The sequence below is a fragment of the Asterias amurensis genome, chromosome 6 (genome assembly GCF_032118995.1).
Source record: "Asterias amurensis chromosome 6, ASM3211899v1".
Classification (NCBI taxonomy): domain Eukaryota; kingdom Metazoa; phylum Echinodermata; class Asteroidea; order Forcipulatida; family Asteriidae; genus Asterias; species Asterias amurensis.
In genome coordinates this window covers 23142248-23264143 of record NC_092653.1, presented here as the reverse complement: position 1 = coordinate 23264143, position 121896 = coordinate 23142248, and the positions used below count along the sequence as shown (strand labels likewise).

Below are 121896 nucleotides of genomic sequence, written 5' to 3'. Positions count from 1 at the left end.
GCATTACGGATTTTAGTAAACACATGTCATGACACGGCGAAACGTGCGGAAACAAGGTTTGTCCCGTTATTTTCTCCCGACTCCGATGACCGATTGAGTCTAAATTTTCACAGGTTTGTTATTTTTTATATAAGATAAACGAATGGCTTCAAAGGCAGTGGACACTATTGGTAATTACTCAAAATTATTATTATCACCAAACCTTTCTTGATTACGAGTAATTGGGAGAGGTTGATAGTATAAAACATTGTGAGAAACAGCTCCCTCTGAAGTGACAGAGTTTTCGAGAAAAAGTAATTTTCCAAGAATTTAATTTCGAGACCTCAGATTTAGAATTTGAGGTCCGAAATCAAGCATCTGAAACACACAACTTTGTGTGACCACGGTGCGACAAGGGTTTTTTTGATGACCGATTGAGTTCAAATTTACACAGGTTTGTTGTTTTATTTTATGCATAGTTGAGATACACCAACTTGTGAAGACTAGTTTTTGACAATAACCAATAGTGTCCAGTGTACTTAAACATTTTTTAATTTTAAATTTTTAGACACTTTACAAACTGGTCACTAAATTGGTAAATGAAGGTAATTATCAAAATTTGTCAATTCCACATCTCAAACATGGTCAGTGTTGCTTTAAAATGATTGACAGTCACGACAGTAGTCATGTCTTGAATATAAGTGCACTCTAGGCTATGAAATAGACATGTAGTTTGATATTTTGACTGAAAATTTAATTTTTAAACTCTTTTTTCTTTGAAGCACAAACTTTCAATTCTGTTTTACAGAAAACCATGCAGCCTCCTGGTTATCTCCACTTTTGTTCAAGGGTTACAATCCTGGTATAACAACTGGCAAAGAAATTGCGATCATAGTGTACTACAGTATCGAGTTACCATGGTCTTTATCAATACTATGAAAAGGTTTAATTTTGTTCAGGAAAGGACAACAATTTTAACATCACTACATTTGGTCAAGTTTTATCTTTTGAAACAGGCATTTCAAAGAGTAAAACAATCAAACTAATTTGAAAGCTGTAATAGAGTACATGTACCAAATAATCACATGAATCATACTTTTGTTCTTTTATGCACTAAAAATAAAGAGGATAAAACGTGCGTGATACTAGCCTGCATAATGCATTAATGCAATGTAGCAATATGGCTAATAATACTTGGCTAATATAAGTTAAAGCAACTAAAATCAATGCAACAAAGAATAATAATTTAGAAAATAATCCCCCTAATAATTATAATAATAATAATAATAATAATAATAATAATAAAAACAGCACATTGGACAAAAATCCAGCCAGGGTTACTGAAATTTATTCAGGGCTTGTAAAAATTCAGGGTTACCTGGCCTCAACAAGTTGTTAATTATTGTAATATTATCATAGTCTTAGACCCTGGCTTTCAATTCAAGTATAGAAATAGTATGAGGGTCTTCACTGACAAAACAATTTAAGTTTGTTTTATTTTAGCTAATAGGGATGATAATAACAACCTTCCCTTCAGATAGTTAATGGTTTTGAATGGTATCTTTATATCCCAAAAAGAGATCACAAACAGTACACACTAAAACAAATGATCCGAGCGAGTTCAGTTGAACGGCTGTAGTTAAGTACTAAAACCGAATGGTTAAACTCAAAATAATTTTTGAGATAAAAAATATTAAAACGATGTCACGAAAATAATGTTCGTTTCAGTTTTAGCATGTGAAAACGTATTTTCCAGTCAGCTATATCGACTCAACCAATTGATATTTCAAACGAGAGTGTGCAAAAACCACATAGCAGTAGCCTCACCGTCACACACCATGTCCCTCCACGTTGTTGCGCTGCATGTGGTTGCACTCTGCTCCCGGGATTTAAAAATTCCCAAACCCAAAACAGGAGAGCAAATTTTCACATTATGCAGTCTTTTGAAATTTAACAAAATTAGCCTAACAGATACTATAAGTTATTAACTTACCCTCTCGAGGTAGCAAACGGGTATAATACGCTTCAAAAATGTTATTTTCTTTCCTCAAACTGTGAAGTAGTGGAGCTCCCTCCCATTTCGGTGTCCGCCATGTTTTTGAAAAGGGCGGTGATGCGCAGGCGCAAAAAAAAGGAGAGGGAAAAAATAGTCTGGTTCCCAGACCCCAAAATCTCCGACTAGGCTCTGTCAACAAGAGACATCAAGGAATCTTTGGTCAGGGAACCAGACTAGGGAAAAAAGAGAGAAAAAAAACGTTGGTCGGAGTAGGTCACGTGTTTTTCTCCGTATCAACTTATACTGAAACGATATCATCATAGAACAATATTCTTACTGTCCAAATTACATGATAATAGTTTCTTTTTAATTTAATAAAAATCGTATTGAGTAAAGTTGTAGAATACAATTTGTTGGCGACAATTCTGAAAACAGCACTACTGTGATAGTCTTTTGAAGTGGACCTGAGCGTAAAAAGGACATACCAGAGGGGGAGAAATTAAATTGTGCCTACGGGGGTAAGTGTGTGTTTTTAAGTGTGTCATAATTATCAATTGTATTAGCTCACAACGGCACCCCTAAACGTTTCTAACCATTTCACTCGAAGTAAACATTTCACTCGAAGTAATGGAAAAAGATGTCATCCCCAAAATTTGAGTTACTGGTGGTAAACGATTCTAAGTTAACCCGCAAACTGATGACTATTAAAACCGTTCCGGTTTTTCGGCGATATTTCAAAAACGATACCACATTTTAGTAAATTTCAAGAGTGTTTCGATTGTAAATATCCACATTATTTATAGGAGATTAAAACAACGGTTCCAAGCCAAGGTTTATTCCACCTTTATGTCAGTATGAGATATGAGTCAAAGGGCTACTAAAGGAGTTTAAAGGCCCCGGATACTATTGGTAATTACTCAAAACAATTGTAAGCATATACAAACGACTTACTTGGTACGAGAAATGGAGGGCCGGTGACAGTATACAAATATTGTGAAAACCGGCTACAATTGAAGTAATGTGGTTTTTGAGAAAGAGGCAATTTCTCATTCAAATAATATAAGACCTCAGCTGAAGCTTCTAAAGTACACAAAGTGATGAAAGTGTGTTTTTCTATCATTATTCTCCTGCAAATTCGATGACCAATTGAGCCTAGATATTCACAGGTTTGTTATTTTATACATGCTGGGATACACTAAGTAAGAATAACTGGTCTTTGAAAATTACTAAACGTGTCCAGTGCCTGTAAGTCTAACTCACCAATCGTTTATTTACATGAAAAGGGTGCAATCCCTCTTCTCATGTCGTCAGTATCACTGTCAGTGTTAAACACCCCAACCCTTAACCACCTAACAAAAACAAATGACAAGCCTTCAAACACTTGAAAATACAATGAAAACATATTTTGCATTTTTTTTTAATCAGTCATTGCAAAATGAAAAATATAAAACTGCATTCAGATTCATGTACCCTTGTGAGCCGTTATCATTTATAAATTAAAACAAAATCATATTTTGTTCAACTCAAAATTAATAATACTTTTCTCTCTTAATAAACCTGAACAGAAATTCGAGAGATAAACCATTAAATTATTGTTTTGAAAAACCAACAAAGTTAATATTTACAGGACTTCGCCTCATTAGCCTGGACTCATGTGAGTCCAACTTTAAGGAGCTGTAAAGCAAACAAAATATTGCTTAATTGACTTTATTCATTTGATGATCTAAAGGGAACAAATACTTGGGATCACATGGCATTTTAGCCCGTAGCAGCAGTGTTTTTAGCAGGGCTCAATGTCATACTGCTTGTAAGCAAGAAAGAAAATGCTTAGCACAGAAAAAGCTTGCTTAGCAGAAATATTCTACCAGCTTACTATGTAAAGGAAACTGGTTCATTGTTCAGAGTGAATTTTCCTGACAAATTGAATGTTGTGCTGAAGGGAGTGCATACATTGGTTCTTACATTATGGAAGCAAGACTTAAATTAAATAAAATCAAAATTAATACATCTTTATGTACTGAAATGTGTAATGACAATTTCATCAAATGCAGCTTTGATTTTTAAAAAGTTTCTTATAGAAGTCAAACATCTGTTTTTTCTTTTTTGTATTGCAGACATTTTTAGTCATGGTGACTGCAACTTATGATGCATAAAAGACTTAAATTTCATTATGATAGAAATAACTTCCCATAATTTAAAAATCACAGGAAGCAGAAAAACATAAATTATCCAAACTTTCCTTCTACAATTGTTGACTGATATTTTTGTATAACTACTCCCTCTTTGTATGTAATTATTTGCTCATGTTCCCTCGCAGTATTGCAAAACCAAAACTTTGAACCAATTTTCCAAGGTGAGATTTTGGTATTGATCATGAAAATTGACATTTCAGAATGTTATTGTGTACCTACAACCAAGTCCCCCTTCATTTAAAAAAAGGAAATTTATTTTGTTTTCTTTAATATGAAGCGCCTCTTTTTCTAGCGTAAAGATTAGAACTACTTAAAATTGCGCGGTATATTTTGAGCACTCAGAAAGGACTATTTTCAGAAAATCATTTAAAAGGCAGATACCCACGTCAATTTATAAAACATTAGTCCATTAGGCGATAATGTAATGGAGAAATACACATGTACAGATTGGACCAGAAGGAGACCCTTTTTTAGACTTACCCTTGATTTCATTTTTTTGCGAGGGCAATAAAATTGAAAAATTATTAAGTTTTATTGGAAACTTTGAAAGAGGCACCAAGGCCAAAAACAATGCAACCGGGGCCATGACCCCTATGGCATCCATGCAGTTCCAAGACTGCTCTGTGGTGCATTAACTAACCAAAATAAACTCAAGGTGCTGATATTAAAAAAGTAACAAACATCAAGCAAACATAACTGAATTCATAAGACCAAAATTGGGCCCCACCAACCCTAGTAAAAGATGTAGGTTCTTAGGGAAATTTTTACCAAGAAGGAACTATTCCTGACTGTCCATTACTAAAAGAAGATCTGGATTGTGAAGTAAATCTCTTATCGCAACACATAAGTAAGTCACCCTCGCATTTTGTCTGCAATAAATACAAACACAGCTCACATACTATATGACAATCTTGCATAAGACTGCATGTCATTTTGTTAAAATTTTAAACAATTTGATATCCGATACAATTTCAAAGACAATGTCCAGTAATAAATCTGTGTGCTTTCACATTAAAGCCGCACAAATTACCGCAAGAAACAAATAACTGTACACAGGCCTCTTTCTGTACAAAATACACAATAATCTTTAAATTACTATATAGCTTCATATAATTTTTTCCTCAAACATGTAGGTGCCTTTTCCCCCTTTTCCTCTGTCTTTCAAAATGGACACTATTTACACAGATTTTGTTTCACTTTAAATGCTTTACAAAAGTACTGTAGGACCACAGAAGTTTTTTATAAGAAAAATCTTTAACTGGCTAGTTTTTTTAACCTCACATTGAGCTTCAAAATCACAAAACTTTCACACTCATAAATATTTTCATCAATTTAAAGTGGTGACATTAGTTTTTAATTTGATATATAGATTTTGGGTACGACATTGGTGTTACAACTGATTAACTCTGAAAGCTCATGTCAAAAAACAGAAGATGTGCCATTAGAATTTAATTCAATTAAAACCAGAGACTACCGGTGGTACTGTAGTAGCTGAAAATTGTTCTCGTGGTGTGGCTGGGTCAGCATCCCATTCCAAGCCCCCATTTATTAATTCATCATTTCTCGGAACTTCTGTTTCAAAAAATGGTTATGCATCAAAACATTTATAAATATCGAAACAAAACCTGAAAAACATGGCTTTGTGCTTGGCTTGTTTCTCAACTTGCAATTAAACAGGCCAGATGTGAATCTCTCCTTGTACATGTAAGGGCGAGGCAGTTTTTAACTGGCAAAGGGCAAGTCAAATTTGTACTTGAGCTTTTTGAAAGGCACCAAGGCAACGCCCAGGGGCATTGAGGCAAAGTGAAGTAAACGCCTGCAATTCATAATGCATCCGGTCTTATTGGAACAAGTCAAGGCAGTTAATCCTTCGGACATAGCATTTCTATGACCATGCGGAATGCATAGCATTTCAAAGGGCACCAAGGCAATACCACAAGGCATGTAGGCAATTGCCCCATCTTATATAGCAGTTAATCCTTAGTACAGGGCACCTCTGTGACTATGAGGGAAGTTCTAACTTCTACTGGAGCATTTCAAATGGCACCAAGGCAATTGCATAAGGCATGAGGAAATTGCCCCATGAATTATCAGTCCTGGTTACATTCATGTTCCAAAAAACACCAGTGTCGTACCTCTACTTTTTGTGTCCATGTGAAATTAAAATAGCAATACTTTGGGTTTCAAATACACTTTACAGACTTTTATTTTTCACAGAATTTTTGTTTCTGTTTTCAGCACACACATACACACACAAATTTACAATCAGATATTGTATAATAACCAACCCCATAAAACAACTTTACAATTTTGTTACATTTTTTTGCAAGACCTTCAGCTTCCAGTAATATGAACAAACATGGAAGCATTAAAAATTGTATTTGACATGGATAAAGCACCAGAATACTCTGAAGCAAAGAGGACATGAATGCAGTTATTGAACAGACCAATCTATTAGGCTTCACCCCTCAAAGAATTGACCAAGCACAACTATGAACATGCGGCCAAAAGCTCGACCAAAATCACTCATGTTCAATCCCATAATGTACATTTATTGTGTTTTAGCCATTGAAATTGCTAACATTAGGTATTTTGTGTAAGCGATGGGGCAGAATAAGACTTGTGTGTCATACACGGTGCCCATGCAAGATAGAGAGTTCCTATGTTCAGCATGGCTCTATGGATTGGTCTCATTCAACATGGGGCAAGGCCACTTTTCCCAAGTAAAAAAACAGGGCACTTCCATTGGAAACATGTAGAAGATTTTTGTCAATCTTTGCATACTTTTCACTGGGACAGTAAGAGGCTGTCCGAAAAATGTTGTATCAAAGTTTTACTACTGCATACAGTAGTAATTCTGAATACAGTGCAGTTTGTTGTCTCCGGTTTGTTGCCTCTTAAATGTTTGAAGTAGCCAAGAAGTTTTTTACTCACGGTGACGCCATTTTGTTTCTTCCAATACACAAGTCTATGGAAATTGGACTGAGACATGTGTCTAAAATAGACTGGTACCCGTGGTGTGATCAGGAATTTCAAAATGATCTCTGTTGTATGCTCGGAAGGTCAGCTCAGTAGGTTTGCTCGTCATCACAATTTTCCGTCCAATGCCCAAATACTGAAAATAAACGAAAAATATTGTTTAAGTTCCATAGCCAGTTATAATATTTTCTTGAACAAGGAAAGTAGTTCATCAGATGCAAAGCAGATGAGGTAGTTGTTTCTACAAAAAATCTCCCTCCGTCTCACATTTCAGAATCTTCTCAAACATTTCTGTAAGATTAATTGTACAGGTTATTTTCTTTTGTTCCTCTGAGCGCTTAAAGACTTCCTTTTGGAGATCTAAGGTGCTGTATAAGAGCAGTTGTTATTATTGTTATAATTATTATTAATATATTCACCTTCACATATATCGCAGTAAGCTCGCTCCTCGTGCCTGGAGCCATGGTACTGGGTCGGTGGAGGACTATCCGAACTGGACTGTAGAGGGCAGTCTTCCGTATCGTGAAGGTCAAACACATCGCAGATATCACAGAACAGACGAGGTGGCGGCATCCGATTGGTTAACTCAAGACTGGATTAGATAAGTAAAAAGGATAATGAATTGTACATGATGTGTGTGACCAATCAGCAAATCTGAGGATATTAATATGCTCAGAGCGTTTGAGCATTTTTCTGTTTTCTTCATTTTACTCTGAAACTGGAAAAAAACACAAACCTGAGGTACGGTCTAAATAAATAGTACGTGCACAGTCGCAATCACAGGTATCAAAAGAATGAACAATAGATAATTATTGAGTAACTCTTTGCAAATTTGTGTTTGACTAGCCTGATTGACAAGTCATTTAACGTTTGTCTGCGTTCTGACTCTCTCCAAGATTCTCGCAAAACTGGAGATGTAGTGGCAAGACTGCTGCCCCCGCCCCCTGGCTAGACCTTTGCTCTTTCTTCTGACTAGCATTTGGGAAGCCCAGAGTCTTGCGAGAGAGCAGTGATCTTGCGAGAGCTAACAACTGAGTTTATTACGCTATCACAACATTACAACTTGTCTACAAGTCTAGTAATTGAACAAGAAAAGTACTTTTTATTCATCATTGACACAGCATTGACACAGCAAATTTTAATTGATTGATAAATAACATTGGAACTGCTATGATTATGGCTGTGCACATTAATCATATAACAATGGTTCATAGATATGATAGACTTGCACAGCCTATTGTCTTTTGAGGGTTACTACTGTACTTACTCCATATCATCAAGCGACATGTCGTTATGGGCTCCGTTCATTCCTCCTTCCTCCATGATCTCAACTCTTGCTCTTAGCTCATCGTTCTTCCGCTGGAGGTCGACAATCACCGAGTTCAGAAAAGTGACCTAGAGGAAAGTATGATTGGAAGGCTTGTTCACACCAGTTTTAAAATCTGTTTTAAGTATCCTGACTTGATCATCAAAGGTATGCAACTGCAGTTTTAAGAAACGAGGAAAAATTCCAGGCGCAAAAAGATTTGGAGGGTGTGTGTATAGGAGGGTATACTCTGTGTACACATAGGACAGAGTAGAGAGGTATATTTAAGAGGAGTACAAGAGGTATTCAATGATATAGAGGGAGGCAGAAGGGATACATCTGAATGAGGGGGGAGGAAGGGTTAAGGAAGAGGTATAGAAGGTGTACAGGTTTAAGAAGGCGTAACAGGTGGTTTTACGAGGGGGTACAAGTGGGTTAAGAAAGGGGTACAGAAGCGGTAAAAGTGGGTTTAGGAAGGGATACAGAAGAGGTATCTGTGGGTTTAGGAAGGGGTTCAGAAGCGGTAAAGGTGGGTTAAGGAAGGGGTTCAGAAGAGGTACACGTGGGTTAGGAAGGGGTTCAGAAAATACATACCTGTCCTTCTGCCATTTCTCTTTCCTCTTGAAGCTTGTCTAGTAATGGGTCACCTAAAAAAGGAAATGCAAATATGCTTCAGCCAAAATTTCAAGCAATTTTCACACAGAAATCCAAGCACTTTTCATTGCATTTGTTCTAGGATTCTGGCCCCAAAATTACAACAGGTTTGCTCACATGTACATTTGTTTAAACTTGAAAGCTTATAAAAAATCTGAGTCTTTACTTACCGTCTACATCAACGTCCACATCTCTGGAGATTTGTTGAGCAGCTTGGAGTGCTTGCTGCTCAGCTTGCTGAAGGGCAAAGCGTAGATCCTTAGTCTGATCCTCAAGGCTGATCTTCTCTTCTTCTAACCTCTCCACAGACGACTTGTAGCTCCCTAGTAGAGTCAATTCTCCCCTTAGACTTGATATCTGGTGAAAAGGTACATTTATGTACATTATTTACAACGAGAACAATATATATCAGGCATGCAACTGCAGCTTCACCAAAAAGAAGAAAAATTACAAAATTTCAATGATTTTGTATAGTATTTTATAGTATTTTGTATAGTATATTAAAAAAGAAGAAATCAGCTGATCCAAGGAAAAGTTGCATGCCTGATATATGTACATCATGTGTTAACCCAAACCATCCCAATCCCATCAGAATACAACAGCATGTTAAGTTTGATACTGTCCATACTTTAGCATCCTAAAGAGGAATAGTTTAGTCTGATTTACTATAAAAGATGAGAAAACAACATGAAAAATAATTACTTCTTATTTTTATTTCCGCAATCTTAAAATGCCTGATATGAGCCTGTAATGGTCAAGTGCACTGAACTAAAGTTGTGGTTGGTTGTGGGTTCCAATCCAGGTCATAACACTAAGGTCAACAGGTTTGTTATATGGTATGTTTACTACAAATTTGAGAATTGACTTATGCAATCACTCTTCCAAAAAACCAATGACGCAATTAATTGTAGCCTTTTAGATTTCAGCTGATATCCTTATTGTTTGACCATTTCTGCTAGTTGATTCTTGAGAGATTTCTAAAAGCTTACCTCCACACTCTGCTGCTGTATCTCCTTTTCCTTTTCAACGACTAATGAAGTGGTCACATCCAGTGTGTTCTGAACTGAATCCCGTTCGGCCTCGTAACCCGTAGTCTCTGCCTCCAGCCTGTGTTTCCCAAAAAAATAATAAATTGCAATGTAGACATATAGCAAATGTTTTCCTATTGTCTGGTAATATTTCTAAGAAGCCGAAGAGGTGCTATACCACTTGTTCAGAAAACAAGATATTTATTTATTTCACAAAATCTACTTACTGAAACTAAGATGTCAACTTACCAGTATTTAATATCACCAAGAAAACTTACAGGAAGTCAATTTTTTAGTTTCAGTAAAGCATCTTTGCAAGATAAATTATCAAAGTAAGTCAAAACATTTGGTTCTGCACAAGCTCACACGGAGATAATTGTCATGTACATGAACACAGTGTTCCTGAAAACCTTTCATTTACTATTACCTACATGTTAAATACACTGTATCTTCATCATGCTACATGTATGTTTGAAATCCTACTGCTAACAAGAATAAAATACTAATCTGCCTAAGAGCTATAAAAAATACATATTAGTCAACAACCTCAACTTTACCAGGAGCATAAAAGGATCATAAACTGTATTAAACAATTAAAAAGTCTTCATGATATCAGCTCCTGTTGCTCTGAGTGTGGTGCTAGTATAGTAAAACTGTAAGTGGTGATAAATTTGATTAAAGCAAATCTACAATGAGAATGGGACATACCTTTCTTTCAACTCCTGCAGTTCTTTACTTGCTTTGGCAAAATCGGCTTCCAACTGGAAAACAACAAAACACAGGCTCAATGATAGAGGCAGGGGACACTATTTGTAGCTACTCAAAATAGTGATTAGCATAAAACCTTACTTGGTAACGAGTAATGGGGAGATGGTGGTAGTATAAAACATTGTGAGAAAAGGCTCACTCTGAAGTAATGTAGTTTTCGAGAAAGAAGTTATTTTCCACGAATTTGATTTTGAGACTTCAGAATTAGATCTTGAGGTCTCGAAATCAACCATCTGAAAGCACAGCACACAAGAGTTTTTTTTTCTTGCATTATTATCTCGCAACTTTGACGACCAATATTGAGCTCAAATTTTCACAGGTTTGTTATTTTATGCATATTATGAGATACATGTACTCAAAGTCAGAAGACTGGCCTTTGACAATTACCCATAGTGTCCGGTGTCTATTAAGTCATGAAAAAAATGAATACATTTGGGGAAGAATAAAGAAAGATTTACTAAAGCAGGACTTGAACCTGCAACCTCCGGATTAACATTCGCTCAAGTACCTCTTGTTTGGCTTGGCTGGTCTTCATCAATTCTGCTACTGATTCTTTAAGTTTGGCTGCCTCAGCTTCTAGCTGGTCTGCTTTGTGTTGTCTGGCATCAGACTCACATCTTGCTTCAGCTCTAATAATGGGTGAATAAAAAAAAACAGCCAAACAGTTTAATAATAGAAATGTATAATGTGCCTTCAGACCAGGGGCCTTTCTCAAACCTCGGCTTGGATTTCGGCTCCAGTTTCCATCTGCTGATGTCCAAACCACCATGTGCCATACACGCTGCTCCAAAATAACAGCTTATTTTCTTCACCAGGCTGACTTTAAAAGTCTGAAATTTCTCATCCCTGACAAGTGTCATGAACAGGATTAGAACCCACACTCTCATGAGTTAGTCATCAAAATTGAATTCCATGCACCAGACCACTCAGCCACAACAGACCACAAACGCACAATAAAAACTATAAACAACTCATCGATAAATGAAATCAGAACAAAATTTGTAACAACTCACAGCTGCGCCTGCAAGGATCCCATATTGCTCTGACCCTCTTCTGTAGCCTGTTTAACCGTCTCCATCTGCTGCTTGTACACATCCACCTGTCGCCTTAAGCCTTCTACCTCTCCTTCCAAAGCCACCCTCTGCACCTCCGCTTCCTGCGCTTGCCTCTCCGCCTCCTGCGCTTGCCTCTCGGCAGAAGCCTTCAACTCAAGGATCGTATCCTTCTCCTTGGTGACGTTGCTCTTCTCTTCCGAGATGGCTTCCTTTTCTTTGAGGAGACTTTCTCGTTCCAAGACAGCCTGTTGGCTTTCCTGAAGAGCTGTTTCCTTCTCTTTCTTGATGATGTCTTGCTCTTGGAGCAGGACCTCCTTTTCTTGGAGGGCAGTTTGTTTCTCAAGGGAGAGGACTTCTTTTTCTTTTGTTAGCTTGTCAAGGGATATTCTCAGCACCTCTAACTCTTTGCTGGTCTGGTTTCACAAAAGACAAATAGTAGTCATAATAATCACAACTATACATGTGTTGTGTAATGCACTTGAAAGAACCTATTGCACTTAGTGTAAAGAGAAGGGGTTCACCTAAGTGTCTCTGGTCTGATCGGCGGCATATTGTACCACAGCACATTGTGAATCATTACATGGTGCTACAAAGCATATAACGTAACTGGTCTCTTCTTTAAAACGTGCCTTGTGGCAAAAAAATACTGAGAGCTTTGATACAGCCCTAGGTGTGATAAAGCGTTATACAAGAATGAAGTAATAATGTTATTTACTTTTATAGTGCCAAAAACTTGAGAATAACGTCTGAAAGTGCTCAGAAGAACTGATTTTGATTTTGACTGGACATGGTAGTTCGTTCATACCTGTTGTTTTAGGTCATTCCCTTGTGAATGAGAGTCGTCAAGTTGCTTCTGAAGTTGTGCTTTCTCAGACTCTAACCTGGCTTTCTCTGATGAAATTTCTTCTAGGCTCTGGTTTGCCGTCTCTCTGCAGAATGAAACATAACGAAACTGATGATTGTATACAAATTTAAGATTACAAACGATTTCATAAAATGCACCAGGATTTGTTCTCGTTCGCGAAATTAAAGAATGGTCTTTGGTCAAACTTTGGATTTTAGCCACGACCAATACTTTGCCATGGTACGGTGGAATCTTGGATTCACCTCCAACATAGTTATATGATGATCAACAATGATGATCTCTCATAGTCCTTGTTTGTCAAAGGTCTGGAATCAGGGACTACACTATAACCACTGGAACAAGGGATGTACAGGTATCGCTCATGAATTCCTGTTCCATTTGTTTCTTTTTTTCTGGGGGTAACAAAGCATATTACTGAGGATGCTATGCGATAGAATATCATGAACCAACATGAACGACCAAACCAAAAGACTTCATCTGGAGTCAAGTGTATTCTGCGTGCAGGGTTTTTCTCTTTGTGGGAAGTGTGTATCATTTGATATCTGAGATAAAAAATCATATCCCCTCAATAAATGTGATCCTGTGGCTGATGCTTCCCAGGTTGTATTGTAAACTTGGGTGTGATCCCTGGCTACACGTTACTTAACGGTTGTACATGTATAGCTTGTACATGTACATGACTGCCACAAAGATTTTTGACAAACAGGGACCGCCAACACGGGGCTAGGTAATAGCTCGGTTGGGCAGAGCGAGAGCACATTTCCAGAGGATGTTTGTTCAAATCCCACTCTAGTCAACTTTTCTTTGTTCAATCCCATATCAAAAATGTTTTCAAGACTTTCTTAAACCTCTACTCACAATTGACTCCTCATCTCTTTCAACCCCTCGTCACTCTCCTTGGTTGTCTCGGCATTTTGTTGCAGCTGCTCCTGATATTTCTTCTCACCGTCCTGTCTCACCATCTCGATCTCTGACACTTTACTCTCCAGCTTCATCTGGGATTCCTGGGCCTGAGCCAAGGCCTCCGTCCTCTCCCTCAGAGCCGTGTCTCGCTCCTGGGTGATCTTCTCTAGACTGGACCTGGCGTCTTGTAGAGCCAGTTGTTGCTGTGGTTCAATTACATTTTACAAATTAAGCCAGGTAAACAGAGTCTCGCTAAAAGCCAACAAATTAAAATATATTCCGCAGGTTATCAGCTACAGGGATGGGACCTGGCATCATGACACCAGTCATAATGAATTTAGTTAAAAACCTTAAAATCATCAGAACATAGAAAGATTGGTTGATTATAAAGGAGAGTTTGCAGCTCTGACTATAGAAAATGCTCAAGTTTTGCCAAAGCAGTTCTAAAACAGTAATCCCGTACCTCAGTAGCTGAAAATCCCTCTTTATCCATCTGTTCCTGTAGCTGCTTGTATTTCCCTGAGGTCTCATCGTGTCGTAGAGTCAGCTCAGCCTTGGCTAGAAGCAACTGCTGCTTCTCAGTTAACGTCTGATCCAGCTCCTCTCTTAGTTTGTCCTTCTCTTTGTTTGTCTGTGCTAGAGTGGACTCTGCCTGCGTCTTCTCTGTCTGTAACGGAGAAAGACAAAGCAGGACAGAATGTAAATGTCAAGTGAGAAGTCTTAAAAGCCCTATGCACACTACTCTATTCCCCGAGGAATAACGGACAGCCCTTTAACACTTGTAACGCTTTCCCCCTGATCTATCCCCGCATATGGGCAATACCCCGGGGAATATCCACCCCTGCTCTGGAGTAGAGGTAAGCAGTACCCTAATAGGGTGTTCTCAAAATTTGCTTCCAGAACCCTATGGAATAGGCACCTACATGTAGGCAGAGACGTGTGAAAGTACATTGTACACTGCAGTCCCTTTAAGATACCCCACTGTTTACATGTGATATGGGCCCAATTTCATAAAGCCTTTAAGCACAACAATTTGACTAGCATGAAATTTCTTCCTTGAAAAAAACAGGATTACCAACCAAATTGCCACATGATTTTCAGGATAAGCAAACAACAGCTGAATACCAGTATCAAGCAATATGCAACAAATGGAAATTTGGTTGGTAATCCTGTTTTTATCAAGGAAGAAATTTCATGCTTAGCAAATTTGTGTGCTTACAGGCTTTGTGAAATTGGGCCCTGGGTCAAAATTCATAGAGCTGCTTACGCAGAAGAAAATATTGCCTACCAATGTTCTGCTTTGCAGAAATGAGAAAGATACCAGTCACAAGCTGTACACATAACATATTAGTTTGGCCGGTAACCTTAGTAAGCATAATTTTGTTGTGCTTAGCTACCTTTTGTGCTTAATCAGCTCTGTAAAATTGGGCCCAGGCATGACAGAGTAATCAGGGTCCATCAGTTTAAGTTGCCATAATGGTGTTGAATTTTGTTAGTGTAAGGAATGATACCAATAAGTCGTTCTACCCTTAGTTTATATTGACGCATTATAAATGTTTTCTGATTAATTAATTGATTGTGTCTACATACACAAGGATAACTCACCGTTAACTTCTCCACCCTGTGCTCCAACTCCTTCAGCGAACGGTTCAGACTCTCCTCCTCCGACCTGAGCTTCTCCGTCACCTCCTTCTGTTTCTCCGCCTGACCTTTGACCTCAGAGAGAGCCTCGACATGGGTCGCGGTCAACGCCTCCACCTCCGCCTTGTGTGTCTCTAGGAGTTGGGTGACCTTGGCAGTCGAGGTCGCCAAGTTCGCTTGCTGGGTGGTGGTGAGGGCAAGAGAAAACAGATGAGGGAGAGTGGGCCAAGTGCAACTCAAAAACAAAATGATGAAGGAAAGATGAAGGAAAACACAGACAAGGGGAAGCAGGCAAGATGGAAAGAAGAGGAGGAGGTTTGGAAGTTGGAGATTGGGTTCCATAACATGTAGATTAATTAGTTTTGGGAATTTTATGATTTGGATGTGTTTATGATTTGGATTTGTATATGAATGAAGCAAATGACGGATAGTCATACTGGTAATTAAGTTCATGATTTTTGTTTATGATTGTCAACATCATACATGTAAATGGTATACTATTTATAAACATGGTCTGATTTGTAGCTTTCCTGATGAAGTAAATTTACACAAAGGCAAACACACTTGGTCCAAAACACTAAGAATAAATTTGAATTAGCTATTTGTAGGTTCAAGAAAGTTTTCATTTAGTGTATTGTAAAAAAACACAATAAATTTGGTAAGTTGTATTAGTAGCTTCAGAAACTTGAAAGAGGAAATTTGTCAAGTTTCTGAATGTGTTTGACAACGTTTACAAACAAACATTTCAATTAAACGATAGCTGGCAAGTCTGTCTCATTTTACTCGTGAAGGAAAGCTTCAGAGTGGAAATAAAGTGGAATGAGGAATAATAAGTGAGGAATGTGAACCTACTTGGCCATATTTTGGTCAACAAGTTTGAAAATGCATAAAACTTTTCTCAGATTGAATTATTTTTAAATTAATTTATCTAAAACCATCCTCATTAAAAGGAAGCTGTTTCCTAAAATGTTACACATTATCAACAGTTACACCGCTTCTTACCAAGTAATTTTTACAGGTATGGTTATTATTTTTTGGAATACATGTAGTTACTTAAGGTATACTCTCCTATTAAGACATTGTATAGGTTAGCACCTTTAATTGAAAAATAACAATAAAACAGCCTTTTTTGTGCACAACCACAGCAATTAACTCTTATACTAATTACTTCCACTGAATGGAAGAATATGTACATTAAAAATTGCACGTTAACTTCTGGTGTTTTGAATTAATTAGTTTTTAAAGCCAAGCAGTTATTGCTGTATATTTTTTTCAGGTTAGTTTGATTAACATAAGTCAAATAGCATATTTTGTACACAACGTAAGTCTTTGTCAAGAATTTTAAAAATTAAATTAAATTAACCACAAGGCAGCTTCTTAAGCAGTTCATTTTTTATATCCTTTGGATAGACCACAATAAAACAGACAATTAAGGTACATACTGAATTAAACATTGTTGGAGTGGAGGAATGTGTTGGCTAATAGGGCAGGATTACATGTTGTTACATACATGTACTAGGCACCTGTGTTCGGCTTGCCCAAGCAATGACTTGCCCAAGGCACCAGTTTTCTTTGAGCCCATGGCACAGACACCAATGTTCTGTAGGCATGTACAGTGTACTGGTGTTCTACACAGTGGGCATGTACTGGTGTTCTGTAGGTATGCACAAGTGTTCTGTCAGCCCAAGGGACAAGGCGGCCCTGAGCATGGCAGCAGTGCACTGGGTTCGAGCCCCTGCGTTCGGCTTGCCCAAGCAGTACATGTAGGTCAAGGCACCAGTATTCCATAAGCCCATGGGCCCATGGCACATACACCAATGTTCTGTAAGCATGTACTGGTGTTCTATACAGTAGGCATGAACTGGTGTTCTGTAGGCATGCACAAGTGTTCTGTCAGCCCAAGGGACAAGGTTGCCCCGAGCATGGCAGCAGTGCACTGGGTTCGGCACCTGTGTTCGGCTTGCCCAGTCAGTAGGTCAAGGCACTGGTATTCTGTGAGCCCAAGGCACAGACACCAATGTTCTGTAGGCAGAAACCAATGTTCTGTTGCCATGTACTAGTGTTATGTACATGTAGGCATATGTACCAGCGTACTGTATAGGCCCAACGAACAATCCCACCCAAGGCATCAGTATTCTGTAGGCCTAGGGCACAGACACTGAAAGAGTTCTGTACGCATACACAAGTGCTCTATAGGCTCATGGAACAAGGTGGCCCTAAGCATGGCATCAGTACACTGTAGGATCTAGGCAGATGTGTTCTGTAGGCTTAGAGAATAAGTAAACCAAAAAGGCACCAATCTTCCATAGCCCCTATTTTATAGTGCCTTTAAATGCTTAATTTTTGTCTGTACAGCAGTATGCAGTATGTTTTGTACTAGTCTGAAATTTACCCCAAAGTCCAGAGATACATGTACGTATGTAAGTTTGAATTTGAAACAAATTTTTCTTGTGCGAAGAAATGTCCAACCAGTGTTTTGACAAACTAGACAGAGCGAGGATGTCGTCGCTTCGCTTTCATGCACAAAACCAATGGGTGCAGCGCTAACCAGTTCAATTGGCCCCATTTTTTCATACATTGAAGGCACTGTGCCTTTTGTATAATCTGGTCCTCACTATACCATCCCCTGAACTATTTTAGCCCTATAATGGACAATCAAAAAACATATTGCACTAATACCGGCAGCGAGACTTCTGGCACATTAAAGTAACACTCCCAACTATAACAAACAAAATATATGAATTTAGAAAACTAAATTTCTTTTTAATAAACTATGATTTGACTTGGTCAATTCTACTACAAAGGTATTGCACTTTAATACGGAGGAATGCTAGCATGAAGTGGCATTGGTCCCAAGATGAAAAACAACTTAATACAAAAATAAAATGGCGGAAGGAAAGCGGTACAAAACTAAAAACAAATGAGGAGCAAAATTAAATATAAAAATAATATACAAGTTGGCAAGGAAAGGGGATAGGGAGGTTCACAGCGTCACCTAGGAAGAGAAAATGAAGGGTTTCGATTGTTTTATAGGCATCATTTTAAAATCTAGTTAACAATATTTGATTAACGATCTGCTGAATGCATTTATCACAGTAAAACTGATCTTAATTAATTGGGCACTTATTGCAAATAAATATTTGTATACATGTACATGCAAAGTATTTGACACAAGAAAAAAAGTAGCGATGAATAACAGAATATGTGTGTGTGATAGCTGGTGGAGGGGCAGAACTAGCATGCCTTGTTGTTGGAATTTTTTCCTTGGTTCCTGCATTCTTTGAGTTCAATTGAAGTTGATACTAAGTCAAGATTACAAAACAAGAAACACAAAGTATTTTTTGGTGGAGGGCAGCAGCCGATTTCACGAAACTTTACGCAGCTGCATAAGTCCACTTGCGCAACGTTTATGGAGCAACTTGCGCCTTAAGCGTTGCGCAAGTGGACTTACGCAGTTGCGTAAAGTTTCGTTAAATCGGCCCCAGGACTGACATGCCTTTGATCTTTAAATAGTTCCTTGCTATATTTTGACTGGATCGAAGATGATTCTAAATCAACATTAATGGGTCTGTATTCGTTTAATAATGACTCTGAAAATTAAAGGCCATATAAACTTACTTGGTAACGGCAGCTTTGGACAGTATAATGCATTTTGAGAAAATGTTTCACTTCAGAGTACTGAGAGTACTCTTAGAGGTGAAATGATGATGATCAAAACAATGGAAAAATCTAAGGTGTGTATGCGCTGTCAAAAGGATGTACCAATGCATAAAGACATTGGTTATGAACTCTAGGTCATTGCAAAAGGACAAATGTATTTTGATGCAACTTCCCAGGCTTCAAAATTTAGTGTAAGACAATGCTTCAGTTCTTAATCAGAAATATAAGAGGCTTTGAGTAACTATGCACATAAAAATAATGACAGATGAGCATTCTTCGAGGCCTTCCTTTTCAATCCCATGGATTAACGGAAACGATGTGGCTTACAGGCTAGTCCCCAGGGGAAATCTAAGATAAGTCATGTAATGAGTCAGTCATAAAGCCAAGTGAAACCCCTCTTAATCTATGAGTATTAGTGTTTCCTCATACAGAAGTGAGGTGTGTTGAAACGCTTGGACTCTACAATACAGGAGAGACAGAAGGTACTGTAATTCATGCCTTGAATCTCCCTTTTTGGGTTATTATGTAGTTCCAGAATGCAGACCTTTGTACTTTTGCCGCAAAACTATGTAATATGTATGTGTGTAAGAATGGACAAGCTGTCTGTGATGTTTATCATTGTATTTCGTTCAACTGGAGTTAAGTCCAAGTGTTCCCAGGATTTCCAGCATACAAGTACCGTGACAGATTACCAGCTGTGGCTTATGACCGTGGTTTTGCGATTTACGTTGAATGGAAATACATTTTTTTCCCACGCGAACAACAAACCAAGATGCCTATATTTCTGAGGAAATTTGGAGATGGGGTGGAGACCAGCAAGTGCATGAAACTATCTTTGTTAATAGATCATAGGAGTTCAGTACAGATATCTGAAAGTTTGAAGAGGGAAGTGTTCTCATGCCAGCATGTACAGGTTAGTGGGAGGCATCATGCTAGTAGGTGCAAGTTAGTGAGTAATTAAGCACTGATGATTGAACTATTTAAGGGTGGCAATTATAATTTCAAATCAACCCAAAAAATGGGAGGGTTTTGCAATGATGTTCTGAAAGATATGAACGTGTATGGGAACAAACAAACAAGTAACTACATGTATGTAATTAGACACCCAAGGTCTGTGATAAATAATTGAGCTGGTAAGCATAATTTTGTTGTGCCTTGCTTATAAGGCCCAGAAGTATTTAACAAAAAACCCAAAGTATTTCTTTCTTCTTAACTATTTGCTGAAGTTTTCCGAAAGTAATTTGAGTCAGCAAGCTTTAGTGTAAGTAGATTTCTAGTGCGTGTTTGGAAAAACTTGTTCGATTGTAGACTACTGGCTCAACAATAAAATTTCTGGACATGCCAGTAGTCTGGCGATGTTTTAACCACAGGTTCACAAGTCAAATGTCAACAGTGATGTTCTTACTCTTCAGGCACATAACACATGCATACAAGTTGAAGAGTCAAAATGCATCAAAATGTACAATGTACAGGGGGCCATGATATCATGATATCACAATTAAATTTGTTTTTGGTTCATCATTTTTCACAAATGTAGCTCACACTCCGATACTAATGTTGGGCTACAATTTAGGTGAACATTTTTAAAGTTCACTTAAGTTTTAAACGTGAAAATGAAGATAAGTAGTAAAAGATTGTATAGTTAAAACTTCTATGGTGGCCATTTTTTGCACTAAAACCATTTGCAAAAAGATTTGCCAATTTATTTGTGCGACTATTTTCTGCTCAGTAAGTGCCCATCAGATAAAAATAATTTAAATCTTAAAGTACATGTTTAAAGTAAAACCACTGTCCCCAAGTTGTGACATAATGACCTGGCACCCGTTTTGAACCTGCAAGGGCACTTTCAATTTTTTTTTGAGGGTATGGTTTGAAAGCGCCCTCCTGTGGTCAAAAATATGCAACATCTTTCAACATACAAGATTCATGAACAAAATGGCCCTGGGCAGCTAGTCATCGCTTACCAGAGTGCTTATCTCCAGCAGATATCTGTCCATTTCCTGCTGATGCCTCTCGGCGGCCATCTTGGAATCCTTCCCAGCCAATTCGCTGCTCTGGTTTAGCGTGTCCTTAAGCTTGGCTACCGATTGGTTGGCATCGGAGAGCTCCGCTAGTAACTCTTCCACACGTCTGGAAAGTGGTTTAAGGGGTTTGGATCAAACTCAAATTACATGCAAACAAAATTGAGGAAGGTGCTACAAGAGTCTTAAAAAAGACTTTTATCTTCAAGGAAACTCAATTACTCAATTCTGAGTGGTCAACCAAAAGCAACAAGAGGTGTGATATAAACCTACATAACAACCTGTGTATTGCGCAATTCTAACTCTGGGTATTGCGCCATTTAAAACCAAGTATACATAAAAGATATACAGCTGTTCCACCATCCCATTTGCTTTAATCGGCGCAACAAGTTTGCTTGAAGATAAATTCATTATCATAAACGCACTCCTGGAAAACAGAAAATTTTGTCTGGACCCAAGAGTATCAACGAGTTATCTTTAATTATCTCATTTTTTGTTTAGTTTATTTACGAGAAACTTGAATCCCAATAACATTTTAGACCTCTCCATTTAGACCTCTCCATTTGAGAAAAAGAAAACTATTGCCATGGCTTTATAGTGACTAGAGTCATCAGGCTGGTTCTCGAGCTCATTGTCATGATTGTGCAAGACTAATGCAGCAAACCAATGCAAGGCATATCAAGAAGATAGGATGCAAGTCTTACCTTTCCTTGGTTCTTAGCTGCTCATTGAGGTTTACCAGCTGCTCTGAGCTATCCCCAGAGCTCTTCATCATATGAGCTATGTCTCCCTCCTAAAACACACATAGTGAGGACCGGAAAAACAATGATAGATAACATTGTACATTGTAAGCTGATGAGAATGTAACGTTCCATAACTAAAAGGCTCCATTAAAGAAAGAGGCTTAAATAATGCATCCTTTTTGTCTGGCAACTCACGCCTGTTATCTCCATGTTATTCCTTTTCCAAACAGTGGACTTAATTCATAACTTGGATCATGCACAAACCAGTTGGGCTGCTGACTACCCCAGGCAGATTCACTGCTCATCCATTAAGTAGTTCAATGTAAACACACCAAAAACAAAATATATATATTTGTTTATCTAATACACAGAGAGCAAAAGAAAACAAGTTTCCTCACCAATTTTTGTTTATCTTGTACTAGTTGATTACATCTGTCCTCACTTGCTTTATATTTCCGTTCTAAATCTGTAATAAAGATAGGAACAAAAACTCATAAAGTAAATGTAACGTTTTCAACTCAAATTCATAATAGTAAACCCTATCGCCCCAATAACAACCAAGTTGACCAATGTCTGGTCATATGCGAGTGCCATATACATGTACTGTGACAAACCAATGCCCATACCCCTTCATCCCTTGTACAATGAAACATCACAATCTCACTTTCAAACGTATAAATTAATTGTATCATCCAGTCACCAGGTATTTTCTTTTCATATCCCGTATACTTATCGCCCTGGAACAGTTTTAAATGTTTCAATGTTTTTACTGCATGCAAGCTGTTGTTTCAATACTAAGATAAAGAACTGAGACGAGCAGCGATTGAAAGACACCAGGTGAGGGCGGCAACTCCAGGAGTGCGCCACCATTACAACCTGAGGACGAGGCGGCCACGGACGCAAGTTTATGCCAAATGATAATGAAGCTTTTAAATTATCCTTTTTGAGATATGGGCCCAATTTCATAAAGGCTGTAAGCACAACAATTTTCTTAGCATGAAACTTCTTCCTAAATAAAAACAGGATTATCAACCAAAATTCCAACTGTTGAATATTGCTTGTTACTGGTATTCAGCTATTGTTTGCCTATCCTGAAAATCACGAGGAATTTTGGTTGGTAATCCTGATTTCATCAAGGAAGAAATTTCATGCTAAGCAAACTTTTGTGCTTACAGCCTTTATGAAATTGGGCCCTGGTAATTGAATTGAGCTGCATTTGGGTCGCCGGTTCAAGTCACGCTCTAGCCGGTTTTCCTTTTTCAACCCCCAAATTGAAAGAATTTCTTCTTAGGATTTCTGACTCACCTGCACATGTATTCTTTAATTCCTGGACTGAGGACGCTAAATTGTTGTAGGAAGACTCTTGCTCGGACAGCTTCTTTTTTAAATCTACAAATCAAGAGAAACAAAATCACACATTAACTTCACATGAGAAGAAGTAACTATTTCTGGTACTTGTTGTGGATACAGCCATGTGGATATCTCTTTCAGAGTGTTGGCTCTGAGAAGATCTGTTGGTCATGTTGGTTTGTCATTGACATTTCAAAAAGTGTATTCTGCTGGTCTTTAATGTTTTGAAATCAGGTTTCCTTAAATTAATTTCATTTCATTTATTCTGGTTGTGAAGCAGAAGTACTCAGAACTTAATCAAGTTCAGATTTAGATGTGGGAGGAAAACCCCAGAGAATTATTCCTGAGGAAAACCCACACAGTCAGGTAAGGACTGAAACCCAATTCACACTGTGCCCAGACGGGATTTGAACCAGAATCAGAGAGGTGTAAAGTGAGGAAAGATACCACACCGCCAACCCTACCAAGTTGGCTAAGTGGTTTCTTACCCTGCCATTCACCTCTGTGGATATCAATTCAAATGCAACTTCAAACCAGGGCTTCAATGTACATTGTACGATGCTGAGTATGTCAGTTTTGCACCTTTTGAATTTTCCTGCCCAGTCTGTAGCTGAATATTTCTTTATTGTTTGCTCTTCATCCTGCTATTATTGCTGGTAATATTGTGCTTTTGGATGTGTAGTTCATAAAACAATTTGTTTATAATAAATGACAAATAATTAAAAAGCAGCTGATTCCCTAGACCTCACCCTCTACTGTACTTGCTGACTGTTGTTGTTTTAAGAGACGCTCTTGTATTTGTTCTTTCTGCAAATAAATAATATATAAAGCTTATTGTAAAAACATTTGAATTGAAGCAGTCTAGAGGCCAAAACAAATTCAAATTTTAATACATTATGATTAAAATGCTACTACATCTGTATTAACAAGTTTCAAATGTTTTCATAAAACATAATATATAAAATATGACCCAACTCCTTCATCTGTACTTCCTATTCTTACCATCTGAGCCAGCTCCTCCTCCTGCACCTTCTTATCTTTGTTCATGGATGCGATCCTCTCCTGCATTCCGGCAATCTCCAGGTCTCTCTGGGTCAGCATCCCCTCCCGTTGTTTCTGTACTAGCTTGTTGTACTCCTGCTGGGCAACCAGTTCCAGGGCACTCTGTTTCTCCTTCTGGAGGAAGTCAATTTGCTCCTGGTACGTTGCTGACTCCGCCTCTAGCTCCGCTATCTTGAAATCTTTCTCCTCAAAGTTAACCTAGAAAAACACAACAACGGTACATTTTAACCCATCGTATGAAAACATAACTTAAAATATTACTACCCCAGTTGATTGAGCCTTAAAGGACTGGGCAATTGTCAAAGACCAGTATTTTCTCTTTGTGTATCTAAACATAAGTGGAAAGGACTCAATTGGTCATCGAAGTTGCAAGAGAAATATGACAAAAAAAACACCCTTGTTGGACAAATTTGTGTGCCTTCAGATGCACATAAGAGGGAGCCGTTTCTCACAATGTTTTATGCTACCGAAGCTTTCCATTGCTCGTTGCCAAGTAAGTTTTCGCTTGAGTAATTACCAATAGCGTCCAGTGTCTAAGCAATTGGAGGTTTGACAGGAATATGATGTGGATTGACTGACCTGTAAGGTATCCACCTCCCCCTGTAGTTTGGACGCTCTCTGATTCTCCTCTACTAATCTCTCCTTCAAGGTTCGGACTCTCGCCGACTCCTCTTGCTGCTCCGCCTATAATCGGAAATAAAATTCAGTATTCTTTATTCACAACATGCCTTGAATTTACACAAACATATTAAACCCTCACTGTTTAAGTGTATGTTTAGTCTTTTGGGGTTGAACAAAGAAACATTAACAAGAGGAGAATTTGAACCAAAGACCTCTGGTTTCACATGCCGGGGCTCTACCAATTGAGCTATCTATCTAGCCCAATGTTGGTGGTCTCCCTATTTTGTCAACATCTTTGTTTGGGGTGCCAGTTAGAAGCCAAACAACCCTTAGCTGATGTGTAGCCAGGGATCACACCAAATTTTGTGATACAACCTGGGAAGCAGCAGTCAGGGGACCACTTTAAAACCTAAAAAAAGGAATGCGCCTTTCTTATTTCAAATATGAAGTTATAAACCACATTGGAAGCTGACTGGGTATGTTTCAGTTTTCCCAGGTTTAAACATCCAACACTGTTCGTAAAAGATTTCTTGAAAAGACCAACAAACATTGTAAGCACATTTATAAAAATTAAGGCAATTTAATGGTACTTTAAATGTTTTAATTTTTCTCCATTTGGTAACCAGTCGAATAGCCACTCGATAGAATACATTGTACAAAGCTTCATGACCTAACATTCACACTCTCTGATATTCTACAATACATAAAAAAAGGCCAGTGAGGTGAAACGTCCTCCATCATCCCCATTCAAAACCAGTTCCACTCATTATAGACACACATCTATATTATTTTTAACTTTTAAGATTGATCGACCCATTCCCTATGGCAAAGTAATTCCTTCTTCACCACAGCATAACAGATGGCCAATAGATAACATTACAAGTAGAAAGTCGTATGCAGTTTTTATTCCCCTAATCCCAGATGACTTTCTATGTGTTGTTTTGATATGTCAACTATTTCAGGAATATTGACTGGTATTTCAAATATCTTTCTAAATTCAATGGTGGCAATGTCAATATTTGTGACTGGCTTTGGCAACAACACAAAACTTTGACCCAATTTTCTAAAGTTATATTTTTGAATTAGTTTGCAGAAACACCATACATCTACTAGGTGTAGATTGCGTTTTTTGAGAATTTGTCTTGCTTTATATTCTACTACAGCAGAGTACATTTTTCAGAACTAAGAAGACTTCTCTGCTACTTCGGAGTAATTTTCAGAATTTGGGAGACTTTTCATTCTCATCTGAAAAGAACTGTCCTGCTTAATAACTGCTGCTACCTAGGCGAAAAGTAGGAAATCTGCCTGGACAACTTCTTTCACTTACATGTAGAGGATCAAGGGGTCTACTCATTATTCACTGCACAACTGCGGAGTGAGGTCTTAATTGGTATGAACATTCGACTAGCCTTCTGTAGAGACTTTTATTTATCATGAAAATTATCAGTATTGTCATCAGGGTTCACCATTTTTATAACAACAGTCGTAGCAGTAGCATTTGCCGACAATTCAAATATGGCCTAAGCATTGGAGTGGAAGAGAGTCATCTGTTTTTGCATCTCATCTAATAAACCACAGACTATTCCAGGCATAATTCCCAAAGCTCTCATTATCAGATTACAATTTGCATTCAATCATTTAGTGTACTTTAATGGACCACTTGCATGTCAAACTGCATGTAAATGGTGTATACCAGGGCCCAGTTATATGGCTCTGCGTGAACTTCTGTGCTTATGCCGAACGTATTTTACGGGTTAGCAGGGAATTTTGGCTTGTGCGCATGCGTACTCCATGTTGCTAAATATATGGTGCACTCATACCAGATTGTGCATCACCTTTCATGTAGTTGGTGAGGTACTTTATCACCAAAATGCATACAACTGTGAGGATGTTGGTTGGTCAAGATATCTGCTATTGATTGTAAGAATGTGGGGTTAAGGGTTCGAATCCCACCAGAGTAGAATGTGGACTTTTTTACCACATGCCTCAGTTAGCAAGGGGTATACAGTGCTTAACACACATCGTTGTCAGGGTAAAACCGAGATAACATTCTTTACCACAAACACATACACCTTGCGCCAAAACCAGGCCCCAATTTCATAGAGCTGCTTGACGGCCATTTTAGTGCTTACTGTATGAGTTTCATTTCAAGACTGCATAAACGTAAGCACATGAAAAGGCATGCTAACCACTGACATAAATACCTATAGACCGACAGCAGGGGGCGCTAGAGTAAAATTTTGGATTTTCTCAAACCATGGGCGGAAGTTAACGCCTGTGATGCGTACCCTCCGATGCTTACTGCACGAAAATGAATGACGTCACAATGAAAATTCATGGTGAAGGTCGACTAACCTATGAAATACACTAACACAATTTTTCTGCTACGATAAGCACAAAAATTTGCTTACCGATAGGCAGCACTATGAAATTGGGCCCAGGGGCACTAGAGACCACGTCTCTCGTTGCCTCCACGTAATGCATGGCCTCCAAAACCACAGTGCATACATTGTAATACTAAATAGTCAGACAGTAGGAAGGGATACTTGATTGACCAATTACAATGTAATACAAGATATTTTTGATCTCACCTTGAGGTCTGTGGAGTTGATGTTTGCCTCTTCTAACCGAAACTGAAGGTCTTCCAACTTCCTAAATCACATGAAAAAAACATCAAACGATAAACTACATGTATGACTCTAGCAATGTGTTAACATGGTTGAATACGAATACACTGTATGGCCGTTTACCTAACAAAGGTTTCAACTTTCGCTTTAGTTTACATTAAGTTTTTAGGGCTTCAAACAAAGTTCTACCTTAATTGTTTCAACGATCACACGCATGCATATTGGCGTGATATCCCAACATAGGACTTTACCGAGTATCAGCGTAAAAACTTTGTGGAAGTAATGTATGTAGAAATTCTCCTGAGCAGATTTAACCACAGTATGTCTCCAATGAAACTAAAAACACGTCTCGTCCTATGTTGTGAGTGGAGAACAATGCACTGACTGAAATTGTTCTTGGCCGAACATTTGTATTTGTATGAAAAAAATTGTATCCTGTGGTCATGATTAAAAATACAGAGTGCTAATATCAAAACAAGTTGCTAATCTGAATAGACACTAAGTGTTTTAAGTACTTTTGTTTATTACGTTTGTGCACTTATTGTATTTCCTGTTACACTTCCATCCGAGTTCAGCCCCATTTTATGGCACTGCTTGCCACTGAATTGATCAACTACAGCATCCCACAGGGTTCCGTCCACAGGCCTCATGTGTTAATTCAAGGGTTATAAAAGCATCCTGCTTTTGCATCCCTAAATTGGCATTCAGTTACTTTCAAAACAGTTCTGGAATTACACAGGAACCAAGGAGCCCATGGCCTCTGCTGCCCCTGATCTTGGCATTGGTGCCCCTTCATAGATTACCATAGATGGAAGTGACGTGTGAATTTCTTTTTGGCCTTGCCCTCTCACAAATGAAATTCCAGGCCTGCCAAAGCACACAATTGTATAAGTAAACTGATTGTACAACTTCGCATGGCCTTGAAAGTGAAAATGATTGTTTAAATTGAAGTCTTTCCTGGTGCTCCCACTGATCTTGTGTCTGGTACTGGCAGATCAGTCAAGTGCACTGGACTCTAGCTTTGGTGTTTGTGATCAGCACAGTGTGGGTTTGAGTCCCAGTCTTGACAGTTGTGTCCTCAAGCAAGAAACTTAACCATAACAGGCCTGGCATTTCATCTTTCAGAAGGCAGGGCGATAATCATTTAGAAAAGGGCATCTTGATTAGACAATCTTAAAGACAGTGGACACGATTGGTAATTGTCAAAGACCAGTCTTCTCACTTGCTGTATCTCAAAATATGCATAAAATAACAAACCTGTGAAAATTTGAGCTCAATCGGTCGTCGAAGTTGCGAGATAATAATGAAAGAAAAAACACCCTTGTCACACAAAGTGGTGTGCGTTCAGGTGATTGATTTTGAGACCTCAAATTCTAAATCTGAGGTCTCCAAATCAAATTTGTGGAAAATCACTTCTTTCTCGACAACTACTCCACTTCAGAGGGAGCTGTTTCTCACAATGTTTTATACTACCAACCTCTCCCCAATATTTGTTACCAAGTAAGGTTTTATGCTACTAAACATGTTGAGTAATTACCAATAGTGTCCACTGCCTTTAAAGTCAATTGGAAACTTCTGAAGGGGCACCAAGTCCAAGACCAGGGGCAACGAAGGCCATGGCCTGCGTGGGATCTGTGTAATTCAAGGCCTGCATTACATACATGTATATTGCAACCTTCAGATGGGACATCGAACCATAAGTCTCTGCAGTATGAGGTCTCACATTAGCATTGAAACAAATATAATGACAAAACGGAAGTCACTGAAGGGTTCAGACTTTATTTGGGTGCCGTCAGCCAGATGTCACAGTTGAAGTGGGACCCACATCCTGAACCATCATGAACAGGATGTTCCAAAAACAGAGCCACCATTCAACTGCTATTTATATGAGTGAAACACACATCGAGGGGATTTTTGGGGAAGGATGAATGCTTAAGCACCCACAGGGTTCGAATTTGGAGTGAAAATTCACAAAACCGCAGAAATTGTAGCTCAAAATCTTTACAGGACCGGGATTTTAATTACAAGACCAGCAGCCGATTTCACAAAACGCTAGGATTAATCAAAGCCCGTCCTAACTTAGGATGGGTTCAATGCGTCCCGACATCTATGGATACCAAACGTTAACTTGCCTACATGTTTTAGTCCTACATGTAAGATTAATCCCAAGTTAGGAAGCGTTTGGTAAAATCAACGACAGATTAAATATGAAAAGAGACAAGAATAGTATTTTAAGAATCATTTCACCTTGAAGTAATGTGGTTAAAATGGAAGAAGATATAAGTTTTTGTCTTCCAAGATTGTGTATTCCAATTAAGGAATCCTGTGTAGACATACATGTTAACCCCTCTGGATTTTGGGCGAAATTTTAAAAATGTTACGACCTTTTGAAACGAAAGTTTCACAGGCTAGTTTTATTGCTTAACATGTACTTATCAATCCAACAGATTCAAAACCAGTAAGTATGTATATGAGACTTCAGACTCTGAACTAACCTCCTCTCTTCCTCAAGTTGCTGTAGTAGCTCCACTTTCTCTCTGTCAGCTGATTCCACCAATGACTTCAAGGAATCAAGGTTCTCCTCGCTATCCTTCATGTACTGTGCACAAACAATTTAACCAGAGCGACATCAAAATCACATCAATTGAACAAACTTTTCCAGGGGTACTACTTTGCCCTTCAATGTTTTACATTTTATTGTGCACTATGGTCTGATGGCTGACCTTATCAGTACATGGTAACTCTTACAGACTTTTTCAGGCAATTTTTAATAAGATTCTGGCAGGTCTGCAGCCATCTACAATCCCTGCCATATACCGTGCCCCCCCCAATCCATTTGCTTTTTTTCATGTTATTACACTGTCTGCACTCCAGCAAGGGTTAACAACACCAAGCAGGGAAGCGGGGAAACAGGGAAGGGTAGGTTTATTGCCACTTTGCCAATGGTGGCCCAAGCATTTGAGCCGGAATTGTATCTACTCAAATCAAGTCTCTTGTTTCTGTTTGGGGCAAGGCTTTTTCAATTTCATTGTACATGTACTATGTGGGAATTTCTGAAGGGATACTAAGGCATAGACTAGGGCAATGGAGGTCAATACCAGGGCAAATGGAGGTCAATACTAGGGCAATGGAGGTCAATACTAGGGCAATTGAGGTCAAAACTAGGGCAATGGAGGTCAATACTAGGGCAATGGAGGTCAATACTAGGGCAATGGAGGTCAATACTAGGGCAATTGAGGTCAAAACTAGGGCAATGGAGGTCAATACTAGGGCAATGGAGGTCAATACTAGGGCAATGGAGGTCAATACCAGGGAAATGAAGGTCGATACCAGGGCAATGGGGTCAATGCCAGGGCAATGGGGTCAATACCAGGACAATGGAGACCATGACCACTGTGGCCTTCTTATAATTTCAGGCCTGCCATTGTAAGAGCTGCCAACCATTTGCATCTTGCAATCAGGAAGATATTTAGGTTTACATTCAAAATATTAAACAGGGAAAAAGCTTTCGTAAGAGAGATTTTTAATTTGTTCATCAGAACTAGGACAAATAAATTAAATTTCAGAGAGTTTTCTTCAGAATCAGGGAGAGTTGGCAGCTCGTCATTGTCAAGAAACTTGTGGTGAATTCAAACTTTTAAATATTAGTGTTAATTACAGGTGCTTTTATTTTACCGTGGCCTGGGAACCATGTGCTCTTGGGTTTGAGCTGTTAATGTTATGTACCTGTTCATATTGGTTCCTGACAGCAGCTAGATCATGCTCTGCTTGGTGCGTTGACTGCAATCATAATGCATAACACAAGGCACGCATAATGAAAGAAGAAAAACAAAAAAAGGCAGAAAAAGGAAAGAGAGGAGTTCTGGTTAATGTTAAGTGCATGCTTAGGAGTTAAACAGTTTAATTAGTAGATTTCAAAAGACTGGATTATTTATAAGATTACTTTTGTACAGTTAATGAAGCTGTGTACATGTATATTCATCTTTGCTTTTCTACACATGTGAACAAATACGCAATGAGTAAAGGTGAGGCCTACTGTGTACATGTATGAGCACTTTAGCACATGTATGTATGTACATGTTGCTCTCTTGGTGGATTACATGTACAGTACATACACGGTACATAATAAACTGTGCTGTGCAAGAACTGTACACTTTTGAACATGTATTCAGGAACCCAGGGTTCCCAGGTGTTGTTTGAGTTTCCTTTGGGCATTTGGGAGTTTCCTTTGGTAGGGACGAACACTATAAAAACCAGTAGGCTAACTAAGTTGGTATCATTTCTCTGCTTACATTCACACATTCACAGTCTGGTTGCACAGTGTTCATACACAGTGTTCTATGAACACGAACACGGACAGGTCAAGGAACCAGACGACACCTTCTTATCTTGTCCTCAATGTCAACCAAGGGAACAGCACTGCAGGGGCACCATTGATTTCCCATTACGTCCTTGAAGCCATAAATACACCAAACTGTAATCTACTACTGAACCACATTATAATAACATCTGAATCATGTGGCAAGCTTCACAGTTACATTGTTAGATCAAAACGTTTGTCATCATCAAAGATTTTCAGGTTGTGGAGGCAATCGCCTTCATTGCCTCCATAAAGTATCGTGCCGAAACATGTAAACATAGATGTATTGTACACCCTGTCGAAACACATTTTGCCAAGGCATTACAAATCAATTGTAGTCCTGTCATGAGGTAACACTGGAATACCCCACCACAGTGACATTAAGGTTCACAAACCCCAGGGCATCTTAAATTCAGAAAACACAACCAATTGAGTTGCTCAATTGTATGGTATTCAAGTTTACTAGACTGAAAGTAATGACCCAAATAATTTTTACGTGTAGTTATTTGAATGTCTTTTTATCCACCTGAATAAAAGCCTGGACAAGTTGCATGTAAAATGTGAGGAATATGTCATTGTGAGATTTAGATTCAATTTGATGAGTTTATTTAAAGCTTTGCCAGAGGCACAACAATTATGACACGTACATGCTTTTCAGAAGTGGAATTTGGGTTGTAAATAACACTCCTGATGTTGTAAATGTATGAATTTCCGCCTTGGTAAACAAACCAGTATCCACTCACCTAAGGAGTCCGTCAAGTCACTCATCAAACACACACTTCAACCAGACCTCCATGCACACCGAACCACAACTCAAAATGCTCCAGAAATAAATGCCAATTCCACACACACACACACTCAAACACAAATATGTGTATAAATCACATTGGTCTCTCAGTCCTTACACTATCACATACATAAACCCATTTGGACTCTAAAACTCAATGAAGTATTGAAGATTTAATTTGTTAAATTACCCGCTCCGGCCACGAACAGTTTACACAAAAGCGGTGTGTGCTCAGTGGATGAGTGGAATAAATGGTATGCATTTAAGACGTGTTTTTCTGTGTCACTTTTCTACCGACCGTTAGTGTTATTGGATTAGAGGTTTATGTGTTGGAGAAACTAGAAGTGACATGACCTGTACAAGAATCTTAAACAATGCTAAGATATTCCAGTTATTGAGTGTTTAGCGATTGGGAGAAATTGATACTGAAAAATGTGCAATAACCTAGTTGTTATATATTTGGTTTGCGGGAACACCATGTGTGAATCTACTTGCCAGGTAGTTTTTTTTCTTCAGAGAACTGTCTTGCTTTATATTCTACAACCCCGGAGTAGATGTTTATGTTGACTGTTTTTGATGGTATGTATTTTTCCTGTACATGAATTATTTGTAATGTACATTTAATTTGTACAAGTGGCTAAAGAGTACATCGAGTACGTGTACATACATATCATATTGTATTGTCGCATCAGTGCAAATGTTGAATCATAAGTGCACAACAATGCCGATCTCGCACGAAAATGCTCCGTGCCAAAACCCTTGTATCTTGGCTCCATCTGGTTTTGCGTTTACTTCAGGGTTACATAAAGTGAGATGTACAGGGACATTTTGGAACTTCAAAATTGCATTTAACAAATTTACAACCCGTCCAAACTTATGTAAAAGAGATAATATAATAAAGAGATACAAATAATGCACAAGATGATACGCCCCTAGGGGTGTGATAAAGCGCTGACTTCTTTTTACTACATGTACATGTACTTGCATGCTATGAAATAATTTAAGGTTAGAATAATTTCAAAGGTTATTTCAAAGTATCAGAACCTTGTGTTATTGTACATAAAACCTGTAACAATACAGTCATGCTGTAGAGCACCGAACCTTACACTGAATTCACAATATACAACATATACAAATAATACACACCAATTCATTACATGGCAAACAGAGTTAACGGCCCCAAACCAACAAGCGTGACAGCCAATCAGAGCAAACCATACCAAACAGCCAGCCAATCAAGATTAAACACACAAGCAAACGGCCAATCACATCACATTGAATCACACAGAGAGAAAGTTACTGCTACACAAAACCATGACAACAACCAATCAGCAAGCCCAACAAGCAAAGATTCCCTACACAATCTGAACACACAATCCATATTTCCCTGCATGAACAAAGTACTATACTATACAGCACAAAGTTATGGACAATACTTCAGCCATCAGCATATTATGGGCCAATTTCATAAAGCTTGTCAGCAGACCTTTTCTTCTTAGTGGATTAAGCCCGGTTCATACTTACTGCAAATGCGAATGCGATTCAAATGTTGACGTCACAAATTCGCAGGGAAAAATTTGCAGCAGTTGAACTCTGCTCAACTCACTTGCAAATATCGCTGCGAAAGGAGGGTTGTGACGTCAAATTCGCTTCGCGTTCGCATTAAGTATGAACCGAGCTTATACAACCCTTGCAGAGTTTCTTATCACTGCTTACCCTAGGCAAAAGTAAGTTCTTATACTGTAAGCAACAATTCAAATACTTACATTGAAATCTTGCATACTGTATACATTGATGCCACCTAATGTTCCTCATCAATGACTTGCGCATTAATTTTTTGCTGCGGTAACATTGGCCCAATTTCATAGAGCTGCTTAATTAAGCAGACGGTTTTGCTTAATAACAATGTTGAGCTAAGGAAAACTTCGCAGGATACAGTCAAAGATTGTTTAGGTGACAAGGTACTTTATCTGGTAACCTTATTCTGGTAAGCAATTGTTTTGCTTAGCAAATTTGTTGTGCTTAATCTGCTCTATGAAATTGGGCCATGAAAAGAATGCTTTCTGTAAACTGCTTTATGAAATTGCGCCCATATTTAGATGTAGTACATGTAGCCAGCATTGTGTGCAAGAAGGAGAAAGTTTGGGTGAACTTTGACCCTACCTCCAGAGCCTCTTTGCCGTGGCCAGAGTCATTTTCTCTCCGACGACTGTGGACTGGGGATGCATGGTGCAGTGGCTGCGTTACCGTCGCAACCACACCGGACTCGTTGTGTGATTCCTCAGCAGAATGGCCATGCATGTGCGCGTTTTCAGCTTTAAAACCAAAGCCATTTCGTTTTTCCGCCTTTTGTGGGATATTTTTTTTCGGTGGATTTTTTAAAAGCATGCCACAGGCAACATGGATTTCATATAAAAAAAAGAAAAGGAAAAACAATGGAAATACATTTTGTACAATGAAAAGCAGATGGTTGGGAAAACGAAAAGGAAACGAAATTAAGAAAACAAATTCACTCTGCAAACAATTTTCAAGGAAAACAATTATTGTTTACAACTTTTTTGCCACCATTAGGAAATTAACAAACGGAAAGAAGACACTTTAAAGTGCCACGAAAACAAGGGTTTATTGTACGATGGAACACTTTTTCAAAACAATCATATCGTCATCAGGTCAGTGCAAAAAGGTTGTATCAACAAAGCGTGTTTGAAACTTTCAAATTGTGTCTCTTTTTAAACCCTCAGCAAAGGAGTGTAGTTATACACTGATCCTTGAATCATATTTCTTGTGCAACTTTAAAATTGCTCTCCAAAATACTTTCAACTTTTTTACTTCCTATGGTATCCTCCTCTCTGGGCGCTTTCCCAATAGAATATTGCAATATTTTCACTGTCTATCGCATTTTATGCCAAAAGTGTCAAACGACAAAACTCTCACTACCAAGGGAGTGCACAGTAGTCAAAGTTGTTTTGTGATAACGCTTAACGACCTCTAGTTTTTTCTCCATTTTCACTAAAAATGTGGGCTTAAATAATCTCTGCTATAATAAAAGATTTGACCAAAAACAAAAGTATTTTTGAGATATGACATTTCTGCACTGAAGCAACGATATGAACACGCTAGGTTTGTCATGCAATATTAAATCAACCAATTCCACCATAAACTTAGAATGATCAGGTTGAAAGCCTGAAGTTATAAGATAACTCAGTGAGTAACAGAGAATGACTTAGTGAAGTAACAAGATGTCTCAAAAAATATCAGAATATGAATTGTTGAAGTTACAAGATAATTCAGTAAGTAATAGTGAGTAATTCCTTGAATTTACAAGATTACACAAAGAGTTTCAGAAAATGAATTTTGGAAGTTACAAGAGCTTCAGCCAGTAACAGAGAATGATTTTTTTGATGGCCTTCGAGTAGTTAAAGAATTCATGAGAAGAGAAATGAGGGAGCAACTTCATAAAGCTGGTAACCACCCAAACTTGCTAAGCCAAGAAAAATGTTGCCAAGCAGAATCTGGTGACCCATCGAAATGCACTAGTGTTCTGCCAACCATGTAAAGCAGTTTGCTAGGTAGTGTTTTCTGCTTAACAGCTTATCCTATGAAATTGGGTTAAACCTACAAATAGAATCCAAAGAGATAAAAGCAAAACCCACCTGAGGCGCAGCTGTGCCTGATCTCCGAGAAACATCTTGAGACCTCGGAGAGTTGGAGTCTACTGGCGGTAAACCTGAATTCCTGGCGACACCCGAGGTTGTTGAACCCATAGAGCTGAGGGAGCTGGTGCTACTGCTTCTCTTCTCCCGTGTGACCAAGTCGGAGTTGATGGGTCTAGGTTTACCCCGGACCTTAGCCACTTTGTGGATTGGTGCAAAAAGACCATGCTTAGGCTGGCACTGGAAGTACCTAATACACAGAGTAGGTGAATGGTGATGGAAAATAATCAAAAAAAGTTATGTGGTTCCACAGGGTATTCTATTTGGCCCTCCTTCGTGTGTCCTTATATGATCATCAGGGGGTTATATATCTTTGATGTTAATGGATTTAGTTCCTGTGGAAATTCTCATACAGCTGTTGCACAGCCTTGTTTTGAATTTTTTTCCAAGGTACTTTTTGTTTAAAAGACCAGATTATCATGGCGTGTCATGGCCTAGTGGCTAAGAGTACTGGATTAAAATTCTTGTCTTTCTGATCAGCAGAGTGAGGGTTCGAGTCCCGATCGTGACACTTGTATCCTTAAGCAAGACACTTTACCATGATTGCTTTGTCCTTTTGATCGAATGTGAAGCCATTGGTCCTGTGTGTAATGCAGCGCATGCAAAAGGACCCAGTGCAGTTATCGGAAAGGGAAGGGGGTCTGCCCCAGTGTTCCTGGTTTGATTGGCTGCATACATGGTGGTATCAATACGCTGCGTCCACAGACGACACAGAGGGTGGCCGAGCTCAGCGTTCTGCGGGTTCTATTTCTATGATATCCCTCAATCCTGTATTGGTTTTTACCTTGTTCCTGCCACAGCGCCATCATTTTTACCAAGCTCCTCATCCAGATCTACCCCTGCCCAGTCCCCCTTGGCAAACTCAGTGGTGCCGATGTAGCGCAGGGTCCCAAGTTTAGTACCACTGACCATTACACGATCTCCCCCCTGCAAAAAGAAACATGAATGTAATTAACTGTCTTGACTAACATTTTCTATAAAAGAAACTATGCAATTATGGTGTCCAATCTTGAAATTTTCTACATACCATGTACATAAGGATACATTGTCAAGTAATAAAACACAAAGGAAACTAAATGAGTATACTGATGTACTTCACTCAGTTTTACAAAACATATTTGTGTTGAATAAAGCCAGTTATTAGAGCTGGAATTGAACCCTCGACCTTCAAGTTAATGTCACAGCGCTCTACCAACTGAGTTACTGGCCAATTTCAGGCTGTATTTTATATCTTTTGACTTGCACCCCTAAATAAAGAAAATGACCAAATAGGGAGACCGGCAAAATAACATGTACATGTAGGGCTAAATAGTTGGCAGAGCGGAGGTGATGGAGGCGGTAGGTTCAAATCCCGCTCTTGTCATACTTTTGTTCGACACAAAATGTGTAAAATTGAATTTAAGTATAAACCAATCCGACGAAACAAAATTGGTAGCGCCCTCTATTGACAATAACCAACTGCGGTGTGTCTGTTTGTGCACAATCTAGGCATTGAAGACACCGCAGCAAATGGCGCGCGGTGCTCAACACTTCCGCGCCCGGTGCGCGTCGGATTGGTCTATACCAAGTCAGATTCCCTTGGTGGCTTATTACTCGATATATTTCATTACTATAATGAATACACACATAAAACATTTCAAGGTTTCACTCCAGAATTGAAACTCCTAACTTTCATATTCCAAAACTTCTACAAGCACTGATTAGATACATTGTACTGTGACAATATGTATCCTTTAAATCCAACTGCACATGGTTCCCTCATTTACTAGAGTCATGAGAAATGCCGAGTACTATAACACGCTGTCAGAGGTGACAACCCTAAAATGCCCTAGTGATTTCTACAGCGCTAAGAGTGCACTGGGGCCCAGCCTCTGAGATTGACCTGTTGAGTTGTGTCTGGAATGCACCATGAAATCAAATCTGTTTATTTTTCTTCCATGAAATATGTTTTGATAAGAGGCATCTCATACAGAGTTGAATAACACAACCAATGTGTGAGGGTGTTGGGGTTTTTGTTTTCAAAACCAACGTGACCAAAAGACCTTGACCAAATTTCATAGAGCTGCTTTTACAAGCACAACATATTTCTTGAAAACTTTCGGCTATCATGTAGTTTGGTACCCTTTTTAAAGCCATTATACACTTTCGGCACAGAAAGAAGAAGAAAAGTCACAGATTTAAAAATAACTTACAGAAGGTAATGGTGAAAGACTTCTCTTGAAATATTATTCCATGAAATGCTTTACTTTTCGAGAAAAAAGTAAAACAATTATCAATTCTCGTTGTTGAGAATTTCGATTTATTTTAAACACATGTCATGACACGCGAAACGTGCGGAAACATGGGTTGGTTTTCCCCGTTATTTTCTCCCGACTCCGATGATCGATTGAGCCTAGGTTTTCACAGGTTTGTTATTTTTTAGATCAGTTGTGATACACGAAGTGTGGGCCTTTGGACAATACTGTTTACCGAAAGTGTCCAATGGCTTTAAAGCAGAAATATGACAGCCAAAATGTCCGTCAGCATTTATTGAACCACTAGACAAGGATCGTCAGACTTCTGGAAGGAACCTTCTGGAGGGAACCTCATTAAAGAGTGATTTAAAAAAAAAGTATCTGACGACCTGTCAGATTTATGTTTGGTTGAATATCTGAGGACCCCCATCTTTGTTGTCTTCCTCCCTAAAAACGTAGTAAGTAAAATGTACTTTGTACCATTATTTTTACCATCAATTTGTACATGTACATTGTACATGTTGTTTCATACACTACATGTATGTGCACCACCATTACACCGGTACACCAGCATTAAAATACATACCTTTAACCCAGTATTGTCCCCGGTAGTTTCTTCTACAATCCCTGATGTCTTTATAGCCGAGGGGGGTAACTTAGTGACCGAACCTCTGGGCGATGCTACCCTTGTACCCATTCTAGGTGCCGATGGCAACCCAGTGGGCCTCGATGCGCCTTGTCCGGCTACAGCTGATGCCAGTTTAGCACTTCCTGCCGCAGACTCTCGCGAGAGTTTATCCGGGCGTGCAAAGACGCCTCTTTTGGGCTCACATTGAAAATAACGGACTCCACTGACCGAGCCATCGTTTTTCCCGACGGCATCGTCCAGAACAACCCCGGCCCATTGGCCGGGAGCAAATTTTGTCTCACCGAGGAATTGAATGTAGCCTCGCTTGTTACCACTGACAATGACTCGCTCTCCGATGATGAAGTCATCTTTTGGTGTTGTAGAGTTTGACGAATTTGAAGAGGGGACAACCTTGACAAGATTATCTGCGTATTGGTTGGCATCGGAGGATTTCATGCCAACCGCTCTAGCTGATTGGGCAACTGCATCTGAGGGGAAAAGGTCAATGAAAATGTCAATGGAAAAAAAAAAATTGTTTGTAACAGGCACAAAACTTTACAAAGTGTTGAAGAAGAAATCACAAAAGTTTTAACAAAATTCTGAAATTATAGCAAAGTATGAAACAAAAAATTCAACATGTTAGTTGGCTTTCGACAGTTTTCTGTAAATCACTCTTGCAGATTGGGGAACTACATTTCAGGGGAAATAGTAAAATAATTGTTTGTACCCAACTTGTTTGAACCAAACTCAAATTTACAAAAAGCACAAACAAACTTTTAAACTGCAGAACAAAAATAAGTGCGACGATATAAAAATATTCAGCAATGCATATTTGGTTGGCTTTGCAGATTGGGCATTGTAGAAGTGGACGTGGTCAACGAAATATCAAGGGAAAACACATATTGTTGGAACCAAGCCCAAATTTACAAAATGCAAAACAAAACACACTATTCAAAGGTTGAAATAAAAAAAATGCATAAATTATATAGTCATGAGTGAAGAGATAAAAAAACAAAATAAATTAAAAGAACACAAATAAAGATCTTTTTGGGGGTGACACCCTTAATGGCATTGTGTGCTTTGTCACCCGAAAAAAACTCGGAGAAGGAACACTACTGCAATAGCAACTCTTTGGGTTGGAGAAGGGCAAAAATACCTTGACAAGTTTACATGCATGGAAATAAAAAAAGGGCACAGCCTCTTTAAGCTTTGCCAATGTCAATGCAAAATATTCAATTAAACATGCATTACATGTACACTGGAAAATGAAAATGAGTATCATTAAACATCCAGGGTTAAAATAATATTAAATTCAGATTCAATATTTCACAAATTCTGTAATATCGAACCGTGTACATCAAGACAACACAAAAACATTACACAAACACTGGCTGCATACCAGAGTACAACTGCATTATTTACAAGGTGAAATTTGGACTGCTTCATTTTACAAAACAAAGACAGTAAAATGGAACAATCCCGCTTTCACCAGGTGATTGCATTACATTCTGCCCATTGTTAACTAAAGTGGGAGTGGGAGGTGCACAAGGATTCTTGGAACATACTGATGAGGCATGAACTATCAATATAAACCACAAGGGAAACTGACTGGGTAAATTCTGAAATGATTTTTGGGGTTGACTAGAGTAGGATTCGGACCAACGACCTCCGGATTAACGTGCCGGCGCTCTTATCAACTGAGCTATCTAGCCCTATGCTGGCAGTGTCCCTATTTTGTCAGTATCTTTGTTCGGGGGTGCCAGTCAGAAGCCATACAACCGTTAACTGCCGTGTAGCCAGGGATCACACCCAAATTACGATAAACCTGGGAAGCGGCAGCGAGGGGATCACCTTAAGGGGATGCGACTTAATGAGGCATGAGACACATTTTCCAACAATCAAATGTAGGATCTTTGGTCTAATGAACATGTAGCATATCCGGACCACATACATATCTGCAGTTCACCAAACCGTATAGTAAGGACATACAATACCCGACAAGTATGTAGTGCATTGACTATCATTTCAGGGAACTATTTCATAGAGGCATTTTGCATAGCAATATTGTTAAACTGAACTTGTTTTGTGCACACTGGATGCTAATAATGAGCAGCAAATGATGATTTTTGAGTTGCAACATTTTACATGTTCAAGGGAAATGAATGTATTCACATAGTTTCTTTTTCATTCTCAAACACTTCAGGTTGGATAACATGTTTTTCCGAAAGTTTTTTTAAAAATACATATTCTGAAGAAATTTAAACCGGTCACTAGCGACTGGTCGGCACATGAAAGAGTTGACTTGACATTCTGATCCCACATACTTTAGGTATAAAGATCACGGACCTCATACACTAATAATATCCAATTAGCCAGCCCATGATGATGACCACTGACCTCATGAGACCAATGACTGCTGGGCATTTGACCTTCTGGATCATTGACCCTCACAGGTGAAAGCATGGGTTCGTTTCACTTATAACTTCATTATGAGAATGGCAAGTTCCAAACTGCTTAACAAATGAAGTTTGTCCAATTTGAAGACACACAACGACCGACCTACACATGTACACAGTCATATCATGACAGTATTGGGCTATAACGTAATTGTAATGAACCTGAAGTCCTTTCAAGTTATACTTTTTACTAGTGTTTCGGTAACTCTATAACTCTACATCCTGTGTCAGTTCCAACTCATCAAATAATCCTGTTCAGGATATGGTTTAACTTGTAGGATTTCAGACTGCAGGCACAAATGAAAATTGCTTATCGTTGTTTGTTTGTTATGTTTATTTGTTTGTTTGTTTGTTCGTTTGTTGGGGTGATGGGATGTTTGTTTGGGTGTTTGTTTGTTTGTTTGTCCGTCTTCCGAACAAGAGAACTTCACAAGGGTATATAAATGCCAAGCTGGCAACAGCCAATCATTTGCATAATGGTGTAAAGTCTACTGTCTGATTTTGAATTGTACAAATCAATTAGTTGTGATTTAGTAACTAGCATAAATTCATATCTGCAGTACCATAATTGCTACAGAGAAGTTCTTTGGACTATGCGTTAGATCTAAAAGTATTGTACAAACCATACAAAAAGTGTGACCCCATTTTGTGAATACTGAGGCTAGTTCAACCCAGCTACATGTATTTTCAGTACAAGCCTGCATACATTCACACATGTTGAAACACTTTTCGATAGTATCAGGAAATCGCCTTGAAAAACTACCAACATGATAGTAAAAAAACGGTACCCTTTATAATATGTTTCTCATCCTTTCCTAGAACTACATTTGTTTTACAACCAAGCTGAAATTGTTCAAGTGCCTTACAATTATCCGTCTTCCGATGGAAACTGAAGTGGAACATGGACTTTCCCTTCGACATGTTGACCGCCGACTAATTATCCTGAGCTGTTCAGCATATATGCACCACAACATCACCAGCAATCAAGTACAGACAGTACACCAGAAGTAGAGCAGTATGCTTCCCTTGTATTCCAGTCCACGGTTTTATCACTTTCGGTTTCACAATTCACAGGTTCAAAGTTTTGTAATTGAAGCACAGCGCCCAGCACAGTCAAACCTCAGAGTGATGTTCTTACAACCAGTGTAAATAAACTCCAGTACAGTTCCACACCAACAATGCAGACAAACATGTAACTTGTCCAGTAAGTTTAATTCTTTGTTGGTATTCCAGTTTTCACTTTAGGTTTCAAAGTTTTGAGAACCAAAGGCACAGTCAAACTTCAAAGTGGTGTTCTTACAACCAGTGTAAATAAACTCCAGTACAGTTCCACACCAACAAACAATGCAACTGAACATGTAACTTGTCCAGTAAGCTTAATAGTTTCCGAGTATTCCAGTTTTCACAGTATTCACTTTTGGTTTCAAAGTTTTGTGAACCAAAGGCACAGTCAAACTTCAGAGTGATGTTCTTACAACCAGTGTAAATAAACCACAGTACAGTTCCACACCAACAAACAATGCAGCCATGTAACTTGTTCCCTAGAAGCTTAATATCAACTAACACTTCCTTTTACAAACTGCATGACTTTGGTGTTGGCTTTTAGAGTGCCTGGCTCTTATCAACACGTCAACCACCTTCCTGTTTCTGAAGCATTCTAGACCATTTTTCCAACAGGGGGTTTATACTTGCTTGTCTGACTTTTCTATTGATCACCTATGGTGAAGTCAGCAGGATCCAGGGTCCCTGCTGACCCGATTCTATTATGTCTGGGTTTAAAGAACCCAGTGTTATGATTAAGGTTCGGCACAGGAAAAAAAAAATCATAACTGGATTGTCATAGAAATGCGAGGTGATTTTTTGACACACGCCAGGGACTCCCAATGAAAGTGTCTCACCTTTGTTATTGAGTCACTATGAATAGATTTGTGTGTGTAGTTGATTTCTTGAGCGGTCACACACTTTATGACGTTCTCATCAACGATTGTATAAAAATAGTTTGTGTTTCTTTTTACTTCTATTTTTACCCTTAGGCAAAGCAAACTTCCTTGATGGGATAATAATAACTTGTCTTGTTTTGTTTTCTTTTTGTGCAAAGAATTAAATGTAACTTATTGCTACATGTATCTATGGTTTTTAATAATGTACACCACTAAACTAACCTATGAAAATGTCATGAAACTTTCATGGTATAGTATTTGTGAAAACAGTTCATAGTTTGATTTATAATGTGCATGGCATATTTTGATTATACATGTAAGTAGTACTAGTAGTCGATATGCAATATCAGCAGGGGTCTTCAAGTATACATTGTAACTTTCTTGGCTCTCTGACAATATTTCAGATGGAAATATTTCTCCAGAGGACTGATTACTGGTTAAAGGTACACGTTGCCTTGGATTGGTCGAGTTGGTCTTTGAAAAGCGTTCATAACCATTTGTTATAAAATGCATATGATTAGAAAGATATTTTAAAAGTAGAAGATAATGATCTACACAAGTATCACTCAAAATTGCTTGGTTGTCCTTTTACCTCCTCGACTACCACTGTCGGCCATTTATTGGCCGACCGTGTTAGTTCGCAAAGTTAAAGGAATACCACGCAATTTCGAGTGATACTTGTGTGGATCATTATATTCTACTTTTAAAATATCTTTCTAATCATATGCATTTTGTAACAAACGGATACAAACGCTTTTTAAAGACCAACTCCACCGATCCAAGGCAACCTGTTCCTTTAATCAATGGCCTTGAAAGTTACAACCTACTCTCTCTCTCTCTTTTCCTCCTTTGTTCATGTTTTTATAGATAATTACGATCCCTGAAACTTGTATACAAGACATTTGTCATGGCCGAAAGGTCTAGTGCATCACCACCAAGGTCTGGTGGCTACATATGTAAGTCATTAAGGTGTGGGTTCAATTCCTGCAAAAGTGACACTTTCGTCTTTAGGCAAGATATTTTACGTCCTGTGAAACAAAGGAATGAAAATGACCCAGTGACAAACGTAATAATTTTCATGCGCCATGAGCATAAAAATTGGTGGATAACGGTGCACCATAATAAAAAATCTCCATTAATTTTTACTTCAGGAACCAAACTAAAATGCTTTAATTTGTTTGTGTGATTCAAAGATTTGAAATAATGTTTTCGGTGGACGCTCTTTAAATTAAGCATCTACTTGTATCCCCTCTGTAAATAATGAAGTTTCCCATCTATGTAATGTAGGAATGCAGTTGCATCCAGGAAGTTCCGTTATGCCTTTGTGAAGGCCTGAGGCCTTGTGATACGAACAAAATATTCAGTTATGATGATCAAGGGTGTAATATAACAAGCAGCCATAGACATACGTGTAGAAGCAGGAACTGGCCCAAGGTACAATGTACATTTGTACACGTGTGGTGGAGTGGATTGCAAGCATACTGACTAAAGACACATTTTGTACTATCAACACTGATCAATGTTTACAAGAAGACCTACATGTAAGTATAATGCCCTCATCGCCGTGGATGCAAAAGATACGCATGTCTGGTTAAGGTTTTATTGCCAAAGCTCTACAATAAATAAGAACTACAAGATCTAAAATCTCGGTTTAGTATACTATTTTACCAGATTTTACACTGTAGGGGGCCTACTACAGAGAAAGATGTTGTTTGTAAGAGAACTTGTTAGATTGAACTACATGTTATTATAAAAGTCTATACAAATAGATGAGAAACATTTCAAAGTATGTTTTTAGACAATTTCTTTTGCCCTAAGTACAATATTAAGAATAATTTGGAAGGCCAATTATCATTACAGCTGAGACATGTGAGAAGCTGAATGGCAAAGGAGACAGCTTCACATGGTGGAGCCGCAGGCAAACAACAATGCTTTTTGGCAGCCAACCACATTGACCTATGACCATGGAGCACAGCCAGGGATCAAAGGTTTTTTATTTTACTGGGAGGAAAACCGCAGGGCCTGGGTTTCTCTTGTGGCACAGGCGAGAGCCAATGCTCAACTCTACTCACATCAAGCCGGGAATCGAACCAGAGCCACAGTGGTGAGAGGCAAGCACTTTACACATTACAGTCGTGTACAGTAGCAACCCCAACCCATAGTTTGTAACCTCATAAAAGAATTAATTTCCATACAATTGACTATCACTACCAGCACAAATTTTTTAAACACATCAAAAAATTCAAATGGCTGTAAAACAATCACAATTTTGGCAGATCTTTTATAGTTCACCAATGCCAAGAAAAGGTGTAATAAAAATGTATCAAATGGTAACATTGTGCATTCAAATGTTAAGCGCATGCACATTATTTGTAATTATCAAAGACCAGTATCTGTACATAAACTTTATGTGACCCAAAATGTACACGATGAAATAACAAAACTAAAGCATTTCCAGCAAAAATATTTCAAGGGATGTGTTCCAAGGCGACCATAATACCCACAGATGTATATTAAGTGCAGATCTGTGAATATTTACATGTTTTCAATCTTACCAAGGCTGCACACACCCTGTAAAGGGAACCCCAAAAAGTGTTAATATGTCTGGGAATTGACTGTTCTAGGTATTGTTACTTTGTAATCTGTACAGGGGTGGGTTTTGGCAGTCGTAACCAAAACTATTTCGGTCATCGGAAGTGATTAACCAATGGCCCATTCAACCGAAACAGTAGTTGGTTACTACTGTCAAAACGCACCCCAGTACTTGTTTTTCAAATAAAAACCAAAACAAAACAACAGTCACAAAAGAAAAAACATTAAAAAAAACAACGAAAGAATTCAAATACACCATGCTCTACAATCATCACAATCACAGTGACGTCCTTATGCATCAGCTATGTGCAGACTGCCACTTGCTAATGATCCTACCTTTGATACGAGTGGCGTGTAACAGGGATGCTGTATGAACAAATGAAGAGAAGACGGGAGACAAGACATGGTCATGTTTGGTGTGTTTGAAGGACTGACTATATGTGCATGATTGTGTGCTTACGCTGTAGACGTATGGGCGACTTTGGAACGCTAGGTGGCAGCAGACTCACCAGGTAAATTTCCATTGTTTCGAAGTGCTGAGCATGCACACAGTACCGACAACAGTTGATTTAACTGGTAAGTCTGCTGCCACCTAGCGCCCAAAAAAGTCCCCCATTCCATTCTTCTAGTGAATGATACCCATGCCTACATCCCTGCGGACTGTGAAGGGGGTAACCCTGTATAGCCCCAGGAGCAGGCGGCAACTTGACCCTAGTAGCTGTTTATTTGGCTTGATATCCCAAATTAGATAAAGTGGAAAAGGCCCTCATCTTGAAGTGGCATGTATGTAGGCATCACACACCACTCAACTTCATTGAAACATTTGCAACAAATCCTCAGTGTTCACGAACGGGAGCAGATCACAGACAATTTAAGAGACTTTGCTGTATGCAATGAAATATTGTCAGGTCATCTCAGGTGCATTTTCGCAGTCACAACCATTAGTTGTTTCGGTCAATGGCCAGTGATCAACCAATGGCAAGTTCAACCAAAACAGTTCATGTTCGTGAAAACGCACCCCAACATGTATGTGTAAGTAGTAGTAGAGTAATCCTACCTTCTACTTTGACCGTCTGTGAGGTTAGGCTACCCGGTCGCAGTATACCCCCAGGCTTACTTATCCTCGATGGAGGTTTCAGACCAGACCTAGGGGTTGCCATGGTCAATGTGACAGCGCAGCACTCCTTCGACGAGACGATTGGTGCTGGAGGAAGTTTATCAATTTGCCTGAAGCGTTACATCACCTCGTGACGAATTTGATCTGAAAAAAGAGGAGAAAACAGATAAAAAGAGAAAAAATTCAGTCAGATTTGTGTGATAATAAAAAGACATTTTTGCATTTCATTTGTTTTGAAGAACCTTCTCAGTGAAGTCAAAGGTGCCCAGCAAAGAATCATGTCTAAGGACTCATCAAATGTACATGTAAATCACTTCGGTAAGCAGTTTGCAATTAAATTAGCAATTTTCTATTTTCACAAAACACTAAAATTCAGTCTGCTATAATGTAGGCCTATGTATGCAATTGTTTGGCTCTATATTCTGATTTTAAAACATCAAGTACACTGTAAAATATTGTCAGGTGTATTCAATTGACAACCACTGGGATATTCCATAGCTCTTTCCTAACTTAATGGTATTTATGTGTGAAGAAAATGTCCGAGCTGTCTGCCCCGAGGCAAGGGATGTCATATTGAGGAGAGAAGACCGTCTGCTGCCCTCTAACAATGTGAATAGTCTAGGTTTACAGAATGACTTGCCATCATAAATCAATCATCTCAGTTTCTTAATCCCTTTTTATTGGATTGATTTCCCATGAGCAATCTTGTCATAATTTGTTTTTGTCATTTATCATTATAATGCATGCTACGGACTTCAATATAAAGAATAATATGTGAGTCAGGATTGATCAGCCATGACTGTACCTGTTACCTGAACACTTTTGTATAGAAAACATTTGTACATATATTACCAACTTATGGTGTACAGTATGATGCTACCTTTTTACGTTGGATTACAATAATAGAAATTATACAGCCTTTCATGGCTGTTGTGGCTATCATCCTACCCGAATCCTTCAAAATACTAATAAGTGTTCCACTCTATGGTAACCCAACACCCAAACATTTCAACTTAGATAAGACTGGCTCAAAACAAAGACTGGCTCAATGATATGATAAGCAATTGAGATTTGAAATATGCAGTAGTCCATGATTCATCTTTTTCCAACCATGATCCTCAACAAAGTCAGACAGCTGTCTGATTATGATTTTGGAACATCTGGGGTTGCTAGGGATTACACATAAACAGTTTGTTTCCAAGGATGATGTTACTGACTGTCTGTTGCTTTTGAAAATTCCTCAATTGTTTTTATATCCATCCTTTAACCACACTGGAATAATTCTTTGTACACGAAAGTTCATAACCTGTACAGAATTTAATACTATTATCACAGAAACACAAGTTGAATAGGGACATATTGAGTGCTTTTTCACCCAATCTCCAACGATTTATTCCGTCAATTGGATTCCACTGATTTAAAAAAAAAAATGTTTTATGCAATTGTCGCCAGACACACAAGGCCTGAAGGCCACTTCAAGGTGTGGGCTACAATTATTTTTTCCAGAGGCCGTTGCCACCTACTCTAGGGCTGAAACAGGGTTACCACTTTTACAGTCCATACGGATGTCGGCTTGAGTATCATCAGTCCGAGCAGAATGCACTACCTCCCCAAAAAGAGCCTCCCCCGATATTTATAAGAGCAAGGAAGACTCTTCTGCGAGGGAAATTTCTTCTGGAAAGGATCAAATTATAAAAGGCACCAAGGCAACCAGGTTGGGGCATGGAAGCAATTGCCCTCAATTGCATCCATGGTCCCTAGCCTCTGTGAACTATACGTCACACGCGATGACTGCCAAGCTCACCATTTTGGTGGTCAATAGGTTTACGTGTAAACGCAGCATCACCTACATGTAAGATGCGTACTTCACTGAATAACGCACAGTGACATTGCCCACCAGTATGGCGCATTCAAGGTTATTCTGATGATGACGTCAGGTGAATTGAAAACACTTTAATCATAGAGGTACATGTAGGCTTTAATGTAGAATAGGAATTACACTCGGGCAAACTAAATGTTACACATGGACTCTAAATCTGCAGGAGAACAGTGTATGAAAGACCACAGCATCGTTCCTTTCTCCAGAGCATAAGCTAGCACTTGTGTTGACGTGGCTGACAACCAGAATAGCATCTGAGTCATAGTCACTGGAAACACACGCTACTTGGTACTTGGTCAATGACGTTGTATGATGAAGCAATTGCATCCTAATGAGCCAAGGCTCCAATGTGCTGTGGTTGTGTGCCTCCAATCTGAGAACACATGCCAGCATTTAGAGAGGATGCTGTGATGAGATGCAGTGTGTTGACGGATCGCTACATCAGTTAAAGACATCATTGTACAGGAGGACATCCTGCTTGGATGATAACATGAAAAATCAATCAACACTTCTGCATCTTTGATATTTTCATTTGGCAGTGGAATGAAGTCTCCACGAGACTACAATTTAACCCAAACTCCCTTGGGTGATAAACTACAGACTTGGGATCCTTCCTCACTCTAAAGCCCCGTTCATGCTTCCTGTGAATGCGAATGTGAATTGTGACGTCACAAATTAACAAATAATTTGCAACAGTTGAACTGTTTTCAACTCCTGCGAAACATTACCTGTGAAAACAGCCACTTGACATCAACATTTGTTTTCGATAGGGAATATGAACCGGGCTGTAGTCTAACCTGAAGTATGAATGCAAAAACTATTTCAGGTCTTGTCTAAATATTTCTGTAGGTTTGGTCGAGTACAAATGTAGGCAATCTTTGAGAGAGGGCAAGGCCATTTTCATTTTGCAAAGGACACCTTGATTTAAAAATCACACAAGGTTGTTGGAATGTTGAAGGGCCATTAAGGCCAAGACTAGGGCAAGGCCATTATAATTTTTCAACGGGCACACACATTTTCAATGGAAAATCTCAAACTCTATGGGAAACTTTTGAAGGGGGGCACCACGACAAGAGCCTAGAGGCATCCAGAGGCCATGCCGCCATGGCCTTTGTGGCGTGTACATGATAAAATTCTACTGTACACTTGTAGGCCAGAAATGTTTTATGATATTGTAAATGAATTTGTTTAAAATTGACTGTTCCCAAACTATCAATTTGATCAATGTATCTCTTTAAAGGAACACGTTGCCTTGGATCGGTCGAGTTGGTCTTTGAAAAGCGTTTGTAACCGTTTTTTATAAAATGCATATGGGTAGAAAGATGTTGTAAAAGTAGAATACAATGATCCACACAAACATGCCTCGAAATTGCGTGGTTTTCCTTTTACCTCGTCGACTAACACGTCGGCCATTTATGGGGGTCAAAATTTTGACTCCCATAATTGGCCGACCGTGTTAGTTCGCACAGTAGAAGGAAAACCATGCAATTTCGAGGCAAACTTGTGTGGATCATTGTATTCTACTTTTAAAACATCTTTCCAACCGTATGCATTATATACAAAACGGTTACAAACGCTTTTGTTTTGACCAACTCGTCCGATCCAAGGCAACGTGTTCCTTTAATCCCTGGAGAATTGTGTTCAGTGCTCCAGGGTAGAGGTTGATGACATTCACGATTGAATTACTAGGGGCCACTGATTAGGTATTACGGTATGGCTTGCACAGGATTGTGAGGTATGTTATGGAGGTAGTGTAACTTTAGGGTAAATGCAAACATTGTTTTATATTGACTGGGTGTGTTCTTCAAGTTGCGTACATCTATCTTATAGTACGTTGGTAAATCAATTTGAGTGGCGCATACTATGCATGTTTTTTAATTGATCCATGGACAACAGAATGAGAAACTAAGTTTAACCTTGACCATGTTGACACAATGTGCACAGTGTTGTGAAAACATGCCAACCGTAAACATAGGCTACACATCTAGGGTTCATCAGAAATTTCACATTCTATCTATTGCATATAGTATGTGTATGTGTGACCATGTGGAATGACAATCAATGGCCACATGATACCAATGTGTTAAAAAGGGCGTTACATGAAGCTCTTGTTCCATTGTGCACTACGCTTGGAAGGCCTACCGTATGAATGCGATACCCATTTTCGTACATTGTCATGTAAATTGAAAATACACATTACATACACATTGAAAGTGTCAGCAAAATTTGTCCGATTTATGTAACTACATAAATCTTGAAGCCTAGTTTATACTTAATGCAAATTGCGAAAACGAAACAAATTCTCTTGTGTCACAATTGAAAAACAGAGTGTAGGCCTACAAGATTGCTTGGGACAACAGCTTTGCTTTCATGTCAAGTATGAACTGGGCGGAGTCGGTCCATTGGCCAACCCTGTCCGCCGCGTAATAGATGTGCGATTCCACTGATGGCAGTCTATGGTGAGAGTGCGCCCTCTTGTGGTGGTAATAGATCATGGAGAGATATTAATATCAGGAGAGTCTTAGGGTAGTCGGTTCACTGGCTCACCCTGTCCGCCGCGTAATACATTGTAGATGTGTGTCTTCCACGGTTAGCAAATTTCCAGGATAGCGGTCTATGGTGAGAGAGCGCCCTCTTGTGGTAATGGATTATGGAGAGATATTAATAACAGGCGAGTCTCAGGGGAGTCGGTCCACTGGCTCACCCTGTCCGCCATGTAATACATTGTAGATGTGCGTCTTCCACGGTTAGCAAATTTCCATGACAGCGGTCTATGGTGAGAGAGCGCCCTCTTGTGGCAATAGATCATTGAGAGATATTACAGGAGAGTCTTGAACCAAGACTAATGTTCAATGGTGCATTGTACAGCCAGTGAGGCCACCATCCACCTATTCATCCTAGGAACAACCCTAACAATTTACCCAATGCACAGTTTAGCAGAGTATGCATCTAGGTCAGCCAGGATCCAATGACAGGTGACAAGGTTACCAATTGTTACATTCCTATCAGGAATAGGAAGCTGTTGCTATTCCAAGGTCAAGCCAAGTAGGGGGTATCCAAAATAAATCTCAGTAACAAAAATCGGATTATTGTTGCTTTCCTGGTCAAAAACCCCTGGGCTGATAGGTGTTAGGTGTTATTCATTTTATGTACAAAAGCAAAAAATATTTAGCATTAGCAAATAAAGGCCCTAATGTTATTCAAGTAACTACAGGAAGGTTTGCGTTAATGGCCGAGTGGGTTAACAGCCACTAGGGAAATATTATTCATCAGACAATGCAGGGTAAAAACTTCTGTAAATCTGTACACTGAAAGAAAGCAGGGTTCTCCCTAGCCCACCTTATAGGGCTGTTGTTATGGCTCTTATCCCTTGCTCTACCAGTTTTATCAAGGTGGCTATATTGTAATGGCGAATAAGATATGACCAGGGGCCAATTTCATAGAGCTGCTTAAGCAAAAAAATTGCTTAAGCACGAAAATAGCTCGCTTATTTTACACATGTTACTGGCCAAAATTTTTTTTATGCCATACACATTGCTTATGACTAGTATTTAGCTGTTGTTTACTTAGCATAACAATTAAGTGTAATCTGATTTTACTAAGCAATGAATTTTTTGCTTAAGCAAACTTTTGTGCTTAAGCAGCTCTATGAAATTGAGCCCAGGCCTCGAAACTCAAGGCACCCACAACACTTGCCGTTGTGCCCATTGCAAAGTTTGGATAGGCCTCGAAATTGTTATTTTCCTCATACTGTACACGTACAGTATGTGCACTTGCCCCTTACCAGAGGAAAATTGCTGTGCCCCTTTAAAAGCAAAGTGGGCTACTTGTACAGTACCGGTAGGTTCTCCCCAGACTTTTTCAAAACTATGGGCATTCTGGACCCAAATTTGTGTATGTTTAGCTGAAGCATGCTGATTGAAACAAGGTTTTCAGGTTGTTTTGTTTTCTAGTTGGTGTTTACTGTAACTTGGTTTTAAAAACCTTACTGTGCAATCTGTAACTCTATTCTCTAATGTTCCCCAAAATATGCTTACCAGAATAAGGTAAGGTTACCAGCCTATTACACCTGAATAAAATTTGTGTGTGTAGGTATCCTGCTCATTTTCGCTTAGCAAACGAAAACTAGGCCCAAGTGTCTACAAATGTTCTGTAAATGTACATGTAGGCCTACACATTTATTGGTTTGGAATGTTCACCATTTGTATGCAGGGTTCACAACTTTTAGTTCCTATTACATGTAACAGGTGGCCTCAGAAATCAAAACCTCCACTTTCACTACTTCGATCTGTGAGAACTTTTTGATACTACATCAATAAAAACTGATAGTTTATATTATACATCCAATCAGGACCCAAGGGATCCAGTATTATATTCCCAGAGTTCAGGGGTCAATTTGAATTGAATCATGGTCGCGAAATTGCTGCCCAGGCCACGGGCAAAACTGAAACACAAGCGAGACTTTGACAGACGAGTAACAAAATAATGTTTGATGTACAAAAAAACTATCAAAAGCTCATATGGAAAAGTAGAATGGAGATCAGTTTGTGGGTTGGAATTGGGCAAATAGGCTCAACCGCAGATCACACTGTGCTTCTTTCGAATTGGGGGGGGGTGGGGGGGGGGGAGGTTATCAGGCGCCTAAAGGTTACCCCTCCCCTGGGCCTTTTTTTCTCCTACTGATTTTTAATGAAAATCTGTATGAAAAGAGAAGGGAAAATTATTAAAAGTAGAGGCGATCTGAAAGTGAAAGTTGTTGTTCCGTTTTTTTTCCTTCCATCTTTATAAATGTATTTATTTTTATTTGATCCCCCCCGCCGAAATGAAAAGACTTTCTCTTCACAGTTCCCTTTAGCTGTTTTCTATGGCACTATTGAAATGCAGTTGTCATCCAGCCCCAACCCCTACCCCACCCCAAGATGAGTTAAAAATATAAAATGTACTCAAATGATTGGCTCAACCGCAGATCACACTGTGCTTCTTTCGAATTGGGGGGGGGGGGGGGTGGGTTATGAGACGCCTCAAGGTTACCCCTCCCCTGGGCCTTTTTTGAGTACCCGAACCCCCCCCCCCAATTTATGTCATTGTCCTCATTTGCCATCATAAATTAATGTCTGTTTACTCCACTGCTATTATAAACGAAAGAGACACAAACATCTTATTAGGTGAAACCATGGGGAAACCAGGTCTAGCCAGGATTTGGTAAAAAAGGGTGTTCAAATTTGCTGGAAATTTAAGAACTGGTTGTCCAAATTTAAAACAGGGTGTCCAAAAGACACCCAGACACCCCTCTGGCTAACACTACCCATGGAGGAATAAATTTATTCCTCCATGCACTAACTAGATGTAGTATAAAGACGTAATAAGTTACATGTACATGCCTGGCACTGGTGTGTCCATCATACTTTAGGTTTTGTAGTATCCCTCTACGGAACAATTAATTCGAGCCCCATTACCTCAGACCATAGACATTTCCCAAACCCACAGGTTTCCTGTTATGTTTTCATTTCTGACCACAAACAAAATTGTCAGCCCACTGACGATGAATGATGCTGATCGGCCTGCTGTGCATGCAAAGCAATGCAAAAGTGTACACAATTTCGTAATCCCTTGACAAGGACTGTGTTCGTTCAAGCCTGGATACAACCCAGGGCACCAACAGCGATTGCTGTGGTGCCCTGAGCTTTTGCTGTGGTGCATTCTGCTAAGTTCCACAACAAACTCATACATGAGTGATGCGGAACTTCAAAGAAGCACCCCTTACCAGAGAAAAATTGCTGTGCAACCTTCAAGAACGAAATTCACTGCATGCACTGGACATTTTTGTTTTAAACCTTAGTGGAAATTTAGATCCAACTACTCACTGAACTTACTGGACCACTGGCCAGAGTAATTTTAGCGACTGGTTACCCCCAAAACGAAACAAGTCCTGCAGTGTAGTCAACCAAATGGTTTATTTATCCATTCTAAATCCATTTCCTTATTACTATAATACTAATAGGCTCCTAATAATTATAATAATAATTTCGGAGGCTAATCATCTCAGATACTGAACTTCAAAGGACAAGGCAACAATGTGGTCAAACCGCATGCTTACAAGGCGCCTTTGGCATAACCACAGAGCACAGCCTGAGATCGAAAGTGTTTGATTTTTCCGGAGGGAAGGAAAACCAGAAGGCATGAAGAAAAAACTGATGATAATTGTAGAAAATACCAATTTTTCTCAGAATTATGTCATCGGCTATTTTTGATATTGAAAACTATTGCATCGGGCCATCCAAATGCAATTGACACCATTTTGAAGTGTAAGTAGAGAACTATGACCCTTTAGGGTAATATTATTTTCCCAAGTTATTCTCTTTTTATTTCCTATTCATAGATGCTGCTGTCATTGCGTCAAATAAATAGCAAATAGTGTGAAACATATCAAGTTGGATGGGGCCTACATGTACGTATAATCTTTTCCCCACTCACATGAAGACTAAGAACATGATTCCACCACAAAATTGAATCTGACATTCTCCTTAGAACTCCTTTAATTGACGTTCTGTCAATTTTTGAGACAGGGAGGTGAAATAAATGTCAGGTTATAGAAAAAGTTGATTCCCAAAATAAATCTAGATAAAGCGAACACATAAAAAAATGATTAAAAATTTATTTTGATGGTTGGTTGGTTGCTTTATATCCCATTCACTAAATTATGCTGGTAAAATTGCAGCAGCGCATTTTGGGTTATTAACGACGTAGTTCTTTGTAGTGTAGCTTTCACAGGCAGGAAGTGATGTCAATTAAACCATTCTACTGTGACGTTGCGGAGATTGTCTGTCTGATGATGTTTGTTTATTTTGTATTCAAGTTAGAGTGATGGCATAGGTGGGCCTATGTGTTTTCTTGAGAGACATGCAGCCCTATATGCTTCGCTTTTGATAGGGCAAGGGCACCAAGGCATTTTCTCATTGGTAAACTAAAGGGGCACCCACTGTGGCTGTGCACACCTACATTTTGTGTTCACACGGTCAACAATTTCCCCTGTTATTTAACCATTTTAACTAACTAGTAAGCTAGCTGCTCGTGTGAACATATCCTATGATCACCAGAGGGGAGTCTCACTGGCTGCCTTCCCTATTGTCATGATGTCAGGAAGGATAACACAACAAGCTTGTACCCCAGTAAGGTCAACCCCTGGTCATACTGTGTGTGTGTGAAGTTATAATGAAAAGAGGCTGTCAGGGCTACCCCCTACCCATACAGAGAATGAATGGCAGTTGCATTCGATATCCAGTTTTTCCCATTATTGTATGGCGTAACAAAACACTGAACTTGAGTTACCCTCTCACTACTCATTCACTAGTCATTGTGATTCTGTAGTTATTGGACTTGAACTTTGACCATACAGTGTTAGGACCAATCCAAGCTTTCTATTTTGATGAAAACATTTGATAAACATTTTAGAGTTGGTGGTTCTTTTCTGTGAGCCAATTCTCTATGGGTTTTTTCGTGTGCCTGGAAGAAGGGTGGGAGGCTCTACTTAGCTCTAAGGGGAATGAGTGTAACACTTTTGTTGCTAGAATATCCCCGAAGAGAAGTTTTCCCACTCCCAAACAGAATCTTAACCTTCCTGCCGTCGATTTCACAAAACTCTTCCTAACTTAGGATAATCTTATGACTTAGGATGAGTCCCAACCCTGCACTGTAGCATGCAGACCTTAAGATTAATCCTAAGTTAGGACGAGTAATACCTCTTTGTGAAATTGACGGCAGATGACTAATAAATAATATAAGAAAACAAATCAAACTTTTACACTCGTGTAAACAATTGTGTACAAAGTTGAAGTTGCATTTCAATATTAAAACAGCCTTAAAAGGAATTGCATTCTACTTCCTGAGCAACTTTTTTTAGTGGGAACCTGTAAAAAATATCCAGCCCTGAGCTCAAAGACTTTTTTAACCAGTCGTTGCCTGTGTATCCCTTTAAAACATGTCTCTAGAATAACTATTCTACAAATCTTTTCGTCAGATGTTCAGGATGTGAACAAATACGAGAATAAATTCACTGACAAGTTATTATTTTACAAGTTGTACCACAAATCAACATTCCAAGAAACTCAACCAACACAACAATGTTGATGAATTATCACTTGAAGACACAGATGGAAGAGCCATGAAAAACAGCTCACACAGACACGATTACTTCACAGAGTGTCAGAGGCAATTGCCTCAATGCCTGGCTGGTCATTGCCTTGCTGTCCCTTGAAGAAGTTGAAATTACATTACATCCATTTAGAATAACAGGGGCATAGAATCAGATTGGTAAGTAATAATAATAATAATAATGGAAAATTATAGAGCCCCATGTCTTTCACAGGTGACACTCCTGGCGCAGGAACCCTTAAAAGGATAACAAACTAGGAACTAATTTAAAACAAAAAACAGAAGGAGAGGCAGCTGAATTGGAAGAGATGGCTTTTGGGTTGAATCTTGAATGTGTTGAAGGAAGTTTCCTTTCTCAGTTTGATGGAGAGTGAGTTCCATAGGGAAGGACCCGACCGAGAGAATGAACGGTTTCCCCAGGAGTGATGAGAGAGGGGTACTCGAAGAAGGTTTGTGTCTGAGGAACGAAGGCATTGGTGCGGTTCATTGCGTAACGACCAGATAAATTGATAATTGGTGAGACGAGCACTACATCGATAAAACAATTTTGAGAAAGGATTCCCTTCGAATCATTTGGGTAAACTTTCACCCCAAAACAAATCGTTTCTCAGATTTCTGAGGGTTGATTTCTGTTTGAAAATGCTGCGGCAAGGTTGGTACCTGCTGTCACATCATCCTATCCAAATGTTACTTTTAAAGCTAAAAAAATACCCAAGCACAAAACAGTATTGCTGTATAAGATGAGGGTCCGACCAATACACCACGAAATATACTTTGGTTTCCTTCTTAATTTTGCATAGTAGAAAAACGATAGCAATAATTGTCTGCTTCAAAGGGCAGGTTTATAAAATTTGCCACTTTTGAACGGAATAATCCAAACTACTACAATGAACACACCACCATGACCACCATTATACAGTGTATGATTAATCAAAAGCTATCGTTACACATTTTGCCTAATGTTTCCCTTTTTTTTTCTCTGAGGGGTAAATCTGTATCCTTCTTGGCGATATTCAATATTGTGTATTCTAGTATCCGGAGTGGGAATTAGGGCTAATTGTTTGCCCACAAGCACACCAAAATACTGTTTTGAAAAATACGTGGTTTGTGTGCATACTGTACATTCTGTACATTCAATGTCTATAACACCAGACCTATAATTACTACACGGAGCCCGTGGCCTCTGTTGCCCTTGGTCTAAGCCTTGGTGCCCCTTCAAAAGTTTCTCAAGGTCGAAAACGTCAGGCCATTAACTATGAAATTATACCAGGCATTGGCATACAGGTCCTTGTTGAAGTTGGTGAGCAGTTTGCAACGACTTATTATATTTTCTCAGTAAAAAACATGCTTGGCTAATACTTGTAGTAATGTTTTTCCACAGTCAGGGGCCCCTAAATGAGGGAAATCCTCACTTTGTACTTGAAACATTTCAAAAGGCACTAAGGCGCGCCCAGGTGCATCTTGCCTCTTTTGCCACAATGAAAGAATGTTGGGTCCAACCCTATACCTCCGTGGTATAGCCAACCTGTCTACTATTCACTAAGCTGACAGCAATAATTACATCAAAATTGCATCCTCTTCTAGGCCAATGATCTAATCAATAATACAAGTTTTGATTTGCTTGTAAAGTAACACACATCCCCTCATCCAGACAACTGTGACCCCAATATAGAGGGTACTGTTCTTTCCTCAATTAGAGGGTTCCCCAATGATGGGATGAGCCTAGGGATATGACAATACCCCTATGGCCATTTATTGTTTCCTGGGTGCATGCTGATAGTGTGTGTGGTTTACTGGAGGGGTCAACATTCCCATAGTCCTTATTATTAAAGCTACATGTACAGTACATTGTAGGTCTAAATGGATGATAGTTTTGGGAATATTTTTTCCCACTCTGGAACTTTTTTACTGAACACACTACACTTTCATAACATGCATACAATGTGGGCCCCCTACATGTGTACATGTACAACCAGCCTGTATATTTTTTTTATCAATGTTCAAGGAAATTTGCATCAGGAAAACAACACATTTTGCATTGGGGATAAACAAATATTATTTTGTTTTTGCATCTATTTTTATTCCTTTATTTTTTCTTCTTCTACATACATGTGTAGATTTTTATTTTTTTATTTGCTTGCAATCAGTACAGCTGTTGCTGCAGCGTACATGTACATGATTCAGCTGACCTCTTTGCACAGTAAAACGGTTTGACAAAATTTGATATTATCAAAACTTGTCAAACCATTTACAATTTTTTAGCAGATCTGCACTTAAAAAACAGGGTTCATGTTTTGTCAGGGTTTTTGTGTAATGCCAAATTTGAGGGACATTCTATTGATATTGTTTACCTTACTGGTGGAAACAACTCTCAAGAGGATTGGATCTGGCATGCAATTTACCTGATCAGTGAACTTTCAGATTGAAAACTTACTATCAAGTTTTGTTTGAACGTTACCTTTAACCAAAGAAACAGACCATGGTTTCCACCCAGATCCTGATATTACTTCTTTGAGGCCCAAGGCTTGGATCAAGTTTTAGCGCTCAGGCTAAAAATACAGATACTTGATATGATGTCATCAGGGTGGTTGACCAGAAGGCAAACAATGGTTTGCTTTCATTAAATGCAAGCACATAACAAACACTTTAAATTAGATTATTATTTTTTCTCTTATTTCTTTACTTCTGTGACGAATTCTTGTAATTGCTGGGCAATCTCTATGGATGGCAATAAATTTACTTTCAGCATGGAGGGAGGAATTCTGTGGTTTGTGAAATATTGTGTCCAAAATAGAGTTTCAAGTTAACACATTCCCAAATGGCCTTAGCTTTTCATCAAGACCTTTGTGGTTTAGAAAATGTGTGTAGCCACGAAGCGTCTTGAACTGGAGACCACAATTGCAAATGGCTACATGTATCTTGCAATGAGGCCTTTTTGAACTTATATATGTCAGGAATTTCTAAAGACGTTCTTATTTCTTGATTTGTATTCAAGTTTTGCATCTTCCTGAGTGTTCCTATGTGGTCCTCCTACTGACTGATTTATTTCACTACATTGGAACAGCTTGAGTTTGGAGTTCTTTGTTGCATCTTATGTAGGCGCTTTGTAACCTTGGGAAAAAGGCGCCTCATATAAATGCTGATATGATGTATGATGTATGGTCTTCCAAGTTCCAGACACTTTATGGCTGTGAAGGTTCTTCTAACCCATGGAAGGCCTTGAAAAAAGGGCTAGGTACCCAGGGTTATTTACAAAGATCCTTCCTCACTCTAACCTGGAGCTATAAACTCTAACAAAACCAAACACCACTTGTGGTAAATCCTATCTCCTGGGAATTGGCTTTGTACTGTACAATAGTGTGAAAAGGGCTAGAATCCATCATTCATGAACGAACATCACATAAACTGTACACTGTTTCATGTCACTTCTTAGCACGTTGCAAAACGTGTCTTCGCACACTGAAGATCTAAGTACACTGTACCATTTCCGCCATTTTGGGAGTCAATTCCTTTGCGTACATTTTTACTCCCAAAATGGCCCACATGATACATGCTGTACATACATGTATGTACACTGTACACTGTAGATGTAATGTTATTGCTCTGCCCACCGTGAAAACAGGTCAACACCAAAATTATAGTGCTTGGCATAACTGTTCATATTATTAGTACATACAAACTTGCAATAAGTTCTACATAAACAAACCTAAAACAGAGAGTTTCTATTCTAAGCAGTCTACATACGTTACGTACCTAAAAATGTACAATGCATGACTGATGCAATGTATACATGTACCACTCAGTCCTTAAGCTGGTACAACAGATTCTATGTTACATGTACAATGTAGGCATGACATCATCCATTGCCAATGCCAGATGCATTACAGTGTGTGTTTACATTGTACAGTAATTCCATAATCTAGTGGATTATTATACAGGATGCAATGCAAACTCATCAGTTTCCTTATCAAGTTGATAAGAACAAGTCCAGTAAAGAGCAGGCTCAGTGACAAAGTTTACCAAGACCTGGTTTTGTGGCTCTGCTTAGGTCTAGAATAAGGATTTCAAACCACTGTAAAGGGAGATAACGAGCATGGATTCCAGTACCTCCCATCCCTGTCTCTTAGTATATGCCTGCCTGTGCACACTCCTGAGTGTCTCATGGTCAGACTGACCTCAAAAAATAGATGGCACTCCAAAATTGTTTACAGGCACTAAAAAACATCTTCAAGTTAACTTGGTTCAGACAAGTTTGGCAGAAAATACATGTACCAAGCCTGGAATCACATGCAGGCCACCGAGGCCATGGTCTTGTTCTCGGTGCTCGTTAAAAGTTTCTCAATTGACTTTAAGGTTTTTCCAATGGAGGTGCCCTTTGCAAAGCGAAAAAAAAGGCCTTGCCCTTTCAACATGTGTTCAAAGATGACCAGGCCTGAAATATGTGTCACTCGACATGGAGCGGTAAAGTTAAGACAACCCCTATATGAGGCAACACCATGTACCGAATGATTTTTTGTACAAAATCTGTGGAGCATTTTGTTCCAACCCAGCTGTTCTCTTTGAAAAATTATGTTTTTTACTGGTATTTTTAATGGAATTAATTTAACGTTGATGACTCATAGTATGGTTGGTCAATCAATCATGGATTTTATGCTTCTTCAACCGCAAACTATTTTTAGCAAAAGAGGATAATTTGTGCACTTGACATTCCATGGCACAAAGTGTACACAGAAAGCATTGTTCATAATACATTTTTGAGTGCATAATGAAACTTCCATGGAGTACTAAAATGCAATTAACATGTAGGCCTATCACTCAGTATGTACATAGGCCTACTGGTCAATTTTGTCTTTGACTTTTAATGACACGTGCAGGGCTCACCCAATAACAATGGTCTACTCGCAAAAAAAAACGTAGGACCAGTCAAAACTTGTATTGGTCCAGCTGGCTAGATCATTGATTACAAAGCTTCCTGCAGTTTGATATGAAATATTCGCTAGCTAGTCAATGAAAACATGGGCAAACATTGACACAATGTACACAGCCTTGTGCAATTGTGTGCAATAACACCATTGATGATTATGTTCAACAATTCACCTGACATAATATAAATACTAATGTCTTCATGATATAGGCTTTTTAACGTATATTTGTCATCCCCTAAACTTCAGACTGAAAAATGATTGCCACTTTCATTACATCAGATTCAGAATCAGATTACGATTACATTAAATTAGATTTAGATTATAATTAGAATCATCAGGGTAAATTATGAAAAGCCTTACTTTTTGACAGATATGATATGAGTGAACAAGTTTTAAATGTCAGATACAGTGAGTTGTCTTCATAATTAAGGACAGTCAGCATTGATTGACCCCTCCCACTTGATAACTAAAAACTAATGTCTTTTGAATGAGCTTAACATAACAGTTTAATTTAACACTCTCAATAACAGACATTGAAATTCAGTTCAGCATAATACAAATTATACAATTGATACTCAAGATGGCTACATGAATATATTAAATCCAGTGCATGATCTAGTCAACTGTGTCACTGTCAGGTGTCATGACCAGCCGATCATCAGACATCAGAAGCTGCCAGCCAGCCAGCCGGCCCACACGGCCAAACGGACGGAGCTTGCATACGGATTGCAATGAGTAGGGAGGACGTGTCCAATCTGCCAAATTGATGACATCACCTTGCTATTTTCACGCTGGCAATTTCACTAAACATAAGTCACAGCAATGCATAGATGCGAACATAATTCAAAGAAAAACTTACCAAGTTACGAATCTGGTATATGATGGATATATTAGTTGTCTCAGAATGAAGGAAAATGTGTTATCTTGACGATCTTGGATCTTCCTTCCATTTACATTCTCCGATCAACCGCAGTGATTAAACAGCAAACTCGATCTCTAGTCGATCCCCTATGTGCGTGTGTATGTGATGTTGTTTTTTATTCATGAGATGATGGACGGGGGTTCGAGGACGAGCGCGCGGTGATTAGGTTACATAGCGCCCTCTCTTGACAAACTTACTTTTTTATTAGAAAAAGTTCAGTGTAATTTTCTTCGTGTGGTGTGCGTGAAAAGAGTTACAGAATTCTTACTTTGTTGAAGACTGGTTCGTAAATGGACACATAAAAGGTACATTTTCTTACGTTTTTGATGATGGTCAATAGGAGAACTTCGTTATTGCTTTATTATTTTCTTTCTGTGTGTTTCCGTGCGTCCCAAACTTTTTGCTGATATTTTTTCGACAAGCAGGCAGGGGACGACTTTTTTTCGAATGTGAAAATCAATGTTGCCTGCCCTGGTTGGTGAGAGACTAGTGAGACCTTTAAAGTCTCAAGCATAAGGATTCTGCTTAAACTTTGCTTTTAAGAAAATAGTTTTTCTTCAGAGAACATGTTGTTTATTTTACGTAATTAACATTAAGTTTTAACGAGTCATGACATTTTAGACTTACTAATTAATTTACAGTTTATCTTTGTCATGTTGTGTGGACCCAGTAACTGTGTGACTGTATTCCTTTTTGTAGACCCAGTAACTGTGTGACTATATTCCTTTGTGTAGACCCAGTAACTGTGTGACTATATTCCTTTGTGTAGACCCAGTAACTGTGTGACTATATTCCTTTTTGTAGACCCAGTAACTGTGTGACTGTATTCCTTTTTGTAGACCCAGTAACTGTGTGACTATATTCCTTTGTGTAGACCCAGTAACTGTGTGACTATATTCCTTTTTGTAGACCCAGTAACTGTGTGACTGTATTCCTTTTTGTAGACCCAGTAACTGTGTGACTGTATTCCTTTTTCTGAAAAAAAAAAATACAGTCACCCACTTACTGGGTCTAATCTTGTTGATAGTTTTCAGGACAAGTTCATCCCGTCATGCATGTTCATGAGGCGTTCATTCGTTGAAGTGTACAGTTTCTTACTAAAGTTTACAACCCATACTCACGACCACGCACGGAGAGGACTGCACTGATCATAAACAATGCAAAACCAAAGTAAGTTGGCCAACTTTGTGAAGAAAGCACACATTCAACACTGAATTTTACTAGACCTAATTTTAAAAGTCATCCCAGAAAATGCAGAAGACATTTTGTGTTTTTCTTTGGCCTGTATAAACTATAGTCTGCACAAATTGTTGATATTACTAGGTGTATCTCAAAATAAAGAAAATTTAAGTTATTCATGGATATTTACTGATGTTGCTTATCTTTTTCATTTTGTTTTGTGCATAATTTAAAATCAGAATTTTCCTACAAACTGAACTGAACACCACTCTTTCAAATTTTAGTTTTCGAGAGACGATAACAACTAGCAACTCATTAGATATCTTCAAAGACACTCTCATTAAGCACTTCAATAATTAAGCCATCCCATCCACACAATGCGCAAAGTTGGTGTGACGTGTCTTTAAACATTTTTCTTGCTGGCTCAACTTTACAGTACAGAATTATGTAGGCCAAAACCCACCATGCATTATTGTAGAGCGCCCTCTGTTGTCACCAGTGTTGTAAATAGAAACTTTTGATCAATCAAAACTTTCCATTTGTTTCCCTCATCAAACAAACTCTTATTTGCCACTCACAGTTCATACTAGAATCATTTGAGCATAAGAAATTTTCTTGTCAATATTGACAATAGGCCTATCAATCATGCAAGTTGTTGTCATGTTTATAAAATTAGAATTTTTTCTTTTTTTTTTTCTTAGAGAAAATAACACAGACTTTCAGTTCAAAGAAGCGCTCCCACCAAGCCCTGATCGCCCATCCAAATAATGAGAGTAGTAGCAATGCAAAATACCAGGGTAAATTTAAATCTTGTTTTGTTTAAATTTATATTTCATGTTAGTTTATTCAGGTATAACACTATTGTAATTCAGCATTGTGCTGCGAGTTAAATAAACCATTTTTATATAGATCTATTATATGTTTAATTTTTTAGAAGAGTAAAATTGTTTCAGATCAGCAGTTTTTGATATGCACTAACAACACCCAACTTTGTCTGAACTGTTCACTTATTTTTCGTAGAGAAAATAGTTTGCTTGGCCACATTTACTACAATGTAATAAGCTTTTTATAAGCTATTTAAACTGTTTATAAGCTGTTTTTGACCTAGGGCCAAAGGGCATCAGCAAAATCACAATAGCAAATTATCTCCGCAGATTCTAATACATTTGCCTCCTAAATAAAAATAAAAATGTTACATTGTTTTAACCAGAAGTCTAAAAAATGTAATCCCAACACTACTTTTATTTTCACAAACTCATTCAATGTTTTCATTTTGTAATCAGGAAGTTTTGGTTCATCCTCATCCTCAAACCATGGCCCAGCTAAACAACCTCGTCACACCAACAATAACCAAAATCAACCACGGCAACCAAGCTTCACCAACACCCTACCAAGGCCTTCATGGAATGAGAACACAAACAACAATTCAGGTAGCTCCCATTATAAAATGTTTATTCTGCACACTTTGTTTATTAATGATTGATCATTCTCTCAGAGCTTTCCTTGAAGTTACATCTGTTCTGTCAGTACTCCCACAGCCATGAGCCTTTGCCAGAAAGGAGGGAGGGGGGTGAAGAAATTGTTTGGGGGCAGGCAATCGACTACAGGCTTCAAAATTCAAATATCCGGAACATTATTTGTACCAAAATTAGTATTTATGTATGACATGGGGGGGGGGGAAAGGTGATTAATTAACCTGATTTTTTTAAATGTATGTCAGTCCGCCCTTGAACTTGAATAAAAGTTTCCTTCTCTTTTCCCAAGGACCAAATATAACACCTTACATGTATTTCCAAGGCTAGTACAGTTATAAATGAACAAAGATTTGGCAAACAATTTATGTTTTATTGTTTTATTTAGGTATTATCAAAATTGACAACATTGTCCCTACTTTTCTTGAAAGAAAACTGACAATTTTGAGGTGGTAGCTAAATGGAACTTACTTGTTTTTAGTGGTTTTGATCGATTAAAATGGTCCTTTGTAACAATTGTCTAATTTACATCTTTTCTATTGTCTATTCCCTTTTAGCCTTCTTTCAACCCAGCTTCCGAGGGAACCCAATGCCACCTCTACCCCAAAGTCCATGGATGGCTCCCTCCCCTTTTGCCCCGGGATTTGAATTTGAAGGGGGCCCTTCAGGAGATCAAGCTCCACGCCTACCTCCAGGGATTAACAATAGCTGGCAGAAGTGGGCCGGGGTGAATGAGGATCAGGGACCCACGCCTACTAGGTAGGAAACTCTTTCAATGCACATTTGTTAAAGGCACTGGAAACGTTTTGTAATTGTCAAAGACCAGTATTCGCACTTGCTGTTCCCAATGCAGGAAAATAACAAATTTGTGAAAGTTTTGATTCCATTTGTCATTGCTGTTGCAAGAAAACAATGAAAGAATAGATTGTTGCTCAAATGTGCCTTCAGATGACTGGGAAAGGGCTTGAAGTCTTTCTCAGATTCAAATATTTTAGTGAACAATAACCTCTTTCTCAAAACTTCAGAGGGAGTCATTTCTCTTAATATGGTTTATACTATCAACAGCTCTCCTTAGTTCGTAACCAAGTAAGTCTTTGCTAATATGTATTTTGAGTAATTACATCAACAGCTCTCCTTAGTTCGTAACCAAGTAAGTCTTTGCTAATATGTATTTTGAGTAATTACAAAACGTGTCCAGAGGTGGATCAAAAAGAGTTAAATAGTCTTATTTCCAGTTAAGACAAGTTTCTTGTCCTAACTTAGAACTAGCCTTTAGTTTTTAGTAACCCAGGACTGGTTCCAAGTTTAATAGGACTATCTTTATGAAGTAGACCTCGTAGCCCTTTTACAAAATATATTGTTTTCAATGACTCCATCATACAATTTTTCATTTTAAGGGCTCAATTTTTTTACCCTTCTTGTGGTTTTTAACTGACTTTTCTATATTTAGTGCTGTTTTTTAAAATATTGCTCATTTTAGTGGAAAGTGCCTTGAGGCCTGGCATAAGACGCTTTATTAATACTTTTTTATTATTATTATTATTATTATTATTATTATTATTATTATTATTATTATTATTATTATTATTATTATTATTATTATTATTATTATTAAAGTAACCACTGGACCATGATGCTGGATGCAAACATTCTATAACTTTTGTATTCCTCTCGTTCTTGTGTGATAACTTCTATTAACAATCACCCTTTGCATACTATCAGCACTTGCTTACTCAGGTCTCACAGTTAAATTCAATCAACTTGTTTTTGTTCATTGTTTTTTTTTCCCACTGTGTTCCGCTGTGATGAGCAGTAAACACTTCAGGCATGTCTGTATTAACAATGACATGGGCCTGAAAAAAAGCATCACAGTGCGACTCTGTTTCACTTAATAATCTGGTTGCTGTTATACTGGCTACAGAACCATACAATGGAGGTAATTCGTTGTGCATCGTTAGTCAACACAAGTTCCATACAAGTGAAAGTGCAAAATCCATGGGCAGTCCATTGTACAAAAAAAAAATTAAAAAATACAAACAATTTATATGATTGTATTGAAAGTATAGTTATTGCAAAGAATCAACACTTGAAAAATCAGGTGGTAAAAAAGAGGCCCCAAATCAGAGGTTCATCCATTTTCCAATAGAGTCCTTTAAAACCCAAGAAATTTATTCCAGGGAACAAACCCACGCAGCCAGGAGGGGACTGAAAACCCAAATCCACAGTGCCCCATGCATGGTTTGAACTAGGGTCCTAGAGGTGGAAGGTAGAAAGATACCTCTACACCAACCTGACCACCTAATAGAGTCTTCAAATGTCTTTCTTATGTTGAAATTAACTGCCAATTATTTTGAATATACGCAAATTATTTCAGGCCTCAAAATAATCCACGTAACCCACAGCAATTGCTGGGGTGCCCTGTGCTTTTGCTGTGGTTCTAATACAAACTTACATTTTTCCCATAAAATTGCGGCCCTTATTAGAGGAGAATAGCTGGGTCCCTTCAAGAGCAAAGTTCAAGACCAATGTTGGCATATTGTTTCCAGAATGCAAACCATTTGCCTGCATCTGCTTACATTAACAGGTACCCTACCCAGATGATGGGCATGCCACAGTTTGGCAGAGACTTGCCCCACCAGCCCAACAACAATCAGGATTACCCCATTCATCAGCAGCAGCCCCATTTCCCCGTGGGTAGGGATCCTCCACCCCTACCCTGTTGGCCTCCTCATCAAAACAGCAACAGGCCTCCGCCAAATGTGGGACCTCCTCACCAGAGTGCCCCGCCTAGCCTTCCAAGACTTAAGGTAATTATTGGGGAACTTTGCCTTCACATTTCTTTGAAGCATTGTCATTTGGATTTGCTCCTTATCCTTGTTTTAACAAAGTGGTCTTTGTTTTTTGTTGGAACCGTTTGATTCTTTTAATCCTATGCTCATGGCGCTGTATATAGATATACAATAAAACTAACCTATGAAAGTTCAATTTCAAAAGGGAAAGTTGTAGCGTTTTTTGAAAGTCGCAAAAAAATTGAAGCTTATAATGTCCTTGCAGGATGAAGAATCTTAATACGAATACACAATCTGAGAAGTGTCACAGAAATCTTTTCTTAGATTCAAACTTTGGGAAAAAAAACTGGATCTTTTTTCGATTAAACATATTACTTCAAAGTGAAATGGTTCTCAAAATGTTGTATACTATCAAAATCTGCTGTAGGCTTCTAACCAAAAGATTTTAAGCCATCAGTTTTAAAAGTGAATACCAAACATATACCTTCCCTTTAAAGAGTCAAACTTTGTATCTTGCAGGTGGATGGAAAGTTTTCTCAGATGAACCAACAGGGTGGGTTTAGTGTCGATGACCGCTCCAGTAAAGTCTTGACTGCATCCATCGCTGATGTCAGAAATTGGAGTAAACACACAGACAAGGCTGGAGTCTTCATCTTTGAGGTCTATGGTAAGTAGCCTGTCTCGTACAAAATTGCGTTTCACAAAAATTTGTTTTATGTTTTAAGGCGTTGCATGGTGAGGTATCACTTTATACTTTATATCAAGCATGATCCTCTTCCTACTTTGGTCTGTTTTCCAACTTGTTTGCCCTTTGAAAAAGCCTACACCATGTTGATATGCCCTTGTACTCAATAAAATATTCCTATGTTGTTGTTGTTGTTTTTTTTTTTGGGGGGGGGGGAATAGGTCTTGTTTTTTATTCTACTGCCGCAGAGTAGATTGCAGAATACGGGAGACTAATAGTTCTAAAAAGAACTGTCCTGCTTAAGGACAGGTCCATTATCCCATATGTAAATAAGTAATTTGAAACAAATCCAATTGCCTCCTTTTCCTTATTATGGCGGTCCATTAATACTAAACTGCTTTTCATGTGAATGAGCAAGCAAGGTAGCATGAGCCATCTGAGCCATAAAGCACTAACGTTGGCAGTCTCCGTATTTTGTCAACATCTTTGTTCAGGGGGTGCCAGCCAGAAGCCATGCAACTTTGGAAGCAGCAGCAATTATCTTACTTTCTAGAAATCATTACCTAAGATTTTGTTCCATTTTTCAGCTGTGACTTAAGTTTTTGCCTGATTATTTTATTGATTTCTGATACACTAACAAAATAAGAACTTGGCAGAAACTTGTAATAACAAATTATTTCATATTTCTTGATGACACAGGTAAAATGACTTCAGCAATGTCTTCTGATATCGATGGCCTGGCCAAAAAGTTCACCCTGAAAGACCAAGAACAGACACTAAAGTGCATTTTCTATGAGACAGTGAGTTAACCTACTGTACATTTTGAACTCTTTTTTTGACATGATAGTTGCTACTAGTGTATTCATATTGACTGTGTTTGTGTAATAAGCACTGCATACTCTGTACTTTCCAGAGTTCTGTGAGCAAACTTCCACAGGCAAATCACTCGGGTGAGGTTTGAACCCACGACTTTTGCATTGCTAGAGCAGATGTCTTACTACTAGACCATCGAGCTCGCTCAATGGCTAGAGGCAGTTCAAATTCAGTGTTCTAGTGGTAACATCTGCTCTAGCAAATATTAAAGGGATGCTGCAGTGAATTAAAATAAAACAGTCAATTTTGCTGTCATTTATTTCTGATATATGTATTGAACATCAATAAAATGTGTTTTGTTTTTTCCCCCGACATATCTCACTTGCGTAATTAGCGAATAAGTCATGCCCCCCCTTTTTATGGATTGTTACCGCCTCCCTACCATCGACGTCACGTCGGGAATTCAAACATATCGTCGGCAAAAAGAGTCTGGTTCCTAACTACACGCGCCTAGGTACCAGGCCACACAATGCACACGTCTCTATATGCACACAGCCAGGGGACCCGACGGCTCGGGTTCCCGACATGACGTCACATGAAGGCTCCCTTTTAGGGGCAGGGTGGGTTCCCCTAATCTCTTGAAAACCACTTTTAAAATACTTGCGCATTAAATAAAAAATTTAAAAAAACATTTCAGGTTTAAAAAGTCATGTTTAATTGTTTAAATTTAAAAAAAAACCACTGCAGCCACCCTTTAAACACAACAAGCAAAATGTTGACTTAACTTCGCAAAAATAGTATACAAAAACATTTATTTTCAAATTAATTTCCTTCCTTCAAGGACCGCCCTTTGGTCAAGCTTACTAAAGATCAATGGCTTCGCTGTATGGGAAGTTTAGATGGCCGTAGCAGACTGTTCCGCTGTGTGTCTGTCCGTTCTGCTACACCGACTGAGCAGAAAGTGATGACCACTCTGATAACTACCAGCGGAAGTGTCATGAAGGAAAGACTGGCATCAGTGCAAGAACCGTAAGAACTACACATGTTAATTTCCCTACTATATCAGATGTAAGAAAACTTGTTGAAAATAAACTATGCTAAGATTAAGGGGCAAGTGTGGGTTTTGCAGTCGTAACCACTGACTGTTTTAGTTTTTGACTAGTGATTAACCAATGGCATACATATATTCAACCAAAACAGTTTTAAATCGGTTATGCAGTTTGACTCTTGATGAAATGTTCTTTAAAAGTTGTTGCTATTTATTTCCTTATTTATTTCTTTACAGTTTATAATATTTATTTCTTTGTTTATTTGTTCTTCTTATTTATTCTTGTGGGGGATTCCCCGCTGAGACAGACAGCTGTGAATCTAGTATTTATGTTTCTAAAACGTATTTTCACATGAATTTCGAACCCATCCACGTTTACAAACAGCGGGTACAACCATATCGCTAGGTTCAACTGTTTTGGATGGGAAATTATTCAAACCATATTACCTTAAAGGGAATCTTTATTTCAAAATATTTGTACTATCAACAATGGCAGTGCATCAGATTTGCCAGTCTGTGTAAGTGAAGCCAGGTGAAACATCACTCACTGAACAAATTGTGAGTTTGTTCTCCATTTTTCATCCATATTATTTGAATTGGTAAAAATAACTTCTTTACTGAAGCTGTGGTGCTTCTTACCAAGTAAGTTTTGATGATTTATTAATGTTCGAGTATTCACCAAAGTATAACTCTACTTTTAAATTGGTATAAAACTATATTGTGCATGTATTATTGTTGTTGTATCCATGTTCTTGTTAACAATTTTATGCCGAGGAAATTTTTGTAAATATGTAACAAATGGAAAGACAGATTGTTTGAAATACTTTAATTAAAAATATTGATTATAAGTTTCCCCTTTTGTGCATGAAGACAGGACAGTGATTGTTCTGTGGCTTTAATAAAATGATTTAAATTCAAAAAAGTTTGCTAAAATTTTTTTTAAAGATAATTTTAAGTAGCCTTTTTCAGCCCGTTTTGGAATCCAAAGTTCAGAGAATACACTCTAAATAGAAAATACCACGTCATTCCAATTTCCCCCTTTGGAAAGAAGGCCCCATGTGTATATCTTGAGCAAGAACCATACATCTATGGTTCTGGTTGGTGCCCATATTCATGCATGAATGCATGACATACATAGATCTCTACCTAGATGCCTTTAACTATTGAAAGGGGGTCGGGTGCTGAGATGGGACAATGGGTGTAAGTGAACTTTAGGGCGAAACCATGTCATTGAGGTATTATTGCAACCTTGGATGTACTTTCACAAAAAATAGCAGCAAGGCCACATTGGTTTATAATAATAATAATAATTATACATGTAGTACAGTCTTATGTAGCGCATACAAAAGGTCCTCATCAAGGCACTTGAACAAATGGAAGGTTTTATGGGTTTATAATGTGCTACGGGGCATTCAGCAGCCACTGCAAGCAACACTGGGGCAAACCCCTTTTCTTAGTGATAAGTGTTTCTAGTTGTTAATGCAGTTTTTTGTTTGACATCGTTGTTATAGACGATGTGACCTATGTTTACATTCAAACCGCCCTCTGTTGACAAAACACTCTATACGTCATGTTTCGCCGGGCACTGAGTTGCGCAGTCACAGTAAGATTGCGTACACTTTCTAGCTGGCTGCCAAAACACAAAGGTTTTGCCCGGCGGTATGCGCGCGAATCATGTTATGGTTTTCGTGTGACGTCAGAGGTCACATCGTCTATACTTTCTATATTTTAGTGCTGGTTTTTACTGAATGCAAGATCAAAACACGGTGGTGGAATGGGAAAGCAAAATCACTTCTTAGACAACTTTGGTTTTCTTAGGAATTTTGAAGACATTTTGTTATTAGCAGAGTTTGTGTTAAAATTCCCCTGGCCACAGGGCTACAGGGGATTGACCTTATAGACTGTATAGCAACAATAGTAAAGAATTCTCCTACATCAAGGTACATTAAGCCTAAACCTTGGTGCAGTTCATTCACAGTCCAATAGAGACTGCTTTTTCTTTGTTGTCTTTTTCTTTTCTTCATGTGGATGTAGGTGTGGCTTCAGGCATCGAATCAATAATGGTATATAGATCTCTTCCTGTATGCTAATCTCGGTCTGCAGTACTGATGGTTTATATAGGTGCTGAAACGGTGCACATGTCATTGGGAGTTTGAGGTCTGTTGTGGATTGTTGTCAACTGAGACTCTGTCACAAATATTACAGGAAAAACCAGACTGCGATTGTTGACGTTCCTTGCAACCATGTTGAAACTGGTGGTTTGTGTGGCGCTTCTTGCCCTGTGTCATCCAATCTGTGGTGAAAAGACTAACAGGGAGGCAAGGGTTCTGATTCTTGGTGCAGGAGGTGCTGGCCTACAGGCAGCTAGGAGGTTCCACGATGCTGGAATGAATGACTTCATTATCTTAGAAGGGGCTGACCGCAAAGGTGGACGTGTCCATGATACCCAATTTGGTGACATGACAGTGGAGTTGGGTGCTGCTTGGGCATCGCCAAATGGAACTGAAACTCTCAAAATCATTGAAAAACTTGATCTTGACCGCTGGATCAGCGACTATGGAAGTAACACATATTTTAATGCAGCTGGGGACAATGTCACGGATGCAGCCTATGAACGGTATGATGTATTCTATCCAGCAGTGGAGCGTGTTGTAGAGATCCGGGACAGAATGAATGACGACGACGATATCCCAGATATGTCCCTTCGCTCTTCATTACGCCTAGGAGGATGGGAGGCTCTGGATGCCCTTGATAACGTCATCGAATGGTTCGATTTTGACTTTGAATACGCTGAGAGGACAGATGTGTCATCTACCAGACAATCTGAAACTTTCGACGACACATACTTCATGAAGGATCCCGGAGGTTTGAAACAAATCTTTGATGACATTGCTGGTTTCCTGGATGAGCCTGAATTCATCAACCACACCCATCTGAGTAAAAAAGTCAGCTCCATCGACTACTCCAATGATGTCTCAGTCGTGGTCGAGTGTGAAGATGGCACTCGATACATCGGAGAGTATGTCCTGGTCACCTTCAGCATCGGGGTCCTCCAACGAAACCACATCCAGTTTACTCCATCACTCCCCGAGTGGAAAAGAGCAGTTATCGACAAATCACGCATGGGTTCTTATACCCAAGTGTACATCACTTTTCCAACAAAGTTCTGGGATGATGTTGAATGGATTGTTCATGCCAGTGACAGGAAGGGGTACTACCCACTCTTCTTGAACCTCCAAGCTATGGGGTTGTATCCATCTGGCACACCTATGTTGATGGCTCATATTACAGGTTAGTACATGTACATAAGAATAATAGTAGCGCATTTCATTGGGCCAATAACATTTCTTTAATCTTTCTCAGCTCCCTGGGGAGAGTACACAACCTGGGCTTTTTCATACATTATATCGACCTCTACCCTTACAGCTACCCATTTTACATATACCCGTGTGGTAACTTTTTTTTAGATGTAAATGAGTGGTTTAAACAAGTTCTTTAAAATTGTTTTGGTACCTAAGGAAAAGTACCGATAGGTATAACTTAAGAGATGAATCGCAGAAATGATAAAATGAAAAAACAACCCAATATGAAAAGTGCTTATTTTGACATGTCGATACTGCAATCAAAATAAGTGGGAACAGGCATGTATGCTCATGCACAACTTGTCTAAACTTTAGTTTGTTATTCATTTCAATCGGTTTACACCTAGTTTGAATAAATTATCAGTTTTGTTATGTGATGAATTTATTGAAAATTATCTGTTCTAAAAACCAACTGACATATCCCTTCATGGGTAGATTTCACAAAGAGTTAGGACTAGTCTTAGCTCAAGTTAGGACGAGTTACTCGTTCTAACTTAGGACTAGCCTTAAGTTTTTAATATTTTCAAACTCTTTGTGAAATCGACCCCTGCTGATGCATCAAAAGCAAAGCATGAACAGGAAACTTTCCTCTTTTTCATTTTTCATAACAGGTGATGAATCTCGTCGTGTGGAAGCTCAACCTGCAGATCAAACCAAAGCAGAGATCGAGGAAGTCCTTCGTACGCTGTACGGTGCCAGCTCCCCAGGCGCCGATGGTATCCTCGTCAGCGATTGGTCAAGGAATCCCCTGACTGAAGGAGCCTTCTCAAACTGGCCTGTTGATATTTCCGATGACTGTTTCGAGAAACTGGAAAGTAGGGTTGGGCGGGTGTTTTTTGCAGGGGAAGCAACTTCCTCTGAATACTTGGGTTACGTTGAGGGGGCACTCGAGTCGGGCAACCGTGAAGCGAATAAGATCAAAGAATGTATGGCCGATTTTAGCGAGTGCCCAATCTTTAAAGGGCAAGGTTTAGTGTGTGAAAAACCCAGTACAGGTTCTGCAGTGCCTGTGCGATTCAATGCACTTATGGTCAGTATCGCCACACTAGTGGGCTTGAGGTTCACCAATTTCCATTAGTGATGGTTCCATTGATCTTGTTCTTAACCAAGCTATTTAGATGCTGCTTTAAAATTTTATTAATCTATGTTTTAATAATAGTGGGAACATTTGTGATCTTTGATAATGTTTTGTAAGTACTGAAAGCTATCAATCCTTTAAAGGAATATATGAAGTACACACATAACAGGTATAATGTAATAATCGTTTAGTTCTGCACATTTGTATGCAGGTACAAAAACTATGTACATGTATTCACTTCAAGCTTTCCCATAATTACGTAGCACGTTTGGTCATAAAAGGATAACTTCTGAAGTGCATGTCCTTTTTGTGAATGTGTTAAGATTAATCTTAGTGTATGTTAATCATAATATCAAAGCTCCCAGTTCTACTGGGCATTCTGTCCTCTGGGACACTAAAACATTTCTAGATTTCGCAGAATTGCACATTCTTTTTACCAAAACTTTCTTTGGATTAGTAAAATATTTCACAATGAAGAATCTTTTGGTGTAATCTTAAACTCTTATATAATTTGGTTAATTTTGATGGAGTAATTTTAAATCTGAAATCCTTTGGCAACATGAAAATGTAGTCACATTAACTTTCTGTTTGGGAAGGAAAGCTGTTTAGATTTTTTTTTTAAGATGATGCATAAGATATTAAATATCCATTGTGTGGTTCAGGAAATACGATTGTTGAAATTTCATGGTGTCACCGTTCATGTACCTTCTTTATGTTCAAGTTGAGGTTCAATTATCTGTTGAGTTTCAAAGTTAAATTCAATTTCAATTCAAAGCATGTTTGTATATTTGAAAGAAAAACATAGGCAGGAAGATGACAAAGACAAACATAATGGCCGATTACCCAAAGGTGTTCAGTGTTCAGCCATCATGTTTTTCTACTGCACTGTCCGACTACATACGATAGCCAGTACATCGTTGATATTTCAAATATACTTTAAAGACACTCGACACTATTGATAATCTTCAAACACCAGTCTTCTCACTTGGTGTATCTCAGCATATGCATAAAATAACAAACATGTGAAAATTTTAGCCCAATCGGTTGCGAAAGTTGCGAAATAATAATAAAAGAAAAAAACAACCTTGTCACACGAAGTTGTGTGCTTTCAGATGCAAGTTGATTTCCAGGCCTCATCTAATTCTGAGGTCTTGAAAACAAATTCGTGGAAAATTACTTCTTTCTCAAAATGTACGTTGCTTCAGAGGGAGCCGTTTCTCACAATGTTTTATACTATCAACCTCTCCCCATTACTTGTTACCAAGTAAGGTTTTATGCAAATAAATATTTGAGTAATTAAAAATAGTGTCAACTGCCTTTAAACAATAACACATTCAAATAAAATACAATTGAAAGGGTATGTAGTATTCCGACACAGGACAATTTATTAAAACAGTTTGATAGTAACATCTAAAATGACTTAAACAACAATTCACTGAAACCCGTCTTCAAATACTATTTCCAGGGAAATGCTTTGCGTTAAACCCGCCCCTTCCACACACACCCCAAGAAACATTTACATCTCATAAAAAATTATGTTTTTTTCTGTCGACCTTACCATGTATCCACACATTTTCTATTGACCTCTTCTATGTACTTTAGACATGGCATCTGTGCCAGGCTTGCAATTTTTTTAACCAACATGTAATAACAGCATCACCATAAGTGACACTACCCTTCTGTATAACACACATAGACATTTACTCCCAAAATAGTGCAACCCAGATTATTGTTGTGATGCATCATGTTAATTGGATCAAAGAACTGGTGGGTTTGGGAAAACGTGCTAACATATTGTTTTGACATGATTACTTCCAGCTTAGTTTACCCTTTCAAAATCAAGGCCCAAGACAATGATGTTCCCCATTATGGATGGAAGATTTTAACGACGACTTAAAATTAAACTTAAACATTAAAAACAAAGAGCCTTGTGTTTGAAAAAAATGTTGCTTCTAACACAAGCATACTAGTACACAACTGTGCACAACACAGAATGTAAACTGTTCAAGTAGGCAATAAAGGGTACAGGACTGGGGACCACATAATGCCTTACGTTGGCAAGATGGCCAAGAATACAAGGTATAATCCTTTAGTTAAGGCCCGTCTCCATCAAATAGTATTATCAAAAAGTTACTAAACTCTGTACAGATGCAGTCTATTTTGCCTAGCCACCATAGACTTTGAGGCAGCATTATTTCCTTGCTTATAAACAACAATGCCATGCTATCACAATAGAGAGTCCACTCTGATGCAAAGGGGTTTTTTAACAAGTTATTCAGAAGTTGTATCTTTAGCGTTACATATACCATGATATGTGACTGACTTGCTTTGTATGCTATGGTGGCTAGTCGAATCGCAAAACAGATGCGGCCTTGTTTTTCAGTCTCGTTGGTTTAGTGAATATTCTTTGACCTACGTACACCTAAAATGCTTTAAAAGAGATGTAAAGTTTGTTTACTGCACTGGAGCATTTTATTTACAAAACTCTTTGGAGTTCCAGAGATAGTGTTAACTAATCTACACTCCGTTACCTTAAAGTGCAAGAAAGAAACCTAGTGGCACATGATTAAGAGACTTTGTACACAGAGGAGTTTGGTCACTGACTACCTTAGTACGGACGGAATCTGTCCCTACGGCCATCTGGTGGACCACCCCGTCCACGTGGGTTGAAGCCCCCTCGGCCACCTCCCCTGTCTCCACCGCGTCCTCTGGGTGCAAAGCCACCACCACCGCGCCCACGGTCCATACCGCCGCCTCCACGTCCACGATCCATGCCACCACGTCCACGGAAGCCACCACCGCCTCCTCTACCTCCACGGTCTCCAAATCCACCTCCACCACCACCTGGGGCGGGCATACCTCCTATGTTAAAGAATAAAAATGAATAATAAATACCAATCCACATATTAACCCTCCTACTCTATCCACAAATTAACCCTCCTACTCATCATTAAGACCAATCATTTCAAATTATTTAACTGCACTGGGTTTTGTACACTTGAGAAAAGGGACAGGCCTGGAATATCATCTTGGAGAGCCTAATGCCATTTTTATTCTGTCAAGGGCACTACCATTGGAAAATCTTTAAGTCTATAAAAGTTTTGAAAGGGCACCAAGGCCAAGGTCAGGGCAACAGAGGCCATGGCCTCCCTGTGTAATTCCAGGAGATAAGTTTAATTTAAAAGGAATTTCTGCAGGATCAGGTAGTCTCAGTAAGATTCAAATTGAATAAGCCGTCCTAAAAGGCCATCGATTACAAATAAATTGTTTCACTTTTAAACACAGGTATTGTAAAATATTTCATCAGAATGCACCCCACCCCAATTGTTTTCTTTATCCTTACAAAACTTTGTGCAAACCAAATTAATTTGCACTGCTTTTTACTGATCACTTACCATCAGCTGGTCTTGGGCTTCCACACATGTTGCACTTGTCACGACGGGCAAAGTTGTGATTGCTACAGCCACTGGAAAAAAAATATATATATATATATATATAATATTAAAATTAGACATTCAGGACCCAAGGTTGGAAAATCTGTATGCGTTCTCTGAAACTTACAGAGTGCACAATTTGCACACAAATTTATTCAAAATTATTGAGAATGTGCAGACATTTTTATACTGAGAAGACATCAATGCAATTAGTTGCACAATGAAACATGATCTTGATGCCTTTAATGTAGCTTTCTCAAACCTCGGCTTTGGCTCCGGCTTAATCTGCTGATGTTCGAACCAACGCATGTAGTACGCGCTGCTCCAAAAATGCAGGTTAAAGACCAAGCTGTGTTTTCACTGCGTATGTCGCGCGCAGAGAGAGACCCTTTAACATAGTAATAATAATATCAAAGTCTTATATAGCGCACGTATCTACCAAACAAGGTACTCAAGGCGCCAAGTATAAACAAACTTTCAGAAAGATTGCAGTGGTGAAATTTGAGACCCAATTAGTTAGCACCTTATAAGGGTTTTTACAAGGTGCTACGGCGCATACAGCAGCAACAGCCAGGAACACCGGGGCGAACCCCTTCTCTTTTCGATAAGTGCACTGGGTTCTTTTACATGCGTTACACAACACACGTAACCAACGGCCTTATGTCCCATCCGAAGGACGAAGCAATAGCTAAGTGTCTTGCTTAAGGACACAAGTGTCACGGCTTTATTGGGATTGGAACCCACACTCTGCTGATCAGAAACACGAGAGTTTGAATTTGGTGATCTTAACCGCTCATCAATTGACTCAACAATTTGCATCTCAGTACTTACTTATCTGTGCAAATCCAATCCCCTTGCCTGGCACCGCCGCCACCACCACCACCCATACTTCCACCACCACCCCTGTCACCACCACGACCTCCACGGAATCCACCTCCATCACTATCACGTCCACCACCGCGACCTCGGAATCCGCCGCCACCACCGCCTGAAATCAGAAGAAAACAAATTTTTTATAATGAACTGGAACTATTGGTAAGGAGCAATGGCTGTTGATAGTATAAATTATTGTAAGAAACGGCTCCTCTGAAGTAACATAGTTTTTGAGAAAGAGGCAATTTCTTATTCAAACAACAAAAGACTTCAGGCCTTTTATTGTTTTTGTAGGCATCAGAAAGCACACAAATATGTACAACAATGGTGTTTTTTCCCCATTATTTTCTTGCAACCTCGATGACCAATATTTCCACAAATTTTTTATTTAATGTATATGTGGGGATATACCAAGTGCCTTTAAACACAAAATTTTTAAGTTCAACATGCTTTAACAGTAGAAAAATTCAATTACACTAGATGACATCACATGCACAGAGAAGTTTCACATCACCGTCTTGGTGACAATGTTTATTCCAAGAAGCGAAAATGATAAGTACTCTGCCTTACCCATTCCACCTCCACCTGGGCCTCCACGTCCCCGGAAGTTCATCCCGAAGTTTGATCTTACTGTCGCAAACTCAACCTTAATGGTGTGGCCAAAGAAATCTTTCCCTACAAAAACAAATCAACAAACACAGTATCTTAATATATGGCACAAATGGGGGAGGGAAACTGCTTTAGTAGCAGCAAATAAGGACAGATTTCCCATAAATATTGTGAAAACACTGTCCAACTCTTATAGACCTTTGTCACGCTGTCACCATCTTGGTCATGTTCCCTGTTTCCATAACAGTAATGAATGCTAACATTCATTGCGCAAACATGGCACAGACTATTATTTCGTCCAGCCTCAGTTTGGTTTACAATGAGTTGGAATGGAATGGAATACAATCAAGATGGCCACATCGTGAATAAAGGTCTATATTCAGGACAAAAACAAAAATATGACAAGGGTAAAGAATAGTTTTGTGTAAGCTAATGTAAGGATAATTCCCATGGTTATCTCTAGAATTCCAAAATAGTTGTTCACACCTCAACAGGTGGCCCATATCCTCTGTCAGTCCATGTCCAGTAATTAGCCACCACTCACATTCCTGACCACCCACCCTTACTCCCCCCCCTGTTGACCATTACATCATCTCACTTCTATGTAAAGATGTCACCAATATCATCTCATAAATCTCTGCATTACACTACTTACCATTGAACCAATCAATGGCAGCTTTAGCAGAGGGTGGGTCATCATAGGTGACTGTGGCCTCTCCAGTCTGCTGGTTGGTCTGCTTGTTCTTGTAGATGAAGATCTTGTGCTTGCCGGTCCTCTTGTCAAGCTGGTTAACAAAATGTGAAGTTTTTAGACATTTTGAAAACATATTATAAGGCAATGTTGAACTTTACAACTTTCCACTCCAAAGAGCATGATCGTTATTAATTTGCATTTGATAAAATTTACACAGCGCCAGTTTAAGCCTGGCAACATGTATATTAACTACGCGACTAGACTCGCCTCACAAGATGCATTGCAGCATATTGTCTACCGCAGATGCAATACAGTAAAATTCATGCTGAAAGGATTAATGATTGTGTCACTTAATGTCCGATTAAATTTTGTAACTACATAACCAGCTATAATAACCAGTTTATATATAGCATACAAACTCAACACCATAAATGTGGGACCAATTATTAAGGTGCTCTGCCTGATCCCATGTAAAGCATGATCACAAGACTCGTGCAGTTCTCAAATCAACAGAATCAAAAAATTATCTAGGGAAATTTTGAACTTACCTTAACAATACCAATCTTGCTGAAGTAGTCCACTAATTGATCTTCAGATACCTCTCCAAGGCCGCTGACAAAGATGGTGTCTACAGACAGATCCTTCTTTGGCTCTCCTGTAAAGTCAAAACACATTATCATTATCACTAATTCATAGCTTTGAACTCAAGAAAGAAAAGGACAAACCCCTTTCTTCCAATAATAAGTGTACTGGATTTTATTACGAGCTCTACACAAAATAAACCTGTGTAAATTTGAGCTCCATCTGTCATCGGCGCTGCAAGATAATAATGAAAGAAAAACCACCCTTGTCACCTAAAGTTGTGTGCTTTCAGATGCTTGATTTCAAAACCTCAAATTCTAAATGTGAAGTCTCGAAATCAAATTCGTGGAAAATTACTTCGTTCTCGAAAACTATGTCAGTTTAGAAGGAGCCAGTTCTCACAATGTTTTATACTATCAACAGCTAAATACCAATAGTGTCCACTGCCTTTAAGAAATACATGCTACATACTAGTTTGCATAATTAGGGACTAAAAGAGGTTTGCGTAGCACCATGTGAATATCGTTTTTGAGGAGTGTTGTTTCTGAAAAGAACAGTGTTTAACGCCTCTTTTTTTTCATCAGAACTTGGACAGATTCCAGAAACAGGGGGAGTCGACAGCTCTGAAATCCCATCTAAAACAGCAATTGTCCCCAAGACTTCAGATGCTTCATCAAAGGCAAACATAATTAAAATTTAAGCTTACCACTTCCAAAGGAGCTTCCTCCACTGCTGCCCATGCTGCCTCCACTCCCACCACTGTCGCCACCAGTGCTTCCACCACGTCCAGTATCTAACAAAACATAAATAACCCCAAAACCATTTTATTTGTGCACATTAATTAAATTGTTTTTGCATAAAAAAGCAGAAGGAAAGCTGGTAAAGGGTTGACGGTTCCTATCAGACAAATCCAGTTTACCCATTTTTATGTCATTATTTTTTAGATCAAGAGTAAACTCGTACGACTGAGCTCAATATAATCAGTAGTGGAATACCCAAAGTTTATTTAGCAATTGGCAATTAACGTCACCATTTACATGCAAGTCAAGCAGTCTAGTATATTCCCAACACACATATTTTTCAAAACCAAATTAAACACACTGCAGATTTCAAGTTCAAACCTTAACTTTAAGCAACAAGAAATATATTCGGTATTATTAAAGTATTAACAGTCCGGCAAAATGTCTGAGCTACAATAACCTGTAGTCTATCGGTGGATTTCTTCAATTTTAAGACCTGCACGAATTAAAATGACTTTGAATAAATGTCATCAGTATCCAGTTCAAAGGAGATAAAGCTTTAGGTCCGTCAACCAAAACCTAGCATTAAGAAAACCCCAAAAATACAAATGCGATGCGACGGAACGATAAGGGAAAATTTTTCAATATGATATGGTCCTCAACATAGCTCATACAAGTAGCTATGCGAAAAGCTTAAGGAAGTTTGAGTACCCCAAAATCCTACAAAGGAGGCCGAACATTCGTCCTTGAACAGGCCTGGTATATCCAGGAGGTAACGAGGGCAGTTGCCTCCATGCCCCCTGGCCGATGCTTCGATGCCCTTGAAATGATACAGTAGAAATAAATAATTTCCCTTTAGGGTGCCCTTTACCGAGGAGAAAATGCCCTTGTGACCTTTCAAAAATGAAGCATTAGGCATGCATTGACACTGGCAGCTCTCTTCCACGCTTACGTTTTTAATTCTCAGGACAGAATGTTCTTCATTAAAAATAATAATAAATGTGCTAATAAGACGATGCCCAGGCCCTTTATGTGTACTTAAAGATAATGAAGCAATTGCCCCATGCCCTTGGTTATTGCCCTGGTGCCTTGCCTTTACATGAACAGACTAACGGGCTTGGGTGCGTATCCCACACTGTTAAGGAAGTTGATTAAACTGACATGAACACCCGCGTAAAAAAAGTGAAAACGGTTTCACATTCCAAAACTTGGTCAAATGTTCAACCAAGCTGACCAAATATTTTAAACCTTTCAATTGCACGGGCTATGTACCCAGGCCCATCGGAATTATATTAATGGGTCACGCAGTAAGGACAAATAAAAAATGTTGTCGGCTATTCATCAAAATATTAATATATACAAAATTACCGCGTTACACCTTATGCGGTCACTAATGAATATTACAACAACGTTGCCCTTTTAAAAAAGACGAACACCGTCAAAACTCAAACCACCTCTTTGAAAAAATGATGCGGCTTTTTAACCCTCCACAATTAAGGAAAGATCTTTCTTTCAGTGAAAAAAAAAAGAAGTTCTTCCTTCTAGGTATTCGTCGCACGACAATGTTGCATGTTTTCTGAAGACTACACATGACAAAAATCACATAACTACCCCTTTGAAGTGTACATGCACAGTCTTCTATTTATCACAGACTTGAGAGAAGCAAGACTAAAAATAAACCTTCGTTGTAATTACATCTATGCTAATGTTTTAAGTTTCATGTAAAAAGAAAGAGTCAAGTCTATCCCAAGGTAATATGGCTTATCAGGCTGATGTTCATACCCGGTTTCCTTGGCATTAAATGACTGAGAATGTTGGACTACAACCATCTTAAGTTCAACCCCTACTCTTGCTGGTACTGATCTGTATTCCGGATTGGAGAGATGCAATTATGATTAAGTGTCTTGCTCTTAAGACACAAGCGTCTCCACTTACATGGCCAAGATTTGAACCCACATTCTGTAAATTACACTCCACATTCCCAGACCACGACACCCCATCATTAAGTTTCACCATACCTTTTACAAACTGTACAAATGCCACGCACAATTGTTCCCTTAAAAAATAAAAAACGCCTGGGCCATGTTGTTATGGCATTTTTTTGCACAGTAACTTTTTAAGATCAAAGTTTAATACTAATATTAAAAGAACACGCGTATCCCAGATTTTGCAAGACTACAAAATTATGTTATTGTTTAAGTTTCACTGTACCTAAACAGACAGCGCCAAAGAACTAAAGAAAGTCTTGGGGCATGGTTGTCTTGGCGCTTTTCACACTGGTCAACAAAAGTTAAAAGGCTGCATATATTCGCTACACACAGTTACAGATCACCAACCACCAACCCCCCCCCCCAAAAAAAAGGTTCAATGATCATTTTGAATGGGCATATTACACAGCATGGTAATCTACTGTAGACCTAGAAGCAAGCCCAGATGTCAAAGTGAACTGGAAATAGTCTATTCAATCCCATTCAGAATGGTTGTGCTAACTCGACTTAGTACACAAATTGTTGTTACCATTCACCAATATGTGAAAAGCACTTCATAATTCACTTAACCATTCAACGATATGTGAAAGCACTTCATACGAACTCGGTGCTTTTTACGAGGCTTCAAAAACAAAAAACCACCCACATGCACTCTACTGTACTCGCGTGATTCCTGATTCCCACATCCTAGAGCAGTAACCACTACCTAGACCAGGCCCGATACTTCACGGAGGCAACGAAGGCGATTGCCTCCGTGTCCCCTGGTCATTGCCTTGGTGCCCTTGAAATGCTCCAGTACAAATTTGCAATTTTATCATAGGGTGCCCTTTACCAAGAAGAAAATGCCTTGGTGCCCTTGCCCTTTCAAAAACGAAGCATACAGCCCTGCTAGACCATCGAGTGTTATAATGTACATGTAGTAAATGTACCCATTAAAAAAAAAATTCCAACACATAATGTCTCCCCTGCACGACCACGTCACCTGCTGCTGGGTTAGAGAATATAAAACTAATGTGTAAAAGGCTACCCATCGAATAATTTCTTGGTTAAATGATACGGCGTATAAAAGACAACCTTATGAAAAAAATAAACGTACAGGAAGTAAAAAAAAACACTTCAACCGATGATTGTAAAGTTGGGTTACATAAAGTTACTTGGTCAACATTCAGAGTCATCCTGGGTAACAGGTAGATGTTAACCTATTCCACAAAACTTCAGACATGCGATCATTAATACCAGTGATGAAGTACTAATCTGTCAGAACCTAAATTGGTTTTTGAGAGGAAATGGGAGAATAAACGAAAGAAAAAAACCAATAAACCATGAACACTCCCAAGTGATCACAAGTTGGTTAACGTCTTTTTAACTAAAAGGCTCTTCAAATCATGGCAAATCACCACGATTCTAACAATTCAGTGAAACCCACTCATAAAAAAAACAAAAACACTCATTGTTTCACTGTTGTTAGGTCATCGTACCATTGCCGACAATAAACATCAAATATAATGTTTATGTGAAATTTGACCAAACAAGTTTTGTATGCCATCTTGGACAAGTCCTTTACCTGCGAAGGAAATTTAAAAACACAGGGGTCGAAATTAAGTGTATTTCCATGGTAGTCAGCAGGGCTAGTGACCAATCATTTTTAGTAGCCCTGATTAGATTTTGGTAGCCCGAAAGACGCATTATGTCTCCCGTCACGGCTCAAACTTTACAATACACCAATAACATAGTTCTTTATTGTTTGTGATGATGATTTTTGCATTATTTTTCCACTAGCCCGTCGGGCTATCAAACTGGAAAAATGAGTAGCCCCGGTGTAAATCTGGTAGTCCCGGGCTAGCGGCAATTTCGACCCCTGAAACACAATACTGTGTACCCTTTGGGAGGCTGGAGTTAAAACATTTCAATCAATCTACAAGAGTCCATCGTGCCAGTTGTGCACCAGTCACATACAGGTACCACCTCTCCCAAAACCTTATCCTCACTAACCGACCAAGGACTTATTTTTTCACACCTGACCCAGTCTATTGAAGAAAAAGAAGAAAAATGTAGTACCAGTTCATTACATAACAATGCTCTATCAACATCGTTCTGGCTGTACATTGTGAACAACCAACATTATTATTACCGAATTGTTGCTTATCAGCACTCGGCTCTTGCTCGCAAGAATCTGAATAACACAAACCAAGGAATACATTATACAAATGCTGTTTTAGTATTCCTTACTGATGGCATATTACATCTAAACATTAACCCAACCTCAAGGCGAACAGAGCTATCCTTATTTCATCAGAATCCTTCAGTGAAAATTAACTGAACATCAAATTGCATCTAGGTCCCTACCCCAACCAAGCATGGCTGTCATGGCTACACAAACCAATGAGGCAAAAGCAGGAATGTTGATGTGTATGCAATAAATCTAGAAGGTATAGAGTTTACAATATGCACGCTAACTTTCAATGCAAGTGATAACCATAATCTGCTGCTGCCAATTATTTGTATGAGCGTTTTATGTTAACCGGCATAGACCTACATGTATAACATTAAAATATTTTCCTGAAGTTTTGAAAAAAACAACAACAAAAAACTGTTAAATTTACATCTAATAAGCTGCTCCCCCACCACCAACCCCAGTCCCGCACAGAACCACTCTATCATACCTCAACATCGAAACTTCTACAAGTCCAAAACAGTACTGTGGTTTCTTTTCTTTTTTTGAAAAACTACACTTGGGTTCTAAATCTCTTCTTTTACAATTAAGAAACTTATGAACGTTTAATTTTGTGCCTCAAATACTACTGTTGTTTCCATACATTAATTTTAAGATTGTTCGATAAAGCTTAACTTGTGACTCTGCACAAAACCGCTTTGCATTCAAAAACACAAAAACAATCATGTGTCTTGTTCTTTTTGTTGCATTAATGACCTTATTTGATTTTCCAGCCCTTCGTTTTTCTCTCAATCATATTAGATCACTTTTTGTGCCTCATTAACCGAGTGAAAAATTGAAAATAATCATCGATCAAATGCCACGATAAAAAGATACTTTTACAGGAGGCACAAATACACCCAGTAAACAACTTACCACCAAACTTATTGAAGCCCCCACCACCTCGTCCACCTCCTCCGCTGTTTCGGTCACCACTAGAAGGAATTAGCAGAAGGTTGGTATATTATGCTTAGGAGTCAGGGAACTAGGCCCTGTCTCTCAGTAAGCGCTGGATGTGAAAATCATTGGCCGCTTCAATGAAGATGCTGACATCAAAAACAAACTTGGCAAAAATAGTACATTTACCTAATACATTGGTATTAAATCCTCTACCCATTGAACAGTAATAGTATAACCATAAAACCTCTTAAATATATTTTTTACAAATTTGTACGCATATAAACCCATATATAAATAACACTTTGTCTCTACTTATTAAGCAGCTACAAACAATGTAATGTAAAATACATTTCTAGGAGGAAAAAACTTATGTGTATATATAGTTGAATACCAAAGAATTATACTACTTGTACCACATTCAAAAAAATAAATAAGTATTTTCCCTTTTATAACCATATCTTAAACAGTGATTAGAATTTAGGCATTTGTAATCAACAATCATACACACAAAAAAAGAATAATGTATTTAGGAATATACGTAGACACCCAAAATAAAAAAATAAAATTGTCACTTGAAGTACACTTTCCCGACACAACAAGAAAACAAAAATAAACAAAAGTAAATAAACACAAATCAATCAAACAAATCTTTTAAACTTTTGACTTTACAGCATAGTAATTTTTGTTGGCCCTTAACTTGCCGAAAAGATATTTTGTACTAATTCTACAAGGATTTTGGCGACCCAGCAAGTGCACGGCAAACAGTATACCTAGAGAACAAAATACTCCAATGTGAAGAACAGATGTGGATTTTAACTTTCAAACGGGACCAATGAGCCAATAGGTTAATTGCTGTAATAAATCAAGTTACGAAATCAAATTAATTAACAAAGTACCTTTCTAATAGATGCAAGTTTTGCATCAAGGACTAAAGAATAAAATTTGCTTTAACCCTTACACAGATGTGTTCTAAGCACTGTATACTTAATAACTTTCCCAAGTTTTCTGGGAAAAAAACACAGGCAAATCACTTGGCAAAGTCTCATTCAGTTTACAGGTTCATCTTACTTTCTGTTGAATCGTTGACGATGGAGTATTCCTGCCATTTTTATTTTCTACCATTGTGATCTAGGTAGCATTCGAATGTTACACAAACTTTCCCTTTCAGATTAAGATTCAACCTGCAGTACTTGACCCTTTTCCAATAAAAAAAAAACCTAATACTACCAGGCTTTTAAAGCATCTGAAGATTTAACATTCGCTGCTTCACAATTTACACTAATCCTGTAGGAAGAAGATGTGTCGTGTACTTTCTCAGATCATGATCTGTTTTCTTGTCTTTTTCTCAGACTCTTTAAGTGAACAAGAGTTTGGTTATACCCAAGAGGACAAACCAATCCATACTGTTTCTCTAGTATTTATCCACCTGCCATTCCTGTTGTTATTCAATAATAGCAGATGCACACAGTGGGCATTTGATCTTTAGTGACCAATTTTTCATTGACAGCTAGTGGGCTCCAGCATTCGGATGGTCTGTTGAGTTGACATAAGTTTGTCAGATTCTACATGTATGTCACTTTCTCTGATGCACCTTCCTTGGGTCCGCTGTTTTTTTGGCGGGCAATTCTATTGAGGGACTTGGACTTACGCAGTGAGGGGAAAACAAGATCACTCAAACCTTTTACCCACACCAGATACGTTTGTGTGGGTCCCCAAAAGGTGTTACTTGTAGACTTGTTTATTCACCTCTTGCACTGAGGTCACATGCGGATTTCGTCTGCAATGGCATGCCATTTTGGGGAGTCGAAATGTATGTGAAAATTTGCCGACCTAGTAAACGAAAGCACAGTGCCTAAAATGTGCATTACACAGCAGCACATGCGATTCTGAGCAAAATTAAGACTGGTTGAGGAGATAAATGATGTCAGGTGATGAATGATGACGTCAGGTGAAGTGGGTCAATAGCAACTGGATCAAAAGATGTTCCCTCAAAGTTAGGATGTCAAGACCAACAACTGATCAAAAAGATCAAGATGGTGTAAATACTGGATCACTTCTGGAAGAGGCAGGGTTTATCTAACGCAACTGGATCAAACAAAGTTACTGCTGTTCCCTTGAAGTTATAAAACAGCAACATACCTAAAATGGATGTGGTATATGCGTCACATCTAGTACTTTAGAGGTACATGTAACATCAAATTCCAATATGATGATCTTCTGCTCTTGATAACGTTGATGAAATGTAGTTTTAGTTAGTAACAGTTTTTTTCACTTTTTTCACTTAAGCCACCATTCTTACTCAACATGTGACTTAACTGTACAATGGTACAACACTGTTTACATTCACAATGTTTTTCGTCAAGCCTCATTTTCACAATAGCTGCAATAGCCATCTTGATGAAGGAAGCATCAAGGAACACAGTTGAACTTGTTGGATTGCACATGCATGCTGATACAGTAGATATTTGCTCCTGGCCAATCTGAACTCTGTTCCACAATGTTTGAGGCCAACATCTAAAATTTCTTTGATCGAGATGGGTATCTATTATTGTATTCTAAACACATTTTAAGTGAAATAAAAACCAACAAAATGGACGAATATAACACCATTATCAATAATTATTTGCAATACATAAGGAAGCAATCATGGGAAGCGCGCTCTGCTACAACAGGCTTTGAAGTTACATGTAGCTTTTTGAGGGTCACAACAAATTTTCTCCGTTATTCTGTAGTAAAGGGTATTGGTATTCCAATGAGGAAAATGTTCAACTTCTGTTGGTTTACAGCACGGCAGCACAGCAAACAACAGCAAAAGCAGCAAAAGCAAGTGGCGCAACCACTGCTGAGTTCATTCAAAGCCTGCTACGTATTTTAAATCAAATACTTAAAACTTCAAGTACAAATACTTTGTTTGCAAACCCACTAAGAGGCGTCTTTTCTTCAGAAGATCAGAGCACTCGTGTATCGATGGAGAGATTACAAAGAATCAGTTTGAAATACATTGCTAATTTCTTATCATTAAAAAATAAACTCACAAAGAAAGAACAATCTTTGTTTACTTTCATCGATTGAAAACTTCTTCAAAAACATTTACATAGAACCTCACTTCATTGAACTACTTTTTCACTCTTACCATCTAAAAACAAAAATAAAAATCCCTTTTGCTTAATGAACCAACCTTTTCCTACACCTTATTTCATATATTGACCAATACTTAAACAAAGTTTTAGTTCATTTAGCCACAGTAATTTCAAGTTATAATTTATGTGAACCAAAAATACAACTTGCTCAATAAAAGGACAGGATAATAAAGCACCAAACAAAAACTGTATATAATTTAAAATTATAAAAACATAACAACAATATAAATGGATGAAGATTTCAAATCTGTGAAGAAAGTTTTAGAAGTTGTCAGTTGAGTTCACACAAACAGCACATAGTATTCAAATATTTTTACCAAACAACAGTTTTTTCATGCGTGGATAAACCCTTTTCATCCCTAAATCTTTCAGTTAATTGTTGCTACAGTTAACAAAATAAGCCCCCCTAACAAGAGACAACAAAAACATTTTGCTTTTCAGCCCTGTGTTTGCAAGTATAATGTGAGATTGAAAGAGAAAAACACAATAGAATAAATAAAACAGCAAAAAAGACCATCCTGACGACACAATTACAGCTCTGCTCATACACTGTGATTTTGTGAATGTAACACGACAAACATCCACAGACCCGGGCTGTACCATTTAAGTGTGAAACATGACTTTAAAAGCCATTATAATATTTACCCGTATTAATGATGACAAATGGCTAAGATTTTGTGTAAGGGAAACAAAAGAAGCCCTACTCACCCCAAAATAAAACAAATAAGACCCCACGTAAAACAACAGAATACACTTTTATAGAAAGCTTGCTTATGTTTACGTTTGATACAGCTCAATTAAATTTCAACCTTCCATAGAAATAAATGTAGCGAGTCTTCAGTTTTACGTGATACATGATGAAACCTATACACAGATTACTTGACCAATAATTACATTGAACGTAACTCACCCGTATCCGCCGCTACTACCACCTCCACTGCTGGAGCTTCCACCACGTCCACCACGGTATCCACCACTGGAATCTCCACCATAACCCCCTCCACTACCTCCTAGAGCACCACTCTGTGGAGGCCCTCCTTGGGATCCACCATAGCCTGTTGAACCACTTCCGGAGTGTCCTCCATAGCCACCACTGCTTCCACCACTGCTACTACTACCAACTCCACCTACACAGAGAGACCAAATTCAACCATGTTAAATTGAATGTTTAGACTTCAGACTTAGTAGATTCCACTTATAACATTGTACTAGTAACTGGACTTCTCCTAAACCACCTGTGAACCAAAATTCTTAACAACTCATGTTTATGGTCGTACTTTTCAATAACAAAGCTTCTTTACCTCTCAGCACCTTTTAGAAGGACTGGTTGGAGAATTATTTGTGAGTTGTACATCATGAGAAAGGTATTTGGCGATAGGGCCACACATGTATGTCACTGGCTTCCATTTGCAGTTTTGTTTTATACTCCCTTCAGGAAAAATATTTTCACTCATCTATTAAACTGCTTGTGACACTCCTCACCAGCTACTGAAAGTTGCGTTTCAAATGAACTAAAAGCCTCATTATGAAGCTCAATTGATTAATCAAAGTATTTTCTTACCCTGCTTAGGCACTTCTGGTGCGCTATAGGACCCTTGGCTGCCTTGGTGGCTGTAAGTGCTGCTCTGTGCTGGCTGAGTGCTCTGGGAGTACGGTTGGCTAGCAGCTGAGCTTGAGTAGGAGCTAGCGCTGGTTTGACTGTATCCCTGTGGAGTGCTACCCTGGGTGTAACTGCCTGGTGTGGCAGTCTGACTGTAGCCGGTCGCTGCTGGCACTGCAGTACCACCAGTAGTGCTCTGACTGGTGTAGCCTGCTTGACCTATAAACAAAGGGTGACAGATAACATGTATGAAAGATTTTCCTTTACTTCACAGCATGCTTGCAACAACCATAACAATTTAGTGACACAAATCATTTGAACGACAACTCCTTTAACCAATTACTAAGATCCTTCCTCACCGTATTTTTTTATGACTAACTGTGTGTGACCACAAATACACCACACGTTGTTAACAGAACCAAACATTCGGTAAAAGTTACTTACAATATAACATTGAACAAAAAGTACCAACAAATGAAATTTGTGCACCCTGTATTTGCAACATATCAGTGCATAAATAAAGTTACACAAACTGAATGAAATTGGACCTGAAAAATAGCACCAGTTTATTTATAATTACAAATAATTTGTGTGAACCTACCAGTTCTACCAGGCTGTGCATAGCTTTGCTGTGCTTGTCCGTAGGTCGAGGCTGGAGTAGTGTATGAACTTGGCTGGGCTTGGGCATAGCTGGTAGCCCCTGGTTGGGCGTAGGCAGTCTGTGCTTGGGCATTGTAGTCATAAGCGGCTGTAGGCTGAGTGCCATATGTGGTCTGTGCCTGCAAATACATTCAAATGATTGTGATTAATACATGCCATAAATATGTACGCTGGCCAATGATCAAAGTTACTCAGTGCATGGCTCAGTGGTTGGCACATAGATGAGGCAGGAAAACAAAACTTTGTAATGAGTTAAAAAGCATTACATAGACTGGCTTTTGAAATCATTGGTAGGTGAACAGTTTTAAAGTTTAAAGAGGGCATTAACTTTAAGTTTTGGAGTCGAGTCTCAAATCTCTCTCGGCAAGTCTCTAGACTACAAGTTACTGCATGTCTCAGACTTAAGTCTCAAACTCTGGTAGAAAGGAAATGCAGACAGGCTGGAATGTCATCTTTGCGAGGACAAGGCCGTTTTCACTGGGAAACTTTTGAAGGGGACACCAATGCCCAGACTATGCAGGGGCAAAGGAGGCCATGGCCTCTGTGACTTTTGTGCAATTCCAGGCCTGAAATGGTTTAGGGTGAACTTACCTGGTTGTATGCGGCTGGCGGTGTCTGGCCATAACCTGCGGCCTGCTGGGCAGGTGGTGCTGCCCCTGCAGCAGGCTGCTGTTGTGGTTGCTGGTAACCTTGAGCACTCCCATAGCTGTACCTTAAAATGATAGAAGCATTGATACTTAAATAACTTGTATTGATTTTAAGATCTTGCAGCAACTGTTTTTCGAGACTATGCTCCATACACTAAGAACAAGCTCTGTTAAATTTACAGTCACAAAACTGCATTTTCTTTATTTAAAGCCATTGGACACTTTCGGTACAGACAAAAAAATTAAAGTTCACAGATTTACAAACAACTTACAGGGTTTACAGAAGGTAATGGTGAAAAACCTCTTGAAATATTACTCCATGAAATGCTTTACTTTTTAAGAACACATTAAAACAATATCAATTCTCGATGCCAAAAATTACGGATTTATTTTAAACACATGTCATGACATGGCGAAAAGTACGGAAACAAGGGTGGGTTTTCCTGTTATTTTCTCTGGAAACCAATGACTGATTGAGCCTAAATTTTCACAGGTTTGTTATTTTATATAGAAGTCGTGATTCACGAAGTGTGGGCCTTGGACGATACTGTTTACCAAAAGTGTCCAATGGCTTTAAGCAATTTATCAATGACATTCAAATACTTCAGTTATAAGGCTTGGTTCATACTTCCCACGAATGCAATACAAATTTTAACGTCACAAGTTCGGAACAAATAATTAGCTTCAGTTGAAATTTGCTCAACTCCTGCGTAACGTACACAGATACAAAAAAGACTGTGACGTCAAAAATTGCAATTCATTAGCAGGGAGTATGAACCGGGCTTCATGGTTATCTAACTTCGCTCTTCGGTTAAAAGCTAAAAAATGTATTTTGTAGTGCAAATTTTTAACAACATAGAAACTCACCCCTGTTGGGCCTGCTGCGGGGTTCCGTAACCAGTATACTCTGCAAATAAATCAATTAACTTTTAAGTACTTTTGCTTAACAATGAATTCCACTCTGAATCTATCGGTGAAAAAAAATTAAACATACAGTTTTTCCCCAATCGGAAATTTGAGACTTTTTTTTTGGGGGGGGGGGGGGAGCTTCAGACCTTGCAATCACTTATTCATTCATTATTGGCGGTCCTACTAAAAGCCGACAACAAGCCGACAACAAGTCCAGAACACCGCCGCCAACAAGTTTTAATTACCTCAAAAATGGCCAATAAACCATTAATATATTAGAACTATATGTGTTCTGTAATATAAACATAAAGTTAATGTCAAAACTTCACAATAAGTGTGAATTTTTAACCATGAAAAAACTCTACTTGCACGGAAAGCCATCTTGGCTTAAAAAGCGTGTTTGGACCAGACCATTACGGTCCTACTAAAAGCCGACAACAAGTCCAGAGCGCCGCCAACACGCCGCCAACAAGTTTTAAATACCTCCAAAATGGCCAATAAACCATAGATATATTAGAACTATATGTGTTCTGTAATATAAACATAAATTTAATGGAAAACTTCACGAAAAGTGTGTATTTTTTAAACAGAAAAACTTCACTTGCACGGAAAGCGGTCGGACGCCATCTTGGCTTAAAAACCGTGTTTGGACCAGACCATTATGATACGGGTAGATTTAGCACTTATCAACAACAGAGGGCGGGCTTCATGTGAAGACCTTCACTGCAGTGTGCACAGTGCATGACGCCCGCCCTCTATTGCTAAATCTGACTTACCCGCATCATAATGGACTGGTCCAAACACGATTTTAAGCCAAGATGGCGTCCGACCGTTTTCCGTCAAAGTTAAGGGTTTTTTTCTGGTTAAAAATTCACACTTTTCGTAAAGTTTTTCCATTAAATTTATGTTTATATTACAGAACATACATAGTTCTAATATATCTATGGTTTATTGGCCATTTTGGAGGTATTTAAAACTTGTTGGCGGCGTGTTGGCGGCGCTCTGGACTTGTTGTCGGCGTTGTCGGCTTGTTGTCGGCTTTTAGTAGGACCCGACCATTATGATACGGGTAGATTTAGCACTTGTCAACAACAGAGGGCTTCATGTGAAGACCTTCACTGCAGTATGCACAGTGCATGACGCCCGCCATCTATTGCTATATCTGACTCACCCGCATCATAATGGACTGGCCCAAACACAATTTTAAGCCAAGATGGCGTCCGACCGTTTTTTCTTTGGTTAAAAATTCACACTTTTCTTGAAGTTCTTCCATTAAATTTATGTTTTTATTACAAAACACACCTAGTTCTAAAATATATATGGTTTATTTACCATTTTTGAGGTCTTTTTAACTTGTTGGCGGCGTGTTGGTGGCGCTCTGGACTTGTTTTTGGCTTGTTTTCGGCTTTTAGTAGGACCCATTATTTAATATAAAAAAAATTGTATTTTCTCAAATTTTAAAGGAAAAACCGAGTCAACAATTATAAAGTGGTGGCAGGGTATGTCAAAATCATTTCCAGGCATATCGTAAAGCGCCCTCTATTGACACAGCAACAGTGCCACCTACACTGCAAAATTTATGTTGGACAAATTTCTGCATCCTGCCACCTATTTATTTTTAATGAAATAAATAAGTATCTAATTTACATTACTCATGTGATATTCCCCTTGGTAAAATTGAGTAAAGATTTGTGGCGAGATACGGAGCTCTTTAAATAATTTTTTCTCCCCAAAAAACCTGGCTAAAAAAAAAAAAAACATTTAATTTTTGTCTGGGTTATTACAAACTGAATAACTGCTTGCATACCCTTTATTTTACTTCAATAAATGTCCACCCCTTATATGGAAATAGAAGTGTTTAAAGAACTGGTTTAAATGAGCACGCTTTGATTTAAACAACCATTCTTTGATGGTCGAGTTTGTCACTTCATTGAAAGACACTGCTGCTGCTGCAGAATATTTTTACTTGCCGAACAAAACTCAACTATGCGTTTAAAAATGTCCCATTCTTCTTAACTTCGAGGTGCACTAATGCCTTTTGCTAACCAATTTGTGCCTTACAACATCATCTTATGGAAAACTTGAATTTTATTTAAAAACTTAAACTAAAAACGATCTATTTAGGTGGTTTTATACTCACGAGAATCTACGTTGGACGCCATGCTGAAATGGTATAAGAAAACCAACGCCGTACACTATAGTCTGGTTTCCGCACAAGCGCTTTGTGTCACGCGGAAGAGGGAAGTTCATTTAGTGTGTAAAAAGCTAACTCGTTTGAGGCAGAAACCAGACATCCTAAGTAGGTAAAACGCATGCGCGAGGCGGGTTTCCCAAATGGGCCGCAGTAGTGGGGGTAAATTCCGATAATTAATGTTGTCTGCTAAAACATGTGCTTTCAAACTGGTTTACCCTGGGGTTATCATATTCTTTATAACTCCATTGATTTATATTGTTATTATTTAGACATTTTAATTGTTCTACAGGACAAAGAAATCGACCAACATGTCCCAGAGTATTTTTTTTAATTGGGGGGGGGGGGGGGGGGGAGGGGGAATGATGATTACCCCAAAAGTTTTACACTAACGTAGGTGGCGCTATTGCAAGTTAGCGGTAAGGATTTTTGGCAAAGTTTTGAGACATAAAGGATCGAGTTTTTCTTGTAATGATAAACTAAAGTAAAACAACCTTTTGTTCATCCCATGCTTTTTTGTGCTTTCTGTCTTTCTCTTTCTACCTCTTTCCACTTTAATGCTTCCGTAACACCCCAGTATGAGTTCGAGTATGCCCGTTTAGTGTTATCAGTTTTTAGTCTTCGAAAACAAAACGGGTCAACTCGTACCCAAGTCAACAACGTACCCAAGTCAACTCGTACCCGAAATATTGTACCCAAGTCAACTCGTACCTAAGTCAACTCGTACCCAGGTCAACTCAGACCGTACAACCAAACGGAGAATTTCCGTGCGGCATGATTTTGTAATTGCGATAGGAAATAAAAATGATGTTCTACCACCATATGGAGCTAACTTTTATTAATAATAATCTGACGAATTTCGTTTAATGTTTGTTCATCTCATTTCTGCTTTTTTCAAGGATATTCATTCAGATCCATTGAAAACAGGTTAATTTACTAAACTTTTTATTTATTTAGAATAAGATTGACAAATCTTTCCGGGGGGGGGGGGGGGGGGGGGGGTGGGTACAACCGTTTACTGCAGTGCAGCCAGGGATCACACCCAAATTAAGACACCGCACAAACTGGGAAGCGGCAGCCAGGGGATTACCTTTGAAGGAGGTTCAACTTTTTATTTCAGATGTTTACATTATACACCACAAAGGAAACTGACTGGGTAAATGTTGTAAATGATTTGGGGTGAACAAATTAAAATTTACTAGAGTGGGACTCGAACCAACGACCTCCGGATTAACATGCCTGTGCTCTACCAACTGAGCTATCTAGCCCTATGTTGACGATCCCCTGGCTGCCCCTTCCCAGGTATCGTAACTTTTGTGTGATCCCTGGCTACAGGACAGCAACCCCCAGACCCCCAGCAACCCCCAGACAAAGATATTGACAAAATAGAGAAACAGCCAAAATAGGGTTAGATAGCTCAGTTGGTTGAGCGCCAAGCGCGTTAATCCGGAAGTCATTGGTTTGAGTCCCATCCTATCCCAGTAAACATTTCTTTGTTCGAACCCCAAATCATTTAAACAGTTAAACCAGTCAGTTTCCCTTGAGGAGTAAAGGGTAAAACTCACAAAAAGTCACTCTTTATAGCATTCAAGACATGTTTGAGTTTAGCCAAAGCCACCAGCCTTCTATCTTGCCATTGTTGTCTCTCCTGTAGTACTAGTTGATCAAATTGAAGTCTTGCAGCACTTTCTGCAAAACTTGCACCACTTTTTTTTACCTTGAAGGTTGGAGATGGTCCAAATGATGAAGCGACTCTGTTAAAAGTGGCACCGTGACGTTCCATGAAGTTGGCTGTACCTGAACGAGTAACCAGAAAGCCTTGATTTTTTTAAAGGCTTTTGCATATCTTGTTCACGAGGAGGGCCAAAAAGTCTGTCTTGTCTTTTTGTTGTTGATAATGATAGTTCTTACCCTCGGAGTTGAGATGAATTACTTTAAGATGGTCCAAAAACACATACACTGTACCCCACATATTATGAGGAAACATGCTAAATTAACATCAATAACTGATGCTATTAAAAATTTTGAAAAAAGGAATCTAGCCCCCCAGTTACGTGGTCTAATTAAGTCTTAAGACTGGTTTAGGTTTGTTATTTGATATAGAAGTTGTGATACAAGAAGTGTGGGCCTTGGACAATACTGTTTACTGAAAGGGTCCAATGGCTTTAACCGATCACCAATGTTTCTGGTTGGGGTCGCCAACAAAATGCACTCCAGTGAGCCCTCTAGTTTTTATAATATATAACTCCATGTTTTGACCCCTCTGCCTACCCACAATGCATTGCGGTTCTGAATCGCGATAAAAGATAAACTTTCGACCCTTCATTCAAAAAGGTATTTAATATTGGATCTCTGCCTACCGAGTGAGCTCAGCGCGGTGACAGTGTTTGCTTACCTTTCTTGCGATCAATTCTAGTTTGGGATTCCCTCGTGAAGAGATGGTAGTTTGTAACCACATAAATGGCGAAAGTTCTGCCCAAAAAGTGAAGAAATTATGTACGAATTCAAAATTTCAAAACTGAAGTTGAGCTGATCTGCTAGCTTAGTGTGGTCTTCGTGTTGACATGTATAACATGTGGACTGTGTTTTTAATTATTGCACCAACACAAAAAACTGAGGGCGCTATGCTGGTTTAACGGTGGTATTTTGTTTGCGGGTGAAAAATTAACGGTTGTGTTAAATACCGCCCTCTTACGTGTGGACAACTGCTGCATTATGATTGGTCTGTTACGCGTAAGTTAATAACCAAGCTTTATGATTGGTCTGTTGCGCGTAAGTTAATAACCAGGCCATTTGGTTATTAACTTACGCTTAACAGACCAATCATAAAGCGATGCTGTTTTGTCAACTTGCGCGTAACTGACCAATCACAAAGAAGCAGTTGTCCACACGTAAGAGGGCGGTATTACCAGACCATTTGGTTATTAACTTACGCTTAACAGACCAATCACAAAGCTTGGTTATTAACTTACGCGTAACAGACCAATCACAAAGCAGCAGTGGTCCACACGTAAGAGGGCGGTATTTAACACAACCGTTAATTTTTCACCTGCAAACAAAATACCACCGTTAAACCAGCATAGCGCCCTCAGTTTTGTGTTGGTGTGATAATAATAAACACAGTCCACATGTCATGCATGTGTCAACACGAAGACCACTAAGCTAGCAGGTCAGCTCAACTTCAGTTCTGGAACTTTGAATTTGAACTTTTTTGCAGAACTTTCGCCATTTCTGTGGGTACAAACTACCATCTCTTCACGAGGGAATCCCAAACTAGAATTGATCGCAAGGAAGGTAAGCAAACACTGTCACTGCGCTGCGCTCACTCGGCAGGCAGATATCCAATTATGGCAATAATACCTTGAATTGAAGGTCGGAGGTTTATCTTTTATCGCGATTCAGAACCGTAATGCATTGTGGTTAGGCAGAGGGGTCAAAACATAGAGTTATATAGGGTGCGTTCGTTTAGCTTCCATTGGTCGACCCCGATGTTGGGTGTTTTATTTTTTTCCAGGACGAAGGTGGGCACAGAACTACCCAACGTTCGTCCTGGAAAAGTCGCCTATTTTGTTTTCCAGTACGAACGTGCGCAAATGTTTACCCACGCTCCATCACCTGGAAAAAAACCCCAGATGCATCATCACGTGAGCCTTCTCGTCGTTACGTCAGTGCACCTCGGGTTAGCCCCAAGTGATGATAGGGTCCACAAGGAAGTGGGGCTCTCTTGGGGCTGGCCCGAGGTGCACTGACGTCACCACGGGAAGGCTCACACCCTAAGCCTACAATGCGGTCTGGCATGCGCTCATGCAGCCATTTTGTAAACTGACAAAACAGCCATGATAGCTTGTGTTCACATGGCCCTGTGTGGCCATTTTGCAAGTTGACAAAACAGCATCGCGTAGCGTTATCAACACACACTCTCCCAAGTGTACTTAATAATATTCAAACGCTCATATAAAATGGCGCGCATGTCTCCTTGTGACATTGTGGTCCCGTCGTATTTGTATGTGCAAGCAGCATCACCAGTGTGCCCTCTAGTTCTCAATCTTATACTATGGGTCTTAATTAGACCACGTAACTGGGGGGCTAGATTCCTTTTTTCAAAATTTTAAATAGCATCAGTTATTGATATTAATTTAGCGTGTTTCCTCATAATATGTGGGGTACAGTGTGTGTGTTTTTGGACCATCTTAAAGTAATTCATCTCAACGCCGAGGGTAAGAACTTTCAACAACAAAAACACAAGACATACTTTTTGGCCCTCCTCGTGAACAAAATATGCAAAAGTCTTTAAAAAAATCAAGGCTTTCTGGTTAATAATCTGACACTGATAAATGTTTACCTTGTTCAGGTACAGCCAACTACACATGGAACGTCACGGTGCCACTATCATCAACAGAGTCACTTCATCATTTGGACCATCTCCAACCTTCAAGGTAGAAAAAGTGATGCAATTTTTGCAGAAAGTGCTGCAAGATTTCACTTTGATCAACTACAGGAGAGACGACAATGGCAAGATAGAAGGCTGGTGGCCTTGGCTAAACTCAAACATGTAATGATTGCTATAAAGAGTGACTCTGTGAGTTTTACCCTACTCTACAAGGGAAACTGACTGGGTAAATGATTTGGGGTTCGAACAAAGAAATATTTACTGGGATAGGATGGGAGGCACAACTATAGAATGCAGGTACACTTCGAAGCTTCCACTGCGCTTCCGCGGAGACGGAGTCGCGGTGACGTTCATACGTACACAGTACACTGGAGTTGAGGTCGCGCTCTGTTGCTTAACTATAAATATTCGAACCTAGGGGGCACTCTGAAAGATGCACAACAGCGCCCTCATTAGGGTCGAAAATACACAACTGCGCTGTGATGTCAATTTATTTTATACGATAACTCACAAGACCGTTAGATGATTATTTAAATAATTATGGGAACTCCGTACAAATAATTAATAACTATTAATATTGCCGTACTACATATTACCCCAAAAGAGGATTATTTCCAAAAGGGAAATAATTAAAGGCCGAATCCTAATACATTAGAGGATTATTTAAAAAAGGGAAAGAAAGCCCGAATTCCGTACAATAATTAATATTGCCCTAATACACTTGACCCCAATAGAGGATTATTTAAGAAAAGGGAAAGAAAGCCTGAATTCCGTACAATAATTAATATTGCCCTAATACACTTGACCCCAATAGAGGATTATTTAAAAAAGGGAAAGAAAGCCCGAATTCCGTACAATAATTAATATTGCCCTCATACATTTGACCTTATTAGAGGATTTAAACAAAAGGGAAATGGAAAGCCCGAATTCCGTACAATTATTAATATTGCCCTCATACACTTGACCCCATTAGAGGATTATTTAAAAAAGGGAAAGAAAGCCCCTCCGCGCCTCCACCTTCCCCTTCTTCACGATTGCATCATATGCTCGTCTTCCCAAAGACGCCCTCTATCGGCCATTGTCCACACCGCGCCTCCACCTTCCCCGTCTTCACGATTGCATCAAATGCCCGTCTTCCTAAAAACGCCCTCTATCGACCATTGCCAACACCGCGACTCCGCGCCTCCACCTTCTCCATCTTCACGATTGCATCATATGCTCGTCTTCCTAAAGACGCCCTCTATCGGCCATTGTCAACACCGCGACTCCGCGCCTCCAGCTTCCCCGTCTTCTCGATTGCATCAAATGCACGTCTTCCTAAAACGCCCTCTATCGGCTGCTTCACCTACCTCACCACTCACGTCACACTTTGACTCCCTACGACCCTAACATTTTATCTGTTGTATTCATCAATCGCACTCAATACAATCAAGTAGTATAGTACGACCAGCTTTCTGCCTCCATGCTATGACCAAGTTACTTAAAACGTACGTGACCGCGACTCCGCCTCCGCGGAGGCACAGATAGAGCTCCAAGTGTACCTGTATTCTATAGTTACTCCGGATGGGACTCAAACCAATGACTTCCAGATTAACGCACCGGCGCTCAACCAACTGAGCTATCTAACCCTATTTTGGCTGTTTCTCTATTTTATCAATATCTTTGTCTGGGGGTTGCTGGGGGTCTGGGGGTTGCTGTCCTGTAGCCAGGGATCACACCGAAGTTACGATTTTTCATTCTCATATTTCTAAAATAGCTTGAAGTGCCTAGTACAAAATCTTAAGAGGCTTTTGAGATGACTTTGAGTGTGATAAAGCACTTTAAAATGACACAGTTTTATTGTTATTGTCAATTATGCAAAGTTTACAAGCAGTTGAGTTATTTGGGTCAAGTTTCATGGCAATAATTGACAATGAAGATTACTCCACCACAAACATGGAATTGTAATTACTTTAGACGAAGCAGAATTCAACGTTGAGTAGCACTGTGAAATTGGCCCCAGGTTGAAGACTTATTGTTTGATGCCGAGTGTAAGATGAACATCTTGATGGAACGCCTCCACTAAGCTATCCTCTGCCTCCCGCGCTATAATGCCAATCCTTTTCTTCAACATGTTCTGAAAAAAAAGAAGAGAATATACCCTGTGTTAAAGATAAAGTACTGGTTTCTATGGTACCTATTTTTAACAAACGTAAGAAATATAGTTTCAATCTGAAAGCTCATTCATCCTAAAGATCATATTTGAACACATCTCCAGAGAAATATTCATATCCCAAATACACATTTGAAGCATAGCCATTTATTGACAAAACTGTTTTGCCTGTTATGGGCCAACTTCTGGAGTTTTAAAATTTTACAGAAAACTTAGCAAGGTGCTTACCACGTGGGATTTCTTGTGACAAACAATCTTCTGAATAATGCGCAGTTTCCCACAATCCAGCGTTGTCCATAACTCATTTCTCTGCAAGAAAATAGAGAATAAAATGTAAATCTTGATGCAAGTATGATTCTTCCTTTAAGTCATTCCAAGGACACTTAACTTTCTTGGGAGTTTTCACTCCTCAAGTAACTAACTTGTCTCTATACCATCTGTGCCGATTTTATATTACTAGACGCTGAGAAGCAACTTATGGACAAGCATCTTGCTCAAGGACGACATAAGCAGAACTTGGATCCAGACCCATTCAATACATAGTTCTCGGTAATGTGCGCGTGCTCAGAACTACGTAAACAATGGAAATTTACCTGGTAAGTCTGCTGCCACCTAGCGCCTGAAAGTCTCCCATTGAATGCTCAGGAACACTTTTAAGAAACTAACACACATAAATCCATGTAGTTCAGTGAGATTGATCATCTTGCTTCAAATGGTCTCACCTGGCTGAGATTGTAAGGTACTTCCTGTGGAAGATGCTCCAGTAGTTTCTCTCGGATGGCTTCAACCAGAATTTCCTCAGGGGACAAATTGGTTACAACATCTTCGTGGTACTCCCAGATACCCGGAACTGCCTTCTCCATCAGGTGTTCCTAAAAAAGAATTAAATTCTTTTACAGTAGCAATATTTGAATCTTTCTAATACTGTATTTGGGTTTTCCATTCTATCATTTCACGTAAAGCCTTAAGTTACTATCCATGTATCTCGGTTTCGAAGCTAATATTGTTTAAAGATGTAAAATAGAGTTTCTATTGACACCTTGAACAATGCAAAAAACACCTCCGCACAATAACGTATCTGCCATTTCCGCCATTTATGGGACTAAATTCCTTTGGGACTTGCAATATAACAGACAGGATAGGCAACTGGAAGTACACCGCAGGTCGTAAAATGGGTCAATACCACGAAAAGACATCTCTCTGCTACATGGTATTTATGGTTAGTGTAAACCAGATAAATCAATCATGTCTGTTTCTGGTATGAGAAAATTGAAAGACACCTTATTAATCTGAACTCTATGTCACTATGGCTCATTTTAAGCTACCATACTACTATGGTTTATAGTAACGTAATCATTATATTTAGTGTACTATGTGCATTTAAATCAAAGTACATTGATGAAAGATGCATTATGGCTGTACATCTAAATATGAAATGCTTTGACTGCAAAAATCATCTATGGTAAAATAGCCACAAAGCTGATTCACCAAAAAATAAACTACTTTCCCAGGTCTAGTTCCTCACCTTGACATCCTCCAGCCCCTCTCCACTGAGGGCAGAGACCATGAACACAGCATCAAACCTATCCCAGCCATTTCTCTTCATCATCATCTTTAAAAGCTCTCGCTGCTCCTGCTTCACCCTCTTCTGATCCTCCTGCATCTCTTCAGATTTTGTAGAGACTTCTTCTGCCTCGACCGCACTGCTCTTTGAACTAAACCCCTCCAAGGTGCTGACATAATCTCCTAAAGTGTTGAACTTCTGATGAGACACGCTGTCTAAATTTAATACAGGGTCGATGCCGCTCTTGGAGCTCTCAGTCGAACTTGAATCATTGCTTCTACTGGGTACTTTGTCATTAGCATCAGGATTTTGCGGAACAAATGTTGGAATGTCTGCCTCATAATTGTCTCTAGAGTCTGTGGTGACTTCCTGAACTTGATCAGTTCTCTCTGATTTGTTCATAGGAATGCTTTGAATATCATCTGGTTGCATTCTTGGTTTGTATTTGTGTGAGAGCATGGGACTCGTCTCGACCTTGCCTAGAGAGTAGGCTGTCCTATTGTCCAGTGTGAATTTGTGATTGCCGATGACTCCTTCGGTCAGCTGAGCAGTGAGAGAAAACAGTTGCTGCTTGCTGCTGATCAGGTCAACCTGGGAAGGTACGGAAGGGAAATTTTGTCAATGATTCTGCGGGAAGTGCTTTTGCTAACAAACATCGGTGTAAGGGAAAACCAATAATTAACAACTAATTAACAATAAACTTTGGTGGTTATGTTTTATGTGAAGCAAAATAAATTGTACCTTGTTGAGCACCAATACAGATTGTACGTTCGGATTATGATGCAAAGCCACCAGTATCTCGGGGGATATTTTCTCGCATGTCCACTTGTTTGAAGCATCTACTAGCACAATAGCTAAAAATTAAAAAATGAACAGATAAACAATTTAAAACAACAAATCCATCATCCAACATTTTCAACTACATGTATCATCATCATCATTATTTGGCAAAGACTTGCGTACAAGGCCTTTATTGTAATGGGGACACACTCCTGGAGCTGGGACATCACCTGTTCTCCTTCAATCGCTGCTTATCACAGCTCTCCCATGTTCTACTACTCCACTTTGTCACACTGTCTATCCAATGCAGCTTAGGCAGCCTCTACCTCGAATTGTACCTGTAGGCAGACCATCTATAACTGCGCCGGGTTGGCCTCCCAGTCTCATCACATGATTGCACCACTTTGCCTCTTCCGCTCTAACACCTCGAAATCTAGGAGACACCAACGCCCACCAATCAGCTCAGCCAGCGTTTCATTCATTACAAAGTCTGACCAGCAGAGTTAAACTTTTTGTACTGGACAATTTTCATGAAAGAATCATATTGAAATGATTTATATTTGCATAGAACTGTTTGACCTTACCAAGGTCTGCTTTTTCCAGGCTGTTCTTGGGGTCAACCAGCAGAGGTCGTGATAACTGATGTCTGATGGAGGAAAAACAACAGAAATTTTGTTTGCAAAGACTTTGGTTTGGTGAACTAAACAAATGTACCAGACTCTGTAAGTTTTCCAATACCAAGCTCTCCTGACAATGACTAAAGTAAGCTAGTTGAAATGTTGAGACCAATTAAGAACTCACCCTGTGGCAGTGAAGTTAATAATGAGTAGTCCCCTAGATCCACTAAGCAAAAGAAGTAGTCCTTACCGATTTCCTACCTTCCACCCAGGTAGTAGTTAATAAGCAGGACAGTTCTTTTAGCAATGAGAAGTCTACCAAATTCCAACAAAAATCTACACCGAGGCAGTAGAGTAAATGGCAAGACAAGTTTTCAAATGAACATGATCTACTTAGCTAGAAGATATACAAATGATGTTAACGCAAACTAAATATAAACCATGTTTCACCAACGCAAAAACGAAATGAAAAACCACTGTCATACCCGCAACACATTGAGTTACTAATGGCTTACCTTCTCCCATGTAAGTGACTAACCATACCAGGAGTATCCAATAACACCTACAAGGTAAAAGAGACAGTGCATAATTGTTCATGAAAAACTAAAAATTTGTTCTATCCTCTAGCGACCAGAGATGTAGTTGGTACCCAAAGTCACCCTAAACTGGCTAGATTGAAGTTCTTAATGAAAATACTGTGACAGTTTTTTGTTGTTTTCTCAGCCAAAAAAGTATCTAGACATTTGGAGGGTACACATTCAAAAGTGTTGAATAGGGTTCCAACTGAAAGCATCCCCAAAGCAACAGTATTATCAGACTTATTAGATAGTACAGAAATTACTCACAATTTGTGTATTATTTCTTGTGAGAACAGCCAGGGCAGTAGAGCGCGTTGTGTGGACTTTACTTGAGACCGAACAAATCTGAAAGAAAGGAGAGACCCTGATGTGAAAAAATATCAATACCGTTTCTTTTTCAGTGAAGACCTCTGACTCTTGGGTTATAATATTATTCTCATGGGTGAAAGTAGGTCTTGTTCTTCTTCCATGAGATTACAGTCAACAATCTGGTGTATTATGTACCTTGGTTGATGTGCGCATGCTAGGGTGGGGATATATAATGCAGATGGGTGTGTAAACAGTGAATGTGTTGCAAAGTACATTCACTGGACTGTTGCTGGACTGACTATACCCTGTTTAAGACTCGCAAGAGATGCGCAGTTGATGCCTTCACAGAGATTGTTCAAATGCTGTTGAGAAAGAATGAGTGTTAGTAAACCCCTGTTCTGTAAGAACGACTCTGCTCAGAGCAATGGTTGGTGTCAGAAATGTGAGTGGGATGTCAACCAGGTTGTTAAAGATCCTTAAGATCGTAACTGCTTTGGCCTGTGCGAGCCGTGCTTGGAGTGTGGTCCACTGAAGTTAGTCCCTCTATGTCCAATTTCTCTCAAATATACAGCTCTTGGACAAGTATCAACCTACCACCCCGAGGGAACCAGTAGAGTTTTAACCCTTACCCTTTGACCCATGAGTCGATTGATAAGTGTTGATTTGCCAGCGTTGGGTGACCCGATGATGGCGACATTTAGGACTCGTGAATCGTCTGGCAGATTGGGCTTCTTGAGCAATAACATCTCCTGGAGAGCTGCCAAGAACAAATTGGAACAATTGTATTGAGCAATGAATAATACACAAATTTTTACTTGAAATGTCTTGGTGCTTGCTTAAATAAAAAGTTGGTTAACTTGTTTTCTTATTTGATTCTAGTCTTTTAAAAACAGTTCCTGTCAAGTAAATGGTTTTGTGGATTTTCCACCCTAAATCAAGATCTACAACTGATAGATAATGGAGAAGTCAAGAAGGACCTCAAGTCAAAAATGACAATCTGATCAGGTCATAGAAACTTGGACTGAATGCATGTTTTTGGAGTCTTTGGGACACTCAGTTTGTACAGTTTGTGACTTGAGTTGAATATAAGTATGGTATTTAGATTATGAATTTAACGAGAAATTATGAAAGTGTGCAAAACTGTGAAGCCCCAATGAGCAGAGCATTAAGACTCTGCACACTGAGGCTCCTGCATTATGTGTTATTAAGAGTGGCAAACTAACAATTCCTACCTTTCTCTGAACTGATAGGAATTCCACTGTGGGTTTTTTCCTTGTTCTCTTCAACTCCATTTGTGGAAAATGGGTCATCTTGACGAAGGCCATTGTGAACTGCGCCCTCTTTTGTTGTAACACGAGAAGAAGACTGTCTGCAGTGAGTGCAGACAAGTGGTTTTTCCACTGTTGAAAAAAGAAAAGAAAATTTTAAACATTCAGAGACGTCACTGTTCCATCAAAATACAACAAAACTAAAATACTTTTTCTGAAACCTGGTTGAAAACCTCCAGCTAGTATAGTAGTCCCTAGAAACGTAACAAAAATAAGAGCAGGCCCCAAGAATTATCAAAACGGCGCTAGGTCGGATGCGCACTGCATCATGTAGCAAACATTAAATAACAATAATTCAGCTACTTGTCAAAGCCTATTCAGCATCTAGTACTACACAAGGGTGCGGCTCGGGCTGCCGACGGTGGACGGTTTGTGTGCTCAGCGGTCAGTGGGTGCCACAATATGTACACAAGAAATAAAGATGTGCATGTGTCATGTGTGTGCAACCTGCAGTGCAATCAAGTAAAATAAAAAGTATAAATCGTAGGAGGTCCTGTTTTCGAGGTGTCCCTATTATCGTTGCAAATCTTTTACCTCTCTGTGCGCGATGTTAACAGTCCCTAGATAAAAATTGTGTGGTTTTATATGCCAAGCAAAGAGTCTCCTCTTCTTTGACCAAAACTTAGAAACACGTAAGGCTCCACTGGTCATTTGCACTTGTAAATGCAAAAAGTTTGGTATTTTAGGCATTTCTACAAGGTACACAAATAATATGTCATAATGTTGAGGCCATATAAAAATATTTGCCCACCGAAAAAAGTTTCATCAAACGCTATTTCAATTCACAATCATGATGATCAAAATCATGTGACTGAATGTTTTGCTGAGCATTCTTGAAAAAAAATACCGAGGCTTAAAGAAGCCTGTGCCTTATATAATTTTCTAATATTTTTGGAGATTTTTATTTTGTAACAGAGTCTCAAAGAACACTTGTAGTCACTGCAGATGTTTCTTCCATGTATGGCTTCACCGGGAAACCATACTTTCTCGTTTGCCGTGAAAACAGGAAAAACTCAAAACAAATGGGGCCAGTTGAAGTCATCCAAGATCGGTGTGTGGTATGAACATTTCAATGTCCATCAAGTTTTAATACATGTTTGCACACTTCGAATTAACAAATGAAGATAATTAGGGCATCGGTTGATATATGGCATCATTATTTTTTTCCCAATTCAAAGAAAAAGGCATAATAGCGTGATAACTGGTAAGCAGAGGAAATATTAAAAGAGCAGAGAATTGTGGTTTGCAATTTATTTCTCTCACAATTAAGATGCAGTTAGAACTGGACAACTAAATGACAAAACAAGGTTAGTCTCACCTCTTTGAAATTGCAGGCATATTGCAAAACGTGTCCGTAGTAATCGAGAAATAGATTGACACATGGGGGCCGCCATGTTTATTTCTGCGCATTAAGTAGACTTGCTCCAAGTCGTCGTACTTCTGTCTTTCACATAATCACAGAGGGCGCTATACTATTATTTCGTAGTCCGCTGCCTATCCTACTGCTGGGCCGGTGTCGCATGCATGTATGTCATCTATGCAATACTATCCGGAGGACACTATTGCAAATGCAATATTGTTCGCCGGACGGTTTTGCATGTGCAATCGTGTCCGCCCGGACGCTGCTGCATAATGCAATTGTGTCCGCCAGGACACATTTGCATTAGCAGTTGTGTCCGCCCCCGTGCAAAACCGTCCTTGCAGTAAATAAAACGCCCTTGGTCGACGGAACACGTTCGCCATTTTTTTACAAGCTATAAAGTGCATGTCATAAATGACATAGGAAATGACATGCTGTATATTCAGTGCATGCACGCTCGTTGCGCGCGCACATTATACCGGACGGTTTTTTTCATAGCCCGGACACGATTGCACGGTGCAAAAGTGTTCGGATCGGACAGTATTGCATGGCGGACACAATTGCATCTGACACCGGGGGGCCGGGATGGGATCATGCATAGAAACTCATGCGCCGAGCCTCGTTAAAATAATTATCTCTTTCTTTTTGAAGGTATGGCTTATGGACTGGCGAGAAATGGTCCAATATCGTCGTTGTGCCCCTGGGATTGTTTGACCTTCAACATGGAGCATATTTGGTGCAATTTAGCCCTCTAAAAATAGCCCTTATTTTCAGTCTGCCCATTGTTTGCTAACGATGGAGTATTTCTAGCCGTTTTTTGGTGTGAGATCTACCTTAGATACAGTTTCCAGAAAACAATTTAAACGTTTTCAAGAGGCTGTGAGACTTTTAAAATTATTTGAATAGTTCAAGGTAGCATTAGTGGCTGATTTTTATTGGAGTGGTGCACCCTGCTGGTTTGCCAGACTCGTGGCTTTGACATTGGACTACAATTACACAAAACGAGTCGCAAAAGAGTTGGTCATTGAGGCCTATTCAAGAAAATCCCGACCTGAAAACCAACCCGCTGTTTAATGTCCAACATAAACGTGCACTTTGAATGCTGCTCTATATAATTTTATTGCAGATGAAAAAGGTAGGTGTTACAACATGTTAATAGCGATGCACATACACAACTATACAGATGTACATGCCCCACTGAAAGAATTGCTTTTGACAGTTTGAATGTGATGGGGGTGTTTCTTATGAGAGATAGGGGAATTGTGGTAGGGAAATTAATTTTTGGGAGATGAAAAACGGACCCTGTGAAAGCGCCGCCAATATTGTAGGCCTACTGCACAATTCTATAGGAAAACCATGCCTATGTACAATATGTGGTTTCTTCCAATGTTCCCGTCATATAAAAGCCCAACTTAGATCGTTTCAAAAACACAAAAAAAAGTAATATCCAGCCCACGCCACGGGCATTTATTCCCCTTTGTTCGTACAATAATTCATATCAATATGGCGTCCCCTAACTGAATCAGTGTTTTATCTAAGGACAATTAGCTCGCGTGTTTTTATTGGACGAGGAAAAAAGCACCGTACGTGACGCAATCGGGTTTTCGAGGAAGACAGTTAACAATGGAGCTACTTTTTAGAATTGAATACCCTCTGATTGACCCTGGTTTGTATTTCTACGTTTCTCTTGTTTGCTAAACTTCAATAGCCTTTATGGAAGGAGGGAAAACGAGATTATGTATTTGAAATGAAACAAAAATTGCATTTTCCTTTTGTCTTACAGTGAGCGCCAACTCTCGATCAACTTCTAATTGAGTTCAACTTGTGAATTTCATATTAGAAATCGTTCGTGTTTTGTTAACTCCAAATGGAAAAATCTTTACCACCGATGTTTTGTGGTTCCGCTATAAAACATATCTAGAATTTCGCGGAGGAATTTGTTATTTTATTTTTTATTTAACTAATTGAAAACCAGATGCCTTGAATGAAATCAATCTTTAGCAAACCGATGATATATCGCAACAGGTTTGGATTAAATGCAGAAACATGATTGTCAAGTACAGGCCTATACGCCGGTTACCGATGTGCGGCCCAAAATCCAGTACACAAAACATACAATATTCCTTGTGAGTCTCTTTGAAAAAAAAACTTCCAACGAGTAAAATTTGGGTTGAATGTATATATAGCCTACAGTAAACCCCAGATGATTTGGTTGAATGTTATCTCTAAAAAACCAAAGATGGATCAAACCGTGGGCGTGATTCTATCCGCAGGATTCCACCGTGAGTGCCATTGGACCCGGGTAGAAAGTTAAACAATGTGCTGCGCTATTGGCTGAAGTAGCAACACGCTCCCAAACCCTCGGCACCCACTCCCCAGATAAGTACGTCAACAAAACCGAGTATTGTTTCTTATTTGGTCGTCCGGACAGCTTTTGCAGTTCTCAAGAGAAAATTGTAATACTGTTATGTTTACATCATTTTAAATATACATCGTATGATGTAATTCCATGTCAAGTTGTGTTAAGTTGAATTTGACATTCACCATTTGAATTGCTATGAAAGGTAAACAAAAGATGGAATTTTCCACTTGTCCGCTTATAGAGCACACGAAGAAAACAAATTGTGGTTACAAAACTATGTGTATATGTAATAGATGTTAAATTTGCATCAGGGACAAAGAATATTATTTTTTATTTATTTTTGTAATAAGTAACAATGAATTACTACAATGCTATACCGTTATTTAACTTGGTTGCGAAATGAACCGTAATAATAACGAGTATCATTCTTTGTCTAGTTTTTTTTTTATTAATATGTCTCAATTTTGTTGTTGATAAGGTTGACTTGTCTAATACCGTTTTGTGTATTGTAATTGTTTTCAAACATTGGCCGTAAAAGCTGTAGGCGTTTACCAACCATATTGCAAAGTAAGTTAACGTGAAAGAACTGTACTTTTTTTTCTTTTTCTTTTTTTAAAGTATTGGCTTTTAGCTTTTGGATGTACGAACATCATTGCCATCAGATAGTGTGTCATAATAAAGACCTCAAAAGGTGTACAAGAAAAATCAACAGCTTATAGCATGTATCGGTTATAATTTGCAGTGAGCCGAAGTGCATGTTTCCCACCCCCTGGTAATCGAACGGCAACAATTAAAAGATCGTGAGAAGTTACAGAAGGCGTGAAACCAGTGTCAATATTGAACGACTATTAAGGAAACATAATAGAGACGAAAAATAACTACCGATTGACTTTGACTTCTATGTGTGGACACCAACGAAACATGAAGCAACACAATCCAGACTGTTGCATTTGTGAAATAAACACAAATTCTGAGTGCGTGTCAATAGTTAAGTTTATCGAGAGTACACACAGCAGTCATGCATCATTTGGGAAGTGACTGTTTGTCTACTATGAGCCAGGTGTTGTGTCTTCCTTGGATATACACGTCTACAGATTTTGTTCCAAAAAATCATGTTTTCAAATTCAAATCGATATTTTGTTTTAATGCAAATTCGCCCCAAACAAGGCTAAAAGCCACTCTAGAAAGGGCTACAAGAAGAAAATGATTACACAACCCCCCAAAATAACCCAGGGGAGCTGGAGGCAGAGTTTTCCTCTTCAAACAGTCCAGATTGTAGGATGGGGGAAACATCCACTTCTTTGTTCCACAACTCAACAAATCAAGAGTGTGAGGGTGTGAAGAAGCAGAAAGTCTGGTTTTACGCTCAAACCTTAGTAAGAATAAGAAACAAAGTGAGGTGAATGCTATGGAGGCATGTTAAAAAAATATATATACAAGCAAATAACGTGTTCAAGGAACCACCCATAAAAATGCAAACACTGTTAAAAAACCTTATAACTGCTTATTCATTAGTTCTAAGAAGTTTTAACAAAATACCGTATCAGGGCAGCACAAGTTCCCATTTAAGCACCTGGGTTAAGAGAAGCAATTTATGGTATAAGTGTATTGACCAATGATACACATTATGTCAGTCACGGCTGGGATTTGAACCCACGTTCTGATGACTCTGCCACCTATAAAGGTTTCCACGTCATACATCTGGGTTAAGAGAAGCAATTAATGGTTAAGTGTTTTTTGCCCAATGACATTTCATGGCGGTCCATCAGGTTGAGATTGGAACCCACATCAGATGACTCTGCCACATAGGCCTACACAGGTCCCAATTTGTACACAATCATGGGTTCAGAGAAGCGCTTTATGATAGCCTTGTTCTGCTCAAAACATTCACCGGCCAGGCCGGGATTTGAACCCACAAATCTCAAACGAAATCTTGTCAGATGTAGGCATACGTTTTGCATCCAAACGGACCCGGTTATTTATGAGTAGGCCTACATCGATACTCTACCGTGTCTAACTGTTCATCGATAATTGAAGAGTGAACAAATTGTAACACAAGTCTCCCTTAAATATAAAACAGTATAAACCTTTCACTCAAGTTGAATGCCCAGGGCCGGCACCAGACAGGGGGTAAATACCCACCATTCAACGGGGCAAGCGCTCCGTGAACAATCGCTTCCGGTTTCGGAGTCACAACCGGAAGTATTGGCACTCAGAGGTCAAACTCCGTAGCAACCGGAACGTCGATATGATATAGTTCCGAGTATGTCTCGGAGAGATTTGATTGTCTCCCAAATTGCGGCAGGTGGGATTACCTTTGTTCTAAAAATGAATGTTTTCTGCTTCATCACAGCCATAATCATCTGGCACTAATGTAGAAGTATTCTTTTTTAAATGGCAGTATTTGCGGTTATGATAACATACAGTAAGAGTGTAACGTCTTCAAACAAAAGTACAGAAGTGATAATTGAAAAGACGGCGAAGAAGATGACGAAGAAGAAAGAAGAAGAAGACAATAATCAAAACTAAACACTAAGGTTTTTTTTAAAACATAACCAAGGTGTTCGGGAGAGACATTAACAGATCTGTTGAAAAATGATGAGAAGATCATTTGCGTTAAAATATCTTTGAAGGAAGTATTGGTATCTGTGAATTTAATTGCGGCTCTCAAGATTTGAATTTGTAAACCTTGTTTCAAAATTTATGACATCATAATGACGTCATACCTCAGTACAGATCTAACTGTTGTTGAAATATATGCCCTATAAAATTGAGAATTGGCTAAGCAGGCATTGTTTTTAAATTGTATCGTTTTCTGTTAGGACTATTGTTTCCCTGTTCTCGCTGGGTTCCTTTTAAAACACAAAAAGAGAAACAAAATCTCGCAATTTCGGTTACTGTTCATCTGCACTTCTTGTGTCACCAATGTATCCTCAATTAGGCCCCCTATACAAACAAAACGAAAATATAAGAAGTTGTCTCATTTACATTACTTAAAGACCTATAACGTCGTGTCGGTCTCTATAAAAAGTCAAAGTGACTTTTTCCGCCCGATCCCGTGAGACTTGGCAATCCACACACACTTTATGATTTCCATTCATTTCTTCCGGATAATTATGGCCTCCAGTGTACCGTATGCAATTATCAATAAATAACCCGACAGGAAAATTAGTCTGAAAACTGTCTTGTACAAGCCCCAAGTCGGTGCGAGAAGAGATTCATCAAACGGTGTACATGTACATGTTTCGGGTGTATTGATCGCGAGCGACCGTGTGGACGGGGCCGTGGTGGACGGTCGTCTTCTACGCAGCCGTCCTGCTGCAGCTGCGATGGCGCGGGCAGGGCGAGTGCAACGGGCCGCCGATCGCAGCCTACCCACGGCTCATTTCCCTGGGTGTTTCACCGGACAAGTCAACCGTTGACTGGTCATTTCTGCCGGCGGCTCACATCAGACAACGAGCCCCTCTTAAGCCACTTCTCAGGCCCACTGTTCGGCAACACATCAGCATTGTGACCGAGCTCTATCACCCACACCCCTAATATTTTGTACACAACTTTTTTTGTTTTGTAATCTGTTAATGCCCTTACACCTCCCCCTTTGTGATTGTTTATATCCCTCGGGGTTACATTACACAGGCCTGTGGATACAGCGCATTTCTCCAAAATGTTAAATAAAGAAAGAGAAAAGAGGTAAATGGGGAAACTCTGGAGCTATTTTGTTAAACTCTCTAGTGAGGGATCTCGCCACGTGTCTCCTGAGGTCGTACGTCCTTTGCGATGTGTGTAGCTGCCGAGCTTTATTTTTCTCCCCGTCTTTGGTCTAAATCGCAGTTGGTGAAGTTAATGCATTCGCGATCACGAGCATTTAACTTTGAATGGAAAATGCATAATATCGAAAGGGAGATCAAAGTACAAAAATGTTTGGTAATTGGAGGCTGATGTGTGGTTTAGTGGAGAATAATCTTATCAGAGAATCAAGACTTTGTGAGGATTATGCCGGATGAAGGAATCAACACAACAATAAAAACAATATTTGAATGTCAATGTCTTTCAAAATGACTCCCGGGTCCGAACATTATGAGTCAAAAGTAGTTATATAGGCTACATGTAGTAAACTTGAGAAAACAACCATGATGATAAAATAGCTTCGGGAGAAGTGTTTGTTCTAAGGAGAACTGTTGTGGTCTTCTCCAGGTGAGAAGACGAGCAAGATGTACGCAGATGAGCAGAGTATACTGTTCAAAACGTCGCAAACACAGCGGCTCTATCTTCTCAGAACCAACATGCTCATAAAAAAATATATTTTTAAACATAGTTATACCCGCAAATTCACGACACAACCGGGGAATTCGGTACACCGTCAGAGTAATGTTGTGAGAAAGAAAGTTGGCTGTAAGGCCAACACAGTTTTACTCTTGGAAAGAAACATTAGGAATATCAAGTAAAGGCGGCCATTTTGAAAATGTATTGTTGTTCTATACCTGTAATTCTTTCCAAGGACAAAATATGCAACGGCCCTTAATCTTCAGACTGTTTTACTTTTTAGCTTCTTTTAAAGAAAATGTTATATTGTTCATGTTCTAGTGCAATGGGAGACTTTCGGACGCTAGGTGGCCGCAGACTTACCAGGTAACTTTCCATTGTTACGTAGTTCTGAGCGTGCGCACATGACCGAGAACAATGGATTTTACCTGGTAAGTCTGCTGCCACCAAGCGTCCCAAAAGTTTCCCATTCAACCATAGGTTGTCATACTCTTCATTCCTTTGTAATATGTTTATGAAATAAACCAATAAATATAAATATCTAAATATCTTTCTCATGACATACTCTGATTGTGCCGAATTCCATCCTTGTATCATCACCAACGAAAAAAGGCACAATAAATATGTTTATTTATCTGCCCTCCCCAAGTCCCCATACGTGCCCACAATCCCCATCAACAATATTTGTTGTTGTTTTCACCAACACGAGACCACCCGATTTGAAGAACTTTTCACAGGTTTGTTGTGTGGTGGTGTTCATTTGGAAACTGGAGGGTGGATGTAAATGTACTCTACCGTAAACCAATGATGAACACACCTTTAAAGACTCCGTTGAATCGCTCCTCCATACCGTTGAGATGCTGAATTAAAACATAGCACGGCAGTGCTCGCGTGTTACATTACCACACGCATGGGTGATAGGTGTGACACTGCATTAGTGGCTACGAGTTGTAATAAAAGTAGTCATCTCATGTCATGGTGAAGGAAGGAAAGAAGGAATATCAAGTAGGAGTCCATTCGTACAGTGAAAGAAGGCATGGAATGGATTTTATTTTAACAGAGATGAGACTGTAAGCCCGTGTTCAAATTCCTTGTAACGGCTGTACGGCCTTAGCAACAGTCGTGGCCGTAGCTGACAATTTGGATACGGCCTTAGTCACGACGTAATACCAAAGACCCTTTAAACAAAAATGTGTGGTATGTATAGTCTCTTTAGACTTTGAGGACTGTACGAAGAAGCTGAATGGAGGGTGTGGAAGAAAAGTGTAGAATCTGAGGAAGAAAAGAGTGGAAGTTGTGGAAGAAAGTGTTAGAAGCTGTGGAAGAATTTTTTTTAGAAGTTTTGTTAATGGATTTCCACGGTATAATTTATGGGGTCCAGCTGATGTAAGAAAGGGTAAAAATGTGGATGTCTTGATTGTTTTTTTTGTGTGTGAAGAAGATTAATTATAATATTTTATCGTATTAATTAAAAGAAAACAATAATTGGGCCATACATCAAAGAGCACACTCTTCGTGTCGAGACTTATCTCATTTTTAAAATATTATTCTCAGAACAAAACACTTCTTTCAAGAGGAGACTCACTAACACAATCTAGTTTAAAACCGTCTTACAAAATGTGTTTTATCATGACTATCCTTTTCGGCTGTTTTATTAATCACATTCATGTAGTTATTAACGAATTAATGGAGGCCTGAAGTAATATGTCTACATCAAAACACATGCGGCCCGCAGTCATCAAAAGAGATGAGCTGGCAACGCTTCATCCATCACACCTTCATTATGCGTCGGCCATTTTGTTTGCTCCCCTGTAACACTTCATCCACATCGCCAATAATTAATTCAAGGCACCAGTCTATGTTCAAAGCAGCCTCAATCCCATCACATTTATATAGCGTGATGAAGATCTATAGGCCTGGACATATTTACCGTTCACATTTTCTCAATTTCCAGTAATTGGGGAGACCAATGCATTGCTAGTTGTGACCCGTAAGCTGCGGCATACATCACCTTTTGACAAGCGCCCCGGCGACTAGACCGTGCCCGCTTCGCCGCATTTCACACCCTGCTATCACCTCGTTCTACGTCGAAACATCCCCCGTGTATAACTCCGCGCTGTTGTGCCCATCCTTAAGTATGAGCCTGTTTACTGACGCCATAACAAACTATACAGCATTGGATTCAATCCAGCAGTCTTAGGAAATTCGTTTTTGTTGATTTGCATTCCGGATAAAAATTCATGAAATTGCCTTGCCCGTTGAGACTGCATGCTTTCTGAATTCTCAAATAGACACTGTCCCCACGTTGGGGCCAAGACCTGAATTTCAATACGATATTGAAGTTGTTGTTTTTCTATTGGGACCTGCGGTCATCCGTTTCAAGATGGCCGCGGATGGTCGTTTTTCCTAATCCTCAAATTCAAAGAAGAGGATGCTTCTTAAATATTTGGCTTCCTACTCTACGAAAGAAATTACACCATGGAAAGGCCAACCCCACCAGCCGTTTAGCTTTAAGCCAAACCCTGACCATTACCTACCTCTCAATCTTACACTTAACTTTGTCCCAATTCTCATTCCAGAGCTGCCAGAAATAAATTTGCATATTGCAACCAAAAAGATCGGGGAGGTATTGAGAACAACATTCAACTTAAAGGAACACGTTGCCTTGGAACGGTCGAGTTGGTCTTTGAAAAGCGTTTGTAACCGTTTTTTATATAATGCATATGGTTGGAAAGATGTTTTAAAAGTAGAATACAATGATCTACACAAGTTTGCCTCGAAATTGCGTGGTTTTTCTTCTACTGTGCGAACTAACACGGTCAGCCATTTATGGGAGTCAAAATTTTGACCCCCATAAATGGCCGACGTGTTAGTCGTCGAGGTAAAAGGAAAACCACGCAATTTCAAGGCATGTTTGTGTGGATCATTGTATTCTACTTTTACAACATCTTTCTACCCATATGCATTTTATAAAAAACGGTTACAAACGCTTTTCAAAGACCAACTCGACCGATCCAAGGCAATGTGTCCCTTTAACAGGGATCACGTTTCTATATCATCAGGGAGAATGTAAACAATTATTTGTACAACGTATCATAGAAAAACAAGTTTACTTTCAGGGAACTTTCTGTAAAATCATGGACTATTTAACTTCTCTGCTGACCATACTTTTTAAATGTTGCCCCATTCGTTTCGAAGCAATGGTATCAGTCGGGGCATGTATGATCAGAAAAAAAGAGGGAACCGTGCAATGGCGCTTTTTGACGGTTTCCAACGCCCAATTTCAAGCAATGAAGAGAAGGTGTCACAAAACCGGCGCCTTCTCTCGCCCAATCGCAAACAACGAAAAAAAGAAAGTGTCGCAAAATTAGTCTGCCTGGCTAACTCTGCTTAACGCTACGGCAAGGCCGTGGCACAGGCTACCCGATACAGGGCTTTGCTTTTAACACAATTTACAAGTTCTCCCGTAAAAGGAAGCACTTCAGACAAATGTAATTTCCATCGATATTATTCGCGGCTAGGTGTTTGTCATGTGGCACATGTTTATGTTGGCAGATCCCATGAATTTTCAGGGTGGACTCTTTAAACACTCTATGCATCTCGAAATAATTTTGTACAACGACGCCCACATACTATCAGCCTGTATGAGTAAGTGCATAAACTAACTAGCGTTGACGTAAACTGTGAAAGCACTGGGATGGGCCCATCAAACTCCCTTCCCGAACCTTCGGCCACACTGACCTATTTTGTTAAAGTTGATTAAAGTGATATCAAATCACTCACTAATTCATTCCATTCTGTAGAAATACTCTATTAACTCTTAAAGTGTATGTAAAACTATTTTTCTAAACGAACGACTGTTTGCGCACACTTTTCCTTGATCTTGTCTATTAATTATTATTTTATCCCTATATTGTTATTGATTTCTTTTAACTATTTAGGGACCAGGGCCTGTTTAGACCATTCAAAAGCCTTGGCTTTCTCCTGGTGCCCTCCAGTGCCACCACATGATGTATTCATTTCATGTATTAACATAGTTGTGTAAATGGGGGGGGGGGGGATTGAAATCAGTTTGACATTAATTTAGAATAAAAAAACATGAAGTTTATTCTCTGCCAATAGTTTAAATTTGTTCCATTGTTATTATTTTGGTCTTCGTCAATCAATCAAGCTAGCTGAGTTCAGATGATTATGTTGCTTGTTTGTCGCCTTGTCTGTCTGTATGTATGTCTGTCCGTCTATAGTTGTTTGCTTGCTTGTATGTTATATGACTTAATAAGGGAGGTAGTTCAATTATTGATTAGGCCCAGGCTTACTTACTGATGTCATCTTTAATCAGATCTGAGAGTAAAAGACGATGGCCTTCTCGTCGTCATAAACTCAGGAGTCACATGTCCTTTTTGTCTCTTCGGGCTGGGAGGGTGATGTTTTGAGGAAGTCTACCTCTATAAGACGTTACAGAAGGGAATAAAGACGGGGGATGTTTGTGGATGGAGCAGCATGATTCAACAGGGGACCCTTGGTTTAGCATTTCACTTTGCCACCTCAGAAGGGCCCGGGGTGTTTTCGGTGTCCCAGCAATACTATTACGAGAAGTCAACTGCTGTTTCATGCTCAGATTTAAAAAATAAATCGAAAACAATAAAGCAACAATAGGCTCGATCCCTCATTCAAAAATATTCAATTTGTTTTGAGTCGGTGAGAAAACTTTTTGCAGAATGCGGCACAATCCAGTTTTGCTATCTGCAGTTACGTCACTCTTTCAATGTATACTGCGGAAGGCGTTACTTCTTGCCCACATATTTATGCAAAACAGGATGCGTGCGCTTACTTCCGGGCTAAATATTACTTGTTTGGATGAGGCAAAGATCTGAAAAAAGCACTTGACGAACAGAATAAAATGACGATCAAAATCAGAAGAGTTGGTGAGGTACGAAAATGTTCCTCTGAACAACAAAATTAATGGGTATAGTTGTCAGCCTGACACCATCGCAAGAGGGCGCTATAACCCTGCTTGTAAAGCTCGAACAGTACGAGGAGTTGGCAGCTAATTATGTATCGATGGTGTTTCACTTCAGCTGAAAGTGTACAAATGGCTTATCATTCGTCAAAAAAAAGTTTCAATCTGCTAAATATGAAGAAATAATATTTGTTCAACCATTATAAACAGGTTTCGCAAAATGATGGTACTTCTGGGAACAATCGCCGGACCGTCTGTAATAAAGACGTGGTAGTTTATTCTTTAACTTTTAACTTGAACAAAATACATAAACCGTTGTTGTTTCAACCTTAAACCGATGGTAAACTGGCTCCTTTAAAATTACATTAAGTAGCCAAATACTTGGGCCGTGTCCGAATTTACGACTACAGCTACGACGGCTTGATTGTAACGTCATTATGCATTGAACTATAAGGACGTCCTTGGAAAGATCAT

At 39.0% G+C, this 121896-nt stretch overlaps 5 protein-coding genes and 1 long non-coding RNA gene across 16 annotated transcripts; 3 read left to right on the top strand and 3 right to left on the bottom strand.

The window, feature by feature from the left end:
• Positions 1-3363: 3363 nt before the first annotated feature.
• LOC139938302 (uncharacterized) lies at positions 3364-63221 on the bottom strand. 6 transcript variants are annotated; one of them, XM_071933723.1, is made up of 30 exons: positions 63092-63221; positions 47218-47421; positions 46497-46526; positions 39131-39660; positions 37095-37237; positions 36251-36500; positions 34761-34943; positions 31177-31230; positions 29946-30049; positions 27415-27475; positions 24782-24886; positions 24143-24400; positions 23890-23947; positions 23096-23179; positions 22189-22256; positions 21752-21840; positions 20991-21156; positions 15331-15546; positions 14189-14392; positions 13681-13928; positions 12763-12886; positions 11916-12370; positions 11411-11531; positions 10843-10895; positions 10096-10213; positions 9277-9463; positions 9047-9099; positions 8414-8541; positions 7566-7738; positions 3364-7282 (listed from the first exon to the last, which is right to left on the bottom strand). In XM_071933723.1, exons 2-30 carry the CDS (start codon positions 47318-47320, stop codon positions 7236-7238), a joined length of 4413 nt encoding a protein of 1470 aa, XP_071789824.1. In that variant the 5' UTR covers positions 47321-47421; positions 63092-63221; the 3' UTR covers positions 3364-7235. The 6 variants fall into 6 exon arrangements, with proteins under 6 accessions (XP_071789824.1, XP_071789826.1, XP_071789829.1 ...); XM_071933725.1 differs by lacking the exon at positions 31177-31230; XM_071933728.1 differs by lacking the exon at positions 34761-34943.
• A 140-nt stretch (positions 63222-63361) lies between these two features.
• Positions 63362-71947, top strand: LOC139938300 (uncharacterized). 2 transcript variants are annotated; one of them, XM_071933721.1, is made up of 9 exons: positions 63362-63459; positions 64182-64324; positions 65035-65130; positions 65617-65763; positions 66363-66564; positions 68390-68612; positions 69114-69261; positions 69979-70079; positions 70934-71947. In XM_071933721.1, exons 2-9 carry the CDS (start codon positions 64312-64314, stop codon positions 71123-71125), a joined length of 1122 nt encoding a protein of 373 aa, XP_071789822.1. In that variant the 5' UTR covers positions 63362-63459; positions 64182-64311; the 3' UTR covers positions 71126-71947. The 2 variants fall into 2 exon arrangements, with proteins under 2 accessions (XP_071789822.1, XP_071789823.1); XM_071933722.1 differs by having other exon boundaries at positions 63368-63459; positions 64189-64324.
• Positions 71948-72326: 379 nt separating this feature from the next.
• LOC139938299 (uncharacterized) lies at positions 72327-77539 on the top strand. The gene is made up of 2 exons (XM_071933720.1): positions 72327-74431; positions 75114-77539. The coding sequence occupies exons 1-2, from the start codon at positions 73384-73386 to the stop codon at positions 75578-75580; spliced, it is 1515 nt and encodes a 504-aa protein (XP_071789821.1). The 5' UTR covers positions 72327-73383; the 3' UTR covers positions 75581-77539.
• LOC139938298 (uncharacterized) lies at positions 76941-96839 on the bottom strand. Of its 3 annotated transcripts, none has more exons than XM_071933718.1 (15): positions 96709-96839; positions 94527-94566; positions 93604-93718; positions 92954-93131; positions 92314-92571; positions 91663-91879; positions 87589-87647; positions 86632-86673; positions 82479-82565; positions 81739-81845; positions 81152-81281; positions 80458-80562; positions 79846-80002; positions 78976-79046; positions 76941-78442 (listed from the first exon to the last, which is right to left on the bottom strand). In XM_071933718.1, exons 1-15 carry the CDS (start codon positions 96728-96730, stop codon positions 78189-78191), a joined length of 1842 nt encoding a protein of 613 aa, XP_071789819.1. In that variant the 5' UTR covers positions 96731-96839; the 3' UTR covers positions 76941-78188. The 3 variants fall into 3 exon arrangements, with proteins under 3 accessions (XP_071789819.1, XP_071789818.1, XP_071789820.1); XM_071933717.1 differs by having other exon boundaries at positions 93604-93724; positions 96709-96838; XM_071933719.1 differs by lacking the exon at positions 86632-86673 and having other exon boundaries at positions 93604-93724; positions 96709-96836.
• Positions 96840-99915: 3076 nt separating this feature from the next.
• LOC139939047 (uncharacterized) lies at positions 99916-103999 on the top strand. 2 transcript variants are annotated; one of them, XR_011786254.1, is made up of 3 exons: positions 99916-100053; positions 101111-101311; positions 103762-103999. It is a non-coding gene; the product is annotated as an uncharacterized lncRNA (long non-coding RNA). The 2 variants fall into 2 exon arrangements; XR_011786253.1 differs by having other exon boundaries at positions 101111-101338.
• On the bottom strand, positions 101634-109954 carry LOC139939045 (GTPase Era, mitochondrial-like). Of its 2 annotated transcripts, none has more exons than XM_071934761.1 (11): positions 108781-108907; positions 108382-108549; positions 107779-107906; positions 107108-107185; positions 106778-106824; positions 106230-106291; positions 105607-105719; positions 104827-105456; positions 104024-104173; positions 103530-103610; positions 101634-103265 (listed from the first exon to the last, which is right to left on the bottom strand). In XM_071934761.1, coding segments are annotated over exons 1-11 (1563 nt in total). In that variant the 5' UTR covers positions 108782-108907; the 3' UTR covers positions 101634-103160. The 2 variants fall into 2 exon arrangements, with proteins under 2 accessions (XP_071790862.1, XP_071790861.1); XM_071934760.1 differs by lacking the exon at positions 108781-108907 and adding an exon at positions 109796-109954 and having other exon boundaries at positions 101635-103265.
• Between the last annotated feature and the right edge of the window lie 11942 nt (positions 109955-121896).

Bases quoted from the DNA above. Each gene is read 5' to 3' on its own strand.
- LOC139938302 (XM_071933723.1), bottom strand. From the start codon at position 47,320: ATGGCAACCCCTAGGTCTGGTCTGAAACCTCCATCGAGGATAAGTAAG. The intron at 31,231-34,760 runs GTAGGGTCAAAG...TTATGATTGCAG, and splicing joins ACGGCAAAGAGGCTCTGGAG to TCAACGCACCAAGCAGAGCA. The intron at 12,887-13,680 runs GTGAGTAGAGGT...TTCATTCTGCAG, and splicing joins AAAGAGATGAGGAGTCAATT to AGAGACGGCAAACCAGAGCC.
- LOC139938300 (XM_071933721.1), top strand. The intron at 66,565-68,389 runs GTAGGAAACTCT...TTACATTAACAG, and splicing joins CAGGGACCCACGCCTACTAG to GTACCCTACCCAGATGATGG. The intron at 70,080-70,933 runs GTGAGTTAACCT...CCTTCCTTCAAG, and splicing joins AGTGCATTTTCTATGAGACA to GACCGCCCTTTGGTCAAGCT.
- LOC139938299 (XM_071933720.1), top strand. From the start codon at position 73,384: ATGTTGAAACTGGTGGTTTGTGTGGCGCTTCTTGCCCTGTGTCATCCA. The intron at 74,432-75,113 runs GTTAGTACATGT...TTTTCATAACAG, and splicing joins GTTGATGGCTCATATTACAG to GTGATGAATCTCGTCGTGTG.
- LOC139938298 (XM_071933717.1), bottom strand. From the start codon at position 96,730: ATGGCGTCCAACGTAGATTCTC. The intron at 86,674-87,588 runs GTAAGTTGTTTA...TGTGTTATTCAG, and splicing joins GGGCTTCAATAAGTTTGGTG to ATTCTTGCGAGCAAGAGCCG. The intron at 78,443-78,975 runs GTAAGTGATCAG...TCTTTAACATAG, and splicing joins AAGCCCAAGACCAGCTGATG to GAGGTATGCCCGCCCCAGGT.
- LOC139939045 (XM_071934760.1), bottom strand. From the start codon at position 109,871: ATGGCGGCCCCCATGTGTCAATCTATTTCTCGATTACTACGGACACGT. The intron at 103,611-104,023 runs GTGAGACCATTT...ATTTTCTTGCAG, and splicing joins TACCTTACAATCTCAGCCAG to AGAAATGAGTTATGGACAAC. The intron at 103,266-103,529 runs GTAAGCACCTTG...CTTTTTTTTCAG, and splicing joins GTCACAAGAAATCCCACGTG to AACATGTTGAAGAAAAGGAT.